Raw genomic sequence first — 132,965 nt, 5'->3', positions numbered from 1 at the left:
GCAGAAATAGCTGTTTGTGTTGCCCTTAGAGTGACGGTGTTGACAGACTAGTCCAGCTACCTTCCCCCTAGTACTTTCGGCCACCGTGATAAGAGTCAAAAGCTTCAGCTGCGCCAGTTGCACTCCACAGTCAGTAGACACTGCCTGCCTACTGTATTTCACAAAGTACATAAAACAATATGTACCAAAGTGTAAGGTATGTTCCATGGGCCAAGTGGTAGAGGACAGGGCCTCTCCTATCCCTGTGCCCTTATAAAAGTACCTTCCCCTGGCTGCCTGCACCGGTTTTCCTTCGGCACCCGGGACCCAGGCCTTCACTCTGGCCAGAGCCACCTTCAAAGCCTTCGCTGCTCTGGCCAGACCCACTTTGATCGCTACTCTGGCCGGAGCCGCATTCAAAGCCTTCGCGGCTCTGGCCGGACCCGCTTTGATCGCTGCTCCAGCCGGAGCTGCCTTTAGTCTTCACTCTACCGATTCCCCCCTACATATGCAAATTAACTGCCATCTTTGTTGGCGGTTAATTTGCATATTTCACTGATTAGCCAATGGGAAGTGTAGCCAAGGTACGGTCAATTACCCTGTCCATCTATTATTAGATAGGATAGGTGGTGACACTGATATTTTCCTGCTGTAAACACGAAGCTTATTGCTGGATGCAAGGGTGTGCATGTGCGCCTATGTGCATTGGTGGGGGGGGGCGGGGGCGGGGAGGGGAAGACAGTTGGGGTTGATCTTGAGCTGCTGTCCCTAAATGAGGCTGTTCAGTCATGATGATTCTCTGGCTGAATGTGATTTGCTCTCTCCCGTGTCCTATTCATAGTACACGACAGACACATTAATATTGGTACTGATATGTTTTGTTGTCTGTGAGTAGATATAAGGAAGGCACTTTTGAGTAAAGGAAGAAAACACACACCACTCTTGATTTTTTCCCTAGGTCCAAGACATGCTACTCTATTTTTAAATACCTTAGATTATCTGTAAGGTAATACACATTTTAATCACAGATTAGATAACCTGTCATATAATTACAAATTTAAGACTGTGTTTAGGTTCTATACTAGAAAAGGTAATCAATTCAATGATGCATATGATTCCTTTTAATCTTATATGAAGGGATTATCATATCCTTCACACAAATGAGGAAACTAAGGCAAATGTAAGTTGAGTAACTTGTATAAAAGAACAGGCCAGTATTTAGTAGAACTGGAATTTCAAACAGATTGTAAAATTAAGAGATGCTAAATCTTAATAATGTTTTTTATTGTTGTTTGTTGCTGTTAATCCTCACCCAGAGATATTTTTCCCATTGCTTTTCAGAGAGAGTAGGAGGGAAGAGGGAAGAGGGAGAAAAATCAATGTGAGAGACACATTGATTGATTGCCTCCCACAAGTGCACTGATAGGGACTGGGAATTGAACCTGCAACCTTTCGGTGCTCCGGCTGGGCACACAGGCCAGAGTAAGTGATGCTAAATTTTAGTCTAGTTTTCCATACTCATTATTATTAAGTAGTAACACCACATATAAAAGGAAACCAGGCCCTACCAGGTTTGGCTCAGAGGACAGAGCATCAGCCTGTGGACCAAAGGGTCCTAAGTTTGATTCTGGTCAAGGGCATGTACCTTGGTTGCAGGCTCCTCCCAGGTCTAGGCCCTGGTCCATGTGCAGAAGGCAACTGATCGATGTGTCTCTCTCACATTGGAAAAAATATCCTTGGGTAAGGATTAAAAAAGAAAAAAAGATTATTCCCTCTTCTGTGGACTGGGACATGATTTTACCATTGTGGTGGAATCGTTTTACATGTCTGTTTAGAAGACTTTTTTTTAAAATATATTTTATTGATTTTTTACAGAGAGGAAGGGAAAGAGATAGTTAGAAACATCAATCAGCTGCCTCCTGCACATCTCCTACTGGGGATGTGCCTGCAACCCAGGTACATGCCCTTGACCGGAATCGAACCTGGGACCTTTCAGTCCGCAGGCCGATGCTCTATCCACTGAGCCAAACCGGTTTTGGCTAGAAGACTTTTTAATATAACTTCCTTACAGCTATAACATGTATGTTCAATAACTACGATTGTGTGGGCACATAAAGCCATTGAGTGGCTATGTGTCTTTGGGGGAAAAAATTTGTTGAGAATTTTACAGATGCCCCCCTTTCCCTACTCCACCCAGTTCTGTCTATAGGTAATGCATGTGTGCATTTAAGTTCTTATGTTAATCTCTTCCTGCATCCCCATTTCCCCCCAAAATTCATCAGTCTGTTCTATGCCTCTGGTTCTATTTTATTCATCAGTTTATTTTGTTCATTAGATTCCTTGTTTGATTTTTAGATTCTATTGTTGTAGATATGTATTTATTGCCATTTTGTTCATATTTTTTATTGTTCTTCTTAAAGAATACCCTTCAACATTCATGTAATACTGATTTGGTGATAAACTTGTTTAGCTTTTTCTTGTCTGTGAAGCTCTTGATGTGACTTTGAATTCTCAATGATAGCTTTGATGAGTAATCTTGGTTATAGGACCTTGCTATTCATCACTTAGAATATTTCTTGCTACTCCCTTCTGGCCTGCAAAGTTTCTGTTGAGAAATCAGGTGACAGTGGTATGGGTGCTTCCTTGTAGGTAAATGCTTTTCAGATTCTCTTTAACCCTTGGCATTTTAATTATGATGTATTGGTGTGGGCCTCTTTGAGTTCGTCTTGTTTAGGACTCTGTTTCCTGGAATTGTAAGTGTATTTCTTTCTGTCATTTCTTCAAATAGGTTTTCAGTACCTTGCTCTCTTCTCTTTCTGGCATCCCCAAATGCAAATGTTGGTACCCTTGAAGTTATCCCAGAGGCTCCTTACACTCCCTTCATATTTTTTTATTATTTTCTTTTTACTCTTGTGATTGGGCAATTTTTGCTTCCTGATATTCCAAATCACTGATTTGATTTTTGGTATCCTCTAATATTGATTCCCTGTAAATTATTCATTTCAGTTAGTGTATGCTTAATTTCTGACTGGTCCTTTTTCGTCTTTTATGTTCTCACTAAGTCCCTTGAAGTTCTCATTAAGATCCTTAAGCATCCTTATAACTATTGTTTTGAACTCTGTATCTAGTAGTTTGCTTGCTTTTCACTTAGTTCTTTTTCTGAAGATTTCTATTCTTTCATTTGTGACGTGCCTGTCTCCACATTTTGGCTGCTTCTGTTTGTTTCTACATATTAGGTAGAGCTGCTATGTCTCCTGGAATTGGTAAAGTTGCCTTGCGCAGTAGGTGTCCTGTAGGGCCCAGCCTCCCGTTACCCGATCTGGGCATTCTAGGTGCACTGTCTTGTAGTTGAGCCTTGATTGCTGTTGGCATCACTGGGAGGAATTGATCCCTAGGCTGATTGGCTGTGAGGATCACCTGTGACTACAGTGGAAGAGCTGCTGTGCAGGAGACACCCCTGTGGATCCAGACTTGCTTTAGTGGGCTTTGGTACTCACTGACTCTGCCCCTTGAGTGTGTCACTTGTGGATGTGGTAATCTGGTGTGGTCTGAAGCTGTCCACTGGCTCTGGGGCCTCCTGGGAGATGCAAAGTCAGCCACTGCCTATGCTCTGCCTAGGGCCACCTGGCACAAGCTACAGAGTGATCTGCAATGGCTGCTACTTGTATTGGGCTCGAAGGTGCCCAGGAGGCCAAATTGTAAACCAAGGCAGGCTGCTGCTAGTGCCAGGCCTATGGCCACTTGTTGAGAGGTATGGGGTACACTGAGTCCAGCTGCTACTTACTTGATTTTAGGAGAGTCTATAGCCTTAGCCAGGACAGGCCATTCATATGGAAAAGCAGCTGCAAACAGCTTGGGTTAGGCAGGGTTTCAGGGAATCACCAGGGTGGTCTGAACAGTGTGAGCCATAATGGAGACTTAGATATGTCATCTGCCAGTGGGCTCAGTGATGGGGGAGATCTCAGCATATGAATAATGACCCCTGCGAGCAACCTTGCCTGGGAGAAAGCTGCCCCTGAATTATTGCTCCGATGTCAGTCCAGTTTCTCCTCATATGATCCTGGATCCCCCACAAGCCACTGCTCCAGCACTGGAGCTCAGAGGGAGTGAATCCAAGTAAGTCCATGTGCAAGCCCTTTAAGAGGAAGTGCCTGGTCTCCAGCAGCCTCCACATCACTCAGCCACAATCCCTGTGGGTTTTTATAGCACCCAAAACCAGGGACTTCTCTTCACGGGAGGCCTTTGCAGCCAAGATATCCCTCCCAATTAAAAAATGCCACATGTGGGTGCAGGGCCAGCCTGTCCCATGCCCCCACCTATCAGTCTCGATGTGCTTTCTTTTTTACTTCTCTAGTTGTAGGACTTTCATTCAGCCAGATTTTAGGTGATGAAAGTTATTCTGTATTTTAGTTGTAATTTTGATGTGGTTGTGGGAGGCAGTTAATTCCAAGTTTAACTACAACTCCATCTTGGTTCTCCAGTTTGTAAAAATTTTCAACGGTGTGTGTATCTCAGTCTCGTGAGCATTTAGCATGTTTAAACATTTCTAATGTTAACAAAATTTAACTCCCAACAGTTTGGATGAATCCTCCTGGTTAATAGTAATTCTACTTTAGACTTATTCATTTTGAAGAGCCTGGTAAGCTGGAAAAAACTCTTGAAAGAGGATATTTATAATGTGACTTTTTTTCTGAATGGTATAGCAACCATTCCATTTTCAGGTACACAAAGGTAAATTCCTCTTAATTTTAATAAAAGAGCCTTCTATTGTTTCTAGTGCCAGACAACTGAGTATGAAGGGGAGAAGACTTTAAATGTATTGATCTATTAAATAACTTATTTTTTCTAGCAAATTAAATGAAGATCTGAAAACCTGTGTCTACCAAAGAAGAAAACTGCATTTTATCTTCATAGAGTTGTGGTACATTTTTAACAACCTGGTGTTACTTCTGTATGCTACTTGGTAATTAAGAAACTTTTTTAAAAATAAGGCACATAAGAATAAGATAGGTTAACTGCATATTGATTTCTTACCGAAGAGCCAAAACACCTAGAACTTGTATGAAGTACACTTAAATTGAAAAGCTATGTCTGTGGGAGATGGGTAGGGGGAAGGTGGGTTTCCTTACTTGACATCAAGTCCCAACTTTTAGGTGAATTATTCTCAGACAAAAAACATACTAAGATAAGAACTTGGTATGGTATCATTAAAGCTTTCAAAATACTCAAATTTATAATAGCATATTTATTAAAATTGGGGCCTCATTAATGAAAATTGCTTATTCACAAACAATATGCTTAAGTTAGCATGAGTCTTGTATATAATCACCAAAAAGTTGAGAACAATTTTCATTTTTTTCTATTTTCATTTAATTAATTTATTGGGGAATCTCATTCCCAAATGAAGAGTGCAGCAAGCTTACCCATACCATGCAACTGTCTGCCCTTTGTTGAACAGTCGCTGCCTGATTCATACATGCCACACTCTACTGGGCTAGATATGCTGTGGAAAGGAAGCACCTAAAGTTTTCACACTTATATTTCGTCTTTTATTACTGCTCAGATTTACTGTGAATCCTCAGAAATTGGGCTCCCAAGGCTTGGCTCACCTACTCGCCCCCATTCTGCACTAGAAAAAGACTTGCTGCAACCACACTAGTGTCTCTGCCCTAGCAAACTGCATATATGAGAGGGTTTATACCCCTGCTTCAGTGGGAGTACAAGTCATTCCTATTTAATCACATCATAGGCACAGGTGGCTTTAAGCAAGGAAGGCTTTTCTGTAAAGGGGCAGACAGTAAATATTTTAGGTTTGGTGAACTACATATGATCTGTTGCTTTTTTTCTCCTCCACAAGCCTTTAAAAATGTAGAAAACACTGTTGGCTCTGAGGCTGTGTAGAAGCAGGCCATAGATTGAATTTTGTTGAAATAAATTTCTAGGCCCAAATGAAGACTACTCCTGCCTGGGGTACCACATCAGCAAATCAAACTTTGAATAAATTTTGTGTCCCTATAAATGCTCTGCTTGACCAGAAATATATTGTAACTAGCCAGCCAAACACCAAGACAACTCTGGGCTCCATACTTACTTTCTTGTTCCTTATTCTTTATCCTTTAAAAGATGCCTGCCTTCTGCCCAGTGCTTAGGACCCCAGGACTGTAGACTGCCTGCTTCAGCAAGTGTTAAATAAAGTTTGTTTGAATCACCTAAATTGTCGTCTTTAATCATTTTAAACAGTTTTTGGTGACAAGGATGGAAGTTGACTGCTAATGGCCTGCAGGACAAGACACACAGGCGAGAAGCCCACTGAACCTTTTGAGTTCACTGTTCCTCTCGTCAAAGCTGAGGGCCGTTGGTAAGTCACTCTTGGATTTGAGCTCCACTCCCTTGTGTGGAGCTCTCCAATCTAAACACTTTATTTAAAAAAAATATTGTTCCCGGAAAGGTTCCAGGACAGTTATAGTGGAAGTCTGCGGTTAGTGGTAGCTGTTAGGAAACTCAAAGCCTACGGCATAAACTGAACTACTGGGAGACTGGGGAACTAAATTAAGATAGTTTTAACCAATGGCACAACAAAATCTAAGCAAGCATACACCAGACAAGTAAAAGCCATTAGGGCGTCTGACACTATAAAGAAAGCTTCTCATGAAAGGAATAATAAATCTATTGCTAATAGGAATCTCGGAAGCCAAAGCCGAAAAATGGTGGACACAGGTCAAACACTTGTAAGACGTTAGAGTACTCACCACTGAATCTAAGCCTTCTGTGCTAGGATAAGTTGGTTGTGGAATACATTAGATTGAAATTAGTTCACCTGCTAAACTGAAGAAAAATTCCAGTGAAGTACACTGTAAAACACCACACAATTCCCAACCCAATGGCACTTCCCTCTTAGATATTCATTTGGCTTTGAGGTGGGGAGCCATTTTTCTGCTAAGGGCCATCTGGATATTTATAACATCATTTGAGGACCATACAAAATTATCAACTGTAGATATCTACAAAAATGGCAACTCTTACTGCAACAATCTAACATTACAATGACCATTATGGCGAATGTTCTAATTAGATAAGATCATTTCCTTACAAAGTGCACATGAAAGTAAGGGTTTCCAGATCAACAACCAGAATGGAATGCCTATTTTAGCTGGTATGCAGAACCCACCCCCCGCAAAGGATTCAAAATTCCAAAAGGCTAAATGAAAAATTAAAGACACAAGACGTGCCCAGGCTGGTTTGGCTCAGTGGATGGAGCGTCAACCTTTGGACTGAAGGGTCTCGGGTTCAATTCTGGTCAAGGGCACATTCCCAGGTTTCAGGCTTGGTCCCCAGTGGGGGGGGGGGGGGGGCATGCCGGAGGCGGTTGGTTGGTGGTTCCCTCTCCCTTCCTCTCTAAAACCAGTAATTTTTAAAAAAATTTAAAAAGAAGACACAAGACGTACCTTAACACAAGACTGATGTGACTCCTCTTCCCCTCTACCCTCACATTCCACTATTACTCTAACCGAATCATCTCTTCACTCTGGAGAGAACCACAAGGTCATAAACAAACGTCTACCAAATTAGTGGCCCTGCAACACCGCCAAAGCCATCAAGATACTGGCCCTAAAATCAGTGTCTCATTTGCAATCAGCTGGGACAGTGGAAGAAAGTGTCCTTGAAGGTTGCCAAATCCTTCTCTACCAACATCAAACACTCTCATATCAACTCTCAAAGGAGGACTCCCATATGGGCTCTCCCCGAAACTGATGTGACTCCCTTAAACAGCCAGGGGAAACTAAGAGGAAAACCTTGCCACATTCTGGTTGATATCAGAGCTATACCCTCTACTTTAAACTCTACTCACTAAGGAGCCTGCAAATGGGATGCTGGGGAAATTAGCAGAATCTGGTGAAGAGTGAATTCTTACCAAAGTCAGCTCTCCTGCTCAAGAGAAGAAACATAAGACAAAACCCAAATGGATATAAAGAAGTTGTAGAATGTGGAAAAGAAATTTTCTGTGTGACCAAGCTGACTAAGACTAGAATGGATTCAAGCGGTTAAAAAATTAGTTTTAATATCAAAAGTACACTGGTGCAAAAAAGAAAAGAAAAAGAAACAGCCCTGACCAGCCGTAGTTCAGTGGTTGGAATGTCAGTCTGATTCCCTCTCAACGGCACATACCTTGTTTGCAGGTTTGATCCCGGGCCCTGGTCAGGAGGCAACTGAGCAATGTCTCTCTCATATATATGTTTCTCTCTCCCCTTCACCCATTTCCACTAAAAAAAAAAAAAAAAAAAAAAAAAATCAATGGAAAAAATATCCTCAGCTGAGGATTAAAAAAACAATTTAACAAAGCACACTGGTACAAAATTAGAATATTTTTTTCTTAAAAGGACAAACTTTTCTTAGTCTATTGGTCTGATCCTAAGAAACTGCAAATAAAGTTTTTTTTTTTCTAGCTTTTAAGGAATCTGCCTGGGAAGCAAAGGTTTTATCTTACCAAAATTAACTTAAAGCTCCCCTAAATCATATTCTAAAGCCTTTTTGACCTTGAACTAACTTGAGATGTTCCAAAAAGGGTTAGGGGGGAGGCTGATCCCTTTCGACCCCTCCACTGTGCAGTTGAAAATCCATTTATAACTTTTGACTCCCCCAAAAGTTAGTAACCTACTATTGACCAGAAGCCTTACCAATAACAGTTAACACAGATTTCATATGTTATGAAAAGTATATGAATTATATATTGTATTTTCTTAAAATGTAAGCTAGAGAAAAGAAAGTAAGGAAAATACATTTACAGTATTGAAAAAAAAGTACTATTTGTAATACTTTAAGCAATAAAAAAAAAGAAAAAAAAACCCATATAAGTAGACTCACACAGTTCAAACCCATGTTGCTCAAGGGTCAACTTAGAAATGTTAAACAAGAAATGTTGTTTATCTAACCTTCTTAGTTTATATTTGTATGGGTATAAGTGATTCCAGAAATTGTATAAAATTCCTAAAAACCAGGTACATCCTGGTATTTTGTTACATCACAGAAATAACCACATTTCCTTGTCAAGTCAATTATATAATCTTTTGTCATTTACAGACAGTTATTGTTTTACTCCAATCCTTTTGCAAAAGTGAAATTCATGGAAAAGATCCTACGTACTCTTGACTACTGACATCACTGCCAAATTTCAAAGTGTCAAACCTTAGTGTATATTTCATAACTGAAGAAGGCTCTACCTAACTTCTGGTACTTTGTAAACAATATCTACACTTCAAAATCAAATCGACTAGGAAGAGAAGTAGCCAACATCGAGGTAGACTGCTGCTTCCCAGGAGGATCAAGACATTCCCTCTTTGACCATCCATTCCCTAACTTTTACACCATAAAGGTATTTATAATTCTTCGGTCAACCTTTTACTTTCCTTAACCTAGGAAGATGCCACTGTTCACACATATCAGGCCATTACAAAGGAGGGTAATCCAACTTCCAACACATACTTCTCCGATTTCTAATGCCTCAGTTTCTCTAAAACAAGCTTGCAGAATAATTCTGGGGAAGCAGACAGTTACATGAAATACACAAACAGGACAACTGCCTTAAAAAAGTATTCTCCTCTTTGGGATCATTTCTTGACTTGATTTTAGTTGGTTTGGGATATGGGAACCTTGGTTCAGGAGCACTCTCCAAACTGTGGGTATTAATAATGGTTGCTACTGTGTTCTCTCAAAAGTTTTAGAGCCACACTAGTACATTAAAAATAAACACAAACCTTTTGAATGGTCGAGAGGATGACCAAAAGGGAGTGGGGGCTGTTGAAATAAATTTCTAGGCCCAAGGTTGTGTCCCTGGAAAGTCTTCGCTTAACCAGAAATGTACTATAACCAGCAAGCCAGTTCCAAATTGCCAAGCCAACTCTAGGCCTCCAATTTCTTCTTTGTTGCTTATTTTTTATTCTATAAAAGCTTCCTACATTCTGTCCCATGTTGCAGTTCTCTGAATCCTTGGGAATGTAGATTGCCTGCTTTACTGTTAAAAGTTTGTTAAATAAAGCCTCAACAATCTTGAGAAAGAAGAACAAGGTTGGAGGGATCATAATACCGGATACCAAGCTTACTACTAAGTCACTGTTTTCAAAACAGTCTGATACTGGAACAAGAACAGGCATATAGATCAATGGAACAGAACAGAGACCCCAGAAATTGACCCAAGCCATTACATTCAATATTTCACAAAGGAGGTAGGAACATACAATGGAGTCAAGACAGTCAATAAATGGTGTTATAAAATTGGACAGATAAATGCAAAAAAACCCCCAAAAAACTAGACCACCTTATGTCATACACAAGAATAAACTCAATGGATAAAAGATTTAAATGTAAGCTATGAAACAAAAATCCTAGAATCATAGGCAGCAAAATCTCAGACATCTCTTGTAGCAGTATGTTTACAGGTACATTTCCTAGGGCAATGTAAACTAAGGAAAAAATAAACACATGGGACTACATAAAAATAAAAAGCTGCATAGCAAAAGAAACCAACAAAATGAAACGGAGCCCACTGTTTGGGAGAACATATTTGGCAATGATACATCTGATAAAGGGTTAATATCCAAAATATATAAGGAACTCATACAACTCAACAAAATGACAACCCAAATAAAAAATAGGCAAAGGACCTAAATAGACAATTCTCCAAACTGGACAGATGGCCCAGAGACCTATGAAAAAATGCTCAAAGTCACTGGTCATCAGGAGAGATGCAAATTAAAACGAGGTATCACCTCACATCTGTCAGAATGGTTACCATCAACAAATAACTGCTGGCGAGGATGTGGAGAAAAGGGAACCCTAGTACATACTCTGCTGGTGGAGATGCAGATCAATAAAGCCATTATTTAAAGTATTAAAAAAAAATTCCTCAAAAAATTAAATGTGGAACTGCCATTTGACACAGTGATCCATTCTGGGAACATATAAGAGACCTGAAACACCAATCAGAAAGAATGTACTGCCATAGCCGGTTTGGCTCACTGGATAGAGCGTCGGCCTGTGGACTGAAGTGTCCCAGGTTCAATTCTGGTCAAGGGCATGTACCTTGGTTGCAGGCACATCCCCAGTAGGGGGTGTGCAGGAGGCAGCTGTTTGATGCTTCTCTCCCATCCATGTTCCTAACTCTCTATGCCTCTCCCTTCCTCTCTGTAAAAAATCAATGTATTTTTAAAAAATGTACTAGTATGTACCCCTATGTACATAGCAGCCCTATTTACAATAGCTAAGATCTGGAAACAGCCCAAGTGCCCATCAGTAGATGAGTGGATAAAAAAACTGTGGTACAGCCCTGACCGGTTTGGCTCAGTGGATAGAGCATCAGCCTGTGGACTGGAAGGTCCTAGGTTCGATTCTGGTCAAGGGCATGTACCTTGGTTGTGGGCACATCCCCAGTAGGGGGTGTGCAAGAGGCAGCTGATTGATGTTTCCCTCTCATCAATGTTTCTAACTCTCTCTCTCCCTTCCTCTCTGTACAAAACCAATAAAGTATATTTTTTAAAAAAGCTGTGGTACATTTACCCCATGAAATACTATGCAGCAGTATGTGTGTGTGTGTGTGTGTGTGTGTATATATATATATATATATATATATATATATATATATATGTATAAAAGGATCGCTTACCCTTTGAGACAGCATGGGGGGACCTAGAGGGTATCATGCTAAGTGAAATAAGTCAGCCAGAGAAAGAAAGTATCACATGATCTCAAGTCAGTTGTGGGATCTAAGTAACAAAATAAACTGATGAATGGAGTGGATCCAGAGAAATGGAAGCAGGGAAGTGTGTGGAAATCTTGAAGGGAAGGCAGGGGAAGGTGGGTGGGTGAGAGATAATCAACCAAGAACCTTGTATGCATGCATGCATGACCCATGGACACAGATGAGGTCATGCTTATATGGGGTGGTGAGGGTCTGGAGCGGGGGATGGGCTGGAGGGGGTTAATCTGGGGGGAAAAGGGGGACATATGTAATACTGGAAACAATAAAAAAAAAAAGATTTTACTAAAAAAAAAGGTATGTTCATTGCAGCATTACAATAGTCAAGATATGTTAGCAACTTAAGTGTCTATTGATAGACAACTGGATAAAGATGTGGTCCATACATACAATTGAATGTCACTCAGCCATTAAGAACACAATAAAATCTTACCAATTGTGACAACATGGATGGACCTAGAAGGTATTATGCTAAGTGAAATGAGTCATACAGAAAACGACAAATATTTCACTTATATGTAAAATCTAAAAAAAAAATAAAACAAACTCATAGATACAGAGAACAAATTGATAGGTGTCAGATAGAAAGAGGATTGGTGGGATTGGTGAAAAAAGATAAAGGGATTAAGAAATACAAATTGCCGCCCTAGCTGGTTTGGCTCAGCGGATAGAGCGGCCGGCCTGTGGACCGAAAGGTCCCAGTTTGATTCCAGTCAAAGGCACATGCTCGGGTTGCAGGCTTGATTATCAGTAGGGGAGGGGGCATGCAGGAGGCAGCCGATCAATGATTATCTCTCATCATTGATGTTTCTATCTTTCTCTTCCTCTCCCTTCCTCTCTGGTATATCAATGGTAACTGTAAACAAATTTTTAAAAATTCCAAAGCTGACAGCAGCCATTTTAAATTAAAACCAAAGTCAACCAATGACAAACCTGATGCTCAAACACCTTGCCAAATTCAGGAACTCTCAGTAGTTGTGAGGTTATCCAGGCTTAAGGAACTTTGTGATGTTATCCAGCACTGTGCAGCAACTAGAATTCCTAGAAGACACTAAATGACTAGAAAACTCTAATAACATAAACTGAACACTAAATTTGAGAAATCCTTGATAAATGTGTTCATTTTGTTTATATTTCTACTATTGGTCATTAGTAGAAATGAAAGTCAACAAATTTCATATTACCTGTAAATGTTTTTGGATTGATTCTACGGCCTATGAAAAAACCAAGACAATACTCGTTGAAGTACTGGAAACAATAAAAGTGAACCTCTGTACAAGCATATTTTATGTAATACAATAGAGGTCGAATTGTCTGAATCAAATTACATATAAAGGGGAATTTCTGTAACTCTTTAAAGCATTGTCTATACTGGCAAAAACTCCAGTAATATGAATGCCAAAACCTTTATTTTGGACTTTTTGTTTGTTGATCTTTTTTAACATATACCATTAGTAAATGCCTAATACAGTAAGATTAGAGAACCAGAATCACTGTCAAAGTGGCATCTGGTGGCCCACTGAATTGTTGTTCCTGTCTGTCTTATTGTCATTCCTCCTTTCCTTTTAAGGACACTTATTTTCTTGGGGATGTGCCACTTCTCAGGTCAGTATATTGCCATTCCAAGTGTGAAAAGTCCTTAACCTGGTTGATCCATATATTTTATCCTCTCCCCTAAAACAATCAAACCTGGGATTCAGTCATTTTCAATGGAAAGATGCCTGACTGAATTTTCTGGCTCACTTGGGATTAAAGGCATTAGAGAAAACAGGCAAAGGATTCACACTCACAAGTCTCCTGATATATGGCAGAGGACTTTGTGAACAAAAAGTGACTGCACAGTAGACCCCACAAGCTTAGGGGCTATTTGGCAGGCCTGGCAAGCCCAGTGACCAAAAGTAAGCACGCAGGATGGTCTGATCGTAAATTCCTAACTGGACAGGTTATGACAGGTAGTCAGTCATGTCCCAGGACTATAGCTTCCTTAGCCAAAGTCAATCACTTACCTTGAGGGAGCCCTGTTCATTGTTCTTATGCATCTAGGATAACATACCTTTGAAATGTTCAAGTGATTTTTTTCCCCAGACACCTCCAAGGCACAACCACCTACTCTGGAGACAACATAACGCGTCATTGTTATCTTGTTCCGGCATACCACCCCTATGTGCTGTAAATGTTATACTATCCTGTATCCACCAATGTAAAAGGATGCATGTTTCTCTCCATTTTCCTTTTTCTCCAATCCTGGGTATTTCCACGGTTTGCTTTCTCCTGCCTTTTTAATGTACCACCAACAGAGTCCATACAATCTCCCTTATATTTTCTCCTGATTCTAAATGTATAAAATAAACTGCAAAACTGCCATCCTCTACAGCATTTTCTGTCTGTTGAGATCTTGCTTTAGGGCAGTGATGGCGAACTTATGACCCGCGTGTCAGAGGTGACATGCGAACTCATTTTTTGGGTTGATTTTTCTTTGTTAAATGGCATTTAAATATATAAAATAAATATCAAAAATATAAGTCTTTGTTTTACTATGGTTGCAAATATCAAAAAATTTCTATATGTGACACGGCACCAGAGTGAAGTTAGGGTTTTTCAAAATGCTGACACGCTGAGCTCAAAAGGTTCGCCATCACTGCTTTAGGGAATGTCCTCAAATCTTAGCTCAAATAAATTCTTATAGAGCTTTCTGCAGATTTGGACATTCTTCTATCAACAACTTTAAAACAGCCTTTCTTCTATAACACATTTTAAAGTGTCAGAAAGATAAAATTTTGCTCAATATTTAACATAACTTCTAAGAAAGGATAGAAGGACTCAAATTAGGACCTACTTATTCTATTTAAAAACTCATTTGAGAATCAAATAGAAGGCTGTTTCCATCCCCATCAAAGTAAGATCTATTAAATATCCAATAGTGAGTTTTAAAAAGTTATTTCTGTGAATCAAAACTTTCTAACCTTTAAGGTAAAATTAACATAGGTAAATTTTCAAAGTGACTTGTAAAAAACATCACTCATACTTTGTATAACATCCCCCCCCCCCTTTAATATATTTTTATTTATTTCAGAAAGGAAAGGAGAGGGAGAGATAGAAACATCAATGAGAATCGATTGACTGGCTGCCTCCTGTAAGCCCCACACTGTGGATCGAGCCCACAACTTGGGCATGTGCCCTGACCGGGAATCAAACGCATGACCTCCTGGTTCATAGGTCAATGCTCAATCACTGAGCCAAGTTCCTTTTTTGGGGGGAAAAGTGGAAATCAGCATTTGAAGATATTTTTACTCCCTCCCTTCATATGGTGAAATACCTGTGTTAGAATTTAAAAGTTTCCTATTATTATGGACCAGTAGCTTGTCCCTATGTACCAGTTTTATAGAGGAACACAAAAAGATAGTACAGAAGGCAGACTCAAACTAGTTTAAATTCTACTGAATGACACAGAGTGAGTTTTTCATTATAAATTCCTTGTTGTGGCAAAATATTCATAGTAAAAATCAATCAATGCTAATTTTTATTAAAATCAAAGCACCAGTTGGCTCTCTAAAATTAAACAAACAAACAAACAAACAAGGACTATTTCTCAGATGTCCTTCACAATAAGCAAAACCTCCATGGAGATAGAAATTGTGATCTGATTGGCTAGCATTATTCTCACTCAGAAACATGAGCCACCAGCATGTGAATTATGACTTAGTAAATTCACACCCAAAATGATGGGTGATGTGTTTGTAAAAAGACTTCAACTATTAATTTACATGAGGTTATAAAATACTTAAAAAAATATGTACATGATTATTTAAACGGAGGTGCTCTATTTCAATAAGAAATTAGTTACACTCATGGTCATGTCCATAATTTTAATGGCTAATCAGATCACTTGATTTCTCTCATTCATAACAAGTACAGATAAACAGAAAATGAGTATATCTTTAGTTTAAACCTGTAAACTTTTTGTTCATCACATGAAGTAACTTATTTTTGGGATTCACATTATTTGTAGATCAGGGCTCAGCAAAAGGAGGAGTTCCTTCTTTCATTGTCTAGTCTCTCCATGAAACCCAAATTCAAAAGTTTAAGCACTGTGGCATCATAGGACTTTAAAATGCAATTTCATAAATAGAGTAAAGGTCTGTCTACTACTCACCTTTTGGACTTTGGAGTGAAACTTTCTGAAAGCATTCTTAAGTTATGTTACAACTACACTATTATGTTGTAGTAAAATGGGGAGCCTCTTCTTTAGTTTAGTAAAGAAAGTTAAAACTACCCAGGCAAGAGGACATTTCCTCTTAGCATTTTCCAATTTCCTACCCCTCCATTCAAAAAAGGTAGGCAGGTCCTGTTAATTCAAAGGACAAAATGATTGCGTTGCCAGATGCTGATGTGGAAATACATTTTGAATTTAATATGGTATATCTCAGTCCATTTATACTTTTTGCCATGGCCATATAAGTCACTGACTGTGCACTTGGGTTCCCTTATTGCTGGAAAGATCAAATGATTGGCATCTGGGAAAGCTTTTGATGAGTTGGAATTGAGTAATTCCTAGCTCCCATATGCTTTACTTATTCATAAGCCCCCATAATGGTGTAATCATGTATTGAGGGTCTTTCAGCTATGATACTGGGCTCTTGTTTCCAACTCCAGAAGGATATCTCTGGAGTTTTTGGATCAGAGATAAACACTGCAGTGTTTTCCTGTTAGGCCAAGGTTGCTTGAATTGCACTAAACTTTTGGGAGGATGCTCAATAAATGAGCAGGGGGTGTATATAGTTAGGATATCTTACAGCTGTCTATTAGAATTTAAGGACTAATTAGGTGGGATCCACCTGAGTATATAGATGCCTGTGAATAAGGTCACAGGACTTTAATCATTAAGACTGTCACTGAAGAATATTTGGAGAGAAAAAGACTTTAAATACTGTTTTAAAAGATTAATATTGCACTGAATATAGTTTTGAGTATGTTAGAAATTCTGGCTCAGATGCCTTTAGAAAATATTTTATATATATTTTCTGTTTAGTGCTACTTCCCTTTGTGATCCTTCTCAAAAATTTATCTCTATTGTCCTGTTTCAACTCTGGAGACAAATATGGAATAACAAACTGTCAGAAGAACAGTATTCAAAGATACCAACATTAAACTTACTACTAAAAGCTCAACAGCTGGTGTCAATAAATGCTGGTGCAAAATAAAACAATTAAATGGTATATGTGCGATTATAAAAATTTGTTCAGTCTTTGGAGAATGTCAAATGCATATTCAAAACAATATTATCACCACCACCATAATTAACTTGAACACAAATTTGAAAAGATGATTAAGACTTTTTAACCATTAATTCACAATTTACACTATGGACAAGGCTTAAATCTACATAGAAAGTGAGACACTATTGCTAGTAAGTTATTTTCTCATATTTTATCTTTATCAATGTCTGAAAACCCAATCAATTAGCCACAGAATATTTTCAAATTGTCCATTTTAAGAAGCAACGCTACAATGATAAAATCAAGTCCTCTAGGTTTAACTCATGGAAGATGATACCTTCCAAAAAGTAACATTCTTTCAAGCCAGCCATATTTTTATTCCATCAGCCTAAAGAGAATAATGTCCTCCAGCAATTAGTGTTTTATAAATAAAGGTTTACTTTGGCAAACTAAAAATAATTCATGTGTAAATATTTTGTCAAATGTTAAATTAGCAAGGGGCACTATCTTACTCTAGTTTCCTTCCTTGACACTGACCAATAGAGAATAAATGAATATCAGTTAAACTAGCTAGGTCTGGCCCATTAAGGAATACGCTTGCCTTCAGAAGGTTATCTTTTGTATCTCCATTGGAAGGATACAAAGGAAATTCAGAATTAAGTGAGATCAAAGAATCAATTTGAGGGTCTGGCTCTTAAAAATAGGAAATGGATGTGTCAGAAAAAAATTAAAATTTCACTATAATTCTCTCCAATTTCCTGTTCCCAAATTCCACAATACATTTTCATTTCAAATTATAAAGAGAGATGAAAATGACAAAAACGAGTCCCTTTCAGGGTATATTTTTTAAAATCCTCACATCAAATACTGCACACAATTGTATTTCATATTTCAGGTGTTCCACTAAAAACCATACTGCAAACAGTGAGTCTTTATATAAGGATCACCTGCACAGTTAAAACAAGCAACAAAACCACACATAGACATACAGTAAAACCAAATGTGTTCACTTACTTCCTTAGTGGAAGAAGTTCAATTAAGAAATGTACGAAAATGGCCTTGAAAATCTGCTATACCAAACATCTCTACAGACAAGAAAAAATAAATAAAAAACACTTGTTTTCCCATTTTTTCTTTAATACAATTGCCATCTTACATGACTATTAGGTGCCTTCTTAATAGTGTCTAATCTAATCTTTGTTGCACCAGTAGGCATCCTACGATAGAACTCTTATTACCATCCATGTTAATTCACTGTGGCCCAGCTATTCTTAAGGACAGTACACCTAACTCATGGTTGGGCCACAATTACTTAGTAGTGGTATTTTCTAAAAATGGATTAATGCACACATCCAGACCACATTAAAATTTCAACTTAGAATTCATACAAATTCTATTTCCTTTCTATAGTAGTTATCATCCCAGATTACAGTTTTGAAATCCAGCAAGTAGGAACAATGTCTTATTTTGTTGTTGGTGCTTCTTTCTTCTTTCTCTCTCCTTCCCTCCCCTTTTTACTTACTTTATTAATCGGAAGGTTAAAAAAATGGGTTAAGAAAATCAAAATCTAGTAAACATCAAAAAATTATAGGTCAGCGTTGTCACAAACTCTTCTTTGTAATGATGTCAAATTATTTACAAAATAATTTTTGAAAAAAAAAAAAAAAAAAAAAAAAAGCGAAAAACCAGCACATGCCAATACTGCTGTTTATTTAAGCAACTGGCGATCCTCTACACTTTTGAGGCGTTTCTTCCGGGGCTGTACAAAGTCATCATCTGAGTCATCACTAAATTTATTATCTTCTGATTCATTCCTGAATTCAAGTTTAGGAAACCGTTTTTCTGGATAAAGGTTCTTTAGAAGTTCTTCAAAATAGCTTTCAAGCTTTATACCAGCACTGGCTACTTCTGAATCAGGCTGTTGGGTCAAAATAAAAATATAAATTATAAAACAGACACCAACATTTAGACAGCCAAAAGTAATAAATTTCTCACATTTCTGTTCCCTTTTAACTTGAGATTAGGAATACCAGTGGATTATTTTGGGAAAATATTTATACAATGTCATTGATATAAAGTAAATAATAGTCTGGGGCTAAACAAAGTGTAGAGAAGGTCACATAAAAGGTAAACAAACGTCTTTGACACATCTGGCTTATTCTATAAGGGCACAGCAGTTGCAAGACTGGATTCCCAAACAAAAATAAAGATGCTATAATCACAGTATTATATAACAGGTATTTTCAGAACATATAAAATGTGGAACTTTGGAATGAGTAACCAATAAATAGAACAAGACTATAAGTCTAACAGATAATTGGATAAACTGACAGATGAGAAAACATTAAAATTAAAGCTTTTAGACCACATCTTTAATATTTCAAGATGAACATAAAAAAAAAACCCACTAAAGTATGGAATTGCTATATTCTAAGAAATAAAGATAAGAATGACAAAAAATGCTTCTAGGTTAGATGAAAATATTTTTAAAGTGTTTTCAGTTGTCAGCTATAATTTGCATTTCCACTCAACATATAATAAACATCCTACCTAATAATAGAGAAACATGGTAATTAACCGTAACTTCGCTACCCTTCCCATTGGCTAATCAGGGCGATATGCAAATTAATTGCCAACCAAGATGGAGCCGGCAGCCAGGCAGCTGAAGTGAACAGGAGGCTTGCTTGCTCCAGTGAAGGAGGAAGCCAAGGTTCCCCGCCTGCTGCTGCTGGGCTCTGAGCTGCTCTCTAAGAAACAATGTTGCAATTATAGAAGCTAAACCATCCCCAGAAACCTGCTTTCAGCCAGCTGGGATCTCAGAGCTGGAGCCGAGCCTCAGAGCTAAAGCTGGCTCTCAGTTCCAGTGACAGCCATAGAAGGTAAATCAGTGGTTCCCAAACTTATTTGGCCTACTGTCCCCTTTCCAGAAAAAATACTACTCAGCACCCCCTGGAAATTAATTTTTTAAAAATTTTAATAGCAATTAAACAGAAAGATATATGTATTAATGTTTCTACCTTTTTCGTAAAATATAGTAAAGAAAGGTGTAAATTAGAAACATTGAAGTTTGAAATTATGAAACTATTTATTGAACTCAGAATAGAAAGGTAATACAAAAAAAGTTAAAACAAATGCACCTGTGGCCATCACCGCCCCCCTGGATCGCTGCAGCGCCCACCAGGGGGCGGTAGCGCCCACTTTGGGAATCACTGAGGTAAATAAATCCCAGAATTTAAAAAAAAGAAAAAAAGGAGAGGTTGAAAGCTTCAGTCACCCGCCAGCCTGAAAACGGCCCTCAGCCCCTCACCCAGACTGGCCAGGCACCCCAGTGGGGACCCCCACTCTGAAGGGGGTGTGACCAGCTGCAAACAGCCATCATCCCCTCATCCAGGCTAGCCAGGCACCCAAGCGGGACCCCCACCCTGATCCAGGACACCCTTCAGGGCAAACAAGCCGGCCCCCACCCATGCACCAGGCCTCTATCCTATATAGTCAAAGGGTAATATGCCTCCCAGCACCGGGATCAGCGGCGCAGCAAGGCCTCATTGCCCTGGTGTCAAGAGGAGCCGCAAGGCCTCCCAGCACTGGGATCAGCGGAGCCGTGAGGCCTCCTGGCCCCTGGAGCAGCGTGACAGGGGGCAGTGCCCAAACCCCGAATGCCCTGCGGCTGTGTGTGTGACAGGGGGCGGGGCCACAACCCCCTGATCCGCCCTACTCTGTGCGTGACGGGGGGGGGGGGGGGGAGGCTCCCCAATCCCCTGATCGGCCCTGCTCTGTGTGTGACAGGGTACGGAGCCCCAACTCCCCTGATGGGCCCTGTTCTGTGACAGGGGGCAGCGCCCCAACCCCGATTGGCCCTGCTCTGTGTGTGACAGGGGGTGGTGCCCCAACCCCCTAATTGGCCCTACCCTGAGCGTGACTGGGGGTGGCATCGCAACCTCCCGATCCGCCCTACTCTGTGCATGACAGAGGGTGGCGCCCCAACTCCCCAATCGGCCCTGCTCTGAACCCGACCAGGGGCTGCACCTAGGGATTGGGCCTGCCCTCTGCCACCGGGAGCAGGCCTAAGTCAGCAGGTCGTTATCTCCCGAGGGGTCCAAGACTGCGAGAGGGCACAAGTGGGGCTGAGGGACATCTCCCCCGCCAGTGCACAAAATTTTTGTGCACCGGGCCTCTAGTCCTATATAATAAAGAGCTAATATGCAAATGGTCATCATGCCATCACGCTGTCACTGTAAAGGCTCAGAAACTCAACACTGGGGAGAGAGGAATGGGGATCAGCCAGGCACAAATAAGCTTGCGAGAGATGAATGGGGACCAGCCAGGCTGCGGCCCAGGAGAGGGGCAAGCCACCCGCCCTGCGGTCCTGGGTGCGGGACAAACCGCACGCCCCGTAGTCCCAAGCGCCAGCCGCTGGGGCTGCGGACCAGGAGAGGGACAAGCCACCCACCCTGCGGTCCTAGGCACCAGTGGCTGCACCCACAGCCTGGGAGAGGAACAATCCACACGCCTCATATTCATCAGGCTGGGTCCTGGGTGCCTGCAGCCAGCCAGAGGGAGGGAAGCCTGGGTCCTAGGTGCTTGCGACCAGCCAGAGGAGGGAATCCTGGGTCCCAGGTGTGGGGTGAGGCAAAGTCAGTTAGAGGAGGTCTGCCAGTAGGGGAGCAGTTAGGGACGATCAGGCAGGCAGAGGAGTTAGGGACAATCAGGCAGGCTGGTAGGCGAGCAGTTAGAAGCCAGCAGTCCTGGATTGCAAGAGGCAGTTGGGCATCCCCCAAGGGGTCCCAGATTGGAGAGGGTGCAGGCTGGGCTGCGGGCCCCAACCGTGCATGAATTTTGTGCACCAGGCCTCTAGGTGGAATATAAATATGGATAAAATCATTCTCTGACTCAAACATTTGGAAATTTACGCTAACATAGATTATCTTAATATCCTTGTTTGCTAATAAGATGTTTTGTTTAACATTGCTTTCAATATTACTTAGTCTCCCCTCCCTTCCACCTCACCTCATTGAATTCAGCACAGTTTTGAAAGATTAATCTAAAGTCAGCTACAAAATCCTCAGGCTTTGTATACATGTAATACTCTTCTTGTAGTCTTTTCTTGATAGTTGACAAGTCCATTGGATTTTTAATTATTTTGTAATAATCAGGCACCTTTCAAAATAAAAGAGATACTATAACGTAAGTAACTAAATTCTACCTCATCCTAAATAAACTCTACAAGTAGTAGCATAAAATTCAGATTGTACTATTTGTCATTGCTAAGAAAACCTATGCAATATGTGCCTACAGCCTTCCACACAATGGAAAATGTTTTGTATCACCTTTTCCAAAAAAGTTCAAAAATTATTGTTTTGTTTTATTAATCCTCTCCCCAGGGTATTTTTTCCACTGATTTCCTCCCCCCGCCCCCCCCCCCCCCACCCCAAGAGAGTGGAAAGCAAAGGGAGAGACAGAGAGAGAAACATCTATGTGAGAGGGACACATCTATTGGTTGCATGCCATGCCCTGACCAGGGCCAGGGATTGAGCCTGCAAGTGAGATACGTGCCTTTGACTGGAATTGAATCTGGGACCCTTTGGTGCATGGGCCCATGTTCTTATCACTGAGAAAACCAGCTAGGGCTTCACCAATTATTTTTTAACTAGAGGCCCAGTGCACGAATTAGTGCACAGGTGGGGCCCCTTGACCTGGCTGGCAATGGGGGCTGATCGGGACTGTCTTGCCCAGTCCTGATTGGGGCCCATTGGGGCCGGCTGGGTGGCCGGGGGGAGGGACCACACTGACCACCAGGGGGCAGCTTCTGCATTGTGCACCTGCCCCCTGGTAGTCAGTGCGCATCATAGCGACTGGTTAACCAGTTATTTGGTCGACCGTCATAACGGTCACTTAGACTTTTATATATATAGATTTAAAAAATCACCTTTCCCTCCTAAACCTCCTTCTCTATTCTCTTTCTTCATTATTAAACAAAAAAACAATTACTGCCAAAACCGGTTTGGCTCAGTGGATAGAGCATCAGCCTGCGGAGTGAGAGGTCCCGGGTTCGATTCCGGTCAAGGGCCTGTACCTGGGTTGCGGGCACATCCCAGGTGGGGGATGTGCAAGAGGCAGCCAATCGATGTTTCTAACTCTATCTGTCTCCCTTCCTCTCTGTGAAAAATCAATAAAATATATTTAAAAAAAAAAAAGCAATTACTAGCCCTAGAGCAAGCATGTCAAACTCAAAGGCTAACAAAGGCCAAATAAACAAGGTTTAAATTTATGTGGGCCACAAAAAACACAAAAGCTTCAATTTTCATAGAAACATAGGTTTATTTCGATAGAGACATGCTGAATACAAAGGGCTGAAATAAATGAGTGATCGTTAACATAAAATAGGACATTTTAAGAAAAATTATTATTTTTTCTTGAACATTAACTTACCAGACATTGAATAACTGCACAAATTAATAAGCATAATGCAAATAAACCTATTTTTCTTGTTCTCTGAAAGCAAAATATTTCCTGTTGCACACACCAAACAAGTCAGTCCAAGACTAACGATGTGGCCATTGGCTGCTAAAATATTCGCTGCTAGTATTAGTGGAGAGAAATGGTACGCCTGCGCATAGGTGTGTAAGGGAAATGAATGCAACACAATTATAGTAATCAGTCATTAGTGAACATTGTAGTTTGTTATTGATAGTTATGTATAACAGAATATTGTAAAAAATTAAGTTATGAAATTTTTAAAACATTTCTTACATACTGTTATATTGGCTGAGCAGCAAAAATATTCACTGTAGGCTGCATGCAGCCTGCGGGCCGTGAGTTTGACATGCTTGCCCTAGAGCATCAGCCTGCAGACTAAAGGGTCCCGGATTCAATTCCAGTCAAGGGCCCATACCTCACTTGTAGGCTCAATCCCTGACCCTGGTCGGGGTGTGTGGGGGAGGCAACCAATCAATGTGTGTCTCTTATATTGATGTTTCTCTTTCTCTTTCTTTCTCTTTCTCTTTCTTTCTCTCTCTCCACCCCCCCCCCCCCCCCCGTCCCTCCCTCCCTCCCTTCCACTCCTTCTAAAAATCAAAGGAAAAATATCCTTGGGTGAGGATTAACAACAAAAAATAAAATAAAATAAAATAACAGTATTTCTAAATCCACTATAATTAAAAAATAACACAAAAATGCAATGACTTGAAATGTTTTTGCTGCATGTGTTATAACAAATGGAGTTTGAACCCCAGCTCTGCTACTCAGTAGCATGCTCCTGGGTTAAGTTACTTACTTCACTGAACCTTATATATCAAATAGGGATAATCCTACCAACTTCACAGTTTTTGTAAACACTAAATGAGATGATACATATTAAGCAAAAGGGGGCTATTTTGTGCTGCTGTTGTTATTAATACCAAATGTTAACTGTAACCACGATCATAAAAACCACCAAGTTCTAGGTTCAATTTTTAAGTGGATTAAGTTTGTATTGGTCACAATCCCTTCCCCCCCCCCCCCATTTTTTGCCTGCCTCTTTTGAGCACAAAAGGTCCTTTCCCTAAAAGTATTTATTTCCCTCCTATCTCAACTTCTCAAAACCTGTTCTCAAGAGAGAAGTTCATTGTTTATCTGCTGAATATATTTACTAAGCTAATTTTCTTTTCTAGTCTTATATTAAATTTTTAAAATTTATCAAACTGTAGAATATTAACAATTTAAAGGAATTTTGGACATCAGAGAATAGAACATATTTTTAGTAGTACTTTTAGCACTCTAAGATTATGCATTAAAGCAGTGGTTCTCAACCTTGGCTGCACATTAGAATCACCTGGGAATCTTTTTAAAATCATTTCAGGATGAGGACCAGAAATCAGGATTTTAAAAAGATTCCCAGGTGATTCTAATGTGCAGCCAAGGTTGAGAACCACTGCATTAAAGTCTCATCGAACTTTCAATATGAACCTTTCTGAAGTCAATTTGTTAACACACATGCAATGCGCACACACGCCTTCTTCTATTGTTAAAGTCTACCTAATCTTTGAAGTATGGACATATACATCAAAATATGAACAGAGAATTTTGGGGATATTTACCTCAAATGGAAAGTTTTTTCCCCCAACAGTTAAGGAGATATACCTAAATCTCCTGAGAGGCAACTGATGGAAATCATTACAGAGAAAAGTAGGTAAAATGCATGAGATGAGGTGTAAGAATGTATGAGAAATGAATAGACGTTTTGGGCCAATTACATTAACATTAAAATGCATTTAAGATCAAAGGTTTCAGTATGTATCAACAAGCTTTAAGACTAGATTAGATATAAGAAACTACTGAAAAATGGTACAGAAACTAGATGATCATAAATCAAGCTGCAGAAAAAATCACTCTATGGTGTAAAAATGGACAAAATGACATTAATACTTACAGTTAGAGGAACTGGATCTTGAAAAGCCAGGCTCATTTCATGGCAATATAGAAATAAAAGTAGGCGTTCACACTTCTAAGCAAAAAATAAAATGAAGTCACAGCTTATTTTTTGTAACAATGTCATATATATATATATATATATATCAAAGTACCAGAATAAAAATTAAAACCTGATGAATACAAGAAAAGTATTGATACTTAGAGTTTTTATCTCCTTCCCATTTACTGAATTGTACTGTTTGATAGCTTGGGGTTTATGTGATACATGAAAGCAGTCCTTTGTAATTATAGGAACAAACACATTATCACTAGAAACCCATTTGAAGCTCTTAAAAATAAATTTCCACTTATTTCTCCAATTTGTATTAAATTATTAGACAATAAAAGAAGAGATCTAAAGGTGGAGCCCTTTCCTGGTGTGTACAATCCAAAAGCCCTAAGGCAGATGGTGCTATCATGCACTCTGCTACTTCTCTACTTAGGTGGGCTTATACAAACGCTGAAGCACTATAGTGTGTGTCTGGCCCCGCTCTTGCATGACAACTTTCATACTCTTTGTTCTACTTAATAACTGAGCAAAGGAGCTTCTTTAATAATACAGAAGTGTTGATTTAGTAGGTTTAAATGTTAATTACAGTTAAGTATTTTAGCTGGCTTTAAGGTATAAACCTAGTACCACTGGGTGAAAGAATGGAAATAGAAAAACAAATTCTATTTCTCAACAAATTCTGAGGAAGAAAACCTATCTATAGTAGAAATAAAACAAAAAAAAAAATTTACTAAAGGTAGACTAACTTTAAGAGTGCAGGCCACATAAAGGACACATATTCTACCTTATTCAAGTACAGTTTCTAGAAAATGTATATGTAGTACTATGATTTTTTTCAACTAAAAAAGTTAGTCTGCCTCTAAGTATATTACTTAAAATCCCTATACTTTTGTGGAAATAAATACTAAAGAAAAAAGAAGTTAATGTGAAAAGCACACCTGCATTACAATAATGCATTTAACCAAAAAAACAAAACAAAACTGTGTAACAGTCTAGGTTGGAAATGCTCACAAACTTACCCTTCTATCTATTGGTGTTAATTTACCAAGACTTTCAGTTTTCTTTTTTTCTGAGTTGTGACTGGGAGCATCACAATCATATTCAACTTCTGGTTTGGATAAGTCTCGGCAGAAAGTGCAAATCCACTCTCCACTGTTGGGGGATAAAGTATTTGAATTATAATGCATTGTCTTGCTCTTCACCATATCTCTTTTCTACCTCCTCCATGCCATCTATGATACAGAATTACTTATTTGGCATGAATTTCAATCACTGAAGAATTACTGTATATCTACTAAGCACTCAGCTCCATCCTGAGAGAGCTGAACAATTGTAATAATACAATGCAAGAGCCTAAGTGGTATAAATATTAGTCTAGCTAAGGAGGTAAGAAATACATATACAAAATAAACACTTAAATAAACAGACACATTAGTCTATGGCTGATGTGATGAGTAACTCATATTTTTACCACAAATAATTCAAGACAAAAATCCTTCTTGGTACTATTCTTGCAACTTTATTTGAAATTAAATTTTAAATAGTATAGCCTTTGAGGAACTGAGAGATTAACTCAATGCTCTTCTTCATCATCATCTCAAAGGGACTGTGAGACTTTGAGATATTTATAAATGTCAGTGCCTGCCAAATAAGATGCCATTGTGGCAGTTGTGCCTAAGGACCATTGTTCTTTATGGCAACCCCATGTAATAAGTTAAAGTTTTTTTCTTTTCATAACACTAGGTTTTTGAGAGAAGCACAAGGAATTAGAGGCAGGGTATGGGAAGGAAACCCTATGTTGTAGGTTTTGAAGTATGCATTTGTGTCAAGTGGACTTTTATTTTTAAGGTTTTACAGTGGTTTTAGGTTATAATAATTGTCACCCTTTTCCTTGCCTCTGGTCTGTGTTATATCCCATTTCTGGGTCCTTGTTTTCCTCTTTTTTGGATTACTCCATATTTGATGAATCATATTGTAAAATAGCTTTCTGAGATGAGTATATGGAAATTAAATTTTTTTCAATCTTGCATGCAAGTCTAAAAACGTTTATTTAGCCCTAACTAGTTTGGCTCAGTGGATAGAGTACTGGCCCATTGTTATTGACCAGTAGCCCTGCGCACGAATCCGTGCACCAGTAGATCGCTGCTGCCCTCCTGTGGCTCCCCTTGCACCCTCTCATAGCTTGTTGCCCTGCCCTCTCCTGTAGCCCTCTGCCACCCACTTGTAGCCAATAGGTTGCTGCCGCCCTCCTGTAGCTCCCCATGCCCCCTCCTCATAGCTTGTTACCCTGCCCTCTCCTTTAGCTCTCCGCCTCCTGCTTGCTTGCTGCCCTGCCTTGTCCTGTAGCTCTCTGCCACCCACTTGTAGCCAGTAGGTCGCTGCTGCCCTCCTGTAGCTCTCCGTCCCCTGCCCCACCCTCCTGTAGCTCCTGCCCCCTCCCCCCACCCCCTTATAGCTTGCTGTCCTGCCCCCTCCTGTAGCCCTCCACAGCCCGCTAGTACCTTATTGGCCCACCCTCCTGCTGATCTGTGATCTGGTCGTGATGTGCTTGGTCATTACGCCTCAGGGCACAATGGCTAATTAGCATATTCCTCTCATTATACAGGACTAGAGGCCCGCTGCACAAAATTCGTGCACAGGTAAAGTCCCTAGGCCTGGCCCGTGATCAGCGCCATCTTCCTTGGCTGCTGGCAGCTGGCCCTGCCTCCCGCCACCCCCCACCCCCAGTTCCCCATTCAACATTGGGAGATCAGAACCTGCTGGCCAGCGAGAGGGACCGAGAGGTGGTCAGTGCACCTCATAGCGACTGGTCGAGCGATCATTCTGCTGTTCAGTCAATTTGCATATTATATATATATATTAGAGTCCTGATGCATGAAATTTGTGCAAGAGTTGGCCTTCCTTCCCCTGGCTGCTGGCACCGGCCTCCCTCTGGCACCTGGGACTCGGGCTTCCCTCACAGCCCCAGATTCCTCCAGGAGGATGTCCAGTCTAATTTAACATATTATGCTTTTATTATTATATAGACAGATGTGCTCCAATCCTTCCACTTCCAGGGAAAGGGGCAAAGGAGGGTTGCTAAAAGTGATAAGGGACGCAGCAGGGTGAACTTTTCTTTTGGGGGGAGTGTAGAGTTTCCTCCTGATGAGGGGCTTCAAAGGACAGTGGCCTACTTCTGCTACCCTCTGTCTCTAGAGATACATTTGGCAGGACAGAGCAGTTGCAGGTACAGGACTGGGAGTGCCTTCTGCATGCAGCTCCCTGGAGAGTCTCTTCTGGCCAAGGAAAGCTTTGTTCTAACCATTTCTCCTGGAGCCAGTACTACTGGGTGGTCTGGGGCAGAATGGAGGTGGGGCAGGGCAGGAAGAAGTATGGGGTATAAGACTGGGGGTGGGGAAGAAAGAGGGTGAAATCTGTGTGCGTGGGGGGGGGGGTGCAGGGGGGGAAGGGATGATGCAGAGGGAGAGTTGGGGTCAGCATAGGAAGGTTTGGAGGTACTGGGGGAGTAAGAGGGACCAGCAGATGCCAGGACAAGGGTCTATGGAATCAGGTGGAGGTCTGCGAGGCTGAGTACAAACTAAGTCTTTTCCCAGACCCTGCCATCCCAGATGGCTAGTGGGAGGGGTCCATAGTGAGGCGCTGAGCTCCCTACACTTTGTCTGAGGCTCCAGAACATGTGGCCAACACGCCTCATCCCTGCCACCCCCACCAAAGTGCTGCCATTTGGAATGCATTTGCAGACACAGGGATTGTTTTTAAGGTAATGGTTTTTAATTCACTCTACTTCCCCCTTGTTTTTTATTGAAAAGGCGGATTCTGCTGGTGTGTGTTCCTTTGCAGGGGTGGCAGGGGTGTTCTTCACAGGCAGAGATCCGATGAGAGACAGAGACAAGAGGCCCAGCAAGACATGGGGAATGAGTAAACAGGATCAGAGAGCAAGGAACAGCGAAGAGAGATGCACAGGGCGAGATAGACAGACACAGAGAACCCAGGCTAAAGGAGGAACTCAGCCCTAAGAGCAGAACAAGTGTGCTGAGAAATCCTGCTTTAGGAAGGCTGATCCCTCCACCTCCAACTAAGGCCCCTGGGGCTGAGCTTGCTCTCCTCTGTGCTCTGGTTCCATTCAGTGTAGACATGGCTGAACGGGCCTCAGGAGAGGGCTGAAAGGATGTGGTAAGCAAGGACTGAGTATGCAGGACCAGGGTTGCCGAGGGCTAGGGATCCAAGACCAGACTGAGAGAGGAGGACCTGGAGGCATTCCCTTCCAGGTCCCTGCACACCTTATGTTTTTGAGCAAAGCCCGAATCCCAAATCCTGTGCCGCGGCTCTGGAGAGTGGCGGCCCTGCCTGCTGTGCCGCCTAGGGCGAGTTCCCTAACCTCTCTGAGCCCTGGCTATGCCACCTGCAGGAGAGGACCGCTGGTGGCTGAGGTTAGAAATGGCTTGGGAGGCAAGGAGATAAGAGCACAGTTTAGGACACCTTGGTTTGGCGGTTACATCCGAAATCCCAGGGATTTTTGGCCTTGGCTGCTGCCCTGGGCTCACGTTTATGTAGGACTTGCACAAATGGGAGAGCTGGGCGCTAGCACCTTCCTTCCTTCACAGCTGAGAACCAGTTCATCCTCTCTCTGCCCCCGCCAGCCCTCCTCTCCTCAGTGCCTGGTACTCGCGAACCTTCCCAGCAGCCAGTGTAGACACATGACCAAGGACACACAAAGATATACCCAATCCAGCACGTGGTGGCTCTGTAGACAGTTGGGCAAACACAGACATATGACGCTGGGTGCTGTAGACAGGTAATAGAGCTCCCTGGCCCAATGAGAGGGCTCATTTGGCAGAGCAGTGGCTCTATGAGCGAGTTCACCCCGGGTGCAGCTTCCAACCCCGGAGTAGGCAAACTGAAATCCCAAGATAATTAGAGCTAATTACATATGTGCAAACAGCCAAAGCAGAGGCCGTGGGCCAGTCACTCCTCCCCTGCCTGCCCTCTGCAATCCCACCCCAGCAAAGGGGTCTTGCTGGCACAGCTGGGGCTGTGCACCTGGGGAAGGGCGCGCAGGTGGAGAGCCCCCGGGGCCCAGGGGTTCTGGTGAGCCCTCCACCTCCAGAGCGCCCCGCCCCCGTGATTACACACTCCAGCGCATGCTGCAGTCCCAGAATGGCAGGTCGCGATTGGGTTAGGAATTGGACCAGAACTTGGTCCAAGCACTTATTGACCTTGTGCTGAGCGGGCGCTGGTGGCATGGGCCCCAGCATTTGGGTCTTTAGGTTTCTATTATCTTGGCCTCCTGAGCATTCCGTCTCTGCGAAGATTCGAGATGGGGCTCTCCTTGTATCCTGCCACAGGGATGCCTGTCTGGAGCTGAGGCTGCAGGATGAGGAAGGGACAGAGTCTGGTGCTTGGCTTTTGGTGATCAGTTTCTCTCTGCCTGGATGCGCCACAGGACCCCAAAAGAGTGACTCTCTGAGCTTTCATTTGCATGTCTATACCGTGCATGCCTCCTCTGAGTGGGCCTAAGCTGCAATCGCACATCCTTAATGCTGCCGAGAAGACGGGAGAGCCTCCTGCCACCACCACTGTGCTCGCAGCTGTCAGCCCAGCTTATGGCTGAACGGAGCTCCCCCAAGTGGGAGCACACTGACCACCAGGGGCAGCTCCTGCATTGAGTGTCTGTCCCCTGGTGATCAGTGCATGTCATAGCGAGCAGTCGTTCCTGGTCATTCTGCCATTAGGGTCAATTTACATATTACCCTTTTATTATGGTGCATGGGTGGGCGCCCGCCAGCCTGCCCTGATGGGGGCCCCTGATCAGGGTCGGGGTCCCCGCTGGGGGATGGGGCCAGCCAGGGCGAGGGGCTGAGGTCATTCTGGTCGTTCCACTGTTTTGGTCACTGGGCTTTTATTATATAGTGAAAGAATGTGGAAAAGGAACGCAAGTACTATCTTACCTTGGAAAATTTGCCAATGTGGGCACATGACAAGAAAGATGAAATACTTTGGGACACTTCTCACAGCACAGGAGTTCCCCTCCATTCTGACAAACTGCACACCAGTCCTCATTGGGGTCATCTTCTTTCCTTGTCTCTCCAACATGAAGAGGTGACTTTTGGGAGGCATCCAGCCACGCAGACTTTCCATTTGAGGAATTTTCCTGGTGAAGTCCAGGTTGATCTCCTGTGCTATCAGGGGCATCTGATCTAAGCACAGACTCCTCAGAAGAAGAGGTCTGACTACTATTTAAGAGCAGGGAGGTCAGTATGCTTCTTGGATAGTTAGTCTGCAATGGAAGGAGGTAAAAGTATATGTATTCTTAAAACTGGCATTTTTAATTAGCACTATTGTAATTTTAGACCAAAGACTGCTCTCTCATGGGCACCTGGTAACTTCAAAGGAGTCTATGAACATGCATGAGAAAAAAGAATTATCTTTACTGCTAAATATATTAGAATCTCTAGTGGTAAAGAAGACATGGGCCTCTACTGGAAAACATCATCAAAACAGAATATCAGTACTTAGGGAGTGTGGACAATAAAGAAAAATTATATGAATTTGCTGATGAGTTCAGAAATGGGAGAATGGGTGGTAGTGTAGAAGTCAACTATAGGAAATATAAGTACATTTTAGTGAACCTGTTCATTTAAATTATACCTAGACATAAAACATGCCTAGTATAGATTTTTTAAAAATCATTCATAGAGCTATTAGTAACTTTAAGATAAATAAAAATTTTATGTTGGAGCCTAGGATGATGAAAATGTCAAATCACTAAGTCATTTTCACAGTCTCCAATTGTTATAAAATGCTCCTCAATACTGTCAAAACATTTTCCTACCCTTACATACATTCCTATGGAGTCCTCTGTCCTCCTGTTACAGAGTATAATGAAGGAGCTTCTGTACTGGGGACTACCCTTTTCTTTGCCCCTGGTCTGTGTTATATCTCATTTCTGGGCTCATTTTTCTTTTTCTTGGTCTACTCCATATTTGATGAATCACACTGTAAAATAGCTTCCTGAGAATGAGTACATGGAAATTAAATTTTTTTTAATCTTCATGCATGTCTAAAAATGTTTATTTACCCCTAGCTAGTTTGGCTTAGTGGATAGAGTGTTGGCCCATGGACTGAAGGGTCCCATGTTGGATTCAGGTCAAGAGCACATACCTTGACTGTAGGCTCAACCCCTGACCCTGGTCGAGGTGTGTGTGGGAGGCAACCAATCGACGTGTCTCTCTCACATTGATGTTTTTCGCTGTCTCTCCTCCTCCCTTACACTCTCTCAAAAAAATCAATGGAAAAATATCCTCAGGTGAAGATTAACAAAAATAAACAAACAAAAAGTCTTTTTCACTAATGTTCTGGTACTTATTAGGCCCTTTCAGTTCAGATGTCCATGCCTTTCAGTTACACTAAGTTTCATTATATTATTTGAAGTCATTGGTATAATTAAAAAGTATATACATATATAATATAGGATATATATGTATATATTTTTAAAATATATTTTATTGATATTTTACAGAGAGGAAGGGAGACGGATAGAGAGTTAGAAACATCGATGAGAGAAACATCAATCAGCTGCCTCCTGCATAACCCCTACTGGGAATGTGCCCGCAGCCAAGGTACATGCCCTTGACCGGAATTGAACCTGGGACCCTTCAGTACGCAGGCTGACGCTCTATCCACTGAGCCAAACCAGTTAGGGCAAAATATATATATATTTTTTTTTGACTTCACAGAAGGGAGAGGAAGGGTAAAACCATTAATGATGAGAGATAATCATCAATCAGCTGCCTCTTGCACACCCCACACTGAAGATCAAGTATGCAGACTGGGCATGTGCCCTAACCAGGAATCAAACTGTGACCTCCTGGCTCATAGGTCGACACTCAATGACTGAGTCACTTTCAGTTGGGAGATAATTACATTTTGAGGCCTAGTTTCTTCATCTGATTCTTGTTTCACTATCACAACGGGAAAATCATAATTTTCCGGTGGTCCACCATTTTCTTGTTTTATTCGGATTGGCTCCAACATGACCACTGGGACTTTGTGTGTAGAGTCAGCTCCTGCTGGTTTGCTAGAAGAGCCAGAGCTATAAGTGTAAGAAAGAAAGAAATAACCATCTAAGAATGCTACCTTAAGTACCTCCAAATAAAGTATAACCGCTTTGAGAATAATGACCTATCTTCACAGCAATGGTAGCTACTATATCAGCAATAAATGATACATAACTTAAATACACCTGCTATGTACGAAGTTTCACTTATGAATAAAAAATGTTCTACATATCAATTTATCTAAATAGTTATGTTACATCTGAAAAGATACTTAAATAAATTTAAATAATACCACAATTAAAAGACAACTGCCTTCAATATTCTGAAGCTCTAAAATTGGGCAGCCAGATTTAGTTCTTAAAGCAAGCATCTTTTTTTAGGTTTTTCCATTTCTTTCTCTAATCATGAAAAAGAAAACTCTAGGCTCATATTAATGATTTATTATTATGAAGTGTGAAGATAATGAGGGACATAATTTATTGATGTTCTGCTATTTAAAAAATGTAGTGGGAAAAAAAGCTTTTACAGATAGCCACTATGTTTTCATGGAATTGAATCTAAACTTTCTCTTTTCAGAGAATGCTCTTTCCATGTGATGAGCAAAGCAGTAAGTTAAAATAGAATTTCAACAAATGTAAACTTATTTTTAAAGCAAAATCATTTGGTCATTAGAAAATTCAGAAAACACTGAAATTAGCATAAAATTATTTTTTCTTTTGCCTAAGTTTGTATTTGTGTGTATTCTCATATAGTACAGTGTGCTATATCCCACATTTTTATTTTTTCCTTGCTATTATGATAAAATCATAACATTTTATTTTCAACATATATACAAAGATATTTGTATCTTTAAAATTAAAATTATAATTTAATCCATTATGTTAGTTTATTAAATTAATGTAATATATAATAATTACTAAATTATTTTAATTTAAAAGTAAAAAATAAAAAAAGTTGTTCAAAATGTATTGACTACCCAAAGTGTGTTGAGCACTGGGGCAAATAAATATAATTAGAGATTTTCTATCTGGAGAATAAGGTTAAGTTAGCTTACCTTCCTCGACTCCCAACGCTCGAGGCACTAGGTGAACGTATTGGCGGGTGTACACTAGTCATAGTAACAGGTCCTGAAGAGAAGGAAATCAAACACATTCATAAAATGAATAATTATGTACTTAATCCCAATTGAATGTGCTCACTTAGTACTACACTGAAACTGAACACATAAAGTATATAAAAAAGTAAGTAGTTGCTAAACTCCTTGCACACGAGTTGAAATTGAAAAGGTACAGAGGCTTAACCTTTGATTTCTACTTTGAAAGTACTGTATACTATACTAATTTTAAATTGTGCCAAACCCTTTTAAATCATCCAACAAAAAGGGGGAGGACTGTGGGAGTTTTTTAAATTACAAATTGAGAAAAAACTGGAAAAACAAAATCAAAAGGAGCCCACTTTACCTGCAAGACCTGGAGATGGCACTGATGAATTTGGTGACTGGACAGTCCTATTTGAGGGTGGTCTTGGCTGGCCATGATCTATACTAGTATCCTTCCTCACAATATTGTCCAGCATAATAGTACTTGAACAGTCAATCTTATAAAAAAAGAAAATTATTTCATGGTACCCATGGTTTGCAAATTAAAAACCACTTTAAATGAATAAGAAAACTTTAATAGTTTAATTATCACCAAATACTAAAACATGAAAAATTGTATTTGAGAAGTTCTGATGCATATCTTCGCCATAACAATCTTTAAAAAAACTTGCACTCTTATTGCTGGTTCGATTCCTAGTCAGGGTACACGCCCAAGTTGGGGGTCGCGATCCCAGTAAGGGTGTGCAGGAGGCAGATGATCAATGATTCTCTCTCATCACCTTTGTTTCTCCCTCTCTCTCTAAAAAAAAAAAAAAAAAAAAAAAAAAAAAAAAAAAAAAATCAATAAAAACATTAAAAAACAACAACAAAAACTTGGCACTCTTTTTTGTTAATCCTCACTGAGGATATTTTCCCATTGATTTTTAGAGAGAGTGGGAGGGGGAGAGACAGAGAAAAACATCGATGTGAGAGAAGCCCATTGATTGGTTGCCTCCAGCTTGCACCCGGGCAGGGGATGAAACCTACAACTGAGGTCCGTGCCCTTGACCAGAAATCGAACCCATGACCTTTTAGTCCAAGGGCCGATGCTCTACCCATAGAGCAACAGGCCAGGGCTTTCACTCTGCTTAAATGTTACATGTTAGTAAATACACCGAACATTTGCAGAACACTAACGTCAGCTAAGCACACTATTACCATTTGGTAGGAAAAATATACAATGTTTCAGAAATCATGAGCCAAGAGGAAGAGGTACTGTATGTCATTCACACCCTTAAAAATTAAAGCAAAAACATTTTTAATACTTAATTTATTTAACAATAACAAAATGTAGCCAATTAAAAAAAAGCCTGGTGAGAAAAGTAGCAAAATTTCACATTTTTGCAGATTTCTTTAGCATCTTGCTTAATAACAGCTAACGGGATTCTTATATCTGCTTATGTACTAAATCTCTTTTGATAAGTGATTTTGATTGAAGAATATGAAGAAAAATCAGGCCTTAACACAGGGAAACCTATGGAACCTCTGAAAGGGTTGTAGAGACACCTGTGTCCCTGGCCTATACTTTGAGAACTGAGGCTTTGGTATGCACCAGAAAGCTGAAGCAACATTTCCAGAACACTAATGTCACCTAAGCACACTATTACCGTTTGGTAGGAAAAAAAATGATCCCTGATGGATTCTTGCTTTAATAAAATAGGTACACAAATAACACATGTTTCATAATTGATTACCAGGCTGAAATACTGATAAATTTCTATCAAATAAGACTTTAATGCTTTAAATGCAAATATTTTTCATGCTTCTATATACCATTTATTTCCAAGGATGTCTTTGTGATTTAAATCCAGTTCAATTTTCTAATACAGTTGCAACCTTTCTCAACCAGGATTCTAAGAAAGAACTAAGTCCTGTAGTCCTAAGGCACAGACTGTATAAAACAAATTTACTTCTTGCCTCTGCATTTAGAATGGTACTAGTTATGAACCATCCTTAGGAGGACTGAGAAAACAGACTCTCAAAGCAGTTTCTTGTTCTGTGGGTTAGATAAGGAATCTCAGTTGAGAAAGGCTAGTGAATACAGAGTCACCTCTATCTGAGAACTGCAGAGAAAAGATCAGAAGGATAATGTTAATATTTGTAGGTCATCTTTCAGTTGGGGGAGCAGGGAAGTACCAAGGTCATTTATGTTTAATATTTTTTTTTGGCAATACCTTAGTCAGTACTTTTTAGAGAGTGCAAAGAGCATTGAAATGATTGGATTTGAAAGATCTTAATTTAAGAAAAGTTATTTACAACTGTGGAGTAATCCTAAAAGCTAAAATAAAATTATCAGAATGAGACAAAAAGTTTTTCTATATATTACCTATGTTTGAAAAATGCATGTACTCTACCATTTAAAGGATATATAATTATTTAAAAAAGTGAAATAACTTTGTTAAGGTTAATGATGTCACTATTGGGAAATGTTGATCTCAGTAACTTAAACTAAATAATAAAAATTTTAAAATTCTTTCACAATCTTACAAGATATTATAAGTTTTTAATATTTGTGTGCATTACCTAACCTTGTAGGATAACAAAATACAAAACAAGTATCAACTTATGTATGGAGATCAGTCTACAGAATATTTTGTGCCTTTTGAAAGATTTTTAAAAAGTCATACTAACAAAGCTAGAGAGTATAACAAAGCTAAACACACACTAGAGGCCCAGTGCACAAAAATTTGTGCACGGGGGGGGGGGGGGGGGGCGGGGGGGCATCAGCCCGGCCTGTGCCCTCTCACAGTCTGGGACCCCTCAGGGGATGTCCACCTGCTGGCTTATGCCCGCTCCCTGGGGGATCGGGCCCAAGCTGGCAGGCAGACATCCCTCTGGCAGCCCGGGAACCCTCGGGGGATGTCCACTTGCCAGCGGGGAGCAAGCCTAAGCTGCAATCAGACATCCTTAGCGCTGCTGAGGAGGCGGGAGAGGCTCCCGCCACCACCACTGTGCAGGCAGCCATCAGCCTGGCTTGTGACTGAGCAGAGCACCCCCTGTGGGAGCACACTGACCACCAGGGGGCAGCTCCTGCATTAAGCGTCTGCCCCCTGGTGGTCAGTGTGTGTCATAGTGACCAGTCATTCCCAGGCATTCTGTTAGGGTAAATTTTCATATTACCCCTTTTTTATATAGGATAGAGGCCTGGTGCACAGGTGGGGGCCAGCTGGTTTGCCCTGAAGGGTGTCCCAGATCAGGGTGGAGGTTCCCACTGGGTTGCCTGGCCAGCCTGGGTAAGGTGCTGATGGCTGTTTGCAGGCTGGCCAAGCCCCCAAGCAGGGACCCTCACCCCATGGGGGTGTGGCCAGCCTGGGTGAGGGGCTGAGGGCTGTTTTCAGGCTGCCCACAGCCCCTTCAGGGTGGGGGGGTCCTGCTGGGGTGTCTGGCCAGCCTGGGTGAGAGGCTGAGGGCTATTTTCAGGCTGGCCATGCCCCCCCGGCAACCCAAGCTCCTAGCCTCTCTTTTTCTTTTCTTTTTTTCCAGCGCCTACTTGAGCGGAGGCCAGGGTGGGCTGGAAGCAGGTATCTGGGATTTATTTATCGTCTATAATTGAAACTTTGTAGTCTTGAGCGGAGCCCAGGGCAGGACAGGGCAGGCAGGAAGCTTGGCTTCCTCCATCACCGGGGGCAACCCAAGCCTCCTGCTCAATCTAGCTCCATGGCCGCCACCATCTTAGTTGGGTTAATTTGCATATTTGCTCCTGATTGGCTGGTGGGTGTAGTGGAGTGATGGTTAATTTGCATCTTTATCTTTTATTGGTGTACATGTATGTGTGTGTGTATGTATATGTGTGTGTATGTATGTGTATATATATATATATATATACACACACACACACACACACACACACACACACACACACAGATATATATATACTAGAGGCCCGGTACACAAAAATTTGTGCACTCGGGTGGGAGGGGGGGTACCTCAGCCCAGCCTGTGCCCTCTCGCAGTCTGGGACCCCTCGGGAGATAACGACCTGCTGGCTTAGGCCTGCTCCCGGGTGGCAGAGGGCAGGCCCAATCCCTAGGTGCAGCCCCTGGTCGGGCTCAGAGCAGGGCCGATTGGGGAGTTGGGGCGCCGCTCCGTCATGCACAGAGCAGGGCAGATTGGGAGGTTGTGATGCCACCCTCAGTCACACTCAGGGTAGGGCCAATTGGGGGGTTGGGGCACCGTCCCCTGTCACACTCAAGGCAGGGTTGATGGGGAGGTTGCGGCGCCACCCCTGTCACGCACAGAGCAGGGCTGATCAGGGGGTTGGGGCGCCGCCACTCTCACACTCAGGGCAGGGCCGATGGGGAGGTTATGGCTCTACCCCATCACACACAGAGCAGGGCCCGTGGGGGTGGGGGGGAGGGTTGGGGAGCTCCCCCCTATCAGGCACAGAGCAGGGCTGCTCAGGGGGTTGGGGCCCCGCCCCCGTCACACACAGAGCCGCAGGGCGATCAGGGGGTTTGGGCGCTGCCCCCTGTCACGCTGATCCTGGTGCCGGGAGGCATATTACCCTTTTACTATATAGGGTAGAGGTCTGGTGCATGGGTGGGGCTGGCTGGTTTGCACTGAAGGGTGTCCTGGATCAGGGTGGGGGTCCCCACTGGGGTGCCTGGCCAGTCTGGGTGAGGGGCTGAGGGCTGTTTTCAGGCTGGTAGTGACTGAAGTTCCCAACCGCCCCTTTTTTTCTTTTTTATTCTGGGCCAGCTTTACCTTGAGGCTTGGCTCCAGCTCTTAGGCCTCTGCGCTGAAAGTAGGTTTCTGGCCTTTGCTTACAATGTTGCGAATCTGCTGGCTGAAGTCCGGCGGTATTTGTTACAATGTTTCTTAAACTGCCTGCTCAGAGGCCTGCAGCCGCAGGCGGGGAACGTTGGTTTCCTCCAACGATCCTCCGTCACTGAGGCAAGCAAGCCTCATGTTAGTTTCAAGCTGCCTGGCTGCCGGCCGCCATCTTGGCTGACAGTTAATTTGCATATCTCGCTGATTAGCCAATGAAAAGGGTAGCGGTCATACGCCAATTACCATGTTTCTCTTTTATTAGTGTAGATATATATATATATATATATATGGTTTTTAAAATAAACTTTTATTGATTTCAGAGAGGTAGGGAGATGGACCAAGATAGAAACATCAATGATAAGAGAGAATCATTGCTTGCATGCCTCCTGCATGCCCCGCACTGGGGATCAAGCTGCAACCTGGGCACGTGCCTTTATCTGGAATTGAACCCAGGACCCTTCAGTCCACAGGCTGATGCTCTATCCACTGAACCAAACCAGCTAGGGAGAGAGTTAATATATTTAACTTAAGTAGAAATCAGAGGTAGTTTTGCACTGGTATGATGTAACAGAAAATGTTTTCATTTCTAATAGTAAACTTGCCTCCATCTCTGCTAATGTCTTTAATTCTAGCCTCCCTCTCTAATCTGATATTTTCATATCACATTCCAGCAATTCACCTCTCTAGTACCTCTTTCCCATGTCCTTTCTTCCCTGCTTTCCCAGCTTAGATTTCATATCCATCACCACTATCATTCATTTCCATAATCCATCACCATTTTGTAAATCATTCATTACAAACACCTTAAGCTCCAACACCTTGAAAGATATTATGTAGTATGGCCAAGTGTCTATAATGTTTTTATCTTTCTTGTTATTATATCTCTAAAGGATGTAAGTAACTTCTAAAACAAACACATACAACCTATAATGCAAAAAACTCATGCCTTTTACCAAATCCAAGTCCACGTAAAATTTTCGAAATAGATTCTTAAAAATTCTCTGTATACTTACATCTGGCAGAGAAGGAAGATTATAGGAACCTCCCACTGGTGAGCTCAAATCAATCATAGGTGAACTAAAAGCCTTTCCATCATATCCTGCTGCACTAGTAATGGTGGGACTAGAAGGAGTAGAGGATGTGCTATTGGCAGTTGATGGGGGGGCCTGTCCACTGCAAATCTGCCACTACAGTAGAAAGAAAAAGAAAAGTTGTCCATCAGCGGACCTATAACATAAAATGTCCACCTAATCCCAATCCAGACACAAAACAAAACAGAAGACAGATTCTGTAATTTGAGTTCAATTGTAATTGGAAGAGGGAGAGGGCACAGGTATACATAACTTTCATGAATCCTGTTGAAAAATAAAAAGCGCTGATTTTTACCAGAAGACAGCAATTAGCATACACCAGAAAACCACAGTACCAATCTTAGAAAGCTTGTACGTACTGGAAAAGAAATATAAACACATGTGCAGCAACCTCAAGGTAAAGATGGCGGGCAAAAAACATACATTTCCTGCTGTCCCTACCTGATATATATGAAACTAAAATAATGGTTAAAAGGAATTTTTAAAAGGCACCGAGTCATAAAGACAAAGAAAACAGGAGAACACAGAAATAGAAAGCAGATGGACAAATAGAAAATTACTTAATCAATTTGATAAAGCTGAAATCTAAGGTGGCAGTGGGGAAAACAGAGAAGGAAATCAACATACACTGCAGAACCCCTAAAAGCTTGGGAATTAAAAGTATGAGAGGTGAAGCTGGGGCTAAAAACAGAATAATCTGAGTGCTTAAGAAGTGTTAAATCTTGTGTTTCTTTCCTACTCTACCTGTAGTTACCCCAAGGTAATAAGGGCTTCCTTCACCTACACAGAAGAAGGCTAGAAGTTTATTCTCCAAAACAGGTAGATCAGTGTCTTTAGACTGAAGAGTACCATATTCAGTTGCAGGCAGAAGTACTGCATGGAAAATGAAGATTCAGAAACCATACACACACTGAATTCTGAGCTTCTCACCCTGTCTGCTGATGGCTTACTCCCTATCTTCTTCTCCCAGCTGGCTTCAACAAGTAGCCAGACCCTGCATTTTAGGCAGAAGACAAAAAGATCCTTTGGGGAATGGATCAGCCTAAGAGTTAAGACCTAAAGATGGTGACTTTAGGAATTCTCCCAATAAACACTGCTAGTAGCCTTAATATTAGAGTGAAACCTCAATCATCAAACACTAGCACAAGACCCAAGATTTCAGATTTTTTTAACTCATTTCTTATATCTGAACAGGCAAGCAAGCATCATTTATGTTAGTGGCCAAGATAAATATATTAACTAAGCTAACACTAGGAATGCTTAAGTGTACAGAGATGAACCATGCTGCTGTCTTTAATCTACATCGAAATCTATATAAAAAAAAAAAAAAGACTTGATTGACTGGATCAAGAGGTATATGCATAATAACTGAGAAAGCATATAAAACAATTTTTCCTCTATACAACTCTTCCAAATTGTTATGTTACAAACATCTATAATAATAAAAGTGTGATATGCTAATTAGATCAGACAGTCAAATGACCTTCCGGACATCATTCCAGACGTCCTTCTTGACTAAGCGCGGCAGCAGGGGCTGAGGCAGAGGTGGTTAGGGGTGATCAGGCAGGCAGGCGAGCAGTTAGAGGCAATCAGGCAGGCAGGCAGAGTGGTTAGGGGTGATCAGGCAGACAGGTGAACAGTTAGGGACGATCAGGCAGGCAGGCTAAGTGGTTAGGGGTGATCGGGCAGGCAGAGGGGTTAAGGGCGATGAGGCAGGCAGGCAGAGTGGTTAGGGGCAATCAGGCAGGCGAGTGGTTAGGAGCCAGCAGTCCTGGATTGCAAGAGGGATGTCCGACTGCCGGTTTAGGCCCCATCCCACAGCGGGATGGAGCCTAAACCGGCAGTCGGACATCCCCCAAAGGGTCCCAGATTGCGAGAGGGTGCAGGCTGGGCTGAGGGACCCCCCTCCCATGCACAAATTTCATGCACCGGGCCTCTAGTTTCTTAATAAAATACTGGGGGGAAAAAGGAAAGCAACTAAGAGCTATCTCAAGACTGTGCAGAGGAAAACATTCCCATATACAATACCATTAACATATGGCCTACATTATATGGAGGGATGTGTCTGAAACATTCTAATTTATATGCTCCACTGAAAAAACTATGTAAGGAAACCTGTAAATGTGAAAGTTATCTTTACTACCTACCCCACCTCTCATATCCACCCACCTCTCCCATCTCTGCCCACCCTTCCTTTCTCTGGACTCATGTCCTCCTTTGCTCCCTAGAATAATCAGCTACAGCTAATGTATGACCCTCCAGGTTTTCTCTCTATATATAATATTAAAACAACAACAACAAAAAACCCACAAAAATAAGATAATACCTCACAAGAATTTAGCATGTTTTCCCTCCATATAATATACTTAGATCATATATAGACTACTGGATGCTCTTAATAGCTAAAAGGTATTCCCATTGTACAAAGATAATTTGTTTAAAAAAAAAATCTACCAATTAAAACCAATTCTCCACTACATTTTCTACTAGCTTGTTCATTTATTCATTCATGTTTAGATTTTTGATCAGGAAACATTCTTAAGAGTGTAGGTTTACCCAGAGCAAATAATAAATGGGGAAGAGGGAAAGTAAAGTTTGTGTATACAGAATGTGGTAGGTATTTTAATACACATTAGCATTAAGTCTCAACACAACTCTATAAAGCATTTATTTTATATTTAGGGTGAATAAGATTTAAAATATTAACCTTGCAAAGGCCAAAATCTAAGGTCAAACTATTGTTTGGACCCTTTTCTCTTCACCTCTAATGATGAAATAAAGATAGGAATGAATCTTACACACATGAGGTGTGTATACTATTAAAATAAAATTTTCAAATCATTTGATTGAAATGAATGTCACAGAATTATGGAAATAGCATCATATGGATTTTAGCCTTGGCAAAATAATTAAGCTGAAATCAATCTACAAGTCTTAGCTGGAAGAACTATTGACAAAGTGCTTAGAGAAGACAGGCACTGAGAGAACATTTACTTTTAAAAAAAATATGTAATACCTAGAATATATTTTTATCTGAAGACATTAAGAATATAATGCCTTAAGAATATTAAGACATATATCACTATTAGAAAAATCAATACCTATGACACACTGAATATTCTGGGCTTTCATTCATATAAAGTGGCTTGATTTTTTCTTGTTAATTACAAAGCATCAAGAGCTTTCTCTTAGCTTTGTCTCTATAAGTCAGTCTATAATAAATTTTGTAATTCACTTTTTTTTTTTTTTACAAAAAAGCTTGCTCTTACTTTTCATAACTGTTACTTTATCCATAAATTCAATGTAATTGCAAAGTAGCAAAAGAAAAATAGTGAATATGTATACCTGCTTTATCGCTTGTTGAGCCAAGAAAGCCATCTGTAAGGGATTGGGCTTTATTGCTTGCCGTGGCATATTCTGGGTTGGTGGATATCTCAGCTGTTGAGAATGAGGAGGGAGAACTGGTCCACTGGGTTTGGGGCTGTGATTCTGAAAATTTATCAAACGCGGAGGGGGTTGCTGAAAAAAAGAAAGAAAACCAATTCAGTGACAAAAATCTGAAAGATAAAATTATAAAGCACTCTATTTTATTACTTTTACAGAAAAACAGCAACTCTGCCACAGATGAATCAATAATTAACACTACAACAAGGGAATAGGGGAATAAGGCAGCCTTCCAGAATGTATAGAAGCAATTTAAAGAAAAGGAGTTTTATTAAGAGCGTTGGTGGAGGGGTTTCCAATTTTAAGTAGGTTATACCAGGATTGGTCTTATGCCATGTGGGGAAGTAGGGAAAATTTATCTTTGGTTCTCAGTCCTTGTTTATGATTAACTTTTGCAAAGAATTGCCCTCTTCAAACCTCGTAAATAAGGTGGTGGTAAAATAATAATTGCTAACATTTATCAGTTATTATAGGCCAGGTACTGCTTTAGTTCTTTACATGTGTTAACTCATTTAATCTTCAAAACAATCCTGTGAGGTAAGGACAATTTAAGTATCTTGTCAAAAATTAAAGATAGTAAGGGATAGAGCTGGGATTTGAATTCAAGTACTCTGGCTCTAAAGTCTGTACTCTCACCCAATAAATCATTAATAATGAAAACAGCTGATATTAAGTAACATTTTGAAGTAAATGAATTTTAGATGTTATTTAAATAAAACTATATGCCAGGCATTGTGATCAGCATTTTACTCTCCCCTTATTTTACAAATTAGGACACTATACATCAGAAAGCTTAAATAACTTGAAAAAAAAAAAAAAAAGCCACACAGCTAGTAAAAAGGCAACACTAAGGCTTTTCTCCAAATCTAGTCTGCCATATTATTACCAAATCATGTTCTCTTATTTTGCTAGGGGTTAATATACTAATTACAGCTTAGAGGATGTGTTTCCCAAAAAGAAAATAGATTTGAAAGGAAACCCTTCAAGGACAAAATTGTTTGATTACAGGATAGGGCAAGGGCTGGGAAGGCAAGCTTACTCTGCTCTTAAATGCTAGCCCTAGAAACTGAGACCAGTGCTCTAGAAAAAGGTAACCTTATATGCCAGTCTCTCTTGCCTATCCAATTCTCTTTATGGTTGGCAACTATTGCAAATACTTACTTGCAGGCTATCTGAACAGTTTATTTTTATGACTAGAACTTCTCAGAGAGGGAACTATTAACTCTCACATTCACAGGGGACAATGAATGTGGAATTTATAAAGTTGTAGCAACACCTTAAACTTTGACTCTGTGAAAGCAGAGGAGCTATAAAGAGGATAGCCCTGTCTTCTTTTTCCTCTCCCATTTTTGGAATTTCCTTTCCTGGATAACATTGCTTCTCTCTCCCCACTCTTACAAATTAATTAGCACTGGGTTCACCCTCAGTAACTTTCTCAAGAGTAATTACAAAACCAATGAAAAATAGATTTAAATATTGTTTCAAGACCAAGGAAAATTTTGTGGGTGAAAAATAAGTGTCAAAATTTTACAAAAGTAAAAAGCCTGAAGCAATAAAAATTAATTTTTATTCTTCTACTAAAGTTTTGTGATTTGAACGGTTTTATATCATAAAAACACAAAGAGAAAATAGTTGGAGAATCATAGTTAAAAACTACATTTATCTGTAGTTTTTGAAAAAGTGGAAAAGCACCCAAAATAATCCTTAAGGGAGAATCCTTAGTTGTAGAAGCTTCTGCTACCATGCTATCACACCCTCACCCAGATTCAGTCAAGATACTTGGTGCCACAGTAATGTACTCCGAGGAATCAATCAATGTAGGAATGAACACTGAACCTGCAGTTTGGTAAGATGTGAGGTGATTTTTCTTGCTTCTCCTAAACTGTTATATTTGACTGAATTAATTTCTAAAATCCTTGTGACAGAGGAAGCAACTTGAAAGAACATTAGGAACTAGTTATTAGCATAAAAAAAAGCAAAATCACTGTTATTTTATTTTAAAATAAATACTTTTTATTTTAAAATAAGTATTTTTTAAGTTTTTTAGAGAGAGGAAAGGAGAGGGAGAGATAGAAACATTCATGAGAGAGAAACATTGATAAGCTGCCTCCTGCATGCGCCCCCCGACTGGGGATTGAGCCCTCAACCCAGGCATATGCCCTGACCAGAAATTGAACTGGTTCACTCCAATCACTGAGCCAAACTGACTAGGGCAGGTTTTGATTTTATTCTAGGTCAGTAGTTTCCAACTATGTAAAAAATGAAGGGTAGCACATGTCTTTCTAAAATCCATCACTGCGTAGGAAAATTAACATGTACATATGAAATGAAATATTTCCATAACAGTTAATCTGGCTCAGGTCTGAGAAACATTCATGTGAATTATGTATAAGACTAGAGGCCCGGTGCACAAAAATTTGTGCACTGGCGGGGGTTGGGGGGTGTTCCTCAGCCCCACTTGTGCCCTCTCACAGTCTGATGGCTTAGGCCCACTCCCGGGTGACAGAGGGCAGGTCCAATCCCTAGGTGCAGGCCCTGGTCGGTCTCAGAGCAGGGCCGATTGGGGAGTTGGGGCGCCGTCCCCTGTCATGCACAGAGCAGGGCGGATCGGGAGGTTGCGATGCCACCCTCAGTCACGCTCAGGGTAGGGCCGATTGGGGGGCTGGGCCGCCGCCCCGTCACACTCAAGGCAGGGTCAATGGGGAGGTTGTGGCGCCACCCCGTCATGCACAGAGCAGGGCCCATCATGGGGGTTGGGGCTCCGTACCCTGTCACGCACAGAGCAGGGCGGATCAGGGGGTTGGGGCGCCGCCCCCTGTCACGCACAGAGCAGGGCAGAGCAGGGGGTTGGGGAGCTCTCCCCTGTCACACACAGAGCAGGGCCCATCAGGGGGGCTAGGGGCTCTGTACCCTGTCACACACAGAGCAGGGCCCATCAGGGCGTTGGGGCACTCTCCCGTCACACTCAGGGCAGGGCCGATGGGAGGTTGCGGCTCCAACCCGTCACACACAGAGCAGGGCCCATGGGGGGGTTGGGGCGCCGCACCCTGTCACACACAGAGCAGGGCAGATCAGGGGGTTGGGGAGCTCCCTCCTATCAGGCACAGAGCAGGGCCAATCAGGGGGTTGGGGTGCCTTCCCCTGTCACCAACAGAGCAGGGCGGATAGGGAGGTTGTGGCCCTGGCCCCTGTCACACACAGAGCCGCAGGGCAATCAGGGGATTTGGGCGCTGCCCCCTATCACGCTGATCCAGGGGCCAGGAGGCCTCGTGGCTCTGCTGATTCCAGTGCTGGGAGGCCTCGTGGCTCCACTTGACACCGGGGCAGTGAGGCCTCGCTGCTCAGCTGGTCCCGGTGCTAGGAGGCCTCGCTGCTCTGCTGATCCCAGGGCTGGGAGGCTCCAATGATCCCGGTGCCAGGAGGCCTCGCGGCTCCGCTGATCCCGGGGCATGAGGCCTTGCGGCTCCACTGATCCCGGTGCTGGGAGGCATATTACCCTTTTACTATATAGGATAGAGGCCTGGTGCACGGGTGGGGGCCGGCTGGTTTGCCCTGAAGGGTGTCCCGGATCAGGGTGGGGGTCCCGCTTGGGTGCCTGGCCAGCCTGGATGAGGGGATGATGGCCGTTTGCAGCTGGTCACACCCCCTTCAGAGTGGGGGTCCCCACTGGGGTGCCTGGCCAGTCTGGGTGAGGAGCTGAGGGCCGTTCTCAGGCTGGCGGGTGACTAAAGCTCCCAACCTCTTTTTTTCTTTTTTTTAATTCTGGGATTTATTTACCTTCTATTGCTGTCACTGGAGCTGAGAGCCGGCTTTAGCTCTGAGGCTCGGCTCCAGCTCTGAGACCTCGGCTGCTGAAAGCAGGGATCTGGGTTTGTTTGGGTTCTATAATTGTAACACTGTTGCAGTCCTGCTCGCTCCAGCTCTGACGGCTGAAAGTAGGTTTCTGGGGTTTGTTTAGGTTCTATAATTGCAACATTGTTTCTTAGAGTGCAAGCTCAGAGGCCAGCAGCGGCAGGCGGGGAACCTTGGCTTCCTCCTTCACTGGAGTAAGCAAGCCTCCTGTTTGCTTCAGCTGCCTGGCTGCTGGCCGCCATCTTGTTTGGCAGTTAATTTGCATATCTCACTGATTAGCCAATATAAGGGTAGCAAAGTTATGGCTAATTACCATGTTTCTCTATTATTAGATAGGATAACATATGTGCCCAGTCGGAGTGGCTCAGTAGTTCAGCACCTGTCAATCTATGAACAAGGAGGTCACAGTTCGGTTCCCGTCAGGGCACATGTGCAGGTTGTGAGCTTGGTCCCTGGTGGGGGGCATACAGGAGGCAGCCAATCAATGATTCTCTCTCATCATTGATGTTTCCATATTTCTCCCGGTCTCCCTTCCTCTCTGAAATCAATAAAAATCCTATACTGTATAATAAAAGCCCACCATCTGACTGGTGGAACTACCAGAATGACCGGTCAACCGGTCATTCGCTATGACGTGCACTGACCACCAGGGGGCAGACACTCAATACAGGAGCTGCCCCCTGGTGGTCAGTGCGCTCCCACAGTGGAAGTGCCGCCTGGCTGACAGGGATGAGTGGTGCTCCCACAGCAGGAGCAGCTGCTTAGAGGTCAGGTCCACAACCGCTTGGCTGACTGGGATGAGTGGCACTTGCACAGCAGGCAATCCCCGCAGACCATGATTCCGACCAGTGCACAAATCCTGTGCACCAGGCCTCTAGTATATATGTAAAAAAAAACACGTGACAGTGCTAACAAACTTAGATCTGAACATCAGAGTGTAATAGAATATACTGTATACTGCTAAGTAAAGAGAGATGCACAATGTCTATCAATCAATCATGTAACTATGTATTCAACCTCTGTATCACCGAATTCTTTAACCATGCAGAGTACATGGTTAATCTTCAGAGGAAGAAGAATAGAGAACAATCATGTAAGTGACTTTAAGAAGCACTCTTTTAAATTTACCTGAACCCTATGGACAGATGTACGGTACAATCTGAACATATCCACAAAGCCAGGAACACATATACACATCGGCAATCATTTTTGCCACACATATATGTAAATAAACTGATAGAAAAGGAAGAGTGCTGGTAAGCATGGCAATGTAAAAATCTGTAGTGTGCGCAAATTGGTAAGAGGAAAATGCATGAGTGAATGTTTTGCAGAGAGCAGCCAAAAATGAAACATGAGAGTGTGAAAGAAGGTTCAGGAATTACTGAGAGTCAAGAGGAAAGAACAGTGTATGAGGTAATGACCGAAAGATGCAAAAATTACTTTATTTTTAAGTGAGAAAACTGGGTTGTATAACAGAGATTGTACATTATATAGATTATGTTGCAGTAAGTCCTAGAGAGGAAAAATAAGATCAAAAGCAAATTTCTGAGATATACAAGCTAAAGGTTCAGTGTTCACTTCTGTCTGTCATTGCTTATATAAATAACTACTTATGGGAATGCGACCAAGTTAGATAATATCTATTAACTGCTTCAGTTCCTTACTTCTTACTGAAAAGCCAATTTACTCTTTTTCAGGTTAATAAACTACTTAATGAAAATCACTTTACCATCTTTCAGACACGTAAGATAAATATTAATTATGCAAATGCTTAGCACTAGGCACTCAACAAGTTATTATTTTTTCTCTCTTCTCCTCCTCCTCACATTTGTCTTCAGAAAAAGTTTTGGCATTCTTTGCAGTCTATCTGCAATACGTCACTGCAGTCTACAGAGGTAGTAACAAAATTACTCCTCAATTTTCTTAACAAAATTTCAACTTTGCCAGTTTCACTCCTGATATCTAAAGCATACAATTCTTTCCTAATAGAACACTCACCATAAAAACTTAAATTGCTTGTTATTTACTTCCTGTAAAAACCTGAGTTAAAACAAAGTTTGAAAGGAATAATCAATTGGGTATACTAATATTCCCTTGGATTTGATATGCCTTCCTAATCAAATCACTAGAAAGCCATAAACCTCAAATACATCACCTCAGGCCTTCAAAGAAGCAATTTAACAATATTAGGATCTACATATGCCCACAACTTTTATTGAGTTAAAATAAGAGTCAGATGAACACCATTTTTATATTCTGTACTAGTAAAATTACCACAAAAATACAATTATTCCATTTAATTGTTGTTTTATAAAGACTCACTCACATAATATCTTCCTCTTAGTGCTAGTAAAATGTTTCTCCTCTAAATAACTAATATGTTTCCTTTTTATCACACAATATAGATATTTCTATTTCTTTTTTTGGGGTTGACAATAAGTTTTGAGCTAAGGTTTGCTCTCAAGTATGAGAATTCTTAGCCTAGTTCTACACACTTTGACTCTTATTAAACCTCATTCCATTTCATTCATGTCATTTACTGTCCTTCAAATCCTTCTCCGAAATAGGAAGAATATAAATTCATAAATATATGTAACTGAAAACAACAGACAATTTGTATGAATTTGACCTTATAGTCTTTACTAAACCTTTATTAAAACTAAGTATGCCCACATCTAAACTGAGCAGAACAGTTAAAACATTTAACAAAATATGACTATTTTATCTTAAAAAACTGGATTAAAAGTAAATAATAGTTCATAATTAGTGAAAATAACAATGGTTCATGGAATATTTGCTCAGAAATGAAGTTTGAAAAAGGTATATTTCTAATGAACCACATCCCTGCCCCTTTTCTATTTCATTTTGCCCTAGTTTCTAAGATGCAATGTGGTTTTCTAAACACTTGCATCCCCACACTGTCTATAATATTAAGACAATGTAATAAAAATAGATGTACCAGTTAAATAAACCATTGATTCTTTTTTTTGAGAAGGGCTAAAATCTAGGAGCTAAATCAGGAATCCTCAATGTAATACATTTTTATAAATTTATATATTTAAATCATGGATGATGGGTGTCCTGGTTATTTTCAGAGTTGCTAAATACAATTGTACTATAATTATCTAAGTTAGGACAGGCCTGCTTCCAAATTTACCTGATGAGAGATGGAAGGTTGCTGGATGGGCCCCTGCATTCTAGGGCTTGGTAAACCCATAGGTGCTGGCCTCCGTTGCACCTGTTGCCTCTGAGCCATTACCTGTTGCTGCATATGCTGGAGTCGTAACTGAGCTAGGCTGATCTGTGTTGGAAACTTGGATAACTGGTTTGAAGATAAACCACCTTGTGGCTGTGAATTCTGTTCCATGACAGGATTCTGCTTAGGCATTTGTGGTTGACTCTCTTTATCTTCAATTACTAAAGAACCTAATTAAAGAAAAAAGATTAAGTTCTAAAGTTTTTCTGATAGTGAAACACTACATTTTGTAAGGTTATTGTTGCTGAACTTCCAAACTGTCAAGGAACTTTTCAATCTCAGGAAACCTTTACACTCTTAAAAACAGATTGCCCCAAAGAGCTTTTATTAATGGAGATTCTATCTATCAAAATTTACTATCTTTGACACTAAAAATGAGAATTAAAAAAATTTATTTACTAATTCATTTAAAAATCCAGCCGGCATGGCTCAGTGGTTGAGCATCGACCTATGAACCAGGAGGTCACTGGTTCGATTCCTGGTCAGGGCACGTGCCCAGGTTGTGGGCTTGATCCCCAGTGTGGGGCATGCAGGAGGCAGCCAACTGATGATTTCTCTCTCATCATTGATGATTCTCTCTCTCTCTCTTCCTCACTTTTCCTCTCTGAAATCAATAAAAATAATAAACCCATAATAGCATACCTTTATGAAAAATAACATTTTTTTAAAAATCTTAGTGAAGAGTGCACTGTTTTATATTTTTGAAAATATCTTTATATGTCTGGCTTAATAGCTGAACTCCCACATCTGTTTCTGCATTATCTGTCATAATATATTGTTTAGGTTGAAATACAGGAAGAAAATCCAGCCACACAGATACGTAGTTGGAAAAGGGAAGCCTCTGTGGTTCCCTGAAGGAGCCTCAAACTGTACATTTTGAGAACTGCTGTTGTATATTAAAACAAGCAAATCTGACATTGGTTCTAAAAACATTCCCACAAAGTATTTCGGATTCTTTAATATTAATAATTTGTACTCTCTCGAGTTCCTTACACTTTCACAGTGCATACTATGTCAGTTTTCTGATAGAAAATATTTGAGTGGCTTACAATTACCCTTAAGAGAGTTTAAGGGTGCATCTAATAGGTCTGATCCAAGCACAAGGCAAAGATTAATTTTTTCAACAGTACAGATTTAATTAAATGTTTTAGATTTACAAAGTATATGCATCCTAAAAAAAATATGGCTATAATTCATTACTTACTGGTTGTTAAGCAATGTGACAGCAGGTCTATGTATACTGTTAAATTCCTCTTTACAGATAAGGGATCTATGGTTCAGAGACATTGAAGAACTTACCCAAATCCCCAAAACATTAACTGAATATTTATCTAGATCAATATTTTCCCCTTGCCCTATGAAAGATGTTTCTCAGAAGCCATGGATAACAAATTTGGAAAATTTGTCTCTTTGGAAGAATTAAAATGTAAATTTCATTGTCAACAACAATTTACAGAGCTATAAATGACAGCTCTGAGAAGTTCTACAATAAAGAATACTATTTAACTTTATTATATCAGAGTTTCACAAACTCTTCACAAACAGGAGATGCTGTCTTTATTTGATTTTTGCTGATGTAGACTTACCTAAAACTATATCCATTTTTGTGTGTGCAATTATACATATATTCTTACCTTTACCTATGCCTATATTTGTATTATAAATGATATACACTGAGTGGCCAGATTATTATGACCAGCCAGTTTATTATGACCACCCCATCAGTACAATGAAGTGAATTAGTTATGCAAATAATAATAATAATAATAAAACCTTCAGAGTATTTGCTTAGGAAGTTTTCAATATTCAGTATTTTTGGAAGTGTCAATGAAGTACTACTGATGGGGTGGTCATAATAATCTGGCCACTCAGTGTATATAAATATATACATCTCTATAGATGTGACTACTTGTGTGGATATATAACTGTGATAGGTTCTCTGTACAGTTGAATGTGGGCTGGTAGAGAGGGATAAGGGTTAAGAGATAGTTACTTAGACACATGCTTTGTATTAATTAACTAGAGGCCAGGTGCACAAAATTCATGCACTGGGGGGGTAGGGGGCCCTCAGCTCAGCCTGCACCCTCTCGCAGTCTGGGAGCCCTCAGGGGATGTCTGACTGATGGCCCTGTGGGGAGCAAGCCTAAACCATCAGTCGGACATCCTCAGTGCTGCCGCAGAGGCAGGAGAGGCTCCCGTCACCACAAATGTGCTCGTCAGCTATGAACCCGGCTTCTGGCTGAGCGGCGCTCCCCATTGGCGCACTGACCACCAGGGGGCAGCTCCAGCGTCAAGCAGGATCCAGCTGAAACGGCTCTCCGACATCCCCTGAGGGGTCCTGGATTGCGAGAGGGCGCAGGCCAGGTCGAGGTACCCCACCTGTGCATGATTGGGGCCAGGGAGGGACGCAGGAGGTTGGCCAGCCGGGGAGGGACTGTGGGAGGGCTCCAGGGTGTGTTTGGCCTGTCTGGTTCAGTACTGATTGGCTGGATCCCAACAGCAAGCTAACCTACCAGTCAGGAGTGTCTGCCCTCTGGTGGTGAGTGCACGTCATAGCGACTGGTTGACCAGTCAACTGTCTGCTCCCTGGTGTCAGTACATGTCATAGCGAGAAGTTGAGCGGCCTTAGCATATTATTAGCATATTACGCTTTGATTGGTTGAACGGATGACCGGACACTTAGCATATTAGGCATTTATTATATAGGATACATATAGTAACACATATAGGTGTGTGTTTGTGTGTAGTTCCAGTTGCTTGCTATTTATCAATAAACATATAGCTTTATGTACTTCTAAACTGAACTGCAGGGGTCATCTTATTATTTTTTCTTTAAGGGGACACCCTATCATTATTTTTGTTCTTCCCTTGTAAAAATGCTTTGTGTAAGTCGATTTCTTCCGTTCCTGGTGTATTCTGAGAGTACTGGCTCTCTAGCATGCCATTTTTTCCTTTCTTACGCAGAATCTAGCCTACAGAATGAGAGCGCAATCATTTTTGATGATTTTGAAACAAAGTTAATAAGCCCAATGATGTCATCAAAGGGAATATTAGTTAATGAAGAATGTGTAGGGAATTCTTAAATTTCTGTTTATATAATTTCCCTGTGAGAAATTAAGAGAGTAGGCAAAAAGTGAGGACTTTTTCTCCTAGCAAATAATATAACAAGAAAGTTAAAATAACTTCCTACTGAACTGCCTGCAAGGATGTTTGAACTCTTCATGTTACCAAGATGATAGTCTTCCTTTGTGATAATTCAGTGGACACCAATATTTAAAATTTGGGCACTTTTCTGTATGCACATAACACTTCAATTAGAAACTTAAATATATATATATATATATATATATATATATATATATATATATAATTATATTTATTATATAAAATTATATGTATAATTATTACAAAAAGGCAAAAGAAAAAGCAATGTTTTCCCTAGCCAAGAGAAAGCAAATGAGTAACATTAGGCATTTGATGGCTGAGTCTAAAGAGAAAGCCAATAATAGTATTGGAAATACTATTGTATCAGAAAACATTCTAAGTATCAAAAAATTCTATAACAATGCCAGTCACAAGTCAAGAGTTTTATCAACCCATTCTGATAAAAAGTTCAAGCAAGAGTCTATGAAAAATAGAACTCCTTAATTCCGAGTCAACAGAGGATGTTTCATAACATCCATATACTTATATGTATGTTAACATTCATGCATATGTAACATATATACACAGATAAATAAAATACTAACAAAAATTCCATGTTTTTAAACCACGGTAACAAAAACATTTTGAGGGTATAAGGAATACATTTTCAGTAACATAATAATCATTAAGAGTTCCAGAAACAAATGGTACTTGGGAAAATATACATAATGACCTACCTAAATTGATAATATTTTGAGCCCAGAAACCAGGATCACAGTGAAATTGGATGATATTGTTGGTCACTGGGGAAGCATCACACCTTGCTCGAAGGAGATGCCGTAACCGGTATGTAATCTAGAAGAAAGGAGACAGTTAAACATTAATATCGTTATCAGGCCAATAGTTTATTACACTCCCAGTAAATACACACAAAAAATAAGTCTCTTGTATGTGCACCAACACAAAATAAACAATAAAATATACACTATAAAAAGTAGACAGCCTAGCCTGGCTGGTGTGGCTTAGTGGTTGAGCACTCACCTACAAACCAGTAGGTAACGGTTCGACTCCTGATTAGGGCACATGCCTGGGTTGCCAGATTGATCTCCAGTGTGAGGTGTGCAGGGCAAAACATTTTGCCCGGCCAGGGCAAAACATTTATTTTATTTTATTTTTTTAAAGTAGACCTGCCCTAGCTGGTTTTGCTCAGTGGATAGAGCATAGGCCTACAAACTGAAGGGTCCCAGGTTTGATTCCGGTCAAGGGCACATGCCTGGGTTGCAGGCTTCATCCTCAGTAGGGGGCATGCAGGAGGCAGTCAATCAATGATTCTCTCTCATTATTGATGTTTCTCTCTCTCTTTTCCTCTCCCTTCCTCTCTGAAATCAATAAAGATATATTTAAAAAAATAAAAATTAGCCCTAGCCGGTTTGGCTTAGTGGATAGAGCGTCAGCCTGCAAACTCAAGGGTCCCAGGTTCGATTCCAGTCAAGGACATGTACCTTGGTTGTGGGCACATCCCCATTAGGGACTGTGCAGGATGTAGACTGATGTTTCTAACTCTCTATCCCTCTCCCTTCCTCTCTGTAAAAAAAATCAATAAAATATATTTTTAAAAATATATATAAAAAAATAAAAATTAAAATAAAAAAGTAGACCTATAACAGCTTTCTTTTCAAAATATCAAAAATTTTAAAGTTAAAAAAAATTTTTTGAGGTATAGTTCAGTTGGGTATGATGTTGAATACAAAACTAAAGAGTATCTTAAAGTGATAGGTTAAAGTCAGTTTTTTTAATTAACAAAACATCACAAAAGCACCAACTATTTGTAAAATAAAAATTTTTTAACACATTTTGCTCTTTTATTTATTTTACTACTTCTTTTAAAGAAGGATTCAGAATTTAGATTAGGTGGCTAATGAGTTACAGAAAAGACAAACTAATCTCTGCTAGTTAGTGGAATGGTTCTCCTTGTTCCCACGCTTTGAGTTTCTTGTCATCATCCCCCCCCCCCCCCCCACATGCAGTCCTCAGTGAGTCCTTAGGTCATTCTCCCTCAGCCTTTGAAGAGTTTAGCCCCTGGTTCACTATAACCATCATCACCATTACTCCTATCTTAATTCTTGGTGATTTTAACATCCACCTAGGTGATCTTCCTTATAGCTTGCTTCTTCTTGCACAGATACAAATACTCTCACAAACCCTAAAGGTCCTATAAGCCTTTGCTCTTACAATTTTTCTCTGTCCTATCAATCTTACCTTACCATTATCCCTACCCTCTTATCCCTCAATTCCTTCTTATCCAGCTTAAATCCCAGGGTCAATCATCATAAACATTTCCTTGCATATACCCTCAACACCTCTTTCTCTCTCATACTCAATTACACAAAATCCCTTTCCTCTTTTCAACCTTTTCCACAGATAAAACAAAACTTACTTCAGATCAGTCCCTAAGGTTGACTGGCTATCATAGACAGTTATTAATTTGCTAGAGGCCCGGTGCACAAAAATTTGTGCACTTGGTGGGGAGAGGGGCCCCTCAACCCGGCCTGTGCCCTCTCGCAGTCTGGGGCCCCTCGGGAGATAACGACCTGCTGGCTTAGGCCTGCTCCCGGGTGGCAGAGGGCAGGCCCAATCCCTAGGTGCAGCCCCTGGTTGGGCTCAGAGCAGGGCCGATTGGGGAGTTGGGGCTCTGTGCCCTGTCATACACAGAGCAGGGCGATCGGGAGGTTGTGATTCCACCCTCAGTCACGCTCAGGGTAGGGCCAATTGGGGGGTTGGGGCACCATCCCCTGTCACACTCAAGGCAGGGTCGATGGGGAGGTTGCGGCGCCACCCCCTGTCATGCACAGAGCAGGGCCAATCAAGGGATTGGGGCATTTCCCCTTGTCACTCACAGAGCAGGGCCCATCAGGGGAGTTGGGGCTCTGTACCCTGTCACGCACAGAGCAGGGCCAATCAGGTGGTTGGGGCGCCGCCCTCTATAACCCACAGAGGAGGGCCGATCAGGGCGTTGGGGCGCTGCCACTCTCACACTCAGGGCAGGGCAGATGGGGAGGTTATGGCTCTACCCCGTCACACACAGAGCAGGGCCCGTGGGGGGGTTGGGGGGGTAGGGGTTGGGGCACCACACCATCACACACAGAGCCACAGGGCGATCAGGGGGTTTGGGCGCTGCCCCCTGTCATGCTGATCCCGGTGCCGGGAGGCCTCGCGACTCCGCTGATCCCGGTGCTGGGAGGCATATTACCCTTTTACTATATAGGGTAGAGGCCTGGTGCATGGGTCGATGCCGGCTGGTTTGCCCTGAAGGGTGTCCTGGATCAGGGTGGGGGTCCCCACTGGGGTGCCTGGCCAGCCTGGGTGAGGGGATGATGGCTGTTTGCAGCTGGTCACACACCCTTCAGGGTGGGGGTCCCCACTGGGGTGCCTAGCCAGTCTGGGTGAGGAGCTGAGGGCTGTTTTCAGGCTGGGGGTGACTGAAGCTCCCAACCGCTTCTTTCTTTTTTTTTCCTTTTTCTTTTTTTTTAAATTCTGAGCCAGCTTTAGCTTTGAGGCTTGGCTCCAGCTCTTAGGCATCTGCTGCTGAAAGTAGGTTTCTGGCCTTTGCTTACAATGTTGCGATCCTGCTGGCTGAAGCCCGGCAGGTTTCTGGGGTTTTGTTTAGCTTCTATGTTTGTTACATAGTTGCTTGCAGCTCAGAGGCCTGCAGCGGCAGGCGGGGAACGTTGGAGTCCTCCGTCACTGAAGCAAGCAAGCCTCATGTTAGTTTCAAGCTGCCTGGCTGCCGGCCGCCATCTTGGCTGACAGTTAATTTGCTTATTGCCCTGATTAGCCAATGGGAAGGGTAGCAGTTGTACGCCAATTACCATTTTTCTCTTTTATTAGATAGGATGTTCTGACAAACTTTTATCATTTACTTGTTTATATCATCATAGACTTACATATTCCTACTTAATTCAATGTGTTCTGATTCATTACTATAGTTATTTAGTTTGAGTTTCAAATTGGTTGATTTGCCCAGAGAGAGCCCTTTTAAGCTGGATCCCAGTCCTTTTGACATGTCCTCAGCATGTCTCTGGCAAAAGATGTTCTGAGTACAATTTGTACTTTTCTTCACTTAGCTTGGAATTTAGAAACCAAGATCTGGAATAACATTGGGCTTACTGCTTTTGTGGTGTAACACACAAACACACACACACTCATATTATGTGTGTGTGTGTGTGTGTGTGTGTGTGTGTATAAACATCTATAACTATTTCCAGATCTCTGTGTATATGTGTATAAGTCTTGAGTTCATACTTATATTCTTAATTCCAATCTATTGCACCTTAGGACTCTATCTTTAGCAAAAATATTAGCTGCCATTACCCTCAATATATTTACTTATTACCTCAATCCACTCACTTATTTGCTTAATATAACCAAAATTTGAAAGATTTCTGCTCACTCTCTGTGTTCCCCGCTCATCACTTATCTCAGGCAGTGTGATCCCCCAACCACCTTCACTACCCTGAGTCCTCAGTCACCATGCTGATGAGTCCATGACAAGAAGGAAAGATGATCATTTTTCTTTAAAAACATTTTTTTTCTGTCTTTAGGCAAATATACTGACTTAGCATTTTGAGTATCTTATAATTTTTAGTGTGGAAATTGAGCAGTATAAGCTCTTTTACCTGCCTCCCACCCCACAAAACAACAACAACACAACAACAACAATTAAATCAGAAATGTGAGTACTTCCTTAAGAGGAAATCAGCTTTAATTAAAGGAAACTTTGAGGTAAATTACTAGGACATCGATACATTTTTCCCCTTGAGGTACTAAGTTGTAAACTTCTTCTTTTGCTGGTGAGAAGCTACAAGACACAGAATTTACTTATAATTCAGATAGCTACTATCTATTTGTCAATTTAGTGTGGCAAGGTCTAAAAGTAAGGTCAAAGTTGGCCAAACTCTGCTCCTTATCTTAAGCAACATTTTTTCTGTTGTATTTTACTGCCATTCAATGTAAAAATGAGAACTCTCTTGTCAAATTATTTTTGTTGAATGTGTTGGGCTGACATTGATTAACATAATATAGGCCTGGCTGGCGTGGCTCAGTGGTTGAGCATTTACTTATGAACCAGCAGGTCGTGGTTCGATTTCCAGGCAGGGCACATGCCCAGACTGCGGGCTTGACTTCCAGTAAGGGGTGTGCAAGAGGCAGCAGATGAATGATTCTAGCTCTCTCTCCCTCTTCCTTCCTCTCTGAAATCAATAAAAATATATATTTTTTTAAAATTATATAGGCTTCAGCTACATAATTCCACAACACATTCTGTAGACCGTATTATGTGTTCACCATCCCAAGTCAAGTCTCCTTCCATCAAATGCAGATTTTAGATAATGCTGAGAAATCATAAAGCCTAACTAATGTAGACGATAAACAATGGTCATTAAACATACTTATTCATCTCTTCAGGCATATCTACACTTAAATGAACTCAGGTTTCACACTGAAAACTTAGGTGTTGTTCAAAAAGCAAAAAAAAAATTTTTTAAATATGAAGGATGTCCAAATAGCTTTTGAGATAGCAGTACTGTAACTGTCTTCTATTGAAGTTAAATAGACTTAAAAAATATTCATTAAAAAAATTTCGTTGTTTCTAAATTCCCAACACTATAAAAAATTAACAAAGTTTCATTTATACCTACAGCTTCTGACAGGAGGTGTTATCTGGTACCTTATTTATTATTATTATTTTTCACTATCAATTTTTCATTGAGTTCCTTAAGTTCCTACTTTTAGAAGTATGATCTAATGAAATTCATAGAAAAATACACAACTGTAATAATAGTAGATGAAAGTAAATAATAGGATGATGGACATATGCATAAGAGCTTTGTAAACAGAAGGGGATTCTAACCCAGTTTTGGTCACTGGAGGCTGTGAAGAGGAAAGAAAGATGAACCTAAAATGAACACTGTAGTCTCTAAAAAGATGAACATTAGTTATTTAAGAGAAAGAATAGGCATTTTCAGAAAAGGGTACCAGAACCCAGGTAAGAGAGAGCATGGTATGTTCTGAGGATCAGAAATAAGGAATTGGCAATGAGACATTCAGGAAACATAAAAAAGATCTTTGAAGATCAATTAGATGGGAGCGTGGGGGAAATGGAATAGGATTGTAGAATTCCTTTTTACTACTTATACCCTCAACCGTTTCCTAATCTATCTTTAGTATTATAGAAACATCTACTATTAGTAAAAAGAATGCCTGTGTTTCATTCTTCTGGTCTCTCTTCTGTCAATATTTCTTACCTTCCTTCTAAATAAATATAAGGATAACAGAAGAATCCTAAGGAAATAATGTGAAAATGTTTTAAAATATATTTAAAACTCGACTTCTGAAAGGATTCTGCTATTCCAATAGGTCTGATCTTTTATTGACTAAAATTCCTATAGCAAAAAGATGAACTAAGAATTGCAATCCAAGATTGAAATTTCACACCAGCAAGACATTTTTTGTATTTTTATGTATGTAAAAGCCATCATTCAAAGAATAACCTGAGTAGACATGGCTATGTTTACAAAGCATAAGAACTCTTAAAAACAGGTTGTATAAGATAGCAATTTTCAAATTTTTGAGACTGAAAATCCTTCTAAATATGTAAAAATATTTAAAGAATAACCTGAGTAAACATATCATATTTATAAAGTATCATATTTATAAAGTATAAGAGCTCAAAAGAATACAGTTGGCATAATATGGTGATTTTCTAGTTTTCTGAGACTGAAACACATGTTTGAAATACTTCAAATGTTTAAAAATAATCATAAGCTTTAACTCTGCATGCATTCCAGGCAATGCATTTTATTAATTACATCCTTTTCTAAATAGGCACTAAGGCCACAACTCGAATTACATAGGCTTTTAAAAATTAGAGAGAAAAAAACATGATCAGGAAATCTGGTAATTTTAGTTCTTTATGGTTCTCTGTGCCTATTTTCTCCTATAAGTAACAGAGAGGACAATCATCCTCTCTCCTATTTCAAAAGATCATCGAGCAGATTAAGTAATCCCATCTTCTATTTCTTTTTTATTAAGATCTTCACCAGAGGATATATTCATTGGTTTGTATTGTGTGTGTTTTTGGAGAGAAAGGAGAGTAGGGAGGGAGCGAGGCAGAGAGAGGGAGTGAGGGAGAATGGGAAGGAGAGAGGGAGAGAAACAAACACTGATGTGAGGGAGAAACAGCGATCAGTTGCCTACTGTACATGCCTGATTTAAGATCAAACCCACAACGCATGTGTCCTGACTTAGAATCGAACCCTCAGGACAATGCTCCAACCAACTGAGCAACCAGGCCAGGGTCCATCTTCTATTTTTACTGTTTTCTCCTATTATAATTAACAACAAATTATAATAAAACTAGAGAAACAAAATTTTATACTAATAAGACTAAGTATCTGATTATTATGTATGAGTAATATGCTTTATTACACATATAAATAACATCAGTAACAGAGAAGGTCTGTACTACATAGAAGTTTTTTTCATTAGACCAATGAAGCAGTTTTACAAAAATGACCTAAAGATTAAGACTACATCATTGATTATTATGAAAGGAAAAAAATCATAAGAGTTTAATACAATTCATGATTAGAAATAGTTGCAAATCAATTTTCTAATAAATCACTCAGCATTTTGGATTTAGTTTATAAAAGCTGATCCAGAAGTGCATTTCATTATTTCAAAATGGTCATTAGAAATTTCTGCCACTAGATTCCAAAAAATGGAACAGCTGAACAGAAAACTGATTTGAATATCATAATCTGATTACAAAGTATACATTTATGTGGAATCTTTAATAAAATGAAAAGGAACAGGAATTTTTAAGAACATTTATACGGTTTTACCTCCAATGACTAAATGTGTCCTACATCCTTAATACTAAAGTCCTGGTCCACAGAAAACAGTACCTGCATCACATGGGAGCTTGTTCAAAATACAAAACCTGCCTCCACTCCAAATCCACTGAACCAGAATCTTTAGGTGGTTACTATGCAATCATCATATTTTCAGTACCAAGATTCAAGACTACTGTCCAAATAGTTCGTCAAATAATAAAGCCACTTTTCTCTAGTAAATGGGTTGAAATATTCAGCACCATATACTGCTGACAGAATAAACAATGTAGAAGAGGAACACAGCCTGGCTGAGATGTGTGAGCTTAGGCAGGTTAAACTTAGCTCTGTACCTAGGTTTCATCACTCACACAATGAGGATGGAAAGGTATACCTATCTCATAAAAGTAACATAAAAAGTTTAAGGAAATATTACATGGAAAATGCTTTGAAATTAGTCCACAATAGGTAATTAGAAAATGTTTATTATTATTAAGTTCATTTGCTACTAAGACAGAGAAAACTTAGAAAAGAACAATACAGGAGTGACATGGGAGTTTTACAAATCAATTTTATCTACCTACCTACCTACTCTCGCAATCAAAAGATTTATCAACCTGGGGATACAAATAACTCTCTAAATAGGAGATGGAGGCTGGGAGGAAAGGCTGGAAAAATGACCACAAGGCCGAAGAGAAACAAGAGAAAGAGAGAACAACATAGGGAAAGGGGACAATTACGTTATCTTCCCTAGATGGATTTTCTTCTGGATAGTCCGAGCCTAGTGGTAGATGAGTGAATTTATTGAGTCCAGCCACTTGGGAGAGAGACAATGGCTGGCACTGTACGCACTAGGGCCCTTGAGGTGCGCCTCCTCCACCAACCAAAACCTTGGGGGCGGGGGAGGGGGGGCAAGGAGGGAAGGTTTTACATTCATTACCCACACCCCAACCCCAAATAGATGACCTGGAGCTTCTAATCTGTGAACATGAGCACGATGATAGTGCACACGCCCATCAAGAAATGCATGAAGGACTTGTGCTTTTCTATCAGCTAAAATAATATTTTAAAAAATCCAATACAGTAACACCTCGCTGTAACAGACTAATTCAGGCAAGGGGATGTCTACTAGTATTAAAGCTAAAAGTCCATTATAGAATGAAGTAGGTTTTCTGAATGCATGTGTTAAAAAAGTGACAAATTAGTTTACCTGTTTCTACTTATGTAGACACACTTGTGTAATTAAAATTAAGCATATATGAAAAGTTTAATTTCACAGAAAAGTTTTCTATATGTATTACTGTAATTTTAAATTTATACTGAATATGTCTAGTAAATGCACACATTCACCAGTCACTGAGAGTAAACAAATGCACAGGACTGGGGCATGGCTTAGCGCACGTTAAAACTGCTGCAGAAAGTCATGCCACGTTAACAACAGAACCAATTACCATGTGCATGATATGGTGTGATCATATGCTCATCATTCGCCAAACACTGTTTACAAGCAGTGGACTTTTTCATTTAAATATGTAGACCACAGCTGTAAATAATTTTATGTAATATGTCGGCAAAATTACTACACAGTGTTTTTTCCCCAACATATGGCCTGTTCGGTAGAATTTGTTAAAAATAACAGTGAAGTAACAAAAACCCAAAACCCTGTTAATTTAATTATAAGCAAGTCTTGGTTAAAAAGCATTTTAAAATTAACAGGGTGTTAATTTTCACATATAACTTATGGACTACAAGTTTTGTCCGTTAAATCCGAAGTCCGTTAAATTGAGGGTTTGCTGTATACAGGGGTGGGGGCAAAAGTAGGTTAATACAAGCCTGCAACCCAGGCATGTGCCCTGACTGGGAATCAACCCTGCAACCTTTTGGTGCACAGGACAATGCCCAACCAACTGAGACACACCAGCCAGGGCTCTCTTTATATTCTGATGGAATATTAAATGCCACACTTGGTCTATCTTACCAGTCGCTTGCTATAAAGTAGTGCTGTACTGCTGCCACTGGAAACTGCCCATTTAGAAAAATGCATGACATGTTCCAACTGTTTAGAAAGTCCAGCCACTTCCTGTTGTTGTTGCATAAGTTTTATGCGATGGTCCTTCGCCAGGCTCTAAAAAGAAAATAATTTCAAAATTAATTCTGTCTGTAACATATCTTAATGGTCATTTTCAGATTACCATATTAGAATAACCATCACCTTTAAGAAACTGAAAATCCTCTTAGTGTTGCTTTTACACTTAGTACAAAGGATCAGTCTTAATGCAGCAAAACACTGTGCTCCAAATGCTCCTTATAGCCACTGCTACCACCACCACCACGGCCTCCATGGCCCCTAACCTCCACCCTCAGTATGGTTTTATACACTGAGTGGCCAGATTATTATGACCGGCCAGATTATTATGACTACCCCATCAGTACTTCATTGACACCTCCAAAAATACTGAATATTGAAAACTTCCTAAGGAAATACTCTCAAGGTTTTATTATTATTATTATTATTATTATTATTTGCATAACTAATTCACTTCATTGTACTGAGGGGGCGGTCATAATAATCTGGCCACTCTGTGTATATCTGGGACTTAGGTTTCTGTTCATGTCATCTTCCAATATCCAATAGGAACAAAACCTGTAGATTAGCTATAATACAGTAAATGCCTATTAAATTCAATACCCACAAATAAAATAAATATAACCAGCAATCTAGTAAATTACCAGATCACATAATTTACTCAATCCCATGATTTCACCTTTTAGGCATTCTAGTCCTCATTGCAACCATATGGTAGACAACATGTATGCTTCGCATGTGGTAAAAAAGCTGTAACATTTTTTGGGGGGTCTAGTGAGAGTTAGTTACATGGTGACTAATGTGCCCATGCACTCTCAGAAAAGCTACAGAAAAGCAGTACACAGAATTTCTCTCTGAGGGTTTTACCTTTCTCTAAGGAAGTACACAAGGAAGAACACAGGTTAATAAAAAGTGAAGAGCACTGAACTTGGGTTATTTTAAAGGTTTCTATCAAAAAATCTCCTTTACCTAGCAAGAAAAGAGGAAGAAAATAGGGCTTTCTACTGGCTTAAAAAAAAAAGTTTAAAGTAAAATTGCTATGCTCCAATATAGACTTATAGTCTCAATAAAAAAAAGAACCTAGATCCCAGCCATAGTCAGTTTTAAATGTTGAGAATGTACATGTGCTAAATTGAATTAAGGGAAAAACTGCAGTGACTATTAATGGCTTTGTCATATCTAATTTAAAGCTCAGAGATAACTTACTTATTAGGTTATTTCTGACCTCTGTGAAAACTGTTTCTTTGGAGGCATTCTAGAAAGAATATTCTGTTTATTTTTAATTAGGTTGCAAATTGAGAATCAGAAGGTCTCGTTTCTTGGTATTCCATAGAAACAACTATTTGGTAGCCTGGCCAGGGTGGCTCAGCGGTTGAGCATCGACCCATGAAGCAATAGGTCACTTGTTTGATTCCTGGTCAGGGCACATGCCTAGACTGCGGGCTCGATCCCTAGTAGGGGGTGGGCAGGAGGCAGCCAATCGATGTTTCTCTCTCTCTCTCTCTCTCTCTCTCTCTCTCTCTCTCTCTCTAATATATATATATATATATATATAGAGAGAGAGAGAGAGATAGATAGATAGATAGATAGATATATCTATATATGATCAATAAAAACATTTTTAAACAGTTCTATAAAAACTGTAAGGCAATAACGTTGATTAAAAGTAATACTGATGACTAAGTTTATTCCTAGAGATTGGGAATTTGGTCGTATTTTGTTTCTATATTCTTATTTTTTTTAACCGGAAAGTAATTTTGATTTACAGTGAAGTTTGGAAACAACCACAGCCACTACTGATCTCAGAGAAAACAATTTGAAGTCACTTTTTATTTTAAGCAGAGCTTTGAAAACATTTTAAATTGTTTAAATGCAGCTATTAAAACAGAAACAGAGAACCTTGAAAAAATAATTACTGTAAATAAGGTCTGATTCTTCCTGGACAGAATAATTCTTCACTAAATAAGTATTTGATTATAAAAGAATAAAGTATTATTTTAGTCTTTGTTTCCAGTATGGTTGCTAAACCATGGTAGTGGCCTTGCTTTGCAGGGGACAAAACTTTCTAACAAAGACCTTATAGTTTTGTCAACTATAAAATAAAGATGTTGGCTCTGGCCGGTTTGGTTCAGTGCATAGAGCGTCGGCCTGAGGAATGAAGGGTCAAGGGCATGTACTTCAGTTGCAGGCTTGATCCCCCAGCTCTGATCAGGGTACATGCAATGGAAAAATATCCTTGGGTGAGGATTAACAACAAAAAGATGTTGAACTAAATTATTTCTAGGAGTTTTTTTCTAATCTTCAAACATGACAATTCTTTTACTCTTTTCTCATTCTAAATTGCTTCTTTACTGTGAATTCCTTCTGTATCAATATACTAAAAAATTCTAAAATATCATGCAATTAATATGTTAATATACCATATAGAAGTTGTAACCTCCATATATTTGAAGTCAAGCAGTGAATTTGGATCTTGACCTTCAGGAACATAAAACAGCTGATGAAGATAGTAATATCTTTCTTATCTTCAGTGGGAAACAACTATCCAAAATGCCCTGGCTTTAGTAATTAACACTATAAAATGTTAAGGGCAGGAGGCACCTCCTTTTACCTTATATCTCATAAGGTTAAATGTATATAGTTGAGAACTAAACATAGCTAATTAGTGTATCTTTCCAAAATTTTGTTCAATTGCACTCCAACCCTTTGGTGATGCAAAACTGTCACTTCAATGAATCTCTAAAATGATTCATCTCTTCAATATTTACAGAGTTTCTCCTGCAAGCAAGGCATATGTTAGACACTCTGGAATAAATAATAATAATTAACAAAATTCCTAGTGGGAGTATCAACCTACTTGCTAGGTGGGAAGCTGCGGATTCATGAATTGTTTAATGTAGCCAATTAGATCTTCAAATTGAGTTTTTTTAATACTTCAAATTGAGTTTTGAAAATACTTCACACGAAAAGTTTCTAATAATTCAGTTATCTACATTTACCTTATAGGGTATGTCAAAAGCTCAAAAACGTTTAAATTTTTTTGTTCAGAATTATTTTATTTGGAAATCAACTGAAATATAATAAAGAATTATAATCTATAAAAAATCATAACTCTGGCCTGTGTGTGCAGTGGTTAGAGCACTGGCCAGCACATCAGGGTCCTGGTCAAGGGCACGTACCTGGGTTGCAGGTTCGATCCCTGCCCATGTCGGGCCTTGTGCAGGAAGCAACCAACCAATGTGACTCTCTCACATCAATGTTTCTCTCTTTCTCTCCCTCTCTTCCTCTCTCTCTCTCTCTCTCTCTCCCCCCCCCTCCCTCCCTCCCTCCCTCCCTCCCTCCCTCCCTTCTATTCTCTCTAAAAATCAATGGGAAAAATATCCTCAGGTGAGGATTAACAAAAAACAAAACTAACATCATGATATAATTTGGTTTAAAAAATTATTACTGGATATACCAAAATAAATGTATTTTCTATCCTTCCTATAAATAGCCAAGTTCTGGAAATCCCATATAGCATATATGGGCATCAACCGCATATATGCTATTAAATAACACACCCATTCATATTTGCCCTCAGTTAAACTTTCTTAATGTAGATTCACTCTAATTTTTCAGGCTACAGTACTATAAAGATTGACATTAAAAAAAAAAAAAAAAGACATTCCTACTGTTTTATAAAGCCATAAATTATCAGCTTGACAATGCAGAGCCTGGCAAAGGAAAACATGGGAATAGAGAAGAAATACTACTGAATCATAAAACAATTATAAGAAAAAGGCTTTGATTTCAAATTCGCAAATACATACGAAATCCTATTAAATCATACTAGTATGCTGCATTAACAGTAACTTACCTCAAGCTGATGCAGTAGAGCTTTTCCTTTTTTATTTATTTCTACCATCAGTGTAAAAATAGCAACTTTAATATCTTGTTCCACTTGCTTTTGATTTTGATTTACTTCAATTATCCTGAAAATTAAATGAAGAGGGGAAATATAAGGCAGGAAAATTGTTTTACAATATTTAAAATTGATTTTTTAAGGTCTAAATTGGACCAAAATGTTTTCAGCACTTAAAAGCTCAGCTATTTCTAGGATGCTTCAGTTTAAATTGACTTTCTTGAAAACAATACAGCAGAAATCCTATTCTTCTGAAAGACATAGTCATTTAATTCAACCTTAAAATCAAAATGCATAAAAAACATTTTAAGAAAATATGTTTCGGAAAGATTATGGTGACACCCAGGAAAATCAATACTCAGCCTAAAAAGATGATAAAGAAAACCATGAATCTAAAAGAGTTCTATTTTATTCACTGCAACTAAGAAGTAGGAAAGGGTAAATGTGTCACTTTTATTTAGTCATGTGAACTACTACAGTACCCATTATACCTGAATAGAAGAATAAAAAAGACAATAGTAGTTTGTTACTTTTAATAACATTTGTCTTTAAATAAGCAGCCAAATAACTACTTTATGTTTAATCAACCACCAAATATGTTTTTTCCTTTGATTAGAAAAAATGGAAATGCTGTTTTCATAGAGATCAAGAACAGAAAGAAAATACATAGCATTACACCAGAATATCTTACAGAAGCAGAAAAGAATAATGGGGAACCCACTGGATATTATAAGAGAAATGAAAAGCTTCTTTTCTTCTGTTTCTCCCATAGTTACCTTCTAAGACTAAAAAGGCAGAGATTTTGTTCTCTGTTGGAAAATCTTCAAGATAATTATTTAACATCAATATTGGCTAGAGGATCAAAAAAACTAATATAAATCCTCGTGATTATAGGACAGGATAAAAAAGGGGCAACCAGTACCATGTTTGCACATGTGTGAAAATGAATGGTCAAGTAAGTCAGTCTAGTAAATTTAATCCTCCTATAATCAGGTAGGCAAATAAAGATATAAGCAATTAACACCTAATCCAAAGATTCTTTAATTTTTCCAATTCAAAAACCAAAATACTAAAAAAATAAAAGCCCACCAAATTTGGATAATTCACACTAATTTTAAGTCTAGAAATTTTCACACATACATGGTCAACTGATATTCTACAAAGGTGCCAAGGCAATTCAGTAGCAACAGAAGAGTTTTGTCAACAAATGGGAGTTGGAGCAAATGGACATCCATATGTCAATTTAAAAAAAAAGGAAATACTCTATATATTGTGAAAGAATAAGAAAAAAGTCAAAATGGTGAACTTCACCAAGGGTGGATCTTTCACATAAAATTAGTTATCTTACAAATTGCTACCATTTGCTACTAGATTGTAGAAATGACTATCATTATCTCTCCTTAGCCTATCTAATAAAGAGGGAATATGCTAATTGACTGCCCCGCCCTCAAAAGAGCGCCCACAGCCAATGAGGGAATATGCTAATTGACTGTCCCACCCTCAAAGATGGTGGTGCCCACAGCCAATAATGAGGAAATATGCTAATTGACTGCCCCACCCTCAAAGATGGCGGCACCCACAGCCACAAGATGGCTGGCAGTTGTGGGTGATCAGGCCAGCAGGGGTGGAGAGTTAGGGGCAACCAGGCCAGCAGGGCAGGGCAGTTGGGGGTGACGGGGCTGGCAGGGGAGCAGTTAGGTGTTGATCAGGCTGGCAGGGGAGTGGTTCGGGGGTGATCAGGCTGGTAGGCAGAAGCAGTAAGGGGCAATCAGGCAGGCAGGCAGGCGAGTGGTTGGGAGCCAGCAGTCCTGGATTTTGAGAGGGATGTCCGACTGCCCGTTTGGTTATGGGATCGGGCCTAAATGGGCAGTCGGACATCCCCCAAGGGGTCTCAGATTGGAGAGGGTGCAGGCTGGGCTGAGGGACACCCCTACCCCCCAGTGCACAAATTTTGTGCACCGGGCCTCTAGTTCTATAAATATTAACTACAAGTTTTCAATTACTCAGTTACAAAGTATTTTTAACCCACCAATTCACCAATTATTCTACTTGGGAAAGTACAGTATTGTGATTAAAATATGGTAAGGGAAATCGTTTTTGGTTAACTATAGTTATGTGAAAGAGAAAGGTAAAATGAAATGAGATCTGATCAGAATAATAAAAACTGACACACTAAAACTGTTACTACCACAATATATAATGACTAGCTATACTACTAATAATGAGACACCAAAAAAAGTTAACTTATATTGAAGAATTTCTTTTTTTAAATCAAGGCATTCCTTGAAAAAAATTCCCAAATGCCCAACCCTGGTCATGTTCCAAAATTATAAGAATAACAGTTTATGGCCGAAACCGGTTTGGCTCAGTGGATAGAGCATCGGCCTGCGGACTGAAGGGTCCTAGGTTCGATTCCGGTCAAGGGCATGTACCTGGGTTGCGGGCACATCCCCAGTGGGAGATGTGCAGGAGGCGGCTGATCAATGTTTCTCTCTCATCGATGTTTTTAACTCTCTATCTCTCTCCCTTCCTCTCTGTAAAAAATCAATAAAATATTAAAAAAAAAAAAAAGAATAACAGTTTATGATTGCTCTTATTGAAGATGAACCACAAAAGCCTTACAAAATTTTCTGAGAACAGCACTCAAATCCCCTGTAAGGCCTCTCTTATCCAGCTCATTCTAATAAGCATTTCTTGATCTGTTTAGGCAGACACGTTAAAAGAAAGGGGATACGGAATTTCATAGGGTTGTAAAGGTTGCAAAATGTCAGTGTGTGCCCCAAATGGGATTAAAAAAAAGGGGGAGCTAGACAAACTCCCTCTTCCCCACAGAGGCCAGTGGTTTCCTCCACCAATCACTGAATTGTGAGACAGGAGCCTTGGACAAATGGAAGACAAAAACATAATAGATAATATGTAGAAACTGTGTAATATTGTACTTGACAAGGAATAAAAGGTGTGTGAAACAGTGTCACAATCCCTGTCTCCTGGTCCAAATGTCTCCAATTCATTGCAGTTAAGGTAACAGCCCAGAGGGGTTATCTCAAAGTTTAGCAATTCTTAAAATAGCATTTATGTATATAATCAAGTGTTAAAATATTTTACACTAGCAAAAACAGTTGATTTTATCTTTAAAATCCTGGTATTTCTTTAAAATTAAAAAACACTGATAATGATGAATTATCGATAACTTAAGTGAGCTGCTATAAATGCAGTGTATCATCAAAATAATTTTAAATTTCATGGCTGAAAAGATGCTTTCAAACCCAAACTTTCCAGAAATCCAAAATTTTGTAGAAGTCTTATTAACTCTGTTATTCGAGTCATCTGGCAGCTTACTTAGATCTATTTCACCATGAGTTAAATAAAATGTTCTAAAAGTGAGTATACTTAACACATTATATAAAGATGATTTATTATAATACCATAAATGAAAATTTACCTGTTCTGGATCTGATTTCCTGTGAATTTGATGTACTTTGTTTTTTCCATCAATTTGGTGATTAGTGTATCTATAATCACTTTCTGATTCTGAAAAGCTTCTTCTATAAATTGATATCTGAAGAAATAAATAAATAATTCAATTATCACATGAATTAATCTGTGTAAAATGAGGAAAAGCCCCAAAGCAAAGAAATAATAGAAAACTATTTAAGATAATAAGAGTATAAAGAATATAAACAATCAGTTAAAATACAAAGTATAGGTGACCCCCCAAAAATGTATACACACACTTTGAATAATTACAAAGGCAGTATTAATTAAAATATATTTCATTGTCAAAACTGAGCTATCAGCTGTTAAAGTGTGTATACATTTGGGGGGGGGGGGCACTCTATATATCCCTATAAGGCAAATTTTCCCTCTTGTGGAAATTATCCCTTAAGAAAGAGGGAGTCTAGCCCTGGCTGGTTTTGCTCAGTGGATAGAGCATTGGCCTGTGGACGTAAGGGTCCCAGGTTTGATTCAAGTCAGGGTACGTACATAGGTTGCAGGCTCCTCCCTGGCCTGGGCTATGGTCAGGGCACATGTAGGAGGCAACCAATCAATGTGTTTCTCGCACATCGATATTTCTCCCTGTATTTCCCTCTCTCTCTACCACACTCTCTAAAAATCAATGGAAAATATCCTTGAGTGAGGATTTTAAAAAAAAGAAAAAGAAAAGGAAAGGGGAGTCTTTACAGATATTATTCAAGGACACTCTTTAAATTATTTTGAAAATTTGGGAGACACACATGCATTATCACGGTTTTAGAGGATTACAGAGCTCACTTGGCCAAAAAGTAATAACAAATATTTAGGCAGATTTAACTATTTTACAATTTCATAATTATGAAAGTTTGATGCTTATAAACATTTTGAAGATCATTTTTAATAAGCCCTTTTAAAATATTTAACTTAGAAATGAAGATGATAGCCTCTGACAAATAAGATGACTCAAGAGTATCTTGAGAGAAAGACAATGATGTAAATGATACATATGAAGATTTTCATCGGAAGTTTTTCATAAAATGTATAAATACAGTACTTTACGTAATGTAATTTGAAAGTATAATTAAATTAAATATAAAGAGGGTGGTCAAAGTTAGAAAAAAAGAAAACAGATAATTTCATTCCATTTCCTTTGTACATTATCATATTTGTAAACAATGACTGTTTAAATTCCTTCTTAGGTAACAAGATTTTTATTTTAAACTTTTTTTCATTACTGCGCTGTTTGGGATCCTAATACAGTGTAATGTTGAATGAAATGGTCAAAATGGTCATCTTTATCGTCTTCCTAAACTCAAAGTAAAAACTTTGAATATTCTATTTATGATATTTACTAGTTCTTTTCATAATCTTTAGCAGGTTTGAGAAATTTCCTTTTATTCCTAGTTTGCTAAGATACACACACACACATATACATATATATGTTTAAATGTTTTCATATTGATTTTAGAGAAAGAGGAAGTTACAGGGAGAAACATCTATCGATTGCCTCTGTATGCACCCTGATGGGACAGAACCTGCAACCTGAGCATGTGCCATGACTGGGTATTGAACCGGTGACCTTTTGGTGCACAGGACGATGCTCTACCTAGCCACACCAGCCAGGGCAATCATGGGTTATATTTTTAATTTAATGTTTCTTCTGCCTCTACTGAGATGGTTATATAATTTTTCCTTTAGTCTTTAAACATATGAATTATATGATGATTTTCAGACATTAAATAAACTTTGTACTATTAATAAGGCCAACTTGGTTGTGATTACATTATCCAAAAATCATAATACTACTGAATTTGGTTTCCCAATTTATCTCTTCGAATTTTGTTATTCAACTAGAGGCCCAGTGCACGAAATTCGTGCATGGGGGGTGTCCCTCAGCCCGGCCTGCACCCTTTCCAATCCAGGACCCCTAGGGGGATGTCTGACTGCCGGTTTAGGACTGATTCCCCGGGATCGGACCTAAACCGGAAGTCAGACATCCCTCTCGCAATCCAGAACCACTGGCTCCTAACCACTCACCTGCCTGCCTAATGCCCCCAACGGCCCTCCCCTGCCAGCCTGATCTTTCCCCTAACTGCTCTCCCCTGCTGGCCTGATCGCCCCTAGCTGCCTCTGCCTGGGTCCCCATGACATGGCTTTGTCCGGAAGATGGCCCGTCGGCCTGGTCTAATTAGCATATTACCCTCTTATTAGTATAGATTACAGTTTACATTCAATATTATTTTGTATTAGTTTCAGGTGTACAGCATAGTGGGTAGACAATAATATACTTTACAACTGCTTAGAATTTTTAGGTTCATCTCATGGGTGAGACCGCTCTGTAATTTTCTATTTTTACTCCTCATAATCAGTGAAGTTTACCTGGATTTGTATTTTACTTTATGGGAAAATTATAAATCATGGATTTACATGAAATTGAAGGACTAATCTAATTTTCTTTGTTTTTTTGTACTAGTTTTGGTAAGCTGTACTTTCTAAGAATTATCCCATTTCATGTAAAAATTTTCTATTGATATCATTTTAATTTCTTAAATATATTTTTTACTAATGATAGTATTACAGATATCTCCCATTTTTACAGATATCCTTTTATATTTTTTAATTCCTTTACAAAATACCCCCTTATTCCTATTATTTGGGCCTGCTTCCTTCTTAATCACTCATAAAAAGATTTGGTAATTTTACTAGTCTTTCTGAAAGATCTAATTTTTGGCTTTAACTATTTCATTAATTTCTGCACTTGTCTTTATTATATCCCTTTCCCCACTTACTTAAGGTTTAATTTACTCATTCTAACTTGAGATAAATGTTTAACACATTCACTTTTTAATCCTATTTAATATATGCAATTGTATATTTCTTTCTAATCATGGTTTTAGCAGTATATTTCAGAAATATTTTCATTATCATTCAGATAAAAATATTTTCTAGTATACTGTATCAGGATTTCTTTTTTTACACTTTATTAACTAATTTTGAAATAATTTTAAAGATAAATTTGCAATAGAACAGAGTTCTCACATATACCTTTAACACTGCTTAGTTTTTCAAATATTGCCTCCTCAACAGCCCTTTAATTCCTTAATAATTAGTATGCCATTTCCTCAAAAGGATCTTCTATTGTTTATAGGAAGATTATTGTTTCCATAATTATAGGAAAATTGACATTGAGATAATACTTCCATCTAATCTACAGACCATATACCAATTATGTCATTTGTCTCACTAATGTCCTCTATAATTTCTTCTCCCTCTAATCCAGGATACCATCCAGGATAATACATCATTACATTTTGTTTTCATGTGAACTGTATTCCTTCATTTTCAAATATTTGGAGATTTTTCTCATCTATTATTATTTTCCAGATTAACTGCAGAGTTTACACAATACTTTATATGATTTTAATCCTTTGAAATTTAAGACTGCTCTGGAATGATTAAATTCTTCCTATTTATGTTTGAAAAGAATGTGTATTGGGTACAGTATTTCTTAATGTCCATGAGGTTATTTATTAATTGTTATTTGAATTTTATGGAAAAATCCTTATTTTTAGTGTGCTTGTTTTGTCAATTATTGAGATGCTAAATTTCCCACTCTAACTGTAGATTTGTTTACTTGTTCTAAGTTGTTATTTTTCTTTACATATTTTTCTTTTTATTATTTTCTTTTTCTCTATATATTTTAAAGGGCATAAATTTAGAACTGTTGTATCTTTTAGATTAAGAAAACCATTTTTCATTATAAAGTTTCCCCCTTTATCTCAATGCATTTTGCTATGCCAACTTGCCTTTGGTTGGTGTTTGTATGGCACATCTTTATCTGTCCTTTTTATATACTCAGGTTTTAGATGTTTCTCTTATAAAAAGCAACAGACTTTCTATTTTCTTCTTATCCAGCCTGAAATATTTTGAACATTTTATCTATTTACATTTATTATAATTACAATACATTTATAGATCTATCAAGTTCTTATATAATCTGCTCTTTGTTGCTTTTTCTTTCTTTGACCTGTGTTTAGACTGATTAATTATTAATTATTCTATTCTCCCCCCCCAAAATACTTTTACTATTCTTTCAGTGACTACTCCAGATATTATACAACACAGATCTTGACTTATCACCTAATATTGATTTTTATATTTTTACCCTCCATCCTAAATTATTCATAAGCCTTAGACCATGAACTCCACATCCTCCTAACACCGTGGTCCGCAAACTGCGGCTCGGGAGCCACATGTGGCTCTTTGGCCCCTTGAGTGTGGTTCTTCCTAAGCCTTAGGAGTACCCTAATTAAGTAAATAACAATGTACCTACCTATATAGTTTAAGTTTAAAAAATTTGGCTCTCAAAAGAAATTTCAATCGTTGCACTGTTGATACTTGGCTCTGTTGACTAAAATGAGTTTGCCGACCACTGTCCTAACATGTCTGCTGTGTGATATACAACACACATAATGCAAACCAACTAGATATTTTTATCGCTTTCTAAGTCAATATTTATTCAGATTTACAAATGCTTATTTTAACTGTTTTTATTTAAAATAACACACATCATCTCCCATTTTTCTTCTGTCTAAAGTGTACTTTAGCCCAGCCAGCATGGCTCAGTGGTTGAGCATCAACCTATGAACCAGCAGGTCATGGTTTGATTCCCCGTCAAGGGCACATACCTGGGGTTTTGGGCTCAATCCCCAATAGGGGGCATGCAGGAGGCAGCTGATCAATGATTTTCTCTCATTATTGATGTTTCTATCTCTCACTCCCTTTCCCTTCCTCTCTGAAATAAAAATATATAAAAATTAAAAAAATAAAATAAGTAAAACAATATGTGGGGGCTAGTGGTTCTTAGTTCAGGGTGATCTTGCTCCCAGGACCATGCATTTTCAGTTGTGACAACTGGGAGGATGCTACTGGAATCTAGTGAATAGAGGTCAGAGATGCAGCTAAATACCACATAAAGCATCGAACAGCCCCCAAAGAATTATCTCTGACCCAAAATGTCAATAGTGCCAAAGTTGAAATATCCTATATGATAAAAGCCTAATATGCCAAGTGTCCGGTCGTCCGTTCAACCAATCAAAGCGTAATATGCTAATGAATGCTAAGGTTGCTCAACCACTCGCTATGACATGCACTGACCACCAGGGGGCAGACGATCAGATGGTCGACCAGTCGCTATGATGTACACTGACCACCAGTGGGCAGATAATCAACCAGTCAACCAGTCACTATGATGTGCACTAACCACCAGGGGGTAGATGCTCAACGCAGGATCTGCCCCCTGGTGATCAGTGCGCTCCCACAGGGGGAGCGCCGCTCAGCCAGAAGCCAGGTTCACGGCTGGTGAATGCAGCAGCAGTGGCAGGAGACTCTCCCGCCTCTGCAGCAGTCAGACATCCCCCAAGGGCTCCCGGACTGCGAGAGGGTGCAGGCTGAGCTGAGGGACCCCCCTCTCCCCCCCACATCCCAGTGCATGAATTTCATGCAACAGGCCTCTAGTTCCTGAATAGGCCAAACAAAACATTATCTGCAGACTGCCATTTGGTTGGGTGCCAGCAGTCCTCTACTTTCATAAAGCTATATTACAAATCTATGTATATAATGAAAGATGTTGGTACCTATGCTCTTTATGTTCTAATAACTGACAATCCCGACATGTCAGTTTGTCGCATGTTTCACAATAAAGCTTTAGCTGCTCCTTCTTATGAAAGGGACAAAATACTGGTCGCTGACTGGTCACACCAACTGCTTCTGGAGAAACAATGAGAGCCAAAAAAAGGAAAATTAACGTAATTGAATAGTAAATAATTAGATTCTACTGAGATATAAAAGAACTACAAACAATTTAATCAACAACATCACTACTTCTAGGTTTTACATCTGTTAAAATGTTAAGTATTCTTGGCATTTCAGAAGGAAAATATAAATGAGCTCTTCACTTTCCAATTTGTAAATTCCAATTATAATTCAGAAAAAAATGTGGTTAAAAATATGCTTTATAAAATTAAAAAGTCTTAATGGCCCAGATAAGTGAGTGTGAACCAATTTGATGTTTTTTATTCCATGTACAGGGGGACATTTTTAAAAATGCAATTCAGAAAATATAATAAAGATGTGGTTTAAAAAAAGAAATTTCACCACTTTTGCAAAAATACTAACAAATGATACCCATCAACACAAGTAATTATAAAGTTTTCACTATTATACAGTCATCCATGTAACTTTACAATAGTTAACCAGAATAGGAATAAAATTGGGCAATACTTACTATAATGTTAAATGGAAAAAACCAGAATACAAATAAATATGATTAATTAAACAGTTATCTAATAATTTAAAGTAAAATCCAAACATTTCAGAAATAATCTCACCTTCAGAGATAATCAATATTAATAACCTGGTATGTGTTCCTTTGGCTGTTTTTCTACATAACTATATATATTAGTGGGTATTTTGTTTTATAAAATTTAAAAAATAGCACTATACTTATTGTCTTGTAAACTGTTTTTTTTCCCCACTTACCTCTATGTTAGCTATCTTTCTATGTTAGTAAATACATCTATGTATATATTAACTATACTAGAGGCCCAGTGCACAGATTCGTGCACACTGACAGGAAATTATTAGAAGGTGGCTGGCAGGGCAGGACTGGGCAAGATGGGCTGGACATGCCCTGGAGCCAACCTCCTGCTGTCCCTCCCCAGCCAGCTGCACCTGGGGCAGTGGCAGGGCTCCAAGGGCATCTGTGGAGTGAGCAGGGTCCCTCCGGCAGGCGGGGTCCCTCGGCCTGGCCTGAGGGGATTGGGCCAAAACCGGCAGTTTGAAATCCCTCGAGGGGATCTGGAGTGCAAGAGGGCACTCTGCAAAGTTGCTGTTGCTCGGCGTTGAGCGTCTGCCCCCTGGTAGTCAGTGCGCGTCATAGCTACCAGTTGGACAGTGGCTTAGGCTTTTGTATATATAGACAGTATTCCATCAAAAGGATATACTACCTGGTAGTGGTCATTTAAATGTTTCTCATATTTCAATATTGTGTGTTAGTGTTGAAACAAACAAATGAAATGTAAAAGTCATTGAATGTTTCTGTAAGACAAATTCCTAGTAATAGAATTGTTGGGCCAAACGGTAATTTATATATACATAATTAAACAGCACTCCAAAAAACTGTACCAATTTGTACTCCTACTCGGGTAGACTATTAGCTTACTAATAAGATTTTCTCAATATTTTTAATCTTCACCAGTTTTATTTTAAAAAGAAAGAAATATTTCACAATCTTTAGGTGCATTTCTTTAATAACGGAGATGGAAACGACACATTCATCAACCATTTGCGTTTCTTTAAGAGTCTGTTTATAACCTCTTATTTTTCTGTCCAATTCTCTTCACAACTTGTAAACACATTTAATATTTTTTCCCAAGCACATAATATTTGCTTATCAGTGTATCAAAACATGTCAGCGTAGAAAGGAAAAAAAAAAAAATGGTGGGAGGAATAGAGAAAAAGAGATTAAAAGAACTAATTCATTACCTGGAGATACTTCCTCTTTCTGCCTCACAGTATGGTCTTTTGTGAACTTCACCCTTTGATGAGCTCTGATGCATGTCTTACAGAGCCATTCAACACACTCTACACAAAACCCATTAGCTTCTGCATTGTCCTCACAGCTTGTACACACCTAAAAGAAACATATCACATCAATTTTTGAGAAAAATGAAAAGGTGGTCACAATACTAGTCATATGTAAATGATACAACCATACTTGACTCTATCAGTTACCTTCCAAACAGGGTTTGTAAATTTAAACTGACATTATGCTTATTTTGTTTTGTTAATCCTTACTCGAGGATATTTTTTCCACTGAATTTTAGACAGAGTGGAAGGGAGGGGGTGAGACAGAGAGAGAGAAATATTAATTGGTTGCCTCCCACACATGCCATGACCTGAGGCCAGGATCGAGCCTGCAACCAAGGTATGTGCCCTTGATCAGAATCGAAACCAGGACGCTTCAGTCTGAGGGCCAACGCTCTAACCACTGATAAAACTGGCTAGGGTCTGATATTATGTTTTAAACTATAAACATATGAAATGGAAATACAAGGACACTGTCCTTAGTACCATACAGCAAATATTGCAGGCACTATGCTAAGTGTTGAGGTTACAACTATCAGGAAAAGCAAGCACAGTGATACCGAGTCTCACAGATGGAATATGGGTTCAAATCCCAGTTCCCCCAGCTGAGTACTCTTGGGCATTTAGAATGCTTATGCTTATTTATTTAAGATTTTTAAATTGATTTTGAGGGAGAGAGGAAGGGAAATGGGGAGAGAAGGAGAAACATTGATGTGAGAGGTAAACATCGATTGGCTATCCCCTGCATGCCCCGCACCAGGGATCAAGCCCAAAACCCAGGTATGTGCCCTGACTGAGAATCAAACCTGCAACTTCTTGGTGCACAGGACGCCGCCCAACCAAGCCACATAGGCTCGTTTAAAATGCTCATGTTTAAAATGATGGTAGTAATACAGAATTTACTGAGTAGTTGTGAAGATTATATATGAGACAAACATTACTGGAATAATCACACTAATACATAATTACAAACTGAGAAGTGCTATAAAAGAAAAGGTATGAGACACTGTTAACAACGTACAGTTGGGGAAACTGATTTCACTTTAGTGGGGTTGCAGAGATGGGGAAAAGTGAGAGGTGAGATTATTCAGACAAGGCTTTCTCTAAGGAGATCATATTAGCACCAAAATATGAAAGTTGAGTCATCAATTACTGATGACAAGCCTTTTAGGCAGAGAGAACAGTATGTACAAAAGCCTCCAGCAAAAAGACCATAGCAGGTTCAAAGTGCTGACAGAAAAGTAGTATGGCTAAAGTGGAGAGATCAAGGGGAAGACTGGCAAGAGAAGCTGGTGACATAGCAGGCAACAGCCAGGTCAGACAGGACCACAAGACAATTTGGTCTCTGACTAAAGAAGTCTCCTAAAAGCTTTTAAGCAGTAAGTGAAATGGCCAAATATGCATTTTTAAAATCACCACCACTGCAATTGTAGACATGAGATTAAAAAGGGGGCAAGTGTTCCAGCATAGAGACAAATAGGAGGCTTTTTCAGTGGTTTAGGTGAAAATGAGAGGAAGTGGAGATAAATAAGGAGACTTAGAAAGTAAAATAGCCTGGCTGGAGTGGTTCAGTGGTTGAGCATCCACCTAGGAACCAGAAGGTCATGGTTTGATTCCTGATCGGGACATATGCCTGGGGTGCGAGCTCAATCCCCAGTGTGGAGCATGACGGAGGCAGCTGATGAATGGTTCTCTCTCATTGTTCATGTTTCTAGCTCTCTTTCCTCTCCCTTCCTCTTTAAATTATATATATATATATATATATATATATATATACACACATACATATACATATATATGTATATATATAATATACACATATATGTATATATGTATATATAATATACATATATATATAATATATATATATGATATATATATGGAAGTAAAACAAACTAATTTATAGAATGCCCAGCATGCGGGGGGTAAAGAAGATAGCTCCTATATTTCCAGCTTAGATTACACCATGTACATAGTTTTTCCAGTTACACAACCTATAAGTTGTTATTATATCATTAGTGATTGAGGGATGGAAAAATTTCCTCCTCAGTCAGTGGTTTACATTAGCCGAATTCCAAGTTACCTGGACAATATTTCTATTAACTAAAACCTCCCTTTTTTAGGTCTTATCATCTTCAACCTTTCTAACATCATTTGATGCCACTCACTCCTACTTCCTAGAAATCATTTGGATTCCTCGAAACCTCCGGATCTTCTTATCTGTCTGAATGCCCCTGAATCGTACCACCACTCTTTTTCCTTTGATTCTGTAGATTTTTGTTGGATGTGGAGATTGGTCTCATCCACTCTCTTAGCTTCAAATGTCACTTCAATAAGGATGCCCCCCCTAAAACAGTCTCCACACAATGAATAAAGGATCTCTATGTATACGGCTAGGGAGGGATCTCTAGTACTATATAAAGTAAAATTCAAAAAGAAAAGTGAAAAAGCAAGCATGCCACTGCTTGTTTAAGAAAAGATGGGGTTTGGGTGGGATGACTTATTTGCTTATATTGTTAATACATAAAATTACTCAAAATTATATATAAATAATATTAAAAATAAAAGGATAAACCATTAAAGAAATTTTCTATAAGGCAGAGAATAAACAAGGTAGTCAGGTAGATGAGATGGGGATAGATGTCTGAGTGATCTGAATACACCCTGTGCTACAGATTTTACTTTAGAACTATATAAATGTTTTATATGTAGTTATACAAATTAAAAAATTTAAATCCTTAAACATCAAAAGCAAAAATGAAACAATTGAAGCTGTCTTATCAAGTGGGTGGCCTAGCCATGTAGAGGATAATTATTTACTTCACGTAACTTTAAAAGATGATGATTTGATTAAGAATCTCCAGTGCATACACATATTCTTACTGTCTTTCTTGCTTTCTGTCTTGACAGACACAACTCTGTAATTTCTACTTTCAGCACCAATTCTATTCTTCAGTACTCTTACTCAGCAAGCCATATTTTTGTTTTATGAGCTGGTTTCACATTACATTCCAAGAATAGGTGGTACTGCAATGCCAGAGGAAGAAAGGACTTAATCTTCTTAGTGGGCTTCCTATTTGCTGGCAATTTCTGTGCACACCACACAAAGCAGCAGTTCCTTCCATAGCAACAGTAGCGCAAGCTTGTAGTTTTTCCAATACTTGTAAAACCAGCACTAGAAATATCAGCATCACTAGCCTACTCTTGTTCCTCTGAGGTCTGAGATTCTAAGGCCAAAGGTTCAGAGACCATCACAAGACAAACAGCATCTCCTCTTCTGATGTTTTAAACTGACATTCCATAAGGCCCATACTCTAACTTATAATATTCCAAACTTTATCTTTGTTCTCAAAGCAATCTTGAAAAGGAACAAAGCTGAAAGTATAATACTATCTGATTTCAAACTATATTACAACAAGGCTATAGTAATCAAACAGCAGGTACTGGAATAAAAAGACACATCAAACCAATGGAACAGAATAGAGAACCCAAAAATAAACCCATATCTATAGGGTAAATTAATATATGACAAAGGAGGCAAGAATGGGGTAAAGATAGTCTCTTCAATAAATGTTGGGTAAACTGGACTGATATCTGCAAAAGAATGAAACTACACCACTTTCTCACACCATATAAAAGAATAAACTCAAAATGGATTAAAGACTTAAAAATAACACTGAAACTATAAAACTCCTAGATGAAAACACAGGCAGTAAACTCTAACATTGCTCTTAGTAATATTATTTTGGGTAAGTCTTCTTGGGCAAGGGAAACAAAAGAAAAAAACAGCCCTAACTGGTTTGGCTCAGTTGACAGAGTTCGGCCCACAGACTGAAGGGTTTCATTCAGTTTCAGTCAAGGGCATGTACCTTGGTTGTAGGCTCGATACCCTGTAGGCGGCATGTAGGAGGCAGCTGATCGATGTTTCTCTCTCAGCTATGTTTCTAACCCTCCACCCCTTTCTCTTTATTTTATTTATTTATTTATTCATTCATTCATTTATAAGAATTTTTGTTATGGTGTAAAAAGAATAAAAAGCTAAGAAAGAAAACAGGCACACAAAATAAAAATGGCTACAAACAGGTACCTTTCAATAATAACTTTAAACGTAAATGGACTAAATGCTCCAATCAAAAGACATCGAGTGGCTAAATGAATAAAAAACACATGACCCATATATTTGCTGTCTACAAGAGACCCACCTCAGAATAAGGGACTGACACAGACTGGAAGTGAAGGGATGGAAAAATATCTTTCAGGCAAATGGAAATGAAAAAAAAAGCTGGGGTAGCAATACTTATATCGGACAAAATAGACCTCAAAGTGAAGGCCATAACAAGAAATAAGGAAGGCCACTTCATAATACTAAAGTGATCGATACAACAAGAGGATATAACCCTGACAAACATATGCATCCAATGCAGGAGCCCCCAAATACATAAAAAAAAAAACTCCTGGAAGATATCAAAGGATAGATCAACAACAATACAATCATAGTAGGGGAATTTAATACACCACTGACATCACTGAATAAATCCTCTAGACAAAAAATCAGCAAAGAAAAAGCAATCCTAAATGACTCACTAGATCAGATGGACTTAATTGACATCTTCAGAACATTTCACCCCAAAGCCACGGAATATACATTCTTCTCAAGGGCTCATGGGACAGTTTCAAAATTAGACCACATATTGGGTCACAAGCAAAGTCTCCCCAAAGTCAAGAAGATGAAATCAAACCAAGCATCTTCTCAGACCACAATGGCATAATAGTAGAAATAAACTACAATATAAACAACCCAAAATACTCAAACTCTTGGAAGCTGAATAGCATGTTATTAAATATTCATTGGGTTACCAATGAGATTAAAGAAGAAATTAAAAACATCCTGGAAAGTAATGACAATGAAAACACAACAATCCAAAACCTATGGGACACAATGAAAGCAGTCCTGAGAGGGAAGTTTATAGCTCTACAGGCCTACCTCAAAAAACAAGAAAAAATGGTAGTAAGTCATCTAACTCTACAACTCAAAGAATTAGAAAGAGAGCAACAAGAAAAGCCCAGAGTGAGCAGAAGAAAGGAGATAATAAAGATTAGAGCAGAAATAAATGACATAAAGACCAAAAAAAACAATACAAAAGATCAATGAAACCACGAAGTGGTTCTCTGAAAGGATAAACAAGATTGATGAACCTCTAGCCAGGCTTACCAAGAAGCAAAGAGAGAGGACCCAAATAAACAAAATCAGAAATGATAGAGTCTAAATAACAACAGACCCCACAGAAATACAAATGATTGTTAAAAAATACTATGAACAACTCTACTCCAACAAACTAGAAAACCTGGAGGAAATGGACATATTCCTAGAAAAATACAACCTTCCAAAAATCAATCAGGAAGAATCTAAAAATCTCAATAGGCCAATAACTTTGGAAAAAATTGAAGCAGTCAACAAAAAGCTTCCAGGAAACAAAAGCCTGGGGCCAGATGGCTTCACAGGGGAGTTTTACCAAACATTCAAGGAAGAACTAAAACCTATCCTCCTCAGACTATTCCAAAAATCCAAGAGGAAGGAACACTTCCAAGCTCATTCTATGAAGCCAGCATCGCCCTAATACCAAAACAAGATAAAGACAACACATGAAAGAGAATTACAGGCCAATATCTCTCATGAACATAGATGCCAAAATCTTCAACAAAATCCTAGCAAATCAGATCCAGCAGTACATCAGAAAGATCATACACCATGACCAAGTAGGATTTATCCCAGGGATGCAAGGATGGTACAATATCTGTAAATCAATAAACGTGATACATCACATAAACAAATTGAGAGAAAAAAACCACATAGTCATATCAATTGATGCAGAAAAAGCATTTGAGAAATTCCAACATCCATTTGTGATAAAAACTCTCAGAAAGGTGGGAATAGAAGGATCATACCGCAACATAATAAAAGCCATATGTGACAAACCCACAGCCAACATCATACTCAATGGACAAAAACTAACACCATTTCCCCTAAGAACAGGAACAAGACAGGGATTCCTACTCTCACCACTCCTGTTCGACATAGTACTGGAAGTATTGGCCATTGTGATTAGACAAGAAGAAGAAATAAAAGGCATCCAAATGGGAAAAGTAAAACTGTCCTTATTCGCAGATGACATGATATTGCACATAAAAATCCCTGAAGACTCCATCAAAACACTATTAGACTTAATAAATGAATTTGACAATGTAGCAGGATACAAAATTAATGCCAAGAAATCTATGGCATTTCTATACACCAATAGTGAACTTAAAGAAAGAGACTCTAAAAAAGCAGTCCCATTTACCATCACACCAAAAAAAAATTAAGATACCTAGGAATAAGCTTAAGAGGTAAAAGACCTCTACTCAGAAAACTATAGGACACTGAAAAAAGAGATAGAGGAAGACATAAACAGATGGAAGAACATACCATGTTCATGGATTGGTAGAATCAACATTATTAAAATGTCTATACTACCCAAAGCAATATATAAATTCAACGCACTCCCCATTAAAATACCAACGGCATATTTCACAGACCTAGAACGAACTCTCCAAAAATTCATCTGTAATAAAAAAAAAAAGACCCTGAATAGCTGTAGCGATCCTGAGAAAGAACAACAAAGTAGGTGGGATCCCAATACCAGATATCAAGCTGCATTACAAAGCCACTGTTCTCAAAACTGCCTGGTACTGGCACAAGAACAGACATATAGATCAATGGAATAGAATAGAGAACCCAGAAATCAACCCGAACCAATATGCTCAATTGATATTTGACAAAGGAGGCAAGAACATACAATGGAGTCAAAAGAGTCTCTTCAATAAATGGTGCTGGGAAAATTGGACAGATACATTCAAAAGAATGAAACTAGACCACCAACTTACACCATACACAAAAATAAACTCAAAATGGATAAAGGACTTAAATGTAAGACGGGAAACCATAAAAATACTAGAGGAATCCAAAGGTAACAAAATCTCAGACACATGCCGAAGCAATTTCTTCACCGATACAGCTCCTAGGGCATTGGAAACTAAAGAGAAAATAAACAAATGGGACTACATCAAAATAAAACGCTTCTGCACAGCCAAAGAAACCATCAACAAAACAAGAAAGCCCACTGCATGAGAGAACATATTAGCCAATGTTATCACCGATAAGGGTTTAATCTCCAACATTTATAGCGAACTCATACAACTTAACAAAAGGAAGATAAACAATCCAATCAAAAAATGGGCAAAGGATCTAAATAGACACTTTTCAAAAGAGGACATTCAGAAAGCCAAGAGACATATGAAAACATGCTCAAAGTCATTAATCATCCGAGAGGTGCAAATCAAAACAACAATAAGGTACCATCTCACACCTGTCAGAATGGCTATCATCAACAAATCAACAAACAACAATTGCAGGAGAGGATGTGGAGAAAAAGGAACACTAGTGCACTGCTGGTGGGAATACAGACTGGTGCAGCCACTATGGAAGACAGTATGGAGTTTCCTCAAAAAGTTAAAAATGGAACTCCCATTTGACCCAGTGATCCCACTTCTAGGAATATACCTCAAGAAACCAGAAACACCAATCAGAAAGGATATATGCACCCATATGTTCATAGCAGCACAAGTTACCATAGCTAAGATTTGGAAACAGCCTAAATGCCCATCAGCAGATGAATGGATCAGAAAACTGTGGTACATCTACACAATGGAATACTATCCTCCTGTAAAAAAGAAGGAATTCTTACCATTTGCAACAGCATGGATGGAACTGGAGAGCATTATGCTAAGTGAAATAAGCCAGTCAATGAAAGAAAAATAACACACGATCTCACTCATTTATGGATAATAAAGACCATTATAAACTGATGAACAAAAATAGATACAGAGGCAGAACAGCATCGAACAGACTGTCAAACTAAAGAGGGAAGGCCGGGGAGGGTTGGGGGGCGGGGGGTGGTAAGAGATCAACCGAAGGACTTGTATGCATGCATATAAGCATAACCAATGGACACAAGACACTGGGGGGTAGGGGAGGCCAGGGGTAGGTCAAGGGGAGTGAGGAAGGGGACATATGTAATACTTTAAGCAATAAAACAAAATTAAAAATAAACAAATAAAATGGACTTGTAAATAAAAAGAATTTTTGTCAGTTTATTTGAGTCAAACTGTCAACAATTGCCGGGAAGCAGTACCTCAAAGGACTGGGATAATGCTCCCCCTTCCTCTCTTTAAAAATCAAAAAAATATATATATTTTTAAAAGATAAAACAAACAAATGGGACTACGTCAAACTAAGAAGTTTTTGCACATTGAAGAAAACCATCAACAAAACAAAAAGACAACTTAATCAATGAGAGAAGATAGTCACAGATGATACATCTGATAAGGGATTAATATCTAAACTACATAAGGAACTCATATAACTCAACATCAAAAGAAACAATCCAATTAAAAACTGGGCAGAGAGCCTGAATAGACACTTCTCTAAAGAGGACATACAGATAGCAAACAGACATATGAAAAGATGCTCACCATCACTAATCATCAGGGAAATGCAAGTTAAAATCACAATGAGGTATCACCTCACACCTGTCAGAATGTGTATTATCAATAAATCAATAAACAAGTATTGGTGAGGATATCATAAAAAAGACTGAAATCTTGCCATTTGTGACAACATGATGGACCTAGAGGGTACTAAGCTAAGTGAAATAAACCAGACAAAGACAAATACCATATGATTTCACTTATATGTGATATCCAAAAACAAAATGCACCAACAAATAAGACACAAACAAACCCATAGATACAGAAAACAAAGTTATGGTTGCCAACTGGATGAAAAATACGAAAGGATTAAGAATTACAAATTGCCATTTATAAAAATAGGCATCAGGATGTAAAGTACTGCATAGAGACTATCATACCTAGTAAAAGACAAACATGTAAATTGACTGGCCCTCTGCTACGCACACCAGCCAATCAGGAGAGTATGCAAATTAACCCAAGAAAGACAGCGGTTAATTTGCATATGTAGGTGGGAAGCGGCAGAGCAAAGACGGAAGGCTCCGGGCTGGAGCAGCGAAGACGGAAGGCTCCGGGCCAGAGCGAGGGCCTGGGTCCTGGGTGCTGGAGGAAAACTGGTGCCAGCAGCCAGAGGAAGGGAAGGCCTATTGCACGAATCTCTTCGTGCAATGGACCTCTAGTGGTCAATAATATTTTAATAATTATGTATGGTGTCAGATGGGTTAGAGACTTAATAAAGTAATCACTTTGTAAGTTACATAAATGTCACTATTGTGCACACCTGAAATTAGTATGTCAACTACAATTTAAAATTTTTTTAATTTAAAAAGAATTAAAAACAAAATAATTAACATTAAAAATGAATTAAAATGATTTCTGATTGTACCAAAACTATCATATAACCTATAATACATAATGTAAATATTTATTTATACAGATATTTTATGTATTACATTGATATTTATTTTAATATATATGAACACATTACTATATATACTAATATTTTTATATATTTGGGGAAAATAATTATGTCAATGTAATTAAGGACCAATATTTCTAGTACTGTAGAAGTGAGATAAATCTATATATATAAAAACCTAAGCGATCTACACAACCAAACAACCAGAACGACTGGTCGCTATGACACGTACTGGCCACCAGGGACCAGACACTCAAGGCTGGAGCTGCCCCCTGGTGGTCAGTGCACTCCCATAGCCAACCTCCCCTGGCCAGCCACCCTCCCATGGTCCCTCCCCCTGGCCAGCAGGCCCCAATTGCCCAATCGGGGCTGGGCCCTGAACTGGGGGTGGGTGGCAGCAGACGTGGTCCCTTTTCCAGGGGAGCCAAAAAGGCTGGCTCCCACCTCGGGGCCAGTGGCCAACCTCCCATGCCCCATCCCTGCACCTGGCCAGCAGGCCCTGATCAGCCCACTGCCCACCCACCACAGTGGTGGCGCAGTGGTGAGGGGAGGGGGGGCGGGAGGCAGGGCACCGATGATGGTGGCATCAGCATCCGGCATCTGTTCCTTCTGCGCCAGGTGACCATCGCCTCCTCTCCTGACCCTGCCGGGGCCTTCAGGCCCTGATCAGCCCGGCCCCAATTGGCCCTGATTGCCAGGCAGGCCTAGGGATCCCACCCATGCACAAAATTTGTGCACTGGGCCTCTAGTATAAAATAAAAAAAAGTAAAACCCACCCTGGCTGGGTGGCTTAGTTGGTTGGTGCAGTTTCCTGTACACCAAAAGGTTTCAGGTTCAATTCCTGGTCAGGGTACATATCTAAGTTGTGGGTTTGATCCGAGGCTGGGGTGCATATGGGAGTCAACTAATTGATGTTTCCCACTCTCCCTTCCTCTCTCCGTAAAGATCAATGAGAACATATTCTCGGGTGAGGATTAAAAGAAAAAAAGGTAAAACCCTATAATTATAAATTAGACTTATATGTACACACTTCTGAGGTATTTTCTCTTTCTCTTTTTAAAAGTAAAAAGTATATTAAATCATTCTCCTCAAAGACATAGTAAAATGATCAACCCAATGGTGTTGAGCATCCTAGCACCCATATTGTGGTCTCCAAATACCTTTCCTGATTAAAAAAAACCAAGGATCCTAGAAGAAATGGCTGGTTCCAGGTCTAGAACAGAAAATGACCAGTATCTTGTCAAAAGAGAAAGCAAGAGAAACAGCAATGATTATGGTGATTGTGTCAGGAGGACTCAGGAATCAATGTGAGGCTCCTATTGCCTAATGGCACAATTTGAGCACCCATAAGAATAACTACAACACATTTTATGTTAATAATCCATGACTTTATAATGATAAACACAAACACCTACCTACCACTCAGGAGTCACCTCTGAGAAATGCTAAGAAACTAAGTCACTACTCTAAAAATTAGCAATGAGCCCAGCCAGTATGGCTCAGCGGTTGAGTGTTGACCTATGAACCGGGAGGTCAAGGTTCCATTCCAGGTCAGGGCACATACCCAGATTGTGGGCTCGATCCCCAGTAGTGGATGTGCAGGAGGCAGCTGATCAATGATTTAATCATTGATGTTTCTATCTCTATCCTCTCCCTTCCTCCATGAAATCAAAAAATAAATATATTTTTTAAAAATTAGCAGCAAGGGAAAGAATCAATGTTTAACCTACCTTCCCTGCTTAACCAAAGAGTAGAGAAAGAAAACTCTTTTCATTCTAGTGTTAAGATTAAGGGGAATGATAGAATGAAAATGTAATCATTTCACAAAGCCCTAATGAAATATGAATTTGGCAGTGATCATTAATGGACATAAACATCAGAAAAAAGAAAGACAACCAAACATCATATGCTTCCCAACTGAAATACAAATGGACATATGAAAGTATTTACACGCCCCCTCACCCCTCCACCCAATGGGACCTGAATCTAACCCAGCCTCTACATTTTTATTTCTAGTTTATACAAAATACAAAAGAGAGAAAAGCACATTAAATGACTTTATGGAAATGGTCAGCAAAATTCAGAATAGGGCTAACTCTACTGAACTAAACCCAGTTTATCCAACAAATATGTTAGGAGAGAGGATAAAGAAAGCCAGTGAGGCAAAGGGGTAATTTGAGATTAAAGATATTTTTGAGATAAATCAACCAAATGCATTGTGTAGGCCTTATTGGATTCTTATATAAACAAGCCACTGTTTAAAAATTGCAACTAATAAAGATATTTGATCAGTGTCTGAATGTTTGATAATATTAAGGAATTACTATACATTTTACACATAAATTAATATGGTGATTATATTTAAAGAAAAATTTATTTTTTCCATATCAATAAATACTGAAATATTTATGGATTATATAAAACCAGAAATTAACATCAACATAATCTAGTGTTCATGGGGGGGGGGGGGTGTCAGGGTTATTTTACATAAAACAAGGGTTGTGGACTATTGAGTTAACGGGTACATGGTGCTAAACTCAATTTTGGGGAATGGTTGAAATTATCCATCACAAAAGTTTCTCAAACTTTATGTCCAGCTATAAACTCTTCAGAGCTCCAGTGTGACCACAGAAGACATTTCTATCTTATAGACAAGTTTATCACATTCAAAACCAGTTCTCTTCACCTCTGCCTACTTCCCTGCCCTCTTTATCTGTGGAAAGGAACCACCATCTTGGCAGTGGGGCCTCTCTCATCTTCCACATGCAATCAGGTATTATCAAGTCCTGAGTGGACTATAACTTACCCCTTCCTTCCTTTATCACCACCATGCTAGTTCAGCTCTACCTCTCACCTACTGCTTCCTAACCCCAACTCATCCTACATTATCACCTAAGTCTCTGTTCCCAAAATATCCCTACAAGCATCTTATTCGTTGAACCAAACTTAATACTCTTCCCACCTCCACTTAACATTGAAGATGTCTATTGGACTCTATCTCTAGTTTAATTGATTATAACTTATTTTATGTTTCTGTAATAGAAGCAGAGTAAATAAACACTGAAAACCAATTGATTATAAAGAGACATAAAACAGCCTCTTAAAACTGTCCTTTATATTTGAATTCCTTCCATTCTCACCTATTATAATTTCATGTCTTATCATTTCTCCACCCTGTTGATTATTTACGCTGCTTTGTTTTTTTAATCTTCTGGTTTGATCATTCACATGTACTACTAGAGTTCACCTAAACTGTAATTGATGTGTGATATGACTAACAAAATACATCTGAAAATATTATCATATATAAAGCAAAATGATAGGGCACTCTAGACAACAGAAACAAAGTCAGTAGTATTCTGAAGGGAACATTCAATGGGGCTATTTTACATTGTAGCTCACATAATGATTATTCCATTCCTTAAAGCTGATTTCACAACAATTAGAAAAGTTTATTCTCTGCACCCAACCCTGTTTTGACCTTGATGAAAGTTCACATTAGGAAGAATTGTGGATATTTTTTAAACAGAAAGAGATATTTTAGTTAGTAGTGGTCATATTCATTTAAAGTGAACCCTAAGTTCCTATAGCTTCCAATGGAAAAAACACTGAAAATGAAAGTACAGAAACTTTAGCTGTGTGATTACTGAAGAGTCCAAAATATTACTTTTTAGATTTTTACATTTTAGGTTAACAATCATTTTTTTTATACTCAGATTCAGTTCCTTCAAAGATCTTCTGTTCCAAATCGAAGAAAGTGCCTAGAGCCGTGGTCAGCAAACTGCGGCTCAGGAACCACATGTGGCTCTTTGGCCCTTTGAGTGTGGCTCTTCCTAAGCCTTAGGAGTACCCTAATTAAGTAAATAACAATGTACCTACCTATATAGTTTAAGTTTATAAAATTTGGCTCTCAAAAGAAATTTCAATTGTTGTACTGTTGATATTTGGCTCTGTTGACTGAGTTTGCTGACCACTGGCCTAGAGAAACTATCAATGATTCATGATCCAAAAACAGACTAATACACTACATTTAAATTTAGCACATACTGCAGAATTATAGCTCACCTCCGCTGGAGTACATCCACTAGGAACCTGACATTTAGATATAAGAGGCCAACAGAAATCTTCTACATGTGGGTTTATGCAAGTAAGGAAAAAAGAAAAACACCATTGGACCTCTAAATGTAATGCCTTGGGCAATGCTATCAAATGAGGCTTTCAAAGAAATACCATGTAGAAAAGACTTTCTTAAATTGCAGAAACTGTACTGGGTCAAAGACATGAAAATTTTCCTATCAATATAGAGCTTATAATTAAAACAGAAAAGAATTTTAAAGGGAGGGCTTAAAATAAAAATTCTAATTGTCAATACAGAGTAAAATTTCAAAGAAATGAAATAATGTCAAATATAGAATAATGGTTTTCTCTGCCAGGACAGGTAAGATAGAAGTGTCATCAGAGCTTCTACATTGGCACTATTTTATTCCTTCAGATGAATTTAGTCATTATTCTTCATGTACATATATACCTTTAAAATATTACATCATTTCATAAATATAATGCTCTAATATTTGACACCTTTTATTTTCAAGTCCTCCAACATTTCTGGCTGCCTCATTAAGAGGAGGCAAAGGCCTGGCTGGTGTAGCTCAGTGGTTGAGTGTCAACTTATAAACCAGGAAGTCATGGTTCGATTCCCCATCAGGGCACATGCCCAAGTTGCGGGCACGCTCCCCAGTAGAGGCTGTGCAGGAGGCAGCCAATGAATGATTCTCTTTCATCACTGTTTCTATCCCTCTCTCCCTCTCCCTCTCTGAATCAATAAAAATATATTTAAAAATAAAAAAAGAGGAGGCACAAGATTCAAGACTTAATACACTTACCTGATTAGATTTTTCTACTGTACTACTGGGAACCTCAGTAGTATCCTTCACAAAAAAATTATCTATGATGTGTCGCTCTGCACATTCTTGGCTACAAACTGGACATCGAATGACTCCAACTGAAAAAGAAAAAAATTGAGGTATAATTGACATAACATTATATTACTTTCAGGTGTACAACATAATGACTTGATATCTGTATATATTGTAAAATTATCACCACAATAAGTTCAGTTAACATCCATCACCATGCAGTGACAAAATTATTTTCTTGTGGTTAAGAATTCAAGATCCACTCTCCTAGCTACTTTCAAATATGCAGTACATAATATTATTAACTAGTCACCATACTGTACATTATATTCCCATGACATTCACTTTATAATTAGAAATCTATACTTTATGATTCTTCTCCCATTTCATTCACCCCAACCCTTCCTCAGGCAAACACCAGTTTGTTCTCTACATCCATGAGCTCACATTTTTAAGTTTTAATACAAATCTACCAAGCACTAAAATCAACCAATCTCATCCAAATTGGGAATAGGATCTTTTATAATGTTCACTAGTGGCCCGGTGCACGAAATTCATGCACACTGAAAGGGAATTAATTAGAGGAATGTAATTTGACTCACTATTTAATATCAATAATATGTGAGCATGACGCAGTCTGTGTTTCTGAAATTCAATGACATGAATTTTAGCTATTACTTTGCCAAATAAATGGAATTTACAGATAAAAGAGCATTCAGCTTAATATTAAAAACTCTGCCGGGCGCAGTGGTGTGCGCCTGTAGTCCCAGCTACTCGGGAAACTGAGGCTGGAGGATCGCTTGAGCCCAGGAGTTCTGGGCTGTAGTGCGCTATGCCGATCGGGTGTCCGCACTAAGTTCGGCATCAATATGGTGACCTCCCGGGAGCGGGGGGCCACCAGGTTGCCTAAGGAGGGGTGAACCGGCCCAGGTCAGACGGGGCAGGTCAAAGCTCCCGTGCTGATCAGTAGTGGGATCGAACCTGTGAATAGCCACTGCACTCCAGCCTGGGCAACATAGCAAGACCCCGTCTCTGAAAACAAACAAACAAACAAACAAAAAACTCTGGCTACCAAGTCAGGTATGTTTTCAACTTTTTGCCAGCGTTGTAAATTGTTTGCAATATCTGCCCATTTGGGGCTGCACATCATGGTTATGAATAAATCGGGCTTGCCATACTTCGTTACAATTGCCATAGCATCCTGATATCACTGCTGCATATTTCTGGGACTACCCTCAAAAGATGATGGAAGTATTATCATTTTACCAATCAACACATTGTCATTTTCAAATCTAGATTTGAGATAATCCATCAAACCACTATATTTCTCAACTCTCAACTTAGATTGGTATGCTTTGATGAAATTTATCCAATTGGCCTCCATTTTTTAATATGAATCCACGATAAACTGTTGAGTTAATTTTCCTACATTTAAAATAGGATTGAATGTGTCCCGCACAGAGAGATGAAATCCATAATACTGCATTTGTGTGACTCGTGTCCTTACGTTTTGTCTAGTATTATTGTTGATTACACTGTTAACTCTGAGTCTTAATGTAATATATGTTCCCTAGCCTTTTCACCATGCGAAAAAAGAAAAGGATATGTCATTATTCTTATGTAGCAAACAGGATATTGATTTGTTGCATTTTAGTGGCATTTGGATTACTGGGATCTGGTTTACAATGAATGAGCAAGTCCCTTTCAAAAGTAGGTTCTCCATCTTCGTTTCTGAATATGACAGCAACCTCGGTTACACAGGGAGAATTATATCTACCTGGGTCACTGTTACGATCGTATTTAATTGCCATTGTTACTTCTGTGGGAGCACTACCTTTTGCTGCTGCTTCAGATTGGGCTTCCTTTTCTACCTCATGTAGCATCTTGTATGATTTGTTAACTCATTTATTTCATGTATGAGGTTGATATTGATCATGAGTCTTTCTGAGCAGCCCTGGTTTTCTGGCATTGCTAATCTTTTACTTGACGCTTCAGCTGTATCCAAAATATAGAGTTGAACAAACTTCCGAGAAACACCATCCAAAAGATGTAAAGGTCCAGTACGGTGATAAACTTGTCCATGTATTCTAAAACAGTATGACCCATATCCTGATGGCAATGCAATATTTGCACCCATGGAAGCAAAAGCAAAAGATGTATTTATGGAACGAATATTTTCCATGAAATTTTTACTGTCAGAATCTTCGTTTGTCATTAATCTTTTTAAATATGCCGGGTAATCTGGAAAATGTATATCATTTGGACAGACTTCCCCTTTGCTACAACATCGAGTAAATTTCCCATCGGATGGTTTTTCATCAGAGAAATTTAGTGATAGGCAATATTCACATGTAACAGTGATTCCACCACAACTATGTTCAAGGATTGCATCCTCAAATACTCCCATTTTCGCTGAGAAGGCAGTTCCTACCAGTACTGGTAGTACTTGTTGATGACTGTTCTCTAGACATATTCTGTCGTCGCCACCGCCTTCTTTCAACTTCAAAGGCACATTGGTCTTTAGACATTTTCTGTCGATGACACCAGTGTTTTTCGGCATCAGAGTGACATTTTTCCAGTAGCTGCTCTTCAGATACATCTGTCCCAGGCGCCACCTTCTTTCAAGATCAGATGCATGTTGCTCTTCAGAGCTACGTTGTATAACAGTTGTTCTTTAGACATAGTCCCACCTCTCTACTCTCATGGTCTGAGATGCAGATGAATGAGAGTCCTGGCTGTCAGGCCACTGAGAGCTGTCTGACCAACGGCTGATTCCGTAGGGGTGGGACTTCCTCCTCCCTGCTGTCAGTTTCCACAGCTGTGATGAGGAAGCTGGGGTGACAGAGGAGGCCACGCACTCCAAGCTGCCCCCTCTCTCGCTCTGCTCTATGTCCAGCAGCCTCCTGCTCTGCCAAGTCCTCCAAACCTCCCACTCTCCACCCGCTCTCCCACTCTGATCTCTACCGGCGAAGGTCCTGGCTACGGCCTTGCCTCCTGGGGCTGGCGAAGGCCCGGGAGCCGACGGGCATGGCTAGGTGCGGCCGGCCTCGCCTCCCGGGGCCAGCAATGGTCCCGGGAGCCCTCAGGCGTGGCTTGGCACAGCCAGCCTCACCTCCCGGGGCCGGCAATGGTCCCGGGAGCCCATGGCCGCCGCCGTTGCCTCCTGGGGCCCTTGACACCTGTGTATGCAAATTAACCCGCAATCTTTGTCAGGTTAATTTGCATACCCACTCTGATTGGCTGGTGAGCATAGCGGAGGGATGGTTAATTTACATGTTTCTCTTTTATTATATAGGATGCTCTTCAAATTCATTACCTGCTGCTACTTAACACAAAACAATTCAGTTTATGTACATATATGGATTTTATGTGTGTGTCTATACATATCCCACACCTAGTCCCCATAATTTTAAATGAGCTACTCCTCCAAATAAACATCCCTATGGACTACTCTTTTTCTTGTTTAGCAACTTCTCTTAACAGTGGTTTTCAGATAGGAATATGCAGAAGTACATGGGAGACTACTAAAAGAACAGAGAGCTCTGGTTCGCTCTGAACCTATAGAATCAGGATTTGTGAAAGTGGAGCACAGACATACTTGTTTTTGTTTAAAATCTCCTTGGGAAATTAGGAAATACTATTCTATTTCCCTTTAATAAGTGCAAATAATGTTCCTTTAGGGAGGGGGGAAAGGAATCATTTTTTATAGTGCTTGGTAAGACAATAAAAATTATGTATGAGTTAAAATCTAAATTTGTAGTTAAATGTTTGTATATTTAACCCCCAGAGTGACGGGAAGCGCAATCGTGCTCCTCCTGTCTTTCGCCAAAAGTGCTGGGAGTGCTTTATTTTAACATTATATGTGTTGTTCAAATTTTTTTTCCTACTAGTATTTTATAATACAATCAGCAAACAATATATGTCAAAGATGAAAACAAATGTAGTAAAGGTTTCCTTAAGTTTTTGAATATGTAACTTCATTTATTTGCGATTCATAATTTTTTTCCTGAACTGCTATAAAATCAGCAAAAGTGAATTGGCAATTTTAGCATAGATCCAAGGATATTGGTTGGCACTCAAAGGGTTAATATAAACTTGATGCTGTAATCTGTACCAAGGAGACTGTAATAAGATTCTCAGATATAGTTTTGCAAAATAAAATGCATAAAACAATCCAAAGGTCAATTTTATTTGTATATACAAGCAATAAACACATTTTTTAAAATTTTAAATCCATTTTACAATAACAATAAAAGTATTTTAAGTACTTAGGAATAAATTTTTAAAAATGTATAAGGCCACTGGAGAAAAATGTCAAGCTACATTTTAAAACCTTAAAATATATCTAAGTAATAAAAAAAAGTCCATGATGTTAAAGATGGCAAGTCTCCCCAAACATACCTACAGATTCAATTCAGTTTTAATAACAATCCAAACAGGAATTTCAATAGAATTTTTCATTGAAGTTAATTAAGAACTACAACTAGTCAAAAGATTGCTATGAAGAAAATGAAAACACAGGCTCCAAACTGAGAGATCTACCCAACACATATAATTAAAATCTATAAATATGTAACAATGCATTTTGCAGAAGAGAAAGATGGCATAAACACATTTTTCCTATTCCTCCAGATAAATATGGCTAAAACCCTAGACATTCTATATAAAACAATCATAAAAAGACTGAAGACTGTATAAGGTAGAGAAAAGGTGGCAGACCAGCTAGAGGCCTCAGAACCCAAGGAACCTAGGTTTTCTTTTAGCCTTCTATAATAAAGTGGGTGTTGATGAAGCCATCATACCCAAAACACTAACAGGTGTAAAACAACAAAAAAACTCAGAAGCGTTCTTCCTCTATCCAAAGGACCTGGGAAAGGGCAGCCTAACAAAATAGAAAACTTTTAAACAGTAACTACTCTACTCCACCTGATGGGGGGGAGGTGGGAGGGGGGAGGGGAGATGCACTCCCCCTTTCCACTATCAGAGACTGGTGGGAAGTCTAGACTTCCACCTTGGCCAAACAAAAACAGGTGCCCTTAACTATCCCCTGCTGGGCATGTCAGAGAGCTCTGGTGAGAGCTGAGGCTTTGATCCCCATTAGGTTGTAATGAAGCCCCTTGCAGTCTCATTGGAGACCATATGAGTGAATCCAACAGTTAATAGTAAATATGTTTAGGTACTATATAAAGTCTAGAGTTGTAGGTATAGATTAACTTTATTTAAATGTTTCAATTGCTTTTGTTGTCACATAGTTTATAGTCAAAGATTTAAAAAGTATGTTAGTCAGATCCTAGAGGCCTGCTGTAAAGCAAGTTCCAAGAAAAACATGTTTAAAAGTATGCTTTGCTTGAGATAACATAAATGTAGCTAGTTAAGTATAAAGCAATTGACAGCTTAAACAATAACAAAGTTCACAAAATGTTCAGTTTCTGTCCTCTGCTTTGAAGATTACATCACTGATGCACAATCATGAGATATTTGCAGAATCTTGGTTCCTCAACCTGTTTAGATTACCTGCATACAGTTCTAAGGTTCCAGACAAGATGACATCAGAAACTAAATTAATCAGACTAGAGAAAGCCACTGAAGCTTGCACAAGAGTAAGCTGACACGGTCCTTGCACCTGAAGGGGCTAGCAAGGCTGGGACCCTAACCCACACAGTTTTCCCAGACTTGTTTGGATGGCGGTTATCAGTAGAATAAGAGCAACCTTTGTAGAATGAGAATAGCCTTTCATGGCTTATCAAGAAGTCTGTAACTATTTACTGAGATTTGCTGTACCGAGAATTTGTCCTTCTGCTCTGTCTCTCCCTTAGAGATTAAGAGGAACAAAGAATACATTCCTCTTGACAGACCTCCTATTCAGTGTTTTGTGTATAAAAGGCATTGCGTGGTTAATAAACTTACTGCAGTTCCTCGATTGATCTGTAGTCCTCCCAATCCCGCTCTCCTGTCTTTCTTTCTTTTCTCAATTCCCACCTTCCTGCCTCAGCCCGGTTCAACCTGTCAGGCTGGCCCTGACAAAGAGTTAACCAATCAGCTTCACCTGTGATTCCCTAACCCTCAATCTTTGTCTTTAAAAACCCTTGACTGAAAGTGACAGCTTCCCATTTCCTTTGCTTGGCACCCTGCAAATAAACAGCTCCCATTTCTCCACTGCAAACCTCGATGTTCAGTGTTTGGCTCTGCTGCACATTGGGCAGGCACACACCTTCATTCAGTTTGGTTACAGGAGCCTGAACTTGCACCTCCAGCATGGTAATGAGATACTCTTCCACCTCTATGTTGTGCTGGCATCAGAGGAGGCCTATTAGTCAGGACTTTTATTACTGCCTACCAGTAACCTCCTTTCCCTGCCCATGTGCCCACTCCTTAAAAGTGTCAATGAAAAACATATGGAAAGGAGTCAATAGGCACCCATAAACCCTACCAGCCAGGGATGTATCAACAGACGTCTACAGGGAGCCTGAACTTCCATGTTGTCCATAGTATGGAGAAGGCTGTCCCGCTGTTTCAGGTGTCACAGAGGCAGAAAATAATATAAGAACAGAAATCAATGGAACTGAAAAGTCAATGAAACAAAAAACTGGTTATTTGAATAAGTCAATAAACTTAACAAGCTTCCAGCAAGACTGACAAGATAAAGGAGAAGATATAAAGGACCAAGAAGGAATGAAAAAGAGTATCACTACAGACCAAAGGACATAAAAAGAGTAAGGGAATACTAAGAACATGACTCACATAAATGTAACAATGTAAGTGAAATGAACCAATTCCTCAAAAAGCACAAACTACCACAACTTACCCAATATGAAATTAACTTGAATACCCCTATAAGTATATGGCAGTTGGTTCTAAACAACTTAAGTGCAAAACTAACAAAACATGTATAGGATTTATATGCTAAAAATTACAAAATACTAATAAAAGAAATCAAAGAAGATCTAAATAAATGGAGACAACGGTGTTCATAGATAGGCGTAATAAACGTAGCAAAAATGTCCATTCTCCTTAATACACTCTACAAATTTAACACAATTCCTAATATAATCCCAGCAACATTATTTTGTAAGGTTAGACATTACCTTAAGACTTATATAGAAAGGCAAATGCATAACTAAATCAATATTGAAAAGAAGAAAGTAGAGAAATCACTCTATCCAATTTCAAAACTTACATAGCTACGATAATCAAGAATGTCTGACATTGACCAAGGGAAGAGGAGGGATAGACACATAGATGAATGAAACGAAATAGACACACACACACAAGCAGGGCCACCTAATTTTTGAGAGAGATGTAAAAGTATCTTTATGCTGACAAGTACAAAATGCTGATGATATACTTGCCCTAGCCAGTTTGGATCAGTGGATAGAGTGTTGGCCCACAGACTGAAGGGTCCCAGGTTCAATTCCAGTCAAGGCATGTACCTCAGTTGCAGGTTCAATCCCCAGCCCTGGCTGGCATGCATGCAGGGGCAACCAATCGATATGTCTCTCTCACATCGAAGTTTCATTCTCTCTCTGTCTCTTATCCATCCCTTCCACTCCCTAAAAAATCAATGGAAAAATATCCTCAGGTGAGTATTAACAACAACAAAAAAATGCTGATAATATACTGTGTTCATGGGTTGGAAGACTCAGTGCAGTAAAGATGTTAAGTCTCCCCAAAAATGATCTATAGCTTAAACAAGGTTTCATTGTAGATATAGACATGATTATTTCAAGATGTAGGGAAAGCAAAAGGAACTGAAAGAACTAAAGCAATTTTGAAAAAGAAAAGGTGAGAAGAATCACAATCAATTTTAAGACATATAGATACTAGTGACCCGGTGCATGGATTTGTGCACACTGAAAGGAAATTAATTAGAAGGTGGCCAGTGGGGCCGGACTGGGTGAGATGGGCCAGACACACCCTGGAGCCAACCTCCCTTGGTCCCTCCCTGGTGTCTGTGGAGTGAGGTGGGGAGCCCTCAGGCAGGTGGGACCCCTCGGCCTGGCCTGTGGGGATCCTGCTGAAACCGGCTCTCTGACATCCCCAGAAGGGTCCGGGAGTGCAAGAGGGCACTCTGCAAAGTTGCTGTCATACAGGGTGTGGAATGCAAACGCAAGTGTGCAGTAAACCAGAGTCGGGGCTGACAGTGCCCCAGCAACAACATAACCCACAGCCGAAGGTGGAATCGTGCAGCCCTGTGAGGAATCATGCTCCCTCCTCTCTGGTTCTAGGGTGTGTCACCCGAGAAACGCTGTTGCCAAGTCAATGCAGCTCGGCAGCTCTTGCGTTGAGCATCTGCCCCACTGGTGGTCAGTGCGTGTCATAGCTACCGGTCAGTGTGTGCCATAGCTACCAGTCGGACAGATACTTAGCATATCAGCCTTTTATGTATATAGATAGTAACTGAGACAGGGTGATGTTGGCAGAATAACAGCAGCATAGATAAAAGGAACAGAATAAAGCAATCAGAAATACATCCACACCAAGTAAGCCCAACTGATTTCTGACAAAAGTGTGAAAACAATTAAGTGGAAGAATAAAAATCTTTCAACAAATTGTGCTGGTACTCACAAAAAATTAAGCCTTAACCTAAACTTCAGATTTTATATAAAAATTAACTCAGGGTAGATCAGATTTAAATATAAAACATAAAATTTTTTAAACATTTAGAAGAAAACAGGACAACATCTTAAGGACCTAGAACTTATTGAAGAGTCCCTAGCCATATTAAAAACATAGTCCATAAGAGAAAAATATACATGAATTTGATTTCATCAAAATTTAAAATTTGTGCTCTGAAAAAGACATATAAAGAGGATGAAAAACAAGTTCCATGCTAAGAGAAAATATTTGCAAAATACAGATCTGACAAAGGGTACATTATCTACAAGAAATAAAGAACTCTCAAACTCAAAATAAAAAATCCTAATTAGAAAATGAACAAAAGACATGAAGAGACATTTCACTGATAATATACTCATGGCAAATAAGCACATAAGATGTTCCACATCACTAGCTATCAGGCAAATGCAGATTAAGATCATGATGAGATACCAGTACATAGCTAAAACAGCTCAAACAAAAAGTAGTAACAGCCTGGCCAGTGTGGCTCAGTGATTGAGCATTCACCCAGGAACCAAGAAGTCGCTGGTTCGTTTCCCCATCAAGGCAATGTGCCGGTTATGGGCCCGATCCCCAGTAGGGGCCATGCAGGAGATAGCAGGTCGATGACATTCCTCTCTCATTGATGTTTCTATCTCTCTATCCCTCTCCCTTCCTCTCTCTCTCAAAAAATCAATGAAAACATTTTTTAAAGAAATGACAATACCAAAAGCTGGTAAAAATTTGGAGAAATTGGATCTTTCAAACATTTCCAGTGGGAATATAAAATGGAAGAGCCACTCTGAAAGACAAATTGGTATTTTCTGAAAAAAACTAAACATTAACATTTATCATATGAATCAGCAATGTCACTCCTTGGGCATCCCAGAGAATAAACTTCGGTTCACAAATCTGAACACAAACGTCTTAATTCAGTGCTATTCATAAGAGCACTATGGGAACCCTAATCAAAATAGGCCGGATGTGCAAGGCCAATTTGAGTGTGGGAGCCCTGTCCAGAATACGCTGGATATTCAAGGCCAATCTTAGCAAGGACACAGCAATTGTACTGTACACAATGCGCAGGTGTACCTTTCTATAACCCAAACATTGATGTCACTATTTGGCAAGCTTCGTATGATCTATAATAAAGACTCTATTATACACCTATGACTACTCATGTCTTCTCCGTCTAATACCTGGTGTCCATGGGGGTACAGCCCCTAGCAGAGAAGGACCTGTGCTCTAACAAGCACAAAACTTAAAACAGATCTCCTTAAATAACTTAATGGTCAAATAAACTGTGGTACATGCATACCATGAAATATTAGTCAACAATAGAGGGGAACCTACAACTGATATGTGCAACAAATTGGGTGGATCTTAAAGGTATCATTCTGCGTGGGGAGAAAAAGCTCATTTCAAAAGGTCACTTATGGATTAAAAATGGCGGCAGAGTAAGCGGATGCTATACAGACATGCTCCCAAGAACAACCTAGAATTACAACTAAAATACAGAAAAACTTCCTGAATAATCAATGGAAAACTCACAGGAGAGAATCCTGATACCTGAGGGCCGAAAGTGGAGACCACATAGAGACTGGTAGGAGGGGGCAGAGGCGGGAAAGGGCTGGCCTGGCTGGGTGCACACAGACAGCAACTGAATTCCCCGAGAGATATCTAAGCTGTGTGGGGTTGCCACTGAGAACTCTGGGGTCTATTTCCTAAGCTGAGCCACCCAGCAGAGAACACCAGAATTGAGAAGGGTACCCATATAACATCTGGCTGTGAAAAACAGTGGGGTGCTCTCTGCCAGGGAGTGACAGGCTGAAAATCCAGGCATCCTCTTAAAGGGCCAACCCACAAAAGTCCCTGTGGAGCCACCCACCTTGTGCTCCAGCAGAGGAAAGGTGAAGTGGACTGGAGGTGTGAGAGCAGAAGTCAGGACTGGAGACTTGGGGGATAGAGCTCACAAGGCAGACACCCCAAGTTCCCTGGGCTGAGTTATTCCCTCACACAGCAGAGGACCCCTTTCCCACATAGACATTTGCCTTGCCTGGGGGGAAAACAGTCGACACACCCTACTGGAAAATACCTGTCCTAAGGCCACTTAAGAGATTTAAAATAACAATTAGCCACTGGACAGTAGCAACTGCCCCACCCTGTTGGGGGGAAAAAAACTCTCCCCACACCTCAGGGGCAATTAAGTTAGAATCCCATCAGTCTGTAGGCAGAGGCAGTCTCCAGAGGCTTTGAGTTTTTGCCTAATCTAATTAGTCAGAAAGCTTTTGACGCTGTCCTGCACTAGAGATTGAGAGGTGTAAAGTATCTACAGGCAGTCCTCAGGTTATGTCGGACTCGACGTACGTAGTTTCATGGTTATGTCGCCATCTCCCATTTACAGTATTTACAGAAAAGAAAAAAAATTTCCGTCATTTCAATGTATGTACATATGTGCTTTATGATTTTTATTATTTATTTACCACAAGTAAAGGTCAGGAATTGTTATCTTTTTAATTTTTTTACTGTTTCACTTCATTACTGCTGCATATGTGCTCCATGTGAGAAACGTAGGTGCTTATGTAGGTGGGTTCCGACTTACGGCAAAAATCACATTACGTCATGCCGTAGGAACGGATCTCCAACGTAACCTGAGTACCTACTGTACATAATACATAGTCACAAACCCAAACAGATAGCCAAAATAAGAAGATAAAGAAACAACCTCCAAATCAAAGAACTAGAGAATTCTCCAGAAGAAGAAATAAATGAAGCAGAGATAAGAAATTTATCTGAAACAGAGTTCAGAGTAATGATGGTAAACGTGCTCAACAGCATGAAAAAAGATATAGTAACTATGAAAATAGAATGGTCTTTATGTCATAAAGAATGACATAACACAAATAACACATTGGAAGGAATAAACAGCAGATTAGGGGAAGCTGAGGATCGAATCAGTGAATTAGAAGACAGAGTTGAAAATATCACTCAATCAGAAAACAAAAATCAAAACAAAAAAATAAAAACAGGAGGACAGCCTAAGGGAACTGTGGGACAATGTGAAACGTAACAATATTAGAATAGCAGGTGTGCCAAAAGAGGCAGAAAGGGAGAAAGGGATAGAGAACATGTTTGAAGAAATAATGACAGAAAACTTCCCTAACCTGGTAAAGGAAAAAGTCACACAAGTTCAGGAGGCACAGAGAACCCCAACCAAGAAGAACCCAAACAGGCCCACGCCCAGACACATCATAATTAAAATGCCAAAAATTAAAGACAGAGAATCTTAATCCTTTGTATGCCATAAGCATCTAATGGCACTTAAAAAATTATTTTCTGCGAGAATTTTCAACTGAAAATATTCAAGAACACATGAATTGTGAGTAATATATTTATTTTTATAACATTCATTGCAAATTGATTTTTTTTTAATTAAATTCCAAATATCGTGGCATGAGGGGATGATTTCCATTTTGGACGTGTGGCAGTTAACTGGTTAAAGGCAGCAAATAAAAAGAAAGCTATTACCTACAAAGGAGTTCCCATGAGGCTGACACCTGATTTCTCATCAGAAACTGTACAGGTCAGAAGGGAATGGCATTAAATACTCAAGGTAATGAAAAGCAAGCATCTGAGACCAAGATTACTATATCCAGCAAGGCTATCATTCAAAATAGACAGTCAAATAAAATGCTCCAATCAAAAGGCGTAGGATAGCTAAATGGATACAGAAACATGACCCAACTATATGCTGTCTACAAGAGACCACCTCAAAACAAAAAACACACACAGGATGAAAGACAATGGAGGAAAAAAAATTTTCCATGCAAATGAAAAAGAAAAAAAAGCTGGAGTAGCAATACTCATATCTGATAAAACAGACTAAAATGAAGGCCATCACATGGATCATTCACAAAGATAGACCACATGCGAGGACACAAAACAGTCTCTACAAGTTCAGGAAGATTGAAATCATATCAAGCATCTTCCCAGATCACAGTGGAATGAAATTAGAACTCAACTACAGTAAAAACACCCCAAAACATTCAAACACATGGAAGATAAATAGCATGTTATTAAACACAATGAATGGGTTATCAATGAGATCAAGAGAGAAATAAAAAACTTTCTGGAAACAAATGACAAAATTTATATGACACTAAAAAAGACCCCGAATACCTCAGCAATCTTGATAAAGAAACAAAGTTGGAGGGATCACAATGCTAGATATCAAGTTATTCTACAATGCCACCATAATCAAAACAGCCTGGTAATGGCACAAGAACAGGCATATAGATCAATGGAACAGAACAGAGACCCCAGCTATTTACCCAAGCCATTACACTCAATTAATATTTGACAAAGAAGGTAAGAACATACAATGGAGCCAAGAATCTATTCAATAAACGATGTTGGGGAAATTGGACAGATACATGCAAAAAAATGAAACTAGACCAACAATTTACACCATACACAAGAATAAACTCAAAATGGATAAAAGACTTAAATGTAAGTAGTGAAATGAAACCATAAAAATCTTAGAAAAAACCATAGGCAGCAAAATCTCAGACATCTCTGTAGAAATATATTTACAGATACATCTCCTAGGGCAGCAGTTCTCAATCTGTGGGTCACGGCCCCTTTGGGGGTCAAACAACACTTTCACAGGGGTCGCCTAAGACCATCGGAAAACACATATTTTCGATGGTCTCAGGAACCGAGACACTGCTCCTCTATCCGTCTCCAGGTGGGTCCGCCCACATGCAGATACGCCCACATACGAGTACCTGGCGTGATGACATCATCGTGCCAACCCCATCACATATACCCCGTACAAAGACAGGTGTATGTGACAGGGTTGGCGCCATAATGTACTTATACGGACCAGTCACACATGTGTAGAAAGCAGCTACTGTGTAGAAAGCAGCTGCTATGTTGAAACCAGCTACTATGTTGAAAGCAGCAGTATTGGAGGTAAAATGACACTTCATGAATTATAATTACTGGGTAAATGTAAAATCATGTACTATAAAATCATCAACTACTGCAAAAAAAAAAAAATCTGTACCATGGGAACTTAATCTGGATGCTGATTGGTCTTTTTATATTCAGCTGTGGTTGATGTGAATATTGCCCCCTTGTGATAGTAACAGGTATGTAAAAAACAACAACACAGAGAATGGTAAATCATAGGAAACTTTAATGAACTGTATTGACTGAACTATGCCATGTGTCATCTTTTGTATTATTAAAGCTATTGTTATATACTATTTTCACTAGCAAGCCATCCCATGACAATGGATCATGTAGAGAAGAATGTTAAGTAAAGAAAATATAGTGAGGATTTTTTACAGTATGGTTTTACCTCAATAATTACAGCAGGAATTGAGAAACCACAATGTGTTATTTGTTGTGAAGTTCTATCAGCCGAATCTATGAAGCCAAACAAACTAAAACGCCATTTTGATAGCAAGCATCCGAGCTTTGCTGGCAAGGATACCAACTATTTTAGAAGCAAAGCTGATGGACTCAAGAAAGCCAGACTTGACACTGGTGGCAAGTACCACAAACAAAACATAGCAGCCGTTGAAGCTTCATATTTGGTGGCACTCAGAATCGCCAGAGCTATGAAACCTCACACCATTGCTGAGGATTTACTGTTGCCAGCAGCCAAAGACATTGTTCAAGTTATGATCGGAGACGAATTTGTTATGAAATTGAGTGCAATTTCCTTATCTAATGACACTGTCAGCAGAAGAATAGATGACATGTCTGCTGATATTCTTGATCAGGTAATCCAGGAAATTAAATCTGCTCCACTTCCAATATTTAGTATCCAGCTTGATGAATCTACAGACGTCGCAAACTGTTCAATTACTGGTTTACGTGAGGTATATTAATGATGGCGACTTTAAAGATGAGTTTCTTTTTTGCAAACCTCTTGAAACAACAACTACTGCAAGTGATTATTTGACACAGTTGGTTCATTTCTGAAAGAGCATAAGATTTCTTGGGAAAAGGGTTGTGGTGTTTGCACAGATGGTGCTCCAGCTAGGATGCTGATCTGGATTTCAACGTTTGGTACTGAATGAGTCAACAAAAGTAATCGGAACTCACTGTATGATTCATCGGCAAATATTAGCAATAAAGACGCTGCCACAAGTTACAAGAAGTAATGAAAAGCGTCATAAATTATGTCAATTTTATAAAGGCGAGCACTTTAAACAGTCGACTGTTTTCGCAACTGTGCAACAAGTTGGATGCACCGAACAATGCTTTATTTCACACTGAAGCGAGATGGTTGTCGAGAGGAAAAATTTTAAAACGTGTTTTTGAGCTTCATGATGAACTCAAAATGTTTTTTTATCAGAAACCAAGACCGCAGTTCGAAGCACTTTTCAGCGATAACAGTGAACTGCAGAAAATAGCTTACTTGGTTGACATCTTTGCCATTTTGAATGAGTTAAATTTATCACTGCAAGGACCAAATGCAACATGCCTCAATTTGTCTGAAAAGATCCGATCATTCCAAATGAAACTTCAGCTTTGGCAAAAAAAAAAAAAAATTGGATGAAAATAAAATTTACATGTTGCCTACCTTATCTGCTTTCTTTCAGGAACATGACATTGAACCAGACAAAAGGATTACGGTGATAATTTCTGTGAAAGAACACTTGCACATGCTTGCAGATGAAATTTCATCGTACTTTCCAAATCTACCTGACAACCCATTTGCACTTGCCAGAAGCCCATTCACAGTCAAAATTGAAGATGTTCCTGAGACAGCACAAGAGGAGTTCGCTGAACTTATTAACAACGATGCAGCAAGAACTGATTTCTCTACAATGCCAGTTACAAAATTCTGAATCAAGTGTTTGCAGTCATATCCTGTTCTGTCTGAGACTGTGTTACGCCTTCTCTTTCCATTTCCAACAACATTTCTTTGTGAAACAGGATTTTCCAGCTTGTTGGTTATCGAGTCTAAATACGGAAGTAGACTTGTTGTGGAAGATGATCTTCATTGTGCTCTTGCAAAGACTCCCCCGAGAATTTCTGATCTGGTAAGAAAGAAGCAATCTCAACCTTCGCACTGACATTGGCTTTTTACACATACTGTCGCAAAATGTAGCAATGTAGTATACTGTTGTTATATTAAGACCGTTACCCAGGCTACACCATGCTTCAAGACACAATTTCATTTATTTGTAATTAGAAATAAATATTTCACAATATATAATTACATATTGTTTTTGTGATTAATCACTATGCTTTAATTACTATGTTCAATTTGTAACAGTGAAAATACATCCTGCATATCAGATATTTACATTACAATTCATAACAGTACCAAATTACAGTTATGAAGTAGCAACGAAAATAATTTTATGGTTGGGAGTCACCACAACATGAGGAACTGTATTAAAGGGTCGCGGCATTAGGAAGGTTGAGAACCACTGTCCTAGTGCAAAGGAAACTAAGGAAAAAATAAATGGGACTACATCAAAATGAAAAGCTTCTTCACAACAAAAGGAACCATCAACAAAACGAAAAGGGAGTGCACTGCATGGGAGAACATATTTGGCAATGATACATCTGATAAAGGATTAATATCAAAAATATATAAGGAACTCATAGATATGAGAGGAGGAACTGAGAGAGCAGATGTACTGGTAAAAGCTTTTCCATCTCCATTGTTTCCGACCGTTTCTCCTAAAGGAAATACTGAATATTACAAACAAAGTGGCATATAACATGTTCAGAGTCAAGAAAAGGGAACCTACAAGGGAGTGGAAGGACCTAGGCAGTTAAAAAAAAAAAAAAAAAAGGAACTCATACAACTTAAAAAGAAGAGAAACAATCCAATTAAAAAATGGGCAAATGACCTAAATAGACACTTCTCCAGAGCAGACATAGAGATGGCCAAGAGACATATGAAAAAATCCTCAAAGTGGCTCAGTGGTTGAACATCGACCTATGAACCATGGTTCGATTCCCAGTCAGGACACATGCATGGGTTGTGGCCTCCATCCCCACTGGGGGTATGCAGGAGGCAGTCAATTGATGTTTCTCATCATTGATGTTTTTCTCTCTCTCTCCCTCTCCCTTCTTCTCTAAAATCAATAAAAATATATTTTTTAAATGCTCAAAGTCACTGATCATCAGAGAGATGCAAATTAAAATGACAATGAGGTATCACCTTATATCTGTCAGAATAGCTATCATCAAGAAGTCAACAAATGACAGGATATGGAGAAAAGGGAACCCTAGTACACTGTTGGTCGGAATGCAGACTGGTACAGCCACTATGGAAAACAGTATATAGTTTCCTTAAAAAATTAAATACGAACTGCCATTTGACCCAGTGATCTCACTTCTAGGAATATAACCCAAGAAACCCAAAAACACCAATCAGAAAGAATGTATGAACCCCTATGTTCATAGCAGTACAATTTACAACAGCTAAGACATGGAAACAGCCCAAGTGCCCATCAGTAGATGCCCATCAGTGGATAAAAAAAAATCTGTGTTATATTTACCATGGAATATTATACAACAGTAAAAAGAAGGATCTCTTTCTCTTTGAAACAGCCTGGAGGGACCTAGAGAGTACTATGCTAAGCGAAATATGTCAGAGAAAGACAAGTATCACATTATCTCAATCATAAGTGGAATCTAATGAACAAAATAAACTGATGAATAGATCCAGAGACATAGAAGCATGGAACAGACTGCAGAACCTCAGAGGAAAGTTGGGGGAAGGTGGGTGGGTAGTTAGAGATCAAAGAACTTGTATGCGTATATGCATAACCCATGGACATAGACAATAGGGTGGTGAAGGCCTGGAGCAAGTGGTGGGGTTATAAGAACTAGTATATTTTCAACAGAAAACTCTACAGGTCAGAAGGGAATGGCATTAAGTACTCAAGATAATGAAAAGCAAGCATCTGAGACCAAGATTACTATATCCAGCAAGGCTATCATTCAAAATAGACAGTCAAATAAAATGCTCCAATCAAAAGGCGTAGGATAGCTAAATGGATACAGAAACATGACCCAACTATATGCTGTCTACAAGAGACCACCTCAAAACAAAAGACACACACAGGATGAGAGAGAAGGGAGGAAAAAAAAATTGCCAGAATGAATGAATCCCAAGTCATATAAAAAGAAACTACTCCTAGATATATCACACTAAAATTGCAAAAACCAAAGGGGGGAGGGGAGATAAAAAGAAATACCTTACAGAAAAAAAGAAAAGGTGGATTCTCATTAAAAAAGACAAAAGTCTGATAGCCTACTTCTAATCAGCAATGAAGGGAATGAGAAGTCATCTTCCAAGTGATAAAAGACAATACTTGGTATAGCCAGAACTCTAAATCCAGCAGAAATATCATTAAAGATCAAATAAGATGCATTCACTGAAAGATAAACTGTCACATTGGATAATAAAATTCTGCAATATGCTGTTAGGTTACCATTTGATATTTTTCAAGTTCACTAGTTCATGTAGTTTTAGAGTTTTTGTTTTAATTTTGGTATAAATTTATTTTTGAATATGTGAAACATTAACATGGTTTAAAAATCAAAAACTATATTAAAAAGGTATACCAAGTGATGTCAGAGAAATGCCACATGAGGGTGCACCATGTCTTCTCCCCAGAAATTTCAACAGCTAACCAATTATACTTCAACCAAGAAATCCCTGCTTAACACAAATGCACACTTGAGAGACCTGCACAATGAAACATCTAAAGGTGGGCAAATGGGAACAAACGGAGATGAAAAGGGAGGAGAGTGCAGACCACCAGCAGACGCAGCCATGCAGCTGGCGCCAGGCTCTGCTTGGAGAGGGGAGGAAGCCCTTGGTAGCAGGCACTTCCTTCTGCCAGGAGGAGCAAATCAAATTCAGCAGCATGTAAAAAGAGGAATATACCATCACTAAGTAGACTTCTGCCTAGGAATGCAAAATCATTTTATTAGAAAATCATCCTTAGAATTCACTACACAACATATGAAAGGAAAACTATCTTCTCATAGAGGCAGAAAAGGTTTGTTTTGTTTTTTTGTTATGTTTTGTTTTTTACTCTACTCATGATTTTAGAAAACCAAAAACCTTTTGTGGCTAATAGAAATAAATGGGTTGTGGTAAGGTCTAAAAATTAAGACTTGATATAATGTGCTGCTCAATTCTGGTAAAATTGGGAGAGCCAAGAAGAGCGTAACCACGGGTTCTCCTCCCCTCTACTCCCACAGATAAGGTCCCCCAAGTAAACATCCCTCCTTTATCAACAGGACCAGGCAGTTCCTGCTTATCCCTGACTAGCAGGTTTTATTTCCTGCCAGCTTACAGAATTATTCAAAAGAACCAATCTTCTTGTAGGAACTAGGGGGCATCCTACATAAAAGTACATACAAAGACCGCCTCCCGCAGTACCTGGTTGCTAACTCTGCAACAAGTACAACCTCTGTGTGGCCGTGCATGGCGCTCGGTGTTCTCCCCAAGAGGGTTGTGAGTATATGTAACTAATAAACTGCTGTCAATCTCATCTGTCCATCTGTCCAGTGTTGGGTGTTGTGTTAGGCCATTCCTAGGGTAGGAATCTCTCCCTCACAAATGGGATGAATAGTAGGCGAGGCCAGTGGTCGGCAAACTGCGGCTAGGCAAACTGCGGCTCATGAGCCACATGCGGCTCTTTGGCCCCTTGAGTGTGGCTCTTCCACAAAATACCGACTTCTGCGCATGGGCCACGAAGTTTCAATTGCACTGTACGTGCGCACCCACACGTGGTATTTTGTGGCATTTTGTGGAAGAGCCACTCTCAAGGGGCCAAAGAGCCACGTGTGGCTCGCAAGCCACAGTTTGCCAACCATGGTGCTAGGCTATCAAAACAATATAGTATACTAGAGGCCCTGTGCACGAATTTGTGCACCAGTGGGGTCCCTCAGCCTGGCCTGCGGATCAGGCCAAAACTGGCTCTCCGACATCCCCCAAGGGGTCCTGGATTGCAAGAGAGCACAGGCCAGGCCAAGAGACCCAACCAGTGCAAGACTGGGACCGGGGAGGGACACGGGAGGTTAGCCAGCCAGAGAGGGACCATGGGAGAGTTCCAGGGCATGTCTGACCCACTTGCTTAGTCCCCATCAGCTGGACCCCAGCAGCAAGCTAACTTACCGGTCAAAGCATCTGCCCCGTGGTGGTCAGTGCATGTCATAGTGAGCAGTTGAGCGCCCTTAGCATATTACACTTGGATTGGAACGGCTGACCAGTCAACTAGACACTCAGCATATTAGGCTTTATTATATAGGATGTTTAACATTAAAAAAAATATTAACCCGGCTGGTGTGGCTCAGCAGTTGAGAGTCAACCTATGAACCAGGAGGTCACAGTTCAACTCCTGGTTAGGGCACATGCCCGGGTTGCGGGCTCAATCCCCAATGGGGGCATGCAGGAGCAGCTAATTAATGATTCTCTCTCATCATTGATTTTTCTAGCTCTCTTTCTTCCTCTCCCTTCCGAAATAAAACTATTTTTTTAAAAAATGTTAATAAACACATAAATAAAACATGTGCTGGCCAGTGTGGCTTGGTTGGTCGGGTGTTGCCCTGTGCACCGAAAGTTTGCCGATTTGATTCCCTGTCAAGGCACATACCTTGGTTGCCTGTTTGATCCATAGTTGGGGCGTGACAACCAATCCATGTTTCTCTCTCTCCCTATGCCCTTCCTCTCTTTAAAAATCAATAAAAAACATATTCTCAGGTGAGGATTAAAAAAATAAAAGTAAAGACATAGTGATTGAGAGAGGGTGGCACTGATTCTAGAAGTGACAAATAGACCAAACGATCAAAATTGGCTGAGAAACAGAGATTGAGTGCTGAGAAATAGACTCCTGCACATATAAATAACTAATAACAGATAGGGATGGCAGTGCATTGAAAAAAGAATGGCATTTTCAGTAATGCTGCTGGGACAGCTGATAAAAAATGAAACTTTCCTAATCAGTTTGGCTCTGGATAAAGCATGGACCTGCGGACTAAAGGGTCCTGGGTTGATTCTGATCAAGGGTATGTATGTAGGTTGCAGGCTCCTTTGAGGCACGTGCGGGAGACCAACCAATCAATGTGTGTTTCTCTGTCTCTCCCACTCCCTTACACTCTCTGAAAAACCAATGGTAAAATATCCTCAGGTGAGGATTAACAAAAAAACTAGACTCCCACCTATTGCCACATAAATAAATCAACTGCAATTGAAACAAAAACCTAAATGTGAAGGGCACAACTTAGAGCTTTTAAAAGAAAATAGAGGAAAATAATTTTATTACTTTGAGGCATGGAAAAACTCTTAAGCTAAAGCAGTAACCACAAGGGGAAGATTCATAAAACTAAGTTTGGTTCAAAGACCCTATTTTAAAAAGTTAAGACAAACAGAATGAGAGAGGATAACTAGAATATCGAAGAACTCATATTAAAACTAATAACCCAACAGAAAGATGGAAAAGAGATTTGAACAAGTACTTAAACTGAAATCCAAGTGGCCAATATGCATATGAAAATTGCTCAACCTAACTGGTACTTGGGGAAAAGCATATTAGATCCAAAGAAGGTAACTAGAAACATCTACCAGATTGCCAAAAACTAGAGACTGATAACACCAAATGTTGGTGAGTGTCCTCATCTTAAACAATATGAATGCACATTACCTATTGGTGGGTATATGAAGGTTGGTAAAAGTAAGTTAAAGATTCACTTACCCTGCCGAAACCGGTTTGGCTCAGTGGATAGAGCGTCGGCCTGCGGACTCGGGGGTCCCAGGTTCGATTCCGGTCAAGGGCATGTACCTGGGTTGCGGGCACATCCCCAGTGGGAGATGTGCAGGAGGCGGCTGATCGATGTTTCTCCCCCATCGATGTTTCTAACTCTCCCTCTCTCTCTCCCTTCCTCTCTGTAAAAAATCATTAAAATATATTAAAAAGAAAAAGAAAAAAAAGATTCACTTACCCTATTGACCAAGAATTCTACTTTTTAGTTAAAAAAACTCAGGGTTCGAATATTACTTTATAATAAGCTGAGCTTAACTAACAGAATACTGCCATAGGTATGATTTTAAAAACTTTTTCTACCCTCAAAATAATTTTCCCTGACCTATTAATAAACATTCTTCTAACAGTTTTTGTTGTTGTTGTTAATCCTCACCCTGAGGATATTTTTTCCATTGATTTTTAGATAGGGAGGAAGGGGAGAAGGAGGAAGGAGAGAGGGGAAGGGAGAGAGACAGACAGACAGACATTGATGTGAGTTGCCTCCCACACCCACCCCAACCAGGGCTGGGTATTGAACCTGCAACTCAGGTACGTGCCCTTGACTAACACAGGACCATTCAGTACTTGGGCCACCGCTCTAACCACAACAGTTAGGGCTCTGACAGTTCTTTTTTAATTTTACTAATACATAATTTTTTAAATGGAGTGCCCTATCCAACCATACAATGGAAGATGATGGATAAGGTCCATCCAAAACTTTCCCTCTTCATCCTAACATTTATTTCTATTAGTTTTCCATTAAATCAAACCTTTAGAACATTTAATAATATTCATAACTGAGCCACAGAGCATATTACAATTACATTTCCTTTCTCAAATGATCTTATTCTCCATAATTAACAGTTACTATATTTCTTATTTGCTTAGTTTTTAGATATTCACCACTAAATCAACACCAAACTTTCCAAAAGTAGCTTTTAATATGTTCAAAACCATCAAGTAATCTATGAATTTTACCTATGTTTCCTCACATGTATACTCTGAAATCTGTTATCTTTCCTTCAGCTCCAATCATTAATAACCCTGCTGGCAAGCTGTCATTCTTTCATATTTATGCCATATAAAATCTAATTTCAAAATAATCATACCAATATTACCAATAAAAATAGGCCACTGAATGAAATATGAAATTTCTTTTTGTGTTTAGGATATAGCATATTAGAGATGCAGTTAATATTGTAACTTAAAATCAGCTGAAAACCACCTGGTTGTCTATATATAATGTTCGTGTCAGGGTTGTTCTTTTCTTGGGGAGTGGAGGAGGGTAGGGGCTAATATTTTATTTTTTGTTTATTATATAGCATATCTATATTGTTCTAAAATCAATACCATAATACACAAGTTACATTACCCAAGTGTAGTTTATAGTCCTAATTCCTTCTTTTCCCTTTTATCTCCATTGGTAGCCATTTTTATTCTTTTATTGTTTCTTTTTAAAAAAAAATTTTCTTTCTCTCTCTCCTCCTTATCCTTTATTGTTACTGAGATATTGTTGCTTTTGCTTTTAGGCCCTTTTAGTGGACAGATCTAAGAAACACACACACAATTTCACCCCATTTTCCACAAAAGTTGGCATGTAATACATATTCTTCTGTACCTTTATATTTTTTTTACTCAACAGTAAATCTTGGAATGCTCTCTATGGCAATCTACAGAGATCTTCCTCATTTCTCTTTTACATCTGTCCAGTTAAGTTATAATATGATTTATTCCACTGTCTATTGCTCTTCACTCCAATTTTTCATTATTGCAAACAATGCTGCAACAACTTTGCACATACCTAATTTTATACTGTTGCAAATCTATCTTTAGAAATAAAGTGAAGATTGCTGGATCAATGAGAAAATGCAATTGCGATTTTGCCAGGTGTTGCCAGTTTTGTTCCATAGGAGACCTACCACTCTGCATCCCACTGGCAATATGGCTGAGTATCTTACTTGGGTCAATTGTGATAAACTGATTTCCTATAAAATATCCTTTTTGTCATCAATTTTCAAATTTATTTGCATATATTTTCATAGTTATCTTTGTGAATGTTTTAATTTTCTGTTTTGGTGGTTTCTTTCCCACTGTATGTAAGGTTTCTTCTCCTTTTTAAAGGGTTTGATTAAAAAAAAAAAAAACAAAAAACACTTCAAAGGGCCCCGGCTGGATAGCCCAATTGGTTAGAGCATCCTCCCAATATGCCAAGATTGCGGGTTTGAGCCCCAGTCAGGGCACATACAAGAGTCAACCAATAAATGCATAAATAAGTGGAACAAAAACAAGAAAGAGAGATAAAGAAACAAAAACTTCAAAGGACCAAAATTTTGATGTATTTATTTTACTATTTTTCTGTTATCTAAAATTCGTTACCTTTCCTTCTTCATTCTTTGGTTTACTTTATTGTTTTTCTACTACGTTTTTTGCATATTCATTAATATTCATTTTCATTGATATAAGTATTTATGTTCAGATTTTATGATGATTGCTTTGGCTATAACACAGAGGTTGACAAACTATATATAGTCCATGAACCATATCCAACCACCTGTTTTTGTAAATCAAGTTTTTTTGGAACACAGCCATACTCACTTATTTATATACTAGAGGCCCAATGCACGAATTTATACATGGGTGGGGTCCCTAGGCCTGGCTGGTGATCAGGGCCGATCAGGGCTGTCTTGCTCTGCGGGGGGAAAAAAACTAGTTGGGGGGAGGGACCGTGGGAGGTTGGCCGGCTGTGGGGAGGGACCAGAGGAAGGGGGTGTGTTGGCTGGCCATAGGAGGTTGGCTGTAGGAGCGCAATGACCACCAGGGGGAAGCTCCTGCATTGAGCATCTGCCCCCTGGCGGTCAGTGCGCATCATAGCGACTGGTCAACCAGCCATTCTGGTCTTAACGGTCGCTTAGTCTTTTATATATATAGGTAAGATTGTTTATAATTACTTTCATGCTACAGGAAAAGAGTTCAAAAGTTGCAACAGAGGCCATAGCGTCCACAAACTGTAAAAATATTTACTATCGCCTGGCCAGTGCAGCTCAGTGGTTGAGCATCAACTCTTGCACTGAGAGGTCACTGGTTTGATTCCTGGTCAGGGCATATGTCTGGGTTGCAGGCTCCACGATCCCCAGTAGGGGGTGTGCAGGAGGCAGCCGATAGAAACACTGGAGAGAAACATCTGTCTCTCTCCTTCCTCTCTCTAAAATCAATAAAAACATTTTTTAAAAAAATATTTACTATCTACCCTTTTCTTTAAAAAGTTTTCTGACCCCTGTTATAACCTATTGATTGATTCTGATGTTTCATGCCAAGGAACTAGCAATTTTGTTTGTATTTTCACAAGTCAAGAGTTGTTTGGCAATGCCTTTGTTAGTTTCCAGATGGAAGGGCCTTTTCGGGAAAAAAAAAAATTTTTTAATTGACTAGAGAGAAAGAGAAACATATATGATCGGCTGCCTCCAGCACACATCCCAACTGGGGGGAAAAACCCACAACCTGGATATGTCCCCAGGCAGGGAATTATTAAACATGTCACCTTTCAGTGCATGGGATAATGCTCAACCAACTCGGTCACACCAGCCAGAGCTATGAATTTTTTAAACTAATTTTTAGTAAAAACAAACCAACAAAAAAACACATTGTATCTATTTTGGAGGTAAATTTCAGGGAGTTTTCTTTTTATGTCAACAAATGATCATTTTTTTTCAGTGTTACATGTGCATTTGCAAAGAAGGTATATTCTTTCATATGTAATACACAACGGTGAGCTCCACCTTTTGGTTGTATTATTTAGGGCTTCAACAGCCTTATAAAATTTTTGTCCACTTGATCTATCTTCAACTAAGAGAGATTTTTAAGTCGTATCCTATCTAATAAGGAGGGGATATGCTAATTGGCCCTCATGCCATCATAAAGATGGTGGCACCCATAGCCAATAAGGAGGGAATACGCTAATTGACTGTCACACCCTCAAATATGGCAGCACCTACAGCCAATAAGGAGGGAATATGCTAATTGACTGTCACACCCTCAAAAGATGGCGGCACCCACAGCCACAAGATGGCAGCGCCCAGTCCCCTCAGCCCTGCCGTGCGCCTGCCTCCAGAGTCCCCCAGTCCCCTTAGCCCCCCAGGGGCCAGCCCGAGGCGCAGGCAAGCCTGGGATGGTGGCTGCCCGAGGCTCAGGTAACCAGGGTTGGCTGAGGCTTGCGATACCAACAGTGGCAGCAGCAGAGGTGTGATGGGGGCGTCGCCTCCCGCCCGAGGGCTCCCGGGCTGTGAGAGGGGGCAGGCCGGGCTGAGGGACCCCCCCAGTGCATGAGTTTTCATGCACTGGGCCTCTAGTATTATTAATGTTTCCAAGTCTTATTGACTCTCCGAAAATGTTTTTTAAAAATCAAAGTTGTCATAATATCCATATACCAATAGTATATCTTCACTGAGACTGCAGCTTGTAGCCTTATTTGTGTCTCCCTCTTTAATCATTTCTGGCTTGAGTTCTACCTTATGCAACATCAAAGGAGTAACCCATTTTCTTTATGTTTGATTTTCCTGGGATAATCTTTGCATAACCTCTTATTCTTCACCTTTCTGGGTCTTTCAATTTTGTACTGATATCTTCTGCAGAGCACAAATTTGGATTCTGCCCCCACCCAAAAATTTTTTTCTCTCTTATAGGCCAAAGCCCATTTATTGATATTACCTCAATTCTGTTATAAAGAAACAATATAAATTATTTAACCATATTTTCTTTGTTCCCTTTTCCCCCTTTCCATATATCTTTTGGAATCTAGAAAGGTTTAGTCTTTTGTCCTACTGGTTATCTTTATACTAATACCTTTATATAACCTTAGTCCTCTCTTCATTAGATACTATCTTTAACTTCCTAGTATGAGCCATATAGAAATTAGCTTTTTCCCCCCTCATACCATCCTTGTACTGTATCCCCCAGCATCTGCTTAAAGTAATAATATCCTTTGATTCCCAGGTAAATTTCTATAAGGCAATCAATAATTCTATTAAACCATTTCTTCTTGGTTGTCTGAAATTTATTCTCTCAAAGCTTCCTCAGGAAAGATTCATTTCAACTATATTCCTTAAGTTCCTGAATAATTGTATTATACCTACATTGTCAGAGCATATAACAAGTACATACTACTTTGTCATACCTTATCCCCATCATTAAATTCAATTCTACAGTTAAACATAAGAATTCCCTGCAGAATATCTTTCCTGTTGTTTTCCTGTCATAAGACCTTTTGACATTGATATACAGACTCAGAGTGGTATTGGCATAAAGACAGACAAATAGATCAATAGAACAAAACAGAGAGCCCAGAAACAAACCTCCCGATGTACATGGATAACTGATCATTTCACAAAGGCAATGCTGTAGGCTTTCTAACAATATGATGGGAAAATTAAATATCTGTATGTAAAATAAACTTGAATCCATACCTCATACCACATAAAAAGTTAACTCAAAATGGGTCACAGACCTAAATATAAAAATTAAAACTGGGAAACAATAAGGGGAAAATATCTGTATTGGATAAAGATTTCTTAGACACAGCACAAAAGAAAATTTCGTAAGCTGAACTTAATTAAAATAAGGAATTAGGGTTCCATGAAGAAATGATCAAGCTGGTGCACAACAAATACAAGATGAAATTAGAAACTCCATTGCTCATAGGGAAAAAAAATCATGACGAATTTTTAAATATTTTTAGTGGAATGTTAATAAAAACACAACAAAATTTGAGGTGGCTAGAGAAAAAACTATACCTTTAAAGCAGTGACAAACAATAAATAGAACAAAAAAGCCAAAAGTCCGTTGATAAGCTCTTCGTAATAGCAGCCAAAAAGAGTAAACATGAATTACAATTGATAGAAACAATAAAGGGGGTATCATTCAGCTCCTGAAACCTTAAAAGGGTAAGAAACTATTGTGAACAAATTTATGCCAATAAGTGTATCAATTAAACAAATCTGAAAAATTTCTTAAAACAATTTACCAAAACAGAATTCAAGAATAGAAAATCTGAACAGCTGTATGTCTATTAAAGACATTGACAGGAGAAACCAAGATGGCGGCATAGGTAAACACCGGAGATTGCTGCCTCACACAACCACTTCAAAAATACAACTAAAAGACGGAACGGACATCATTCAGAACCACAGGAAGGCTGGCTGAGTGGAAATTCTACAACTGGAAGGAAAGAGAAAAGCATACCAAGACTCAGAGGAGGTGCGGTGCGGAAATAAAATACTAAGGTACAGAGGCGCACGCGGAGCAGGCTGGCAGCTGAGGGCACGGCTGTCTTTTTCAATCTGGAGGGAGTCTCAGGCTCTGAGCTCCAGTTCCGGGCGAGTCTCTGGGGACCCAGACTCATACGGGAGAAGCGGGACTGTCTGGCATCGGTCGGAAGTCGAGGGCAGCTTTCTCTCGGAGGTACGTGCAGCGATTACCGAGACACTGAGAAGCAGAGCCTCTGAGGGCAGGACTGAGAGCAGCCATAACTGCTCGCTCCGCCCTGTGGAACCGTGGGACCCACCCTGCCCCGCCCAAGCCCTGCACAGAGGCTATTGCTGGGTAGCCTCAGGCAAAGGCTAGATTAGCACCTCCCTAGAGATCCAGGAGCAAGTGTCCCCAGTGGTCAGAGTGGGACCATCCACTTTGCAGTTCCTCGGACCTTTAAAGGACACACTCAGGGGGCAGACCCAGTGAGCACCAAAGCCCCATTGAAGCAAGTCTTGCCCCGGAGGGGTGTCGCCAACACAGAAGTTCTCCCACTGCAGACACAGCTGATTCTCACAGCCAATTGACCAGGAGGTCAATCCCTCCCAGTGTTACCTACAATAATCAAGGCTTAACTACAAGACTGTGCACAAAGACCACAAGGGGGTGCGCCAAGAGTGTCCTCCTTAGGTAACTGGAGAGGCTGAACCACTGGGCCCTAGCACAGAAAACCACTTTATCAACACAGGGAAGCATAAAAAATGCGGAGACAAAGAAACAGGACACAAATGACAGAAATGGAGGAAAGCAAACTACTGGATATAGAGTTCAAAACCACACTTTTAAGGTTTTTCAAGAACTTTCTAGAAACCGCCGATAAATTTAGTAAGACCATCGAAAAGACTGGTGAGACCACTGATAAATGTAATGAGATCCTCAAGAAATCTAGTCAGACCCTCGAGGTTATGAAAAAGGACCAACTGGAAATTAAGCATACACTGACTGAAATAGAGGCTATTATACAGACTCCCAACAGCAGACTAGAGGATCGCAAGAATCAAGTCAAAGATTTGAAATACGAAGAAGCAAAAAACACCCAAACAGAAAAGCAAAAAGAAAAAACAATCCAAAAATACGATGATAGTGTAAGGAGCCTCTGGGACAGCTTCAAGCGTACCAACATCAGAATTATAGCCTTGCCAGAAGAAGAGAGCAAGATATCAAAAACCTATTTGAAGAAATAATGACAGAAAACTTCCCCTACCTGGTGATATAGACTTACAAGTCCAGGAAGCCCAGAGAACCTCAAACAAAAGGAATCCAAAGAGGACCACACCAAGACACATCATAATTAAAATGCCAAGAGCAAAAGACAAAGAGAGAATCTTAAAAGCAGCAAGAGAAAGACAGTCAGTTAACTACAAGGGAGTACCCATATGACTGTCAGCTTACTTCTCAACAGAAACTTTGCAGGCCAGAAGGGAGTGGCAAGAAATATTCAAAGTGATGAATAGCAAGAACCTACAACCAAGATTACTTTATTCAGCAAAGCTATCATTCAGAATTGAAGGTCAGATAAAGAGCTTCACAGATAAGGAAAAGCTAAAGGAGTTCATCACCACCAAACCAGGATTATATGAAATGCTGAAAGGTATCCTTTAAGAAGAGGAAGAAGAAGAAAAAGGTACAGATACAAATTATGAACAACAAATACACATCTATCAACAAGTGAATCTAAAAATCACGTGAATAAATAATCTGATGAACAGAATGAACTGGTGATTATAATAGAATCAGGGGCATAGAAACGGAATGTTCTGACTATTCTTGGGGGGGAAAGGGGTGTGGGGGATGCGGGAAGAGACTGAACAAAAATCGTGCACCTATGGATGAGGACAGTGGGTGGGGAGTGAGGGCGGAGGGTGGGGTGGGAACTGGGTGGAGGGGAGTTATGGGGGGAAAAAGAGGAACAAATGTAATAACCTGAATAATAAAGATTTAATTTAAAAAAATATATAAAAAAATAAAGACACTGAATTCCTAAATCTTTCCATAAAGAAAACTCCAACCCAAGATGGACTTATTGATGAATCCTATCAAATATTTAAGGAAGAACACTAATTTTACAAAAATTCTTTCAGAAAATAGAGATAAAGGGAACACCTCACACATTTTGAGAACTATATTACCTGGGTATCAAAATCAGACAAAGATATAAGAAAACTCTATCACCAATATTCCTCATGAACATTAAGAAATTTCAAAATATCTATAAATCAGACATATGCAAAGAGGATAATACATTATGACCAAATAGGGGTGTAGCCCAAGAATGCATGATTGGTTTACTATCTGGAAATCTATGTAATTCTCCACAGTAACAGAAAAAACAAAAAGAAAAATCAAACGATCATTTTAACAGATACTGTATAGAAAATGCATTTAACCAAATTCATTATCCATTCAAGATAAAAACCTTCAGCATACTGGAAATAGAAGGAAACTTAATTCTGATAATGGGCATCTATTAAAAACTAACAGAGCCAACATATTAATAGTGAACAACCTGAATATTCTCCTAAGATCAGGAATAAGATAGTAACATCATCTTTCATTTAATACTGAAATTAAACTTCTATTCAATATTGTACGGGAGGTTCTAGCTAGTGCAATAATGGAATAAAATTATAATTATGAAGGGCAAGAAAGAAGTATAACTATACGAAAAGTGATAATCTACAAAAAACTATTAGATTTAATCATTAAATTCAGCAATATAAAGGATACAATCAATATACAAAAGTCAATTATATTTCAATATACTAGCAACAATTGGAAATGAAAATTTAAAAACACCATTTACAATAACATTAAACATTATCATAAAATGCCTTAGAATAAACTCTGAAAAATTGTATACTACTACTACAAACTAAAGCGTGCTGAGAGAAATTAGTGATCTAAATAAATGGGAGATAAAACATGTTCATGGATAATAGTCAACATTGTTAAGCTCATCCTCCCCAAATTGTTATCCCCAATTCAATGCAATTCCAAACAAAATCAGGCTTTTGTGTAGAAACTGACAAGCTGATTCTAAAACTTATGAAGAAATGCAAATGACTTTGAAGAGCCAAAGCAATTTTGAGAAAGAACAAAACTGTCCAATTTCAAATTTTACTTAAAACGTAATGTACAAATAGTACTGAAACGACAGATCAATAGAAAAGAATCGAGTACAGAAATAGAACTATACATATTTGTTCAAATGACCTTTCATAAAAAATGCCAAAGTAATATAATGGGAAAGAACTCTTTTCAGTAAATGGTGCTTTAATATATGATTAAAAACATGAACCTCAACACTACACCTCACACAAAGTTCCTCAAAATGGATTATAGATATAAGTATAAAAGCTTAGTTATAAAAATAATGAAAGAGCCCTAGCTAGTATGGCTCAATGGGTAAAGCATCAGCCTGCGGACTGAAAGGTCCCGGGTTCGATTCCAGTGAAGGGCATATGCCGGGGTTGCAAGCTCCAACCCCAGTAGGGAATGTGCAGGAGGCAGCCGATCAGTGATTCTCTTTCATCATTGATGTTTCTATTTCTCTCTCCCTCTCCCTTCTTCTCTGAAATCAATAAAAATATATTTAAAAATAATAAAAATGAAAGAAAAAAATGGGAGAAAATCTTAGTAAGCTTGGAGTAGGTACACAATTTTTAGAAAACCACTAATCATAAAAGAAAAAACCCCTGATAAATCAATAAAAAAAACCATGATAAATCAATCAAAATTTAACCTCAGCTACTCAAAAGATACCATTTAAAAAATAAAAAGGAGTGGGAGAAAAAAATACTTGCAATAAAGGTACCTAACAGGACCAAGATGCAATGTAAAGTTTTACTTTTCAGTAAGACAAACCACCTAATTTTTTTAAATCTGCAAAAGACTTAAACTTAAATTTTACCAAAAGAGATATATGGATGGCCAATAAGCACAAAAAAGATGCTCATCATTATTTGTTAGGAAAATAAAAATTAAAACCATGATATACTCCGTCACACAAACTAGAAGACAAAAATTAATAATATCCAAATTGGCGAGGATGTAAACCAACTGGAACTTCTCATACATTGCTGGAGGGAATGCAAAATGGTACAACCAGGGTAAATTCCAACTCTATGTATTTGCCCAAGGAAACAAAACATATCCACATAAAGAATTGTCCACAAATACTTATAAAAACTGTATTCACAGAAGCCCCAAACTGAAAAAAAATAGTAATTTCCATCAACAGGTGAATACAGTATATACTGTATATAGAACTGTTGTGTATAAAACTGATACAATATGAATTGACCTTAAATACTATTATTAATCCTTCCTCATATTTTGTACTAAAAAATGATTTATACTTTTTGCCAAGAACCAAAAGAAATCAGCTCCCAGAATTGAGAGTTACATATCTTACAGACAGCCAGTTAGTAGTGTAAGGAAACTGGTGGATTCTTATATTTCACACTCCCTGGACAAATAATGCGACCCCTTTCAAACACTTTTGAGCATTTGTAAATTATAATACTTTAAAGAATGTTTTTATTGATTTCAGAGAGGGAGAGAGAGAAACATCCATGAGAATCACTGATTGAATGCCTCCTACATGGAACCTAGTGGGGATCCGCCTGAGCATGTGCTCAACCACTGAACAACACAGGCCGGACTACAATACTTTTTAAATTATAAGTTAACTTTATTTCTTTTATAAAAGGTCAAGTATCATGTTAATTTCAAAAATTTGTTAGGAAGAACTTATTTTCTATAAATTTTATTTAGGATGACATAGGGAGCACCAAAAAGTTAATAGAAAATGAAAGTAGCCCTAGCCAATTTGGCTCAATGGATAGAGCGTTGGCCTGCGGACCAAAAGGTCCCGGGTTCGATTCCAGTCTAGGGCACGTGCCTTGGTTGCAGGATCCTCCCTGGCCCTGGCCGTGGTCAGAGTGCTTGCAGGAGGCAACCAATCAATGTGTTTCACTTACTAGTACATCGATGTTTCTCTCTATCTCTCCCTCTCTCTTCCACTCTCTAAAAATCAATGGAAAAATATCCTCAGGTGAGGATAAACAAAAGAACTTTAAAAAATAAAAGGAAAGTAGGCCTGATAGTATTGAGAATTACTACTCTACACCTGAATTTTGGTCATAATTTTCTACAGAATCCTTATGATCAACTGTATTTTGATCTAAGGAAACACTAGGGTTTCATATTATACTCTGGAATTCTAAAACTATGCCAAATTGGACTCCCTGGGGAGAGGGACCTAGAAATCCAAATTTTAACAAGTGTACCAGGTGATTCTAGTAGCTAATATTTGAAAAACCCTATCTAAATCTAAAAGTTAAGAGTGTAACTGGAACATGTTATGTGGCCTACAGAAAGGGCCTGTGTGGGTATGTCATTTTTTTCTTAATTACCTGCCAATATATAATACTAGGGGCCCGGTGCACGAAATTCATGCACTGGGTGTGTGTGTGGGGGGGGGGAGTGTCCCTCAGCCCAGCCTGCCCCCTCTCACATACTGGGAGCCCTCAGGCGTTGACCCCCATCACCCTCCGATCGCCTGATCGGCCCCTTGCCCAGGCCTGACGCCTCCGCCAGAGGTGTCTGGCTTGGACAGGGGACCCCCATCTCCCCCCGATCACTGGCTCTGGCCCCCGCCCAGGCCTGAGGCCTCTGGCCCAGGAATCATGCCTGGGCAGGGGACCCCCATCTCCCTCTGATCGCTTGCTCCAACCCCACGCCCAAGCCATGATGCCTCTGACCCAGGCTTCAGGCCTGGGCAAGGGGACCATCATATCCCCCCAATCCCCGGCTCCGCCCCCCACCCAGGCCTGATGCCTCAGCCAGAGGAGTTGACCCTCATCACCCTCCGATCACCAATCACCGGATCGGCCCCTTGACCAGGCCTGAGGCCTCCGGCAGAGGTGTCAGGCCTGGGCAGGGGACCCCCAGCCCCCCACGGTTGCAGGCTCCGCCCCAGCTCAGGCCTAACGCCTCTGGCCTAGGCGTCCGGCCCGGGCAGCGGGGACCTGCAGTGGCAGCGGGGGGCGCCGCGATCGTGGGCTTCGCTTTAGGCCCAGGCAAGGGGCCCCTAGCTCCTGGGACTGCCAGCTTCGACCGTGCCCAGCTCCCATCGCTGGCTCCACCCCTACTTCCTGCTATCACTGGCCAGGGCGGCAAAGGCGCCTGATTCTCCGATCATGGCTGGGGGGCAGGGCAAAGGCGGCCCCAGGGCCGCCTTTGCCCTGCCCCCCAGCTCTTAGCTCCCCCCTGGGTTTCCGATCACTGTCAGTGGCAGGGGGCTTCTTCCTGCTTTCCCTTTCGCCTCCCTGCATTGTGCCTACATATGCAAATTAGTCGCCATCTTGTTGGCAGTTAACTGCCAATCTTAGTTGGCAGTTAACTGCCAATCTTAGTTGGCAGTTAACTGCCAATCATAGTTGGCAGTTAACTGCCAATCATAGTTGGCAGTTAACTGCCAATCATAGTTGGCAGTTAACTGCCAATCATAGTTGGCAGTTAATTTGCATATAGCCCTGATTAGCCAATGAAAAAGGTATCGCCGTACGCCAATTACCATTTTTCTCTTTTATTAGTGTAGACTAGAGAAACTTTACACAAAATTCAGACTTCAGACTTCCTGTTAAAGAAAAAAAAAGATCCTTCAACACTGGCCCTGCATTCTCACATGACAATCTGCTGGAGCTCAGTAGAATTTGCCACCTCCCACTCCCCCACCATTCCCTATTTGCAGGCTCACAATTCTCTATCTCAATTACCTGCTTTGCTCCTGCATGTATTGTAGTTTGATCCATGGTGCCTGTACCCACAAGTTAATTAAAGGAATCTTCATTAAGAAGGTTCATTAAGAGTTCATCAAATGGTCCAGCTGGTTGAGCATCAAACCATGAACCAGGAGGTCACGGTTTGATTCCAGGTGGGTGTACATGTCCAGGTTGAGGGCTCGATACCCAGGAGGGGATGTGGAGGAGGCAGCCGATCAATAATTAACTCATCGTTGATGTATCTCTCCCCCTCTCCCTTCCTCTCTGAAATCAAGAAAAAATTTTTTTTAAAAAGTTCATCAAATGAACCCTATTTATTTAGTTCTAAAATGTATTATCTAAATTTTTGCTTCAGCTTGTATTAAAATAAGTTTGCAAGGAGGTAAAACGGAAAGCATTCAAGTCAGTAAGATTCAGGATAATATTTTTAATTTATTGAAAATAACCCTAACTTTTTTAGAGGTATACACCTCAAAAGTATCATTAAAGCCTTTGCTTAGTATAAAAGCAAAAACATTTACCTTTAAATTTAAATGCCTTCCTTGAACACTTGAATATAATACAAGCAATATTTGGAGACTGGAATTACATAGAACATTTTGAGAAATGAAATTCAAACTTGTCTCAGAATTGAGAATCAGTACTTTTATTACCCATGTTCTCATTCAAGTCTGAATGTCATGGCCAGGCATGCAATACATCTTAATCCTAGAATTATGCAAAATTCAGGTCTTAACTGACTACTGGCCTGTTTAACCATTTACAAAATAAATAAAAGAAACCTTAAAATGTGTCTTAAAAAATTTAAGAACTAAGATTTCAGTTTCACCTGTACTAACTTTCCAACAGGTGGGCCACATCTGAGCAAACTAGTGTCAAGACTCTGATATTTTACTCTACTTACAAGCTAACAAAGTAGCTTACCCTAGATGCTGGTAGAAGACATGAGATTCAGGTCACAGGCAAAGGGCAGTTTTTTACTTACAATAATTTATATAAGTCAAAGCACCAACATTTTGCACTGGTTCTGAATCCCAGTTCCCACCAAGCAAAATGAAGAGGGCCAGGAGACACAGGCAATGGGTTGTGTTACATGAGAAAAACCTATGCTTTGGGAACCCTAAACCTTTTTTTTCCCCTCTCTTTTTTTCTCTCTGGGAACCCTAATCTTTATGATGAGCAGTAAGCATGCCTGTCTTTTACTCCAAAGGGAGGCATTTATCTTTATTATACTGGACCATATGCATGCCTGCGCTTTGCTCTGATGGAAGACACCATCTTCTAAGGCTGTTCCTTATACAAACATCCTTTTAAAACAGAAACAAAGGGCAGTCACTCTGCGGGCAGGACCTGCAGAAACAGAGAAAATTGTCTCCCTCAACCAGATACTGTTCCTAACATATAATTAAATGAGGAGTCTAGCACTATAATCTATTTAAAACATTAATTTCATATACTCCTTGACCTAGCTCAATTATTTAATTAGCATTCATCTCAAATTAAAAAGGAATTCCCCCTTTTCAGTTACTTTGTATTTTTTAAATGAGGTGCTCAACTATTTGCAATATTAAAATTGAAAAAAATCTCTCAAGTATCCCACCAGAACCAAATAATTACTGTACTTACACTAAATTTAAATGTTCCAAACCTGTTAAAGTTAGCAATGGGAGCCACCTGTCAAAACTCTCTACCTGTAGTAGGTCCTATACAGTAACAACCACCACAAAGACCACAGCGGCTTCCACATTTCCAGCTGTTGTCTACAATTTACAACACCCTCAAATCACTTTGTTCTATTTTCTCTTTACCCTTTTACCGACTGAACATAAAATCTTCGAAAGATAAAAAAGACAAGAGGACACCGTCTCATCGTTCCTTTGTCCACAGCGGGGAGAGGGAACACCGGGTTCTCATGGAATTGAAGAACCCGGAACATGCAAGACAGAGAACAGACCACATCTGACCCGCAGTCAACCATCAAAGAAAGTCACTATCACTTCACCCGCATCCCCCCTCCGTCCCAACACACACACACACACACACACAGTGGGTCCAGGCGAGATGATCAGGATCGTCGGCACCTGGACAAAGCTTCGGGGAGGCAGAGGGTAGCCGTGAACTAGATGCACTTGGCCAAGAACCCGCGCCGCAGACAACAGCAGACTCCGACCGAGATTTTTCAAAAGTGCGGGTCGCCCGGAGGAGGCTGCCGGGGGGCCGAGCAGCGGCTGGGGCGCGCGAGCCAGGTCCCCAGCGCCGCCCGTGCAAGTTGCTCGCGGGGCGCGCGGGCCCGCCGGGTCCCCGGCGCCCACACAGACCCGCTTCCTCGCCCTTCCCCCCTCCCCCCCCGCGCCGCGCACCCCGGGCGGCGACGTGACAGTGGGTCCCGCCGCGCAGGGGCGCCCGCCTCCCCTCGGCCCTCCCTCCGCGCCCGCCTCTCACCTTGGGTGGCGAACGGCGAGGAGCCGCCGACCGGCGAGCCGGGGCCGGGGAGCAGCGGCGGGGTCTCGGCCGAGCCCAGCACGGGCGCCGGCAGCATGAGGAAGCGCTGCGGCGCGGGCAGGCAGCGCTGGCAGAAGGAGTGCAGGCAGGGCAGCAGCTTGGGCGCGCGGCTCTGGATGTTCTGGTGGCACACGGCGCAAGTGTCCAACAGGTTGAGCCGGGCCGCCTCGCCTCCGCGCTCCGAGTCCGGGCCCTGCCGACTCTCGGCCTCGTTCTCTCCGCTCGGCGCTGCCGAGGGTCCCCCGGCGGCTGCCGCCGAAGCCGCCGCGGGCGCCGTCGCCGCCTTCTCCACAGCCACCTCCATTGTCCTGCCCCCCGCCGCCGCCGCCGCCGCCGCCGGGGAAGGGGGAGTGCGGTCTCCGCCCGCCGCCGCCGCGGCTCCCGACGACCTCCTCCTTCTCCTCCTCCTCGCAGGCCGCTCGGGTGGCCCGCGGGAGAAGGAGGGAGGGAAGGAGGGCGGAGGAATCCTTCTCCGGAACCGGGGATCCGCCTCCCGGGTGGCGCGGCCTGAAAAGGGGGTTCTGTCAGCGGGGACGGTTCCTCGCTCCAGGGAGGCTGCGCTCCGCCCGCCTCGCCAATGGCCGGGGAGCTCAACAAGCCCGCCCAGCCCGGCCCAGCCTCCCCGCTTTTCTCTGGGTCTGAGCCCGCCTCGGTCCCCGCCCCCTCTCCCAACAACTGAAACAACGGCTGGCAGCGCGTCGTCCAATAGCCGCCGCGCCTGGCCAGGGGGCGGGGCCTGCCTTAGCCCGCGAGGCTCCGACGGCGCTGCGGGAGGCTGGGAGGTGGGCGGGCGCTCGTTTAGCCCCGCCCCTCTGGACTCTGGAACCGCGGCCTCTGATTGGGCCTTTGTGTGCGTTGAAAGATTAAGGGTTTATTTGTTCACCACGGACCGCCTAATCCGATCCGCCTGTGTTGGTTCCTCCTATAGGGCGGGGCTTCAACCGCGTCTAGGAGTTAATTGACTGCTTTGAAAACTGGGTTTATTACTGGAGAGGGGATCCTGTAGGAAGAGTGAGCATGGTGGGAGTGTCAAAGGATGACAAAGTGGAGGTAGTGAAAAGCGAGTAAGGAATGAATTTTAAAACTGGAAAATGTGGGGAAAAGATGTGGAGGCAGCATGGGTTTTGCCACCTGAATGCACTCATCTATATGATGAATGATGGAGCATGAAGAATAAGGGGAAGCTTCTCTTACAAGTAAGAAATTTTTGAAGAATTTCGCCACTGGAAAATAAATTAATTTTTCAAGTCAATGATTTGCTTTTTAAGTAAAAATTGATCATTTTCCAAGGAATTAAGATATAAAGATTGTTTGCAAATGTCGTTATTGCATATATGCATCATTACAAGAAATAAAAATAAAGATATATCCCAATAATAGAGATATCCCAATTATTCATAAATTCAATATTCTTTTTCATTCCCTCCCCCTTCTTTTACACACACAATTTCACTCAAAAAATAGACAAACTTTTAAGGAGCTTTAAGAACGAAGGTGGTGGGGGAGAAGCTTTCTTATATACTAGTACATGAGACTGTTTAAAAATTTGTATGGCGGTGCCATTTTTAAGTACAAATAAAGTAGTGCTGGAACTCTGAGGAGAGTGGAGTGGGGTCAGAAAAGGTTTTGTTAAAATTGTAATGATTTTGGAGGAAGAAATGGTGGATAAACTCTAGGCATCCTAGCATACCCTCAACACCTTACTTTCACAAAAGATTCCTCTCCTACCAGCCTCTTTTCAAAACAGGTAATTAAATCCAATTTCCATAAGCCTCTTGAGTGAAGTCTTATCTTTTTTCTTTCTTTTTTATTCTTTCAAATCTTTATTGTTGAAAGTATTACATATTCCCCCCTTTACCCCCCTTCCACCCCTGTAATTTCCCCCTCTCCCATGCCCATGGTTGAGCCAAGTTCTTTTTTTTTTTTTTAATATATTTTATTGATTTTTTTACAGAGAGGAAGGGAGAGGGAGAGAGACTTAGAAACATCGATGAAAGAGAAACATCGATCAGCTGCCTCCTGCACACTCCCTACTGGGGATGTGCCCTTGACCAGAATCGAACCTGGGACCCTTAAGTCCGCAGGCTGATGCTCTATCCACTGAGCCAAACTGGTTAGGGCAAACCAAGTTCTTTAATGAACTCAAATGCTATTTATTTTTTATGCTAGTAGTTTGTTAAGAATCACTGGCAGCTAGTTTAAAAGCTGGTTCTTTGCCCTCGCCAAGTGGGACAGTTGTTAGAGCATCCTCCCTCACACCAAATAGTTGCAGGTCTGATTCCTCCTGATCAGGACACATAACTAAGTTTCCGGTTCCACTACAGGTCAGGGCACCTATAGGAGGCAACCAATAGATGTTTCTCTCACATCAATGTTTCTCTCCCTCTTTCTCTTCCTCTCTCTCTAAAAATCAATAAGAACATACCCTAGGG

General features: G+C 39.9%; 1 protein-coding gene across 2 annotated transcripts; it reads right to left on the bottom strand.

The window, feature by feature from the left end:
* Window positions 1–15,139: 15,139 nt before the first annotated feature.
* Window positions 15,140–131,161, bottom strand: TRIM24 (tripartite motif containing 24). 2 transcript variants are annotated; one of them, XM_081102315.1, is made up of 19 exons: window positions 130,474–131,161; window positions 93,519–93,637; window positions 79,050–79,197; window positions 77,141–77,273; window positions 71,473–71,589; window positions 67,986–68,100; window positions 64,022–64,168; window positions 54,892–55,009; window positions 50,912–51,180; window positions 43,804–43,977; window positions 40,381–40,554; window positions 34,920–35,055; window positions 34,514–34,586; window positions 33,326–33,494; window positions 31,351–31,679; window positions 26,422–26,554; window positions 25,352–25,426; window positions 21,952–22,101; window positions 15,140–18,862 (listed from the first exon to the last, which is right to left on the bottom strand). In XM_081102315.1, the coding sequence occupies exons 1-19, from the start codon at window positions 130,835–130,837 to the stop codon at window positions 18,653–18,655; spliced, it is 3,153 nt and encodes a 1,050-aa protein (XP_080958441.1). In that variant the 5' UTR covers window positions 130,838–131,161; the 3' UTR covers window positions 15,140–18,652. The 2 variants fall into 2 exon arrangements, with proteins under 2 accessions (XP_080958441.1, XP_080958442.1); XM_081102316.1 differs by having other exon boundaries at window positions 51,014–51,180.
* Window positions 131,162–132,965: the final 1,804 nt, after the last annotated feature.

Source organism: Myotis nattereri (genome assembly GCF_964212035.1).
Source record: "Myotis nattereri genome assembly, chromosome: 11".
Taxonomy (NCBI): domain Eukaryota; kingdom Metazoa; phylum Chordata; class Mammalia; order Chiroptera; family Vespertilionidae; genus Myotis; species Myotis nattereri.
Note: the sequence above shows the minus strand (reverse complement) of the source record. Positions and strands in the feature narration are given on the sequence as shown.

Excerpts from the sequence above, each read along its gene's own strand:
- TRIM24 (XM_081102315.1), bottom strand. The coding sequence starts at position 130,837 with ATGGAGGTGGCTGTGGAGAAGGCGGCGACGGCGCCCGCGGCGGCTTCG. Across the intron at positions 43,978-50,911 it reads AACCTTCCATCTCTCATCAG|CAACCCCCTCCGCGTTTGAT; the intron begins GTAAATTTGGAA and ends TCTTTTTTTCAG. Across the intron at positions 31,680-33,325 it reads AAGAAACTAGGCCTCAAAAT|ACTAACTATCCAAGAAGCAT; the intron begins GTAATTATCTCC and ends CTTCCATTGCAG.